The sequence below is a fragment of the Sciurus carolinensis genome, chromosome 5 (assembly GCF_902686445.1).
Source record: "Sciurus carolinensis chromosome 5, mSciCar1.2, whole genome shotgun sequence".
In the NCBI taxonomy this organism is placed as follows: Eukaryota; Metazoa; Chordata; class Mammalia; order Rodentia; family Sciuridae; genus Sciurus; species Sciurus carolinensis.
In genome coordinates, this window is record NC_062217.1 from 93,411,371 (window position 1) to 93,533,266 (window position 121,896).

A 121,896-nucleotide genomic window follows, 5' to 3' on the forward strand; every position below is an offset into this window, starting at 1 on the left:
ATTCACCTAGCTTCTGTTGGTTCCACTCTTGGCATTAAGTGATGATAAGGAGACTCAAGAGGCTCACGTGGAATTTTCTTTAAAAGTCAAACACTGGTGGTCAGAAACCCAGTTTACATCATCAGGTTTAGCAGTCAATATGGTGCCAAGTGCACAGGAAGTGTGCAATAATGGTCAGTGCTCAATCATGTTTGAATGAGTGAAAGGTCATCTAGTTACTTGGAAGGAAAAATAAAACTAGAACTTTAATTCTTGAATCTTGGTCAGTGTGGGCTTCTCTCTAGGAAAAGAGTCTCTTCTTAGGGAACATCTAATGTTTTCATCACTGAAAGACTAAAACTTACATGGTGCATGGCTCACAGTGTTCACATACAGAAGTGTCACAATAAAAGTTTGGTTTACATCTGCACTTGGTATTCTGGGTCTGGTTACAGTTTGTCTCCACTTCTAAACCTAGAAATTCAGTTTGGAAAATATTAATTATAGCAGTTAGTTATAAATGAACTATGAAAATAATGATCAAGGGCTGCATGGATTTTTGAGATCCACTACTCAGATCAACAGTTATACCATCAAGCCTTTAGTAACATAGGCAGTGTTAAATATCAAAACAGATACCCACAGGTTGAAACAGCCAGCAATCATTTAGCAGAGTTTTAAGTGTCCTCCATCACATAACTTACATCTTCTGCATTTAGAAGAATAATGTTCATTATCTGTGTACTCCTTACCTTCTTGGCAGAGCATGCATGTTGGTTTATCCCCATTGACTGTGCAGTCAGCAACCAAGACTACCCTACCACTGTTAGATGGTTCCTGTGTTCCTCTAGCCTAGAGTCTTGCTACTCAGAAATGAGCCCATGGGCCAGAAGCATAATCATCACTCAGAGCTTGTTGGAACAGAGAATGTCTAATTAGACCACAGCCAAGGCCCTCACTTAAGAGATTCTGATTTAATTTCTGTAAGGTGAGACCTAAGCCCTGACATTTTTAATAGTTCCTTAGGCAATTTTCACATACACAACCAGGGATGAGAAATCTTGCTTTATAGCCTAATTAGGGACAAGAAAAGCTTTTTGCTGGGAGGCTTTCTGATATCAAACAAGATGAGGAGTACTTGTTATATTTTAACCAACTCCCTCAGAAGAGATTGAGATATCCATGAAAATTTAGGTCCTCAAATGGAATTATCAAGACAAACCAGATCTCCAAATATGAGGGAATATCCTACCAACATTTTGGGTTTCTCTGTTCTTGAGTTTATAGCCTTCAAAGCTCTTTCTGGCCATGAATAAAGACCATTATACAAGCATAAATCAAGGTAGGATAAAAAGAGTTTCTATGGTTTTGACTGGGGATGATGAATTCTTTGACCTGATATTTATTTATCTGCCTTAATCTGGGAGAACTACTGAGGCTTGACCCAAAGATGTCCAGACCAGTGAATTTTAGCTCAGTATCTGGTCCTCCAATGCTCCAGCCAGCCCCATTCTGTACCTTCCTGTATGTCAACATCACATCAAAAGAGGGGTCAATCTCAAATTGTATGATAAATGGCTCTATATGAAGTACCATGTTTGGGCTCTTTCAATTGCTTTCTAAGACACTTACCGTGTTCTCCATCACATAACTTACATCTTCTGCATTTAGAAGAATAATGTTCATTATCTGTGTACTCCTTCCCTTCTTGGCAGGGTATGCATGTTGGTTTATCCCCATTGACTGTGCAGTCAGCAACTTTCCTTGTGCCTGAGCAAGAAAAAAAAGATCAAGTGTTTGAAGGTGAGGTAGCTATGTAACAGTATGAGGAATGCACAGGAATTGTTATGGTTTGGATGTAAGATGTTCCACAAAAGCTCATATATGAGACAATGCAAGAAGGTTTAGAGGAGAAAAGATTGGGTTATGAGATCCATCATTCAATCAGTGATTTAATCCCCTGATAGGGATTAACTGAGTGCTAGCTGAATGTGGGTAGGGTATAGCTGGAGGAGGGGGGTGGTCACTGGATGCATGCCTTTGGGATATATATTTTGTATCTGGCAAGTAGACTCTCTCTCTCTGCTTTCTGATCATCATGTGATCATACTCTTCTACTCTGATGTTCAGGCTCACCTCAAGCACCGAGGAATGGGGCCAACTATCTATGGACTGAGACCTCTGAAACTGTGAGCCCTCAAATGAACTTTTTCTCCTCCTCTACAATTGTTCTGGTCTGGTCTTTTAGTCACAGCAGCAAAACAGTTGACTAAAACAGGAATGACAATAAAACACTCCTAAAATGGCGGGGTGGGGGGAATGGCAGTATTTAAGCTAATGGTATATAAATATGATGGGGAGAAGGTTATTGTAAAAAAATCATGTTATGAGTGAGAAAGTCTTCTAAGACAAAAGCTAAAAGAATGAGTGAAGGAATGTGCCTAGAAGAACAGGATAATTAACTCTAAGAGCAGATTAAAAAGTGGGAAAGAGGTTAGAATGACCAAATGCACTCAAAGAAATGCTTTTGCCAACTAACTTCTCTGGAAGGAGGGAAGAAGTTGGGAGATAGATACTCAGGGCAGAAATGGCCTGGCCACAGAGATTACTGAACTAATTCATTTTGTTCTGACTTCTTATTTTACTTTTCAAAGTCCACAAATCCTAATAAGAGATAATGCAGTTTTAGGAAAAGAACATTAGAAGTTCTAAAGACTTTGGTCAAATCTTTAGTAGCTATCAAATATTTAACAAGCATTTACTCTCTCAGTCTAATTCTGCTATGCATAAGATGGAGATAATAATCCTTCTCTTACATTGCTATTAGAATGCACCTACCCTGTGTAGTGAATGCTCAGTTTCCCCTTCTCTCCCTTTCTTTCTTTTCCTTTTCCACCAGGAATAAAGTACATTTTGCTGGGCAGGCATAAACATATTTATAACAAAATTTATCATCAGCATTGTTTTCTTAATGAAAACAGTTTAAAATAATATTCAGGCTTGCTTTAATTAACTTTAAAAATCAATCGTGGCATTGATATAACTATGTATTATGCAACAAGGTCTTTGGGAAAATTCACATATTTAACAAGAGTTTATTAAATGCCTATTGTGTGAGAGGCAGTTTCTAGGAGCTGGAGATGCTGTAAGAAATAAGTCAAAGCCTTCATCTCTAAGACTTTCACCTTCCCAGGCAGACAATGTGCAAATAATAAATACATGAAGTTCAGTGGTGATAAGTGTTATGGGGAAAACAGATTAGCATAAGGGAATAAAGAATGAAGAAGAAATAGATGGAAAATATAAACAGAAAAGCATCTTTAGTGACTGATTATTAATGGTAGAACTAATTTTTAAAAATACAGAAAGTCTAATCCATTCTACTCCCACATACAGCAAAAATAATTTACATGATGTTTCCTAAGTACAGGACTTTCTTAATAACCATATAGCATTCTTTTTTTTAAACCTTAATTTTTTTGTGGGCTAGGGATTGAACCTAGGGCCTTGTGCATATGAGGCAAGCACTCTACCAACTGAGCTATATCCCCATCCCCAGCATTCTTTTTTATAAAAAATATTTACTATAAGAAAATTATGAAATGTAAATATACATGATATTTCAGTAAATAAAAACAACAGTCTTTCAATAGAAAAAAATAATCAAATCATGGAGATCCAGAACAAAATTCAAACACAGGGCATCAAGGCTATGTAACATTAAGTCAGTATCCTGAGGAACACAGTGAAATAACAACTATGTTTCCTGTAAGTAGTATTATGCTGGTTTCCAAATAAATTGATCTCTTCACAGAATGTGCCCAACATACTTAAAGTGTAACGGAGATACAAGAACTCACATGTATTTTTTCTCCAAAGTTTACAAATTAAATTTTTTTAAATATGAAAAATAAGTAATTGTTTTCCCCAAAAAAAAGATTTTAAAATACATTGTTTTCTGAGTATAATGATACATGATTATTATAAAATGTCTGGGAAAAGAAAGTATGAAAGCATTTATATATCAACTACTTTGAGATATTATTTTCTTGTATCTCTATACATATAAACACACACACATATGCACATGAGTAAGCATATACATGTGTAATAGGTGTGTGTGTGTGTGTGTGTGTGTGTGTGTGTGTGTGTGTAGTGTGAATGAAACGAACTGCAGAATCCTTATTGGATATGATAAAATAATTGGGACATTTTATTGATCAAAAATGTCAATTCACATATGGAGTAATTAGAAAACACTGCATTTTATTTTTATTTGCAAAGAATCATTATGTAATCATTTTCTAATCTTGTGATATAGAACCAACGTATTAGATTTCCAGATGCTTTATCACTTGTCATATCCATAATGTATCACCTATAATTTCCTGTTGGTTATTTCCTTCCTTTTCCTCTTTCTTCCTTCCCTTCCTCCCTTCTTTATTGCTTAAACACACCAATTGTCTGAATGCCTGAAATTCTCCAAAAAATTCAACCAAGTTTTCCTAAATTTATATTTTCTCAGTATTCATATTTCATTGATTTTTATAATGGTTAATTAAATTGCATTAAAATCACAGTAACAATAAGTATAAACAGATTTGGAAGCAACTTGAACACTAATAAGTCAAAAATTCAATAACGGAATAAAAAGTGGGAAGAGTTTTATCCTGTATTCGATGCTACCTAGAATGTTAGAGAAGGAACAAAAAGAAGCCGTTGATCCAGTCAGCAAGTCAGTTGGCAGTCATGAAAGGGGATTTATTTATACAGTTGAGGATTATATTAGAAACTTTGATATACTTTGACTTTGATTGAGAGATAACTACTCCTTTAAATACTCCAGAATTCACTTAAGCAATTCCACATCATTGGGCATCACAGTGAAATGTCATGCATTCAGTATTTTATTTTTGACTATTTTTCTTAAGGCATTTTTCATAAATAAATTACTGTGTCAGTGGTTCTAAACATTTTCAAATTTCTGACCCATACATTCAACTTTCTTTCTTGTAAGTTTGTATCAATTACATTGCTATGTGGTAGAATGCAGTTCTTATCCCATAAGCAAACACACCAGGGCTAAGATCACTTCCTAAATGAAAATAAAATAAAGCAAAGGAGCAAAAAGGTAAAAATGCTTGAAAGTGTGATATACAAAACATGATATTTTTCTTTTATGTTTTGATTTTTAAAACTGTGAAAAGATTCCAGTTCATAGGGAAAATTGATCCTGTTCAGCAAGTTATAAGAAAGTCAAGAAGCCATTCTTCATTCCTATTGGAAAAGGGTAAATGTAAAAGGGATTAAGTACAAATGGGTTGTATTATAAGAGATATTTTTCCATAAAGTTTATTAAATTCTGTACCAGAAGCTAAGGGGGACTCAGAATCTTTTCACATACCTGACTGATCCCTGCTTTGCACTGGGAGTATGGGAATCCCGGGAGGCCAACAAGTCCTACTAACAGGCCTTCTACAATCTTTTGGGGGCCTATTAATCTGTTGCATAAATCACACAAACCCATGTATTTCTTTCCTTTACCTCCCTGTCTTCACAATACATTTGAGAAAGATCCATATCTGTAATGCAACCATAATCAACTCGAAGTTGGAAAAAATAGTTTGCACAATTACATCCTGCTTAGCTTCTAATTTGCTAATGTTTGAAGGATTTTTAATCTGAAATTGATTTGCATTTCAAAATACTGTTTTTTAAAAATCATTGGTTTCTGTCCATTGCATTTCTAGTTTATCTAGTTATTTGGCTACAAAATGCAAATATTGTGCCAGGACAAACGGCCACCTTCAAGACCCAACTGAGGGGAAGTGTGAGACATAGCCTATAACAGTGAGAGTCCCTTGCTTTCAGAGCTTCACTATCATTATAATATATCCCAGTCAGTTTTAAATAATAAGCTTTAATACCCACTAAAAAGTTCTCATGAGAAATGGAGCTAAATAGACAAATCTCTTATTTTGGGGATACATGTAATTTGTAAATTTTACTTAACATAATCATATCAAACAAGTTTGATAAAGATAAATAAAACTGGTCTTTGGAAAATAATTTCAGAGTTGTTTTTCCCCCAGTAATATTATAACACTATAGGAAACTCCAAAGTTGTAAAGATAATGGATTCACTATTACTAATGAATTACTACCCCCACCCTGATTTTCATTCCAATCTCTGAATATATTTATGACTTACCAGGAGGACAGAGCTGACAGCAGAACTGGCCTCCAAGATGCAGGCCTTTTGAGCAGTGAGTCTCAGTTTTAGTAACATTCTCCCTCAACTCCAACACTTCAGAGTTGGTATCAGTCACTCGAGCATTGATAATTCTGGACAATGATCCAATGATAAAGGCAAGTACCTGCAAAATAAAAGCATGAAGAGAGTTTATTGATTTCTGAACCATGTGATTTGGGAAATGGATGTCACCTTCACCAAATGGTTGGATCTGCTGTGCAGAGGCACAGTCAATGTTGGGGCCCCACCATCCTGCTTACTAATTACAGAGAAAGGAGACCACCACCTGCACACAGCTCAGGCCAAGGTTCCTAAGCCACACAAGTAAGGGCATCATGCATGGGAGGAACCAGGGCTCTGCTCAAAAGTGAGTACTGGCTCCCACTTACAGCCCTGTGTCATGGGTAAAGAACTTCAATTCAGTTTCCTTATCCACACAGTGGAAATCTCATCCTCATAGATCTGTTGTAATAATTAAAGGGAATCATGCATGTAAAGCTCTTACCACAGAACTGGGTGCATCATAAATAGGTGCATAATAAACACTGGCATTATTATGAATATCATGAAGTTCCAATGAAGGACAGCATAGTAGAATTGGAAAAAAGAAATTTCAAAACATCAGTGGTTTGAATCCTACTGCTGCTATCAGAACTGTGATTTTAGGCAAGTCATATAACTGTTCTGATACTCAATTTTCTCATCTGTTAAGTGAGAACAGTATCTTCTATCTTAAAGGATTGTTACGACAACAAAAAGTGGTAATTTCTATCAAACCTGCTACTTAGCTTACAGGATGGCGATTTCTTCCCTTCTTATATACAAACACAGAATCAATGTTTTATGATTAAATCTTCACTTGTTATCCAACCACACAATAAATATTCCACTTATACCAATAGGATTTTCTTTACTTTTGTTCTGGAAAATGGTCTTTTCTTTATAGAGAATCAACCCTTAATCTACTTTTGATTCCTTTCTCCTTCAAACAAACATCTATAACTCTAAGTCACATTGTGTCAAGTATATCTCAGCTAGCTATAGAGTGGAGTTCCTTAGGATCATAAACAGGAAAAAATATTTTATATACATAAATATTATATATTATATAATATTATAAATATATTATAAATAAATATATATTTATACATATGTATAAAAAGATGTATATCATATCTTATATATATATATATCTTATACATATATAATTCCTGCTTGGGTCCTTTCTTGGGCTTCCTAAATATCTATTTTTTATCTCTCTAAATAAATTTAAAATCATCACTCATCTTACACAAAGTATGTAAGTTCTATTGCCAGTCATTACACTATTAGTTTTGAACTTTGTTTTCTCAAGATCGTTTTCATAGCTTTCCTGTGTGTCTTTCCCCCACCCCCCACTATATGGCAGACCCATAACACTGGCATCTTCTGAGTCAAGAGAACCAAAAGTTCTACATATATAAATCACAACCAAAAAGTCCCCACTTCCCTCTCAGCCCTTTCCCTTCGTCAGCCCAAACTGGTATTCCCTTCAGGTCAGAGGATACCACACGGCTGACTGAGAGGATGAAGAAGAGATGAAGAGATGTGGTGGTCCACATTTCCTCATCTTAGGATGCATTTCTAACATCCAGACTTCCAAGAGGAAAAATGACACTAAAATAGCAAGGAAATGGTTGACATGTCCAGGGTCATGTCACTTACTAGCAAAAGTAGAGCTCAGATTTGTCTCCTAATTCCTACCATATCATTCTTTCCCCTATACCCAGAGGTGGGTAAACTTAACAGAGAATATAGCTGACTTTGAAGGTATGAACGACTCAATATAAGGAAGAGTTGGAACTGGTACACAGATTTTTAAAATGGTACTAAATATTCTGGCTTCCCCACCAAACCACTGCCAAATCTACCTAACAAACTCGTTGAGCTGAGCTCTGAAAATACAAAAGATAATTAACTTTTATTATAATGGAAAATAAATGAATGTCAAGTTTCCAAAAGTAGAGGAACCTCAGGCCTCACACATGCCAGACAAACATTCTACCACTGACCTACACCCCCAGGTAACACCTGCATTTTATTTTACTTATTTATTTATGTGCTGGGAATTAAACCCAAGACCTCAAACCCAAGCAAGCACTCTACTACAGAGCCCCAAGCCCATGACTTTTCTGTTTTAAAACATAAATTTAGATCTTTTTTTTCTAAAACACAACAAACATGGAGTTTTAAACAAAATATTACTTTTGGCATCAGTTTCCCTTTTCAGGATAATGGTTCTTACTTCTTTCTCTGCCACAAAAGGTCCTGCTGTCATCATGTTAATGTTAGTCCTTCTTTTAGATCAGAGAATCATAGCTAGGTTACAGAATTGGATTTTAGGAAACAGTAACATGATTTGAGGTATACTAAAGTGTTAATTGTTATGATAGGAGAGACTTTCAAATGAAAGCCATATTTTTAGGACTCCTTATTCTATAACTACCTCCAGTTTCTAATTAAAGGTTAGGAATTGATTATATTAACTATTCAGCATTCCAGACATTGGAGCACATGAAAATTTTCAAATCAATGTAAAAATTCCTTAGTAGCTAGAAAAGATCAGTAAGTCTTGTTGCACACTGAACAAGAACAATTCTTTTATATTGTCAGTCACCTTTGTTATTGTGAAGAATAAAGTTACTGGTGAGTTATTACTTGCTTTCCTTCCTTTCAGTCCTGGTTTCTCACTAGAAACAAGATGACACAGATTTAAACTCAAAGGGATGAGATTTATAGGAACTGGGTCAGCCCAGATTGACAAGTAAAAAGCACTCAAGGTTGATGCCCAATTGTGTGTGTGTGTTTGAGTGTGTGTGCATGTGCGCATGTGTCTTCTATGGGTATAGAGTCCTATCCTCCTTGGTATGCAAATCTGATCCAATATCCAGGAGATGGTGTAATGCTTTTAAACAATATATTAACTAATCAACAACTGATTAGATGAGGCTCACCTACATTATGGAGGTTATCAGCTGTACTCCAGAAAAGATAAAAAATGAGTTAAATCTAAGGTCTGAAAGGTCCATAAACTAAGTCAAATGGTAACCAAATGGAAAAATAATGAAGAATAAAAATTATTTTAGATATCCATAACATTTCTTTAATTCAGAGAAACCTTAATCACATCATCTAGATAATCCATAAGCCAATTAATTAAGCAAATTCATTTTAAGTCTCTCTGAGTTTATATGAAAGCAGGGTGTTTTGTTCAGATTGTATGTGTGTTGTGTTGAGAGAGAGGGTCTGGGGAGATATGAGAAATTTATCTTAAGGAATTGGTTCACATGATTTTGAAAGCTCAGTGAACCAGAAATCTGATAGGATAAGCCAGCAGTCAGGGAAGAACTACAGCCCAAGTCCAGAGACAATCTGCTATCAGAACTCTTTCTGGCTCAGGGTGGTGAGGCAGACACCCTGTTCTACTTAGGCCTTCAACTAATTGGTTAAGATCCACAGTACATTATGGAAGGCTATGTCAGCTTTACTCCAATCAATGTTAATCTCATCCAGAAACATCTCCACAGAATAATGAATAATAATAATAAACATCCAGAATAATAATTGAATAAACATCCAGAATAATGTTTAATCAATTATCTCAGTGAGGTGGCCCAGCCAACTTAACATATAAAATAACCATTATATAAAGAGAGATGGTGAAAAAAAGAAATACACAACAGGTAAGGAAGAGATAAATGCAATATAAATGAGTAAAGGAGGTTTAGGAGCATGGAGAATTTAAGTAGGAACATGATGATTCAAAAGAGTAGTCTGGGAAGGCTACTGAGCAAGAAGACACTTGGGCAGTGACTTTACAAAGTACAAGGGGGAGTGAGGTAGTTGGAAAGGCTTTCCAGGGTATGGCCTGAGTAAAGAAGAATCCAACGTTATCAGCAAAAACATCATTAGAAGGTATTAAAAGAAATAAAGATGTCTCCTGATCCACAGGTTAAAAACATTTAACACAAGGCCACAGTCAGATCATATAGCCTTCTGTATCCATAGATACTGTCATCACACAGAATCCTGGAGTGGCAGAGCAGAAAGGGAAAATGGCATCTGTTCAGCTTCAAGGCAGATTTTTAAAATGACTCTAAGCATAAGTTTATTGTAACTTGACTCTTCAAGTTACAGGAAAATCCTATTGCCTACAGGATTTTAATATTTTCTGTAAATGAGAAAATTTGTTTCTCTCTTTCCCCTTCTGAGTCATTCATAAAAGGTTAAGTGAGAGGACCAACCCCCATTCATGTTCCTTCCTGAACTTTTACAAAGTTCAATCACATATATCAACTCTATCATATATCATAGTTACAATAAATCTGTGTAGAAGGAGTTATTACAGTCATTTTAATAAGTGAAGCTGAGCCGAGAATACAACAATGACTTATTCAATAACCCAAAAGTATGAAAGCCTGAGGAAAGACTCAGGTCCTGTATATCAGGTCAGGTCTGGGCTCTGTTTCAAGTTTGTGAGCTAGTTTCCAAATTACTTTTACTTCATCTAGGCACATAAACAACTCAATTTGTTTTCAGATAATCATTGGCAAAAAGCCTGCCTGTTAATTATATAATGAACGTTCCAAACAAATGGATGTTGCAGAAAAGGGAGGTGTTTGGCAGTATTTCTCTGAGAACCCTAAGAAGTCAACCCTAAGTCCTTTAGTCTGGGAAAACTGTAGCAAGATTCCCAAAGCCAGAGCTCTAACTGGAAGGGAAGATAAATCTGGCCAGCCACAACAACATCTTGGGAAGAAACTGAGTTTATATTTTCCTCCCTCCAATTCAGCGTTGAGTTTCTGGGAATAGCCAAGACCATGAGAGCAGGAGTGGTAAGGGTGGGGATCTGGAACATACAAACAGGATATCAAAACTGGAAATCATTGCTCCCTTTGAGCCCTCCTAGAAATTTTCTAAGGATATAGGAGAATTTGTTCCTGTGATTGTAACATGAACTATGGATGGGTAGGTTCCTCATCTTGGGAATTTGAAGAATGAAATCCATGGACACAAGGTTAAGAGTAATAATAAGATTTATTAGAGTAATATAAAGCAGAGCTCCCAAAAGGAGGGGCTCCAAGAGAGGGATGCCCCTGGGTATCTGCTGTCTAGGGGCTTTTAAAGACATACTGATGGTCCAGCACAGGTGGTTGGTGGGGTAAGGAATGTCAGCATGGACCAAGCAAGCTTTTCAAACTCCAAGCTTAATAAGTCAAACAGAAGTGCATAATTTCAATCCCTTATTTACATAATTAAGAGGACAAGTCCAACCTTGTGGTTTGACACATCTTTTGGGGACAGAAAGCACTTTGGGTACGGGTCTGTTTTGTGTTCCACATTGCTCGGGATAAGGGTGAGGGTAACTAAGGAAGGGTGGTTGTGGTAGAAGATGTGAGGAACAGAAACAGGTGTTCTAACTAAGAAGTCATTGTGGTTAAAGCTGACAGGGAGTAGTAAGTCACAGAATGTCCTCCAGAGCTGATGTTTCCTTCTAGGTTGAAATGATGTCTCCCTCCCATCCTTTCCTTCTCTGAGGCCTTAATCCTATCTGCCTATGGGAGATCTATCTTCCTACCTTAAAACTACTGGAAGAAACTGAGACTCTCATTGAAGATGACGCCAAAGAGTTTGTGGTGGCAAATGGTAGAAGGATGATCTAGGATTTGAGAAAGAAAGAAAAAAAAAAAAAAAGAAAAAGAAAGAAACTAACACACACACACACACACACACACACACAAAAACACACATACACACACACACACACACGCTCTTATTGAAGTTCGAAACAAACATGAAAAAACTTAATGTAAAGCAGTGGTGAAAAATGGCAGCCCTCTGAATGGCAAGAATGAGCAGACACATGCCTGACATGGTCAGTGAAATTTTCCAATACAGAGCACAGTCATCAAATGGTTTGTCTTGACATAGCCAGGCAGCAGCAAGCTCCACAGTAATTATGGAAAACAGTGTTTTACTTCTAACCAAAGGCCAGAAGGCAGTTTCTTCCACAAGAACACAATGTTCATTGACTATAGGAAAAGTTTTGCTATCTTTATGAGGGGAATAACAGAGGTCTAGACAATTCAACACCAGAAGGTTAAAAACTGAAAAAGTAGGAAGTTAATAAAAAAGGATATTTCAAGAAAAAAAAAAAAGTCTCATCAGGAAACCAGCTTTTAACACACTGAAATTCAAATAGTTTTTATTCCTCATTGTTAAGACTAGAAATAACTTTGTTCCTTTGTTTTGCTTAACTCATCTCTTTCTTACTATGCTGGACATGTGTTCATTGTATAACAACAAAAATCAAAAGGTACAATTTCAGTGGTAACCAGATTGTGTTAAGCCTGAAGATCTGTATTGATTCATCATCTATTTTTCTTTTACAATAAGAGTAAAAATCTGGATAATAATGGTAGTGAATCTAAAAACTTACCTAGCATTTGGAAGGTGGAAAAACAATTCTAAAATTTGAACTGATAGCATTTATTCATTCATACAAATTTAATTATTCTCAAGTTTTCTTTAGAAGTTCGGTGATTTTACTAAATCAGACATCATAAATATCAACTTTAGTTTAGTTGAATATAACTTGTTCCTTAAATAATTGTGATCAGGGCTATTTTATTTCGCTTGCATTCACTGAGACTATGTCAACCACCACTCAAAATAAGGCACTGTTTGACAGTGAAGGAAAGTGTTTCATTTTTGAAGCAAAATTGTTAGACAAAAAAGATGTGTCACATTAAAGGGAAAGGTTTAATTTACGAAATTGAAAGCTCAGTTATACAAATCACCACAAACTGGTAACTGTAGCTGGCAGTAAGTTCTGTCTCTGATGAAATTTAGGTTTATTTTTCTTAAAGAATTTTTACCAGAAAGGAATCCTTATTAGTCATATCCTCATAGATTCCCATGTCAAAAATGCAACCCTTGAGTTGCTGGGCTGCCAATGAGACCATGAGATATGTAAAAAGTAGTTATAACTTAGCACCTTGTACTATCATGTAACTATAAATAAACAGACACATTTCTTAAAAACTATTTTTACACCTTCAAGAGCTTATAAGTGTGGCTTATAAACTGCCTGGAGAAAAAAATCTAATAACTATAGTGTTGTTTAGTTACCTACAGAGGCTACTGTGGGGGAAAGGGGTGGCAAACATTCATTTATATGTGTAAGTTCTAGAAGGTTTGTTTTAAAATATCAGGAATATTAGTTCATACTTGAATCCAGTGTTTTCAAAAGTGTACCTTGTTCAATAAGCATAACAGTTACCCTAATATAGAAGTATAATAAATACTAGGTTTAAAACTTAATTTAAAATGCTTGTTAATAGAATTGTTTGAAAGTTAGACATCTCAAATTCTAAGAGGACATCTTAACCTCTGGATCTGAACTTTAAACAGACTGATGAGAAGAGATGGGTTCTAGGGAAAAGAGCTCACCACCCAAATTGTCTTTCAGAATTCAACCAAGACAGAAGGCAGAGGGCACTTCGGTGAGAGGTAGAAACAGAAAGTGAGAAATTTTTAAAAATTTAAGTCTTGTTGACACCAGCAAAGCCTTCAGCTAATTCCTAAGATCTTTAATATGTGAATCAAAATGTGATATCTCATTTTAGTTTTAGAGCAGAAAGGTTCTGAAGGTGATGTCTTTAAACACCCTCTCTGACAGAAGAATGCTTCAAGCCGGTATAGTGACTGGCCTGTGGTCACTCAGCTAGCTCAAGAGAGTCAAGACTTGTGGACTGAATTGTGCTCCCATCCCCCCAGTTCACAGGGTCATGACCTAATCCCCAGTACCTCAAAATATGACTATCTTTGGAAAAGGGATCTTTACAGAGGCGATTAAAAGGAGGTACTCACAGTGAGCTCTAATCCAATGTGACTGGTGCCCTTTTTTGAAGAGGAAATCTGGGCACACACTAACAGAGTCATGATTCAAGGACACAGAGAGATGGTTGTATATAAGCCAAGGAAAGAGGCCTGCGACAGATAGTTCCTTCATGGTCCTCAGAAGGAACCAACCCTGCTGACGCCTTGATCTCAGACTTACAGCCTCCAGAACTGTGAGATGATAAATTTCTTTTGTTTAAGCCACTTATCTGTGGTACTTGGTTACCGCAGCCCCAGCACACTAATATAAGAGTCAAATTACAGCCTCCCCAACCCTTCAGATTCTTGATTTGAGGTACCTACAAACTTGGGATAATGCATAGCTGAGCCCAAGGACTTATCTCATATAATAAGAAGCAGAGTTAACCAGATAAGAGAACAGATTTTCTATGGTATGCAGAAATTAAATTGTCAGGAACTCAGAAGAACCAGAACTACTTCTTACCAGACTTATTAGCCCTGCTATTCTGGTTGAAATCTCTATTACTAAGAGAAAAATGAAGCAAGTGATAAAGTTCCACTAACTAATTCTACTTGCTGCTAATTAGACTTTAGTTACTTATCAATACTTAAGGAAAAATAAATTCTAAAAAAAAAGACAAGAGTTCCTTTTTTAAGAAAATGCATCATTGCACAATTCGATGTCAAGGTTTTAATCATCTTTAATATATTTTTGTAAAAAAATAAAGAACTAGTAATGCCATTTTATGCTATCATTGAAAAACTGAAATAAAAATAAATTTTTACATGAAAAAGATAAGTGAAAATTCCATTTCATTTGTTTTTTACATTTTTCAAATATATAAAATAAAAAACACAAGTTAATCCTATCCCAGGGACATTTTCTTTCTTTTTTAAAGCCAGTTCCTGGAGAGTTCAGATGTAGCTGAAGCAGTAGGAATAAGTGTTTGGGTTCATGACTGACCAAGCCAAAAAATAAAATAAAATGAAAGAACCTAAGAAATTTCATCTGGGATTAGGTTTTGAGTTTAATGCTAAAGTTAGAAAAATCATTCTCAAAATCTGAAAGATATTAGAATCAAACAATGATGCATTAAAAAAAATACTTATATCACACCACAGACCCAAGGAATCAGGATCTCTATGAATAGGGCCTTCTCATGATCATCTTCACAAATATCCCTGGCAATATTCATGCTCACCACATCTGGATAACACTTGGGCTACAGGAAAGAAAATCTGAGGTTACCAGGATACTACATTTACATGTGAGAAGGTAAAGAGTTTATAGACTTAACTGCATCTGTGTTTTGCACCTGCAAATCAGAATGTGGCTTTTCATGAAGAACGAATGATCTTTCCAAATATAAGTCTGGAAAGAAGTCATTTTTGACAGAGAAATAGATAATGTGAAGGCTACAAAGTCCTAAACTGGAGCCCCAGAGGCCTTAAATGCCTAGAAGGGTCACAAAAGTAACACAAAAGTAAAATAACCAGTTATAATAGACAACAACAATTGGAAGGGGCTGGTCAAACTGGAATGTTCTACCTGGATCCAAGGGGCAGCCATTACGGAGCTCCAGGGGAACAGGGACATGTGTTATATCAGCTTAGATCTTCAGTTTTTCAAGAGAAACCAAAATACCTAACACTTAAATGGTGTCAATAAATATTAAAATTAAATAAATAAGCAAATGCATATATACATGCTTTATGTGTCAACATAGTGTGGGCTAAACAAAAACAGTCTGGGGGCAGTATAAGGCCAATTTTTTAAAAAAATTTAATGAACAAAATTCATACATATTTATGATGTCCAACATGTTTTGAAACACATATACATTATGGAATGGATAAATTGAGCTAATTAACATCTGTATTACCTCACGTACTAATGGTTTTTCTTTGTAGTAAGAACATCTAAAATATGAGTGAATTTGAAGCATACAACACGTTATTATTAACTATGGCCACCATGTTGTACAAAATCTCTCAAATGTATTCACCCTGTCTGAATCCATTCATCCTGAAATTTGGTATCCTTTGACCAAAATCTCTGCAGTCACTCTCCTCTGATATCCCCTGATAATCATCTTACTACTCCCTACTTCTACGAGTTCAACGTTTTTAGCTTCTACGTGTAAGTGACATCATGTGATATTTGTCTTTCTGTAAGTATAGGTCCAATTTTTAAAATCAGGCCTCGATCCTTCAGCATAAATGTGAAAAAACAGCTTACCAGGACCAAAGATCCTGTTGTGAGAGGAGTAAATCATCAAAGCTTTTTCAGCAAGGACTTAAAGGTCTTAACTCTGAGCTTGTACATGTTCTCTCTCATTTGTTTGTGTCTTTTTTCAAGATCTCTGTCTCAGAAATCAAGTGTCCATGTTTCTCATATCTTAAATTTTCATGATCTCACAGAATATAGAGGTGAATAAATATATACACACATATATATATATATATATATATAATGCTGCATAACTGGATCAAAGAACAGCCTATCATTCATAAATCCAATGCCAAGTTTATTCCAATTTAGGAAGTTTATCCCAGTATACAGCTTAACATAGCCTGCGGTAAGCTTGGTCCTCTCCCTGGGGTGATTACATCTGCTGATACAGCAGTACAGTAAGAAATGTTTTCTTTATAAGAAATTATAAATAAAAGTAATAAGTAAAATTAAAAATAATAATTATAAATAAAATTCAGTAATTACAGCTCATTTAATAAATGCCATCTCTATAACATATCAAATAAAAATTAAAAGAAACAATGATTTGAGTATGTATAAAATGATAAAAAGCAGAATATAAATAGCACTGATTAAACATGTAATTATGTGCAAGTATAGACAAGGCTAAGAGGCTATAAAAAAACAAAAAAAGATTCTAATGAATCTAAAATGAGTGACTTTATTTTTCAATGTTTACTTTTTGTTTCACTTCATCTGGTCATTTGTTTCTATATTTACCCATTTAACAGGAAGAGATAGATGGATTCGCTATCCTAAATTTTGTTTCAAGTTGCTGTGGACTGTAGTACCTATTAGAAAACATGTGCTCAGTAAGGGACTTTTGGGACCCAAGATGATTCACCTTTAAAAGCACTTAAGTTAGTAGGGGTTTTCAAGGGGGGGATTTCCTTATTCAGGTTTCTGATTATCTCAGAAAATGGTGAGTATCTCCAACTGGCAATTGTGCTGTAGTGATCAGCTTCCCCTGAAGATTCCATAGTTTTCAGATTTTTTTTAGGAGTGTTAACAAGTAAATTACTTGTCCACTGCCCCAAAGAGACTTAACTCAGAGACAGTATCCAAATCATGGTTTTTCTTTGCCTCTGTCTCACCATTTTCCACCTCTAGACTCAGGGCAAGAAATAATTTCTTTTTCCAAATTAAATGCTAATTTGCCACTAAAAGTGACAACTGTATCTCAGTCATGGAGAATAGAGGACTTTGCATTTGTCTAACTAGCTGTTACTGGGGCCCCTGGTGATCTTCCAAGTATCAACTTCATTTTTGCCTCTCATTCATGCTATCACTTACAATCAGGTTTTTCACACTAATTGTTAATGTTTTGATTTAAATTTCATCATTTTACTGTATTCATAAAACTTTTTAAATCCTTTGTGATAAGTAAAACCCATTTAAAAAATAAAATTAGAGACACACTGCAGCCCATTGCATGCTTCTTGGATTGCCCTAAGGAAAATTATTAAATTATAAATAAATAAAATGCTCTTTATTTTCCCAAAAAAAAAAATCTTTGGACCATGCACTATTTAAAAAAAAACAACAACCACCACCTCACAAAAACCAACCAACACAGTACCCAAAGGTATTTCCCCCCAAAAAAAAAAAAGTTTTTTTGTTTTAATTTTTCTTTCTTCTCTAGAAACTTGTGAATGTTTTGGAATTTCAAACTTACGTGTTGTAAGTGCCATAGAAAAAACACCCAGAAACTAAAAAAGAAAACTAATTCTGCAAGAATAGGGAGAGAAAAGGGAAGCAGAGAGGAAAGGAAAAAAAATGAAGCAGCTCCCAGCTGTCACATCTTCTTCCAGTTCATTAACCCAATTAAGCAAAATGTGCTTCCCTGTTTCATATAATGAACCCTCTGCCTCCATTTTATTTATTGCTACTACTAACAAAGCACTACCAAGTGGGGAGGCATAAAAAGTAAGCATTTTTTTTTCTGGAAAAACACAAGGGGACACACAATATGGAAACTTTTTGAAGAACACAGATATGATTTTGGACAAGCAATGGGCATGTTGTGTAAATTTCAAAAAGTCATACTAAAAGGGAAAATGGAAGATATACAACAAAATAAAAACAATGATTATCTAAGTGAGAGGGTTGTCTGATTTTTAAGTTCTACTCATCTGTATAACATTTAATAAATCTTAATCTCTTAAATAAATATATCATAAATGTTAAATTTAATTTTAATATTATAAGTATTATATCATATGTAAGGAAAAGTATGCATATGCATTAATGTGTGCATTCTTTTGAAAAAGCAGTTTCCTTGGCGCTTCAGGAATGCATCACTTAGTAAAGATACAACTGAAGGTATGTTAAATACACATACCTCCAGGCCTTGACAATTTTCTTACACTTTGCTAATACTCCTATCCCAAAACAGATAGTCAAAGCAATTCACACTGTAACAGTGGAGTAATTAGGAAGAGTATACTCTGAGATTGTATAAGTGATTTCTCAATTTTGATCTTAAACTTTCTCCAGGGAAATTTCTAAAGGAGCCCAAATAATGCACATTATTTCTGAAAGGACTAGGGTGGATTTTTTTTTTTTTTTTTTTTCCTGGTTACAAAGTGGTCTCAGACAAATTTTTCCTTTAAACTCTTGATGTATTCTAGAAATCAACTGCAATCAGCAAATTGCCCATCTCTTGGAATAAGATCAAAATTCAAGTTCTGCTCTGCTGTGTGATCTCAGGTGGATTATTTAAGCTCTCTGAACCCCATTTCCCCTTCTGTAACCAGAGATGAAGCTTCTGAAAGAACTGACTTGGGATCACATTTGTAAACACTCCTGTCACGGTGTCCAGGATTTCGTTGGGGCCTCATAAAATAAACCATTGACACTCAGAACTCAAATGAACCTCTTGGGACCAAGTCCTTATATTTGCTATCATAAAGCTGGCATTTTCTGAGCAAGGAACTCTCCAAACGAGGCCACCCAAGCTACTGGCCAAGTAGTTACCAGGTTTAGCGCGCATGCGGTGTGAGCAGACACCCAGGGGAAGGTACCGAGACCAAGGCTTCCTCCCGCCCCGGCTTTCAGAAACTTATCGTGACAGTGCAAGCTGAGGCAGAATAAGAGGAGAAAAAGAAGGTAGAAAAACAAAAACAGAAACCCACTGAGACAGCGACTTACAGTCTTAAGGAGAGGAGTTTCCGGAAGGGAAGCAACTAGTTTCTTTTTCTGTGTTGCAAAAAGGAGGAAAGCAAACCTCCAGAGGTGTATTCTGTTCGAGATAATTTTACCAAAAAAGAAACGGTGCCTTCCGAAGATTCACCAGTAACCACTGCCTAAGGTCGACTTGCACCCTAAGTTTGAGAACAGTCAGAAAACTAGCAGTACGGCTCCCCGTCGCCCCCGGCATCGCGCGCTCTCACAGTCCCACCCACCGCGAAGCGGACCTTTGGCTTGGCACTGTGTAAGTCCAGAAGATTCCCTCTTCCCTCTGGCTGGAGTACTCCTCCAGCGACACCAAAGTCTCCCGGGCCCCTGCCTCGATCCCTTGCCGCTCCCACGTCCACCTTTTCGTCGCGCACAATAGTTCCCCCGACCCCGACCCCCACCCCCAAAGGGCTGGCAGTGCGCCTCCTGCCCTCCGGGCTCAGCGCTACCCGACAGGCCCCGAGAAAATCAAGTTCCCGGGCTTCCTGACCACCCGGCAGTCATTGGTCCACTACCCGCCGCACCCGGCTGGCCAGCTCGCCCCAATTCCCAGGCACCAGTGACCCGCCACCGCGGCAGCTCTGGAGCGGGTACTGCTCCCGCCCCACAGCGCGCGCTCCAGGGCTAAGCAGGGAGAAGCCCCACCGCGGCGGGAGAGGGATCACCAGAGGCAGGAGAACCCAGATCCTGGGCATGGCTGTGGAGCAATCCGCCGAAGTGAAAGGGCCTCTCCAACTCCGAGCAGAGCAAGTCACCAGACCTGGGAGAAGTGACCGCCACGAGAGCCGCACCTCCAGTTCTGGCTGGCGTCCAGGTGTGTTCTCTGCCAGGGCCCGCCCCTAGAGCTCCAGCGAAGTTATTCTCAAACCGTTTTCCTCTCTCTTCCCGGAAGCGTCTTTGAACACCTGCACGTCGCTCCTTTGGAGAGAGGAGATACGACCTAACAAAAAACCCCGGGGTCAAGAAGAAGGGAAGTTTTGCTGGGGAACGCCGGGGGAGGCCTCAGTGGGGAAAGTCAGGGTTTGTTGCACAAACGGGCATGTCCCATCCTGGGGTGTTTCCGCGGTTGGCTGACAAGCTCAGTTCAGGTGAGAGCCCTCAGAGCCCGATTGAGATCCTTCCTCAGCTTTTCTGTAGTTCAGCCTGGGAAGGTTGGGGAAGCCTTGAGCCGAATCTGGAGCTAAGAGTTGGTACTTCATGCCTGAGTGCAGGAGCCTTAGCCAGTTGCTACGAACAACCAGCCCAAGACTTGGCTTTCACTCAGGTCGCGATCTTGTGGTTGAGCACTAGAGGTCCTCATAGAGCCACTGAATATTGTATTAAGTGGCAGTCATCATACGGTAAAATAGAGATTGTGCTATGGGATTATGAAGAGGGAGGGGGCAGTCAGATCGTATTTCTCAAAAGAAGAACAAAGTTAACTACTTATGACAAATCAGAAAGCCCCAGCTGTATTAAAGGTTCACAATTACTTCCTCTCCTTTGTTACTCTTTGTTACTCAAAATTTCCTGACAAATGTTCTTTAAAAAAAAAAACAACTTGTAATTCTTTAGTGCTCTGAGTAACACTGCTCAAAGTCTCTATTATTTTGGAAAAGAAGATATCTTAGTAGATGGTTTTGCATGATTGTTACAGAAAGTCTGGGCAATGGCATCATTAATGAGCCTGAGTCTAGAAGCAGTTGATTAACTGCACCACTGTGGAGTTCAGTATTTGTTACTACCTGTCTTCCTCCCCAGCAGGGCTCATCTCTTTAAGCACACTACTCTGGAACCAGCCCTGCCTAGCCCATTCTTCATCCTTCAGGCTTCCTCTTTGTTAACAATTCCTTCTAGAAGCCTGTTCAGGCTCCCAAATCTGGAAATCTGGGTTAGGTCACTCTCCTGAATGCATTCACCCTGTGTTTTTCATTTGTCTCTGTGCTTATCACCAGTCTGGTATTGATTTACTTGCCTCTGCCTCACCTTGGGGTGGTTTGTTCATGCCATATGAAGAGGACTCTGGCTGTGCAGGTCTTGTTGGGTCTGGGCAAGCAAAGAAGTGAGTGGTGGGAGGATGGAATATGGGGACCTTCTATATCATCTTTGCAGCTTTTCTGTAAATATTAAAACTATCCTAAAAAGTTCATATGAATTTTAAAATATCAAGAAAAAGAGAGAAGGAAAGAAAAGGGAAAGGAAGAGAAAGAGAGAAAGGGAGGACAACTGGCAAAATCAACATTTCTTGAGTGTTAGTTCTAAGTCAGCAACTTTCACAAATCATTTGCCCTTGAAGGAATTGTAGCCAAAAAGGTTTAAGCAACACTGGCCAAAGTTGGTTAGTTAATAAATAGCAGAGGCAGGAGTTGACCTTATATGTTCTTGCTCCCAGGGCCTTGTTACTATCACCCATCACCTCCCACCTGTGCATCTAATTACCCTAGAGTTCAATGAAATAAGTAGAGGTACTTTGTAGAAAAGAATATATTTCATGGTCAAATGATTTTAGAAAAGTCTGGTTTTTTTAAATTAATTGCTTTTTTAACTTTTGAATTTTACTATTTGTGTGTATTCTACAAATCAATGTGTTTCATGTGACATTTCCATACACAGATATAAAGAGCACTGATTGTTTCCACCTCCCTACAACTCTTATTTAACTTCCGTGGTGAAGAGGAATCTACATCAAGAGGTGAAACATGATGATGTTACCAGAGGCCCGGATGGGTATATATAGTCCTGAAATTGAAACCTGGACTACCCAATAAATTGTTACCTAACCCAATAAATTGTTTTTACCTTAGTCAAATCCTTACAATTAAAAGGATCCTAACTGATATTTCATCAAAGTTTATTATCAGTATAACAAATTCTTTATTTCCAAAATTAATGGCTTCAAATTACTATTCTGGTTTCAAACCAGGTAAAGATAATTGCCTATACAACCCTATGGAGACAACTGATTATTTAGGGAAATTACTTCTACCAAAGAATTTTTCTTGTCACTAGAGGGCATCAGAGCCCACATCTGCCAAATGATAAGCTGAATTTTCTATCAACTATAAAAGGGAAAATACTGGGGACTGATAGAGCAAATTCTATTCCATAATTTTTTAATTATGTCAAAATGAACCTAATGTTATGTATAACTAAAAAGAAACAATAAAAATAGATTTAGCTTCTTGAAAAAGAAAAAGAGGAGGGAGAGCTTTATTTAACAGGTAATCTGTGATCCTGGTCATACGGACATTTTTATCTCCCAGAGAACATATTATTTCTTATAGGGTTACATAAATAATACATGCAAAACATCTAACACAATAAATACTAGTTGCTAATTTCACATTGCTCTTCCTAATAAGTTGTCTTCACAGGCAAAGTGCTAATTTGGATCACAGTTCAGATGGAAAGAAAGACAAGTTAAATGGCTCACAACCTTCTTTCCTGAAATGCCTCCTATATGAACATATTCTTGTGCCAGAAAGGACTGCATAGCCCTTGGAGAAGTGCTTTGGTGCCCCACTGACCAGGGCCTGGTGTCCTCTACCAAGATGTGGAAGACACTATTAAATCTCCCAATTTCTCCCATCATGAAAACTGGTGGTATGCTGACCAACCACTTGGCAATGACCTGGAAAAGACAGTGCACTAAAGGACATTTAGAGTGTGGCTACTAGGCTGCTGATGCAAGGTGGTGGAGAAAATAGCTGTTTTGCAGGCCTTGGTTTCATACTCTCAGGGTGCCCCTCCCCTACCATTTCTGCATGTAGGGGTGCTCTGAAAGCACAGATACTCCATGACTTCACACATAAGAAATGTGCCCACCCCAGGGGTTCAGAGCTGGCACACTTTTCAAGAAGTGCTTCTATGGGGCACATGAAGATTGGTCCTCATTTTCATCAACCCCAGGCATCCTCTTACCATTTTTGTGACCCACCTGTATTTATTAAATATATGTTTAAGCAGTATGTATTTTTAAAATCAGTTTCTCCATTTTATTTTTTAAATAAAATATTACACTATAACCATAAATGGAAAAATCAACATTCCTTGCCAAAAATAGAAGGTACCCATAAAAATAAATACACAACTGCTAAAATAAAATATTTGCTGGAATACCACTAAAAATTGTTTCCCAAACCACCACTGGCGAGCAAACCTGGGCTTCAGGTTATCCCTAGGAGACTACATGGGAGATGATGTGAATGAGCAAAAAAGATTTTGGAGCAGTAAGTAGTTTGTCTCTTGAACCCCATTCAGTGCCACTGGCACTACCAGGGCAGCTTTTCTGTTTTAGAAAAGACCAAGGGACAACTAGAAGGAGAAGACTAAGAGAGAAGAAATTTATTTCTTACAGCTCTTAAAGCTAGGAAGTCCAAGATCAAGGGGCCTCATCTGGTAAGGACCTTCTTACTGTCATAACATGACAGAGGGCATTCCATGGAGCACAGAAGCCTACAAACTTAGGGTCTCTCCTCTTTTTATAAAGCCACTAATCTCATCATGGGGGCTCTACCCTCATGACCTCATCTAAACCTAATTGCCTCCAAAAGACCTCAGCTTCAAATAACATTAAATTTGAATCTGAGAGTTAAATTTCTAGTACACCAACTTTTGTGGGACCCATTCAAACCAAAAGAAGAACAGAAGAGGAATTACTGTTCCCGTGATCATCCATTGTTGCCTTCAAGTAGAATAACTAAATGCAAGGACAAGGTCTATCAGAAGTCAAGAGAGGCTTGGCTCAGAGAGTTTGGACCACATATGCTTTCTGGAGTTCTCTTAATGTATCAAAGCAAAGCAAATTCAGGTATTGAATAGACTGACAAAAACTACAGGATGTGTGGATTGCTTCCATGTAGTATATGGATGCTTTTACACTTAAAATTTCAGTGCCAGAACCACATTTGGAGCTAGTGTCATAGTGTCATTTGTCATTTGACATAGAACGCTATAGGCAGAAAGTTAGGGAACAGAGACCTTTGCGATCATGAGATTAATACACAAACCATACACACACACACACACACACACACACACACACACACACAAATTTTAAACCAGACTCTCTTCTAGAGCAGCCCTGGGAGTTGGTACCAGACTTGGCTTGAGCCTTGGGGCACGGGCTTCTACCACTTGTCAAGGCAGTTCATTCATGTAAAGTGACTTCTAGTGGGTACAGAGTCTCCTTTGTACTATAACTTTCTGTAGTTTGACAAGTGTTTGCTGGACATTCATTTTGCAAAGAAATTACTTATAAACAGAACTGGAATTACTCCACAAAAAAAGGGTGATCGCAAATACCCCATTACCTAAGGTAGGAGGAGGCATTTACCATTGAAAACCTCCCCCAAACCTATACAAATTTGTATCTTGTGAGTTTTTCTTCCAGCAACAAGAATTAGTAGGCAGCCTGACTTACTGATCATAGTAAACCGAGGAAATTTGAGTTTTGTTTTGTTTTTTTTTCATCATCCTCTAGGCTGAGGAAAGATACTCCAAAGGCACACCTTCACAAGGCAAGTCAATTATTTGAATTTACTTTTATTTAAATGATGAAAAATGTTGAGAAAGATGGTTTAAGTTAGGAATTATAGGTAAGATGACATTTGTAACATGCAGTGCTTATATAGTGATGCAGACCTGCATGTAGGCTCCATGTACCTGCTAAGTCATCTAAGTTTCTTAGCTCCCCAGGAAGTAGGTCCTGTTACCAACCTATTTTACAGAAGAGAAATGTGCAATGACTTGCCCAAGGTCATACAGTGATGAGGTAAACTTCTACAGTTCATGGTGAATACACTTCCTCTTCTGTAGTGTTCTGTCATTGACCCCATAATCAAGATATAAACCTCACAGAATTACAGAACCTGGTTGTTTTGTTGTTCTGTTGAACACACAGTTTTCTGCTCATTAATAGCATACTTTTATCATGTTATTTTCTTAAATTCCAGATTTTATTGACTAAGATTATAATATAGTGCCCTAAGGGAACTCTATGGAATAATTGTTTGATAACAAATGTTGCTGCTTATACTGGTTCCTCCTTATAAGAATTGTAGTTACTGGGTGCAGTGGCACCTGTAATCCAGCAGCTCGGGAGGCTGAGGCAGGAGGATCATGAGTTCAAAGCCAGCCTTGGCAAAAGCTAGATGATAAGCAATTCAGTGAGACCCTGATTCTAAATACAAAATAGGGCTGGGGTTGGAGCTCAGTGATCAAGTGCCCCTGAGTTCAATCCCCAGTATCCCCCCCCAAAAAAGAATCATAGCTCATATAGCCATGCAAATTGGATAGAAATAAAGATGGTAACATTAAAATGGTGTGACTGTAACTCCACACTTGGTGACTTTCAAACCTCAAAATGGATATAAATTACCTAGTAATATTAAAATTCAAATTGAGTCAGTAAGTCAGACAAGGAGGGTGAGACTCTACTTCCCCCAAGCACCCATGATGTTGAGGTTACCATTTGCAAGAACCCATGAGGTGGCAAGGGTCTATTTCCTGCTCAGGGACATTATCTATCAACCCAGTTGTTTGATCTCACAGAGATAAAACAAACTGATTCTACCTCTACCTTTTACATTTTTTGTCATTTGTATTATTATTTGAAGCATCTCTTTAGTATATTAGATGAAAAATGTAGGAAAATCAACAAACTCAATAATCTTATAACAAACATTTTATTCAGTTTCCCTTTAGCTTAATATTATACTGCTGGGGTCAAATTTTCACTTAGCAGAAACAAGTTGGTCTTGGCTACAGAAATAAATTTTCCTATCAAAAAAAAAAAAAAGAAGAAGAAGAAAAAAAAAACTTAGTTCATTTTCAAACACACTGAACTTTTATTTCTGTGAACAGAAAAAAACTGGCTAGAAGCCTGCTGCTCCCATCAACCAATCAGAATAATGTGACCATAAATGTCCATGAATTACCCTGTCAGTGAATCTCTGCCTTTTTTATTTCTATCATGGGAACATGTATCTTACAGTTCTGTGTCACATGCTCTGCCTTTTATGTCTTACTTTTCCCTCTTCTTAAAAACAAAAACAAAAAACCATTTAAGTTCAGTGGGCTCTCTCATTTAAAAATTTGTGGTATATTAAAAGCTATTGAATAATACACATGCAGCTTTAAATCTTTTAATATCTTAACATAATAAAAGCACCTAACATAAACCAGGTACCATTCTAAGAATTTTAGAAATGATTGCATTTCATGCTTATAAAAATTCTTCACGAAGCTTCTTGTGATGCCTACTATATAGGTGAAATAGCAGAGGCCCCAAGGTTAATGATCTTGTACTAGTCATCCAATAATTGACAGGACTGGGATTTGAATCAAGGCAATTGTTTCTTGCATTTAATAATGTGTTTCCTTCATTTTAAACTAACACATAAAAGTTAATTGAGTAGTTACTTTGTGTCAAACCTACATTATTTCATTTAATTCTCATACTCCCATTTATAAGGAAAGAATAGCTTTTTTGATTCATATAAATAGGTAGCTTGATCAAGTTTATGCTCCAAGTGAAATACCATGTTTCATCTGAATAAGTCCTGTGCTCTTTGCACAATAGCATATTTTCTACCATTTTTGTGCATTAGAAAATTTGCCTCTTCTTGTTTTTCATAGAAGGTCAATCTGAAACTTCTGCATTCAATGAGTCCAGACCAAAACACACAGTATCACAGTATCAGGGCCTAGAACACTTTCTGGAAGGATCCACAATAACTTCCCTAACATTTTTTCCACCTTTGTCCCTATCTCATCTTTCCCACTTTCTCCAAAGCTCTCCTTTCCTTGGACATCATGCCTGCCTCCTGCTCTTTGTTGCCAAAGAGGTTATTGAATTGAACTGGAAAATGTTCCTGTCCTGTCTTAACCTTGGCCACTCCTCATGTGCTAGGATCTTGTGTCTTCATTTTTCCTTCTTTTCCTTGGAGACTAGTCTAGTCCTCACTCAAAAAAGACTTTCCCATTGACTTCCTATGTAGCATATACAGCTAAAGACCATGAACCTGAACAATTGGTAATAGCCAATTCCTTCACAACTAAACATTCCTCTCTCAGTCCAGTGATTAATACATGACTAATAGTTATTAAGAGTTTAACTGCACTAGAAAAGTGCTTTGTGCATGTGTGATCTCATTTGATTCTCACATTATATTATTATCTAATCTTATTCTCACTCTCAGTTAAGAAACTGAGGTCTGGTGAGTTAAAGTAATGTACAGCTGGTATGTGCTAGAACAAGGGTTGGGACATAAGTCTAGAGACTGTCAACTAATTCTGCTTCCTCTTTGATGGTCTATCTTCTGCTCATGTTGATTTACTTGCAGTTGGCCTCCTAAAGTCCTGTCCCCACCCTGTCATTCAAACTTCCCCTCTAGGGAAGGATCCTCTTCCTCCACTTTGACAACCCCAACCAAATCCCACTTTTCATATAAGGTAAAAAGGAAGACTTGCAGACACCCCTGATTCACTGTACTCTCTTGAGATCTTTCCAAACTTAGAGCTTCCTTGGCACATTTGAGGAGTGAAAAGAGTGATTTTTGTACCTAGAATCTGTCAAATTAATTCGTTTTAAATGTATACTTCAGATACATCCATATTCACTTAGAATTGAACTTTTCCAACCTTTCATACCAATGCCTTATAACTTCTTGACTTTATCTGACATGCAACACATTTTTCATCAAAATGCAAGTTACTCAAGAGGAGGACAGGTTTTTCCCTTTCTTTGAATAGACACTTGGAGCTTAGGTATGGATTCCTACAGGCTTCCATAAGTATACAACCATTTATGCGTACTTACTGTGTACAGAGCTGTGTGAGGCTCGGAGAATAGCAGTAGGCAGTATGAGAATGGTCCCCAGCTTCAAGGTCCTTACATGTTAATAGGGATGACATATTCAAGCAATTACCTCTGTCCTCTCGTTCCTCTCAAAACCCTTCTCTTTGGTGTTGCAGATATTGCACTCTGGTTCTCATCCTCCCCTGGCCTGTGCTTCCCTGTCATCACTGGAGATGCTCCCAACCTGCTGCTTACTCAGAGCTCTCCTCAGTCTCTTGTTCCTCTTCTTCTTCGAAGGTGCTCTGAAGTGTACCTCTTCCCAAGGTAACATTCTACTCTGAACCTGGTGCTCTGACTTCTGCATTTTACATTTCAAGTGCATTCTGTTCCATCTCTGCTCACTTTCCACTCATCACCTCAAAGTCTTACTGTGTCTAAAACTGAACTCCTTCATTGCCATCCAGACAGAATGAGTAGGAAATCAGGAGCTAAGTAAATAAATAAAATTAAATTTCCAGAGGAAACAAGCCCCCTGCAGACTTTGGGTTGATCTGGTTACTTTCTGAACCCACAGCCTTTGACATTGAACTTTGTCTCTTCTGTGTCTGTTCATCTCACGGTGGAAGCTCCTTGACAGGGGGCACTGTGACCTCATTGTACATGGCCAGGGTCCACCCATAGCCTTGACAGCTGCCTTGTACACATAGGAGAAGTGGTAGAGGGCCATAGACATTTTGCAGTAACCTTTGAAAGGTTGCTTTGAATATGCGCACTTTGAAATGACCTTCACAATGGCTCTGTGGGTCTATCCAGCATTGGCTATGGAGTCAGGACCAACTAGGCAATCAGCAAATTATATGACCGAGCACTGTGTACATTGAGTTTTAATTTTGTCCTGATTTGTGATAAAAAATATGCAGTCTGTCTATACTGTCTTTCTCCCATCTCTCAGGATTTGTAGACATGTCAACAAGAGCAACAAAAGCATCATCATCAACAATTAAAGTGCCAGGTGTTGCAGAGACTACCCTCAGTGTGAAACTCTCGTTTTTCTCTTTCCCCATACTTCATTAGGGTTTGATGCTTACACCTACCGGAGTCTAATATTATCCCACAATGAGTATTCTACATTGTCAGGGCTCCTAACAGGTATTTGGCCAGACTCTCATCCCTCTGGAATGCTGGCATCTTTTCCTTGTGAACATCTCTCTTCGAAGTCAGCAAGAATATGGTCTATGATGAATCACAAGGCCTCAATTCCTAGGAGCCAATGCTGGCAAAGCTCTCTGCTACAGGATCTGGAAACTGACTGCTTCCCCACTTTTTAAAAAATTCTTTTTCTCTAAGCTCTCACCTCCCTCTCTAGGCCACTGCCTTTGACACACTCACATACATAGTGTAATCTATTACAACTAGCTAAGGAATCCATCATTTGAATTGTGCTTCTCTCTCTCTCTCTCTTTCTCTCTCTCTCATTTTTCAATGTTTTTGACAGTGGGCAGTGTTTCCAAATATAAAAGAAAAAGAGAACCTTTTTCCTTATTAAAATGCAAAGGAAGAAGAAGAAGAACTTTTTAGGGTAATCTGAAAACCATCTGTGAAGGCAACTTTTTTCATCTTCAGACCTGTGCCTAAATCATTCCCAGAGCTATATTATTTTCATATCCTTCAGTTAGAAAGTAACAAGCTACACAACCAGTAACACTCCATATCATGTACAACTGAAAGAATGGGATCCTAATTAGAATAAGTTATTCTTCATATATGTAAAATATGTCAAAATATACTCAACTGTCATGTATATCTAAACAGAACAAATAGATTTTTAAAAAAAAGAAAGTAATGAACTGGGCATGGTGGTGCATTTCTGTAATAATAGCTACACAGTAGTCTGAGAAGAATTAAGAGTCCAAGATCAGCCTGGGCAATATGGAAAGACAGTGTCTCAAAAATAAATATAAAAATAAAAATTGGGACTGGGAATGTTGCCCATGGTAGAGCATTTGCCTAGCAAGCAAGAGGCCCTGGGTTTCATCCCCATCACTAGAGAAATGAAGGAAGGAAAGAAGGAAGGAAGGGAAAAGGGGAGAAAGGAAGGGAACGAGGGAGGGAGGGAGGGAAGAAGAAGGAAGGAAGGAAGAATGTGAAGGGAGAGTGGGAGGGAAGTGATGAAAGGCTGGAACAAATTTATATTGCCAGTCTGCCTGGCCCAGAAGCAAAGCTCAAAACCAATTTATTTCTGGGCTTCAATTTCAAAAATGTTTATTGCATTTGGGGTGTATTTTTGCAGAGAGAAGAATAAAGGAATATTAGGATACATAAATGAACAGGGTATGGGTCCTATCCTTTAGAAGAACACAAAGCAGGTGAACGTAATCTACATGCTAACAACATGGGCTCTGAAATCAAATCTGACTCCATCCACACTAGTTATGAGGGTTTGGATCAGATGTTCCCCAACTCATGACGGGGTCATATCCTGGTAAATCCAACATAAGTTGAAAATATCATAAATCAAATGTTGGTTTAATACGCTTAACCTACCAACATCCTAGCTTAGCCTAGCCTACCTTGAACAGGGTCAGAGTACTTACATTAGCCTACAGTTGAGCAAAGTCATCTATAATAAAGTCAATTTTATGATAAGGTGTTGATATCCCATGTAAGTCATTGAGTACTGTGCTGAAAGTGAAGCACAGAGTGGCCGCATGGGTATGTTTTCACACCGCTGTCAAGTGTAAAAATCTGAAATCAACCATTATAAGTATAGTCGGGAACCATCTGTCCTTAGTTTTTCTGAGTTTTTAGTTTTCTGATCTCTAAGATAAACTATGACAGAATGAACTTTATATGCTTATTATGAGAGTTAAGGGAGGTAATTCATAGAAAAGATGCTACATAGTGCCAAATATACAGCAAGTTCTTGATGAATATTAATTCCCAGTAATAACACAGAAGAGGCAAAATCTAAGCAAAGAAAAAAGAAAGAAAAGAAAAGAAAAAAAGGAAGGTTGTGTCTAGCTTCAGTATCAGAGAGCTTTTTGGAAAAACTACCATTAAATGTGGAACAATTTAGCTTGAGTTAGTAGGAAGGGAGACTCAATTTAATAATTCTCCCTCTCAAAGTGCTCCCAGACACACTAATCTGTGTCTGACCCCTGGTAGCAGGTTGAGCTGGAGCTCTGGTGAAAAATGACTGAGCCTGCCAATGTCTACTCCCAGTCTCAGCAGGGGCCTGCCTGACACTTCTTCCCTCTTGAAGATGGGTTTCAGTGGAACATAATCTTTTCTCTCTCTTTTAGCTCTTTCTGATAGGTAAGAGTAAGTCTAACACAAGCTTGAACCAATTTTCAGATTCTAACAATTGTATTCACAGTTAAGTTTTCCCAGCTTCCTCTATTAATATGAAAGGAAGAGTGAAGAATTCAGTTCTCTTTTTTAAAAACATTTTAATCAACAAAAGCATGAATTCATTAGATGCCAAGGAGCAGAGAACATGCTTCTTCCATGGGATCCTTAAGAGTATATTTTCCTGATTGTCCAAAGCAATCTGGGGGACACAGCAAAAATTCCCTTAACCAGAACTAAGCATCTCAAATACAAAGCAACTCCCATATAAACTGGTTTTGGTCTTAGCCTCTAAGAAGTTCAAATAATATTTAATGAATGAAAAAATTATTCAATTCCTCAACTTGACCCAACCCTGGACATTTACATTTTTTTCTTTATTTAATGCAAACATTTTTCAAGAGAAATTCTATTTAATATTTTACTTCTACCATAGCATTTTAATTAGAAATAAAACTATATTAATTTAAAATTGCTATCAGTTTCAATACTTAGGATATGCTTTTAAAAATATAATAGCACAAGCTGCTACTTATTATGTTCAGAATCCATTACATATATGTTAGTCATAAATCACTGAAGAGGAAGTGAATTTTAATTATTGAGTTATAGAATTTCAAGGTTGAAAAATCTTTGAATTAGATCAGTACACTGTAAGGGATATTAAATGTGAGCAATGTACTTTCTCCTTCCATTTTTCATGACCCTTGTTTTCCATGAGCCACTGTATCAACCTCAGCTCCATCAACCCCTCTTTTTGAGATGAAATATTGCCTCCCACACTTATTCTGTAATTTGTGATAATAATACTAATATTTGTTTATGTACTAATTATTTACATCATTTAATTTCTATAATTAATTATGGATAATAATCTGTGGTAGAGTCCTCATCTAGAAGGGACACAAGAGTCCATGGCCACAGACCCTGACCTCAAGTGTGAGGAGGAACTCAGGTTTTGGTAACAATTAATTTGTGAACCTAATAAAGAAGAGCCAGATGAGGCCCATGTCATAAATACTGATTCTAGATTAAGTTTATTGACTTACAGGTCATTGAATTATAGTACAGTGATACAGCACTATAGTTTTAGAATGATATACTATGCTACAAGGAGCACTCCTGAAGAGGAGGAAGAAGATCTAAAGGATGTGCCTCCAAAGCTGCAAACTGAGAAAGCCTTACTCAGGCTCTTCCTACCTTAATAGTATAGTGCCCTCCAGCTGTGACCTCACTTTTATTTAAGAATGTTTATTGAGCCAGGCATGGCAGGCACGTGCCTGTAATTCCAGAGATTCAGGAGGCTGAGTCAGGAGGATCACAATTTTGAGACCAGCCTCAGCAAACTTAGTGAGGTCTTAAGCAACTTAGTGAGACCCTGTGTCAAAAGAAAAAATACAAAGGGCTGGGGATGTATCTTAGTGGCTAAGCACCCCTGGGTTCAATCCCCACTATCAAAATTTTTTAAAAAAGGAATACTTATTGACAACATATTATGTGGCAGGTACTGTTTTATGTCCTAGAGCTGCAACAGTGAAGAAAATTGAAGGACAAAAAAAAAAAAAAAAAGATCCTGTCCTCACTGGATTTACAATTAATTCAGGAGAAAAGGAGTCAGGATTTCAATTTACAGAGCCCAAATTCCACAGATGTGTTGTCTGACTGTTTTTCTTTTTCTCTATGCACTTCATGTACTAGGTATTCTCTCTCTATTTACCTGAGATTCTTGATCTTTCAGAATACCAGGATAGCAAATTTTTGTTATATCTAGTCTAAAACAAGTAAAAAAGAGAGAGAGAGAGAGAGAGAGAAAAGAAAAAAACATTTTCTGTATTTTCAATTTCCTAAAAAGAAAAAAATTTAAAATAACAGTGCTATTTTCCTTCTCTCCATGAAGCTAATAAAACCTCAACTGGAATTCAGAGACTGAATTGCAGGGGTCCTCTCCACCTCTGATTTGTCTTCCGCTTTTATCTAAATTAAACAATGTTTTCTTCACAAACCTTTAAATTCCCAAATGGTCAAAGACATAGAAAATATTGAAGCAGTATAATTGTTTGCTCTTGATGGAGGTTTGTTTTTGTTTTTGTTATTTGTTTGTTTTTTTTTAATCTTTGACAGCACACTGATTTTACTTTGACTTAGCAGTTTAATGTGATACTAGTGCAACCTATAGTAATAGTTAAATGCACACAGCACTCATTACATGCTAGACATTGCACTAAAAAAATCTGTATCAATTTCATTTAACTCTCAGGATAACTATATTATTTTTCTTACTTTAAAGATGTGATTTTAAAAAGTGAAACAAATCACCCCAAGTCACAGAATCAGCAAGTGGTTGATCTGGGATTCAAACTCAGCACAGCTAACTCCAGATATGGAGCGCTAGGCCACTGACCATTACAACCTCAACTATCTGTCCTGGAAAGCTGTTCCTCTCCCTGTCAATTGCGGAGAATATTATTTAAAAGAGGAGCCAAAGCCCACATATTTTTTCTGACCCCACATTGGAACATTAGTCAGGTTCCCAAAAATGCTTCCTAATTAGGAGGAAAGAGAGATTTATTTTACTAAAGTCTTAAAAGAGCTATTCCAAGGTCAATAGTCAGGTGGAATTCACAGAAACATTTTATTACTTAATAAGCATTAATGGAGTTCTCTGACTACCAGAGAGGAATCCATTATTTCAGAAGACAACCAACATTTTATAAATTGCATACTATCACAATTGCTTTTTCTAAATTTTTAAACTAATTGGATGGGGTTTTAGCTTCAATCTCTTTTTTAGTACACATAGCATCCAACTTAAAGTGCAAAATCTTTGGACATCTATTTTAAGAACACTTTTCTATTTGACATTGGTTTCCTAAATTGAGAGCTTAATTTCTTTACCAAAGAGTCAAGCTAGCTGAACTCTCACTTTAGTTTGGCTATAGATAATTTCAATATCTGATTTGGTCCCAGTTTATAATTTAAGAAGTTAAAGCTCCAGAAGCATAGGATGATGTAAATATGCAAAACAGGTAAATATTTATTATGTGTGTTGATATGTATCTATTTATATTTGATCTGGCAAAGCTATTTTGTCAGTACCAAAAATGCATATGAATGTTATTCAAATGTCTGTAAATTAGTCAGTTGGAATTTGTTCAGTCTAAGCTCATCAACCCCGGAGAAAGAATGGCCTATGTTAACAAGTCTTTAGGGATGTGGGAATTGGAGGACAAGCACTATATTGCATGAAAACAGGATCTAGTGTTAGGGGTTCACTGCCCCATATCTATGATAATCTGATGATTAAGATGGAGTAATGTATTATTTTTACGAAGAAGAAAAAAGAGATAATCTCTAATAACAAAGTGTTTTCTCAACCCTCAAATCCTAACTCATATTTAAATGAGCCATGTGGACAAAGATTGAGATGGCATAAGATGGCTCCTTGTCATTGACACTTTTTACAAAACACCCTGCATGGGATTTGCTGTTTGTGTTTAACTGCACTTATTTCACCAAGTCTTGAGGATAGAAAATGAACATACTATCTATTATTGCATGCAATTGGAGGTGAGACACTCATTTAAGTAGTTGGAATTTGGAACTTTAGGAAAAGCAAGGTCAAGCAAAACATCTGCCCTCTCCAGCTCAGGTGCTCTGGAAAACCCTTTCTTCCCCAAACCCATGAGTGACTGAGCAGTACTTGGAAATCAAAATCTGTTATTCAGGAAGAGGGCTCTTGAGAGTATGTACCTTTCATGGATCAGGGCAAATGAAGAACAAGTTTGTCCTTGAGTAGTAGAATCCCAATGTCAGAATGCAAATATCTTTTTGTCAGATTTGGGATGTATCAATATCAAATGGAGAATTCTATAGCTATGCAGAGCCTCTAATCTCTGGACTATCCTAATGCAATTTTAATATTCTGATATAATGTCCTTCTTCCCATACCTTAGCACTAAGCTGAGTTGTGCTTAGCTAGAACTAGGCCTTTTGGATGGTCCCAGCTCTGCTAATAGGGTGTCCTCCTTGATGAGCAGGAACCTGAGCTCCCACAAGACTGGATGAGAGTAGAGATGGAAGTCAGAAGACATAACATTTGTTGCATTCAAAGGGAACCCAACAAAGAGGATAATCAGGACAATAGACCCCAGAGAGTTTGACTCAGATGAGCCCCAGGAATGTACATCTTTACACACTACAAATCCCAGTAATCCCAATATCCAATCCAGAGAGTAGAATAGGAAGCAGAGATTAGAGAAAGGAATCTCCTTGAATAGGGCAGTAACTTTGTCTTTTAATCAAGAAATAATTGATAGGTGCCTTGATGTAGGAACATAAGAATAAAACTTCTTCCAAAGCACCATATCATAACAATTTTAACATTAAACAGAGGGATTTGTAGATTGCTTGAACATTTGGGAACATTGTTCTTTCAAAACTCATCTAAATTCACATTTTTTTCCAGGTATCAGTACAGTTTTATTTGAGGTCTGCCTTTAGCATATTGTTCAAAAAGTGCATTCCTTGAAGAGTTACAGGCATTCATTCATTTATTAATTCATCATAAAGCCAAGGTAAAATTTATAATTTAACAACATCTGTGCAAACAATATTTACCAAGCCAAATGCTAGAATTAAACCTGTTTAGAAGACCTCAGCACTCTGTCCTAGGCACTGTGATAGATACTGTGATACAATGGTGAACATTCAGAGTCCCTGCCCTAGCCCAGTGAGGAGGGCAGATATAATAGAAATAATCACACATAAATATATTGTTATAAACTATGGTAAGTACTATGAGGAAAAGATAGAGTACTAATCAACTATATAAAAATATCCAGGCAGGCATGGTGTTGTGTGCCTGTGGTACCAGTTACTGGGAAGGCTGATGCAAAGGCTGAAGCAGGAGGATCTTTCAATCCTAGGAATTCAAGGTTAGCCTGGGCAATATAGCAAGACCCTGTCTCAAGAAAACAAACAAACAAACAGAAAACTTTCATACAAAACAACAACAACAAAAAAAGTGAGGAAAAAAATAAAGCAAATAGAAAGATCTAGTTGAGAGAGTGGTAAGGTGGTCAAGGAAGCTTTCTTTCCTTGATAAATTGATCATCCCAGAGGTCTGAAAACTTTAAGGAGTAAACCAGCCAAACAATTGTCATGATACTGGGAACATAAAACTGCTTTAAGAAATTAAAATATATTTTTAAATGATTATGACAAATGGACACTAAGGCTCAAAAAGTTTTCTTTACACAATACAGGCTATGCCATGCTTTTTGTTTGATTTACAGGTTTTTCAAATAGACCTCAAAGATAGAGTGACTGCTCAGTCCTTCAAGCAGAAGTTCAGGCACAGTGAAGCCCCAAAACATAGTAGTAGGTGGAAATATTCATTCATTTCTTCCAAAGAATGTTTTTCTTTGGAATATTGATATTGAAGACCCCCACCCCACCCCCTTTTTTTTTTTTAAATAAGCGAAGCAGAAGGGTGAGCAGGGCATTAGAAAAATCTCTGCTAATCCTAGGGAAACAACACTGTTCAGTGTCCCCCACATCATCACTCAGGATTCTATTTTTTAGCTCCTACTATGAAAGTCCTAATTATGGGAGAAAAAATTCTACTACAACATAGAGAATAAATTTCCCAAACCTTTAACACCTTTGTGTTCTGAAATACTTCTCTTTTTTCAGAAGAATCTTCTACCCGGCCACACTTTCCATCTCTACGTACTCTTGGGGGGAAAAAAAATTTAAGTAATGTAATGTGTTACCTAAAATACTAAACCCACACAAAGTGCTGATGGACAGAAACTTTTCTAATTCTGAGAAATCCTCCTCTATATCTGCTTTCAAGAAGGCTGTAAAAGGAGTGAGTGAGGTATAAGAAACCTGTAGAATCTCTGTGACATGTATACACTATGTTACTAGAAAAGACACAGAAATGCCTAAATCAACAATTGCCAGATCCATTTTTAGCAGAGCCTCATTCCAGACAGCCAGTGAGAATGAAGCAGGAAAAGCCTGTGATTCAGAAGCTGCCTTCCCTTATAAAGTCAAGGTTCTCCAGAGTGATATTTTGACTACTTTGGAGGAGGGGTTGCCTGCACCCAGTTCTGTGAGGAAGCCAGTAATTTCTGTTCCTCTCTACCAAAAAAGTACTCCACTGACAAATATGTGTTCAAAATGCAGACCATGCCTGCATTCTTTCAGGCTGTGGAGTGCCCATGTTACCAACATTCATAGCTGGGATTTGGACAAGGTTCTTGTTGCCATGGACTCAGGAAAACAAACAGGTTTTCAATTGTTCCATTATGAGATTTAAGCTCAAGGTGATCAAAAACTTTATGTGCACATTCATTGGGGTCCTATCCTTGAAACAAACCATTTTTGTAGATCCTTACTGGAAAATAAGAACATTCATTGAATGTATAGACAGGAACACCTCAAAATATAATTAGACGTTCTAGCTAAATGACTACTTTGGAGGAGAGGTTGCCTGCACCCAATTCTGTGAGGAAGCCAGTAGTCAACCATTCTGGATAAATAAGGATGGCTATACCAAACCAGTTTTCCAGGACTTGAATGCAAATTAAACATACAAAAAAAAATTAAATACAAATAACTATAAACAGAAACTACTAAACTGAAGAGCTCTTTTTTTGTTTCTTTCTTTCCTTCTTTCTTTCTTTCTTTCAATCAGGGATTGAACTCAGGTGCACTTAACCATTGAGCCACATCCCCAACCCTTTTTAAAATTATTATTGTTTTTTATTTTGAGACAGCATCTCACTAAGTTATCCGGGGCCTCACTAAGTTGCTGAGACTGGCTTTGAACTTGTGAACTTCCTGCTTCAGTCTCCCAAGCCACTGGGATAATAGGCTGAATTTTTATTTCTGAAGGAATGTTAAGACCATGACATACCTTAATGTCACAACAAAATCCCAATCATTGTTATCTGTTACAGCAATAAAACAGTTTTTATGTGGACAGGATTATTATTTTCCAGTTTGAATTCTGGATAAGGTATAACCTTGCAGTACTATGATCATACTGACTACTCTTGAGATATTATTCCTGTAAAAACTCAAATTTGTATTTGTTCCATGCAGTGTCCCCAGAGTGGAAAGAAAGGCAACCTTGTCGATCATCTTCCTCTGTTGCACTAAAGATTGAAATGGGCTTAAGTGTGTGAGATCTCATTAGGCTGAAGTAAAGCACAAACACAAGGCCTGTTTTCCTTTTATTGGCCTTTACAAGACATGACTTCCAGGAAGAAAATCATGAACTAATGTGTACTTTTTATGATCATCTTTCATCTTGGAAAATATAAAAAACAAGGGCTCTTCCACCTAGTTTGTGTTTGAAAGTTGCCAGGTTGTGCTGCAGTTAGCAGTTTGGGTTTAGGCAACACAGATTATCACAAAATGCATGTGATCAACATCAAGGAGCATAATAATGAAAGTCACTGGGATTCTGCACTGTCCTCTCATCAGTCAATCTCTTGATGAACTCAGTGCTACACCATTCCCTCTTTAAAGATGAGAAAGCCAAGGAGGCAAGATGCTGGAAAATTTGTCCAGAGACTCAAAGTAAGTTGTTGAAAAATTGGTGTTTGAATCCAACCTAATTCCAAAGTCCACACTCTTGCCCTTACTTTATAATGTCTTTCAACGTAGATAATAAGATTCTTGTCTTGTTCCAACTATTTCAAATTCCAATCAGGTTTTTGAGCAGTGGGAGTTCTGCAGTACAAAATTACCCTATAGGGTCTCAAATTCACAGCAAAAGGAAGTGAATGCCTCAAATTCCAAGTTGCAGCTTCCAAAATTCTTAAGCATCCAAAGCTGCCTCACAGGGCCTTTCCTGTTCACTTTTCTAGGGAAAAAAGTATGCCTGATGCTAAAATGAATGTTGTGTAATCTCCAAGTCTCATCTTGGCACACAGCCTGCCCTCTGTTTAGGTCACTTCACTGCTATGGAATCATCTCACTAAAATCTCAGACTCTTCTAATGGAATCCTCAGTGTCCGGTGCTTCACACAGGAGTCTGGACAACAAGAATTTAATCACTACCTGACACCTGATGCTATCCTGAATTAATTCAAATTTAGGTGACCACTGACAATACACCCAATGAATTGGCAGTTTATTGTTTTCAAAACTCTTGAGCAGGACTGGATTGCAGTTCAGTGGTAAGGCACTTGCCTAGCATGTACAAGGCCCTAGGTTCAATTCACAGCAAAGCAAACATGCTAATAATAATAATAATAATAATAATAATAATAATAATAAAGGCATTTAAGCAAGTTATATCTTTTTCTTGCTCGAGAACCCTGCAAAGTGGTTGCTAGCAAGTGTCATTGTCATTTTGCAGATAAGGAAACTGAGATGCAGGTTATTTGTCCTACTAATAGAGCTAGGAAGCAATAAAGTGTTGACCCAGTCCAAGTGTGACTGTGTCCAAGTCACACTTTCCCTTTGTGAAACTATAAATCTGTTTGTCCTATTACCTCACAGATGCCACATGTAAACAGGAGAGTTTACCCTTTCTTGTTAGAATTTTGAATTCTGTATTCTGCTAAAAGACTGTTAGAAGTAGGCAGGATGTTAAATATAGATACCAAGGGCCCAGACTGAGAGTTTAACCAGCTGTTTGAAAACACACAATTAGCAGCAAAACCTAAAAGAGAACATGGGTCACATTCCTATCCTGTCCCCTTCCCTGCCTACTTATATGCTGTTCACTCAGCTCTTTGGGGACATGTGCTTAAGATCCCATAATCTAATAAGAGATAAATATGTAATAATGATGAAGAGTCACCATCATCATTTTTCTTTACTACTAAGAGTTCCATGTTCCATTTTCCTCCTGTCCTCTGTCCCAGGGCTTCTGTTTGCCTCCTGTCTAAATGTTGATCTCCAGGCCCATTCCAGAGATTCTGGCTCAGATTAGTCCCATTAATGTACATCTTAACCTGATAAGTGATTCTGGTGATAATGATTCTATGTTTATCCCATGCTATAGGAAACTGCTTGAACTCACTATTTTCAAGCACTTAGGTTTGGAAAAACATTGGCTACTTACACTAAAGGAAGAATTTGCCCTTTGTAAGTCTATTCCAAAGACGAGCTATAATAACTGGCTAACAGTCAATCAGCCCAAACCAGCAGTATTACCCAGAACCTAGACTCTTCCAATAAGTCTGCATTTCTTTAGGGAGGGAATTCTCCATTTAGTGATCCTGGGGAAATTCATGTTTTGCAGAAGTGCTGAGGAAGCATGATGGCTACCCCTGTATGCTTTGCCTAATGGCCTGACCTTTCACATCATGGTCCAGCCTGCTTGCCCAAAGACCTCTGTTCTATGTGTTGACTTGTGGGTTTTGAGATGCTTTAACATATGTAACTTGCTTGACATCCTGAAGCAAGGACACCAGGAAGACACACTCTGCTTAAGGAAAATTAGGCAAAACTGTCAAGTTGTAATAATCCTGAAATGTGCTAAAGCAAGCCTAGAGCCAGAAAACTTCCCTTATCTCATGCATCTTATCTGTTCTTTTCTTAAAATAAATTAGGAAAACTTTCTGAAAATAACAATGTCTGAGATGGTCATTGCAGCTCTTTTTAAGGTTTGGGGAAAAGAGGAAGTTGTTTAACTGCATTCCTGAACTCCCACTACACACAGAAGGACAGAATGCCCCAAGGGAATAGCCAACATGCTGGATGCCTCCAGATGTTTGCAACCTAATGGTGACCGTAGGGCAAATGTGAGAAAATTAAGAACTTAGGAAAGATAATTGTGCTGAGGGAATCACTAGAAAGGGTAGAATGTTCTCTACCTGGAAAATTTCCTCTAACAAAGTTTGCTGTAGATGAATTTTGACCAGGCTTTTGAAATCAGGCAGGGACATGATTTAGCAAAATAAGAAGAGGGGAAGCATCTTGGGCCATGGAAATATGTGAGAACTTAGAGACTGGACCATATGAATTTGTGTGCCGTGGAGAAAGAGAAAGAGAAAGAGTTTGGGGCATTTGTGAAACTTGGAGTGAACACTGCAGGGAGATAGTGAATGGAAGTGGTGGCAGGGAGCCTCCTTTGAATGTTCATGCTTTCCTAATAGTTTAATTCTTGTAGCTACAGAAAGGGAAACAAAGCCAACTGGTACAAGATAAGTAGATACTATCTGCTGGAGGTGCTACTTTGGCATGAGATTACTTTGAGCTGAAAGCAATTAAAAGAAAAAAAAGCAGATAGAGAAAAATCTCTCTGTCCTCCCTAGTTTTTTAAAAGCAGTTCATAAATTTACAGAGGCGTGTCTCCTCCCCTCACTACCTGGAAGGACAAAGTTTGATAGCCAGACATGGCCTTAGATGGCTACATTGCTTGGAGACTGGCCCAGAGGAATCTACATGACAAACTACTAGCTTTTATCTACTATTAGTTTCCCATACATTTGTGCTTTTCCACAATTTGACACTGTTAGTGACTCCAGGTCCTTTTCCTTTATCTGGTTTCTGCCCTCAAAATTTATTATTCTTTCTGGAAAATGCTACATAAGCCAGAGTTCTAAGCCACCTTTATGAGCTCATTCCCTGGGTGTCTTCCATTTGTACCTGAGCTAAATATGTCAGTAGGCTTCCATTTGCTTTTTTGCAGATTAATGTCTTTTGTTGTGGGAATTCCAGATAAGAACTCAGAAGGCTAGAGGGGCAATTTTTTTTCTTGTCGTACAATGCAAAAATACACTGATGCATGGTGTAAACTTTGATTGGGCATTTGATAAGAAAAACAAGAATTAGAAATAAGATGCTAAAATAAGAAAACCCCTTTTAGTCCAAGCTAGAAGGCAATTAGAGACAGCAATTTTGTTAATGAAAGCTTGATCTTTGTCCCTGATGCCAATAATGAGAACATGGTTTTGAAAAAAAGGAAAAAAATGTATTACTTTGCTAGCAAAGGAGAAGCACAGGGTGCTCCTGTCCCAGAGGCTGTGATTCTTCCAAGCAGCAGGAATAGGGGGCTTTTAAAGAGGTGATTCAAAGGCTACATTCCATGTGTTCTCTGTCAGAGCTGTAATTCACTTGTTAATTTGGGAGACAGTCATTTCTGAGATCTTCTAGTGTCATCACCAAAGTCTGGATACTTAGTTCTTGTGGTGGGTTTATGCTAAGGACAGAAAACTCTGCCTAGGATGGGAAAGAAAGGTAATCTGTTTCCCCTGAGATTGTGGGGTGGGGAGATAATAGAAAGGAGAAGGGAGAGAGGAAGAGAAAGAAACATATTCTTTTAAAATAAGTCACAGTGGGAGAGTCGCAAGGGCTACACTCAAATCATATGATGAACCACTGTTACAGTATTGCAATAAAATATGAAATTATAGAAAAGAGGAGTTTTTCAGAAAACCTGCAAGAATGTATAACTAAATACATATTGTACATTTTTGCTCTTTATAAGCCACACAATGGTACCAGTCTGATTACTCCACCTGCCTCCTTTTAGACCAAAAATGTTTAAATCCAAGTTTACCCATTCACCTTCTTTTCTAACCTTCCATCAGAATGACATTTTGTGACAGACAAAACCCAAACTTACTCTCAAAGGACAGACTTGCCAACACTACTATGATCCAAAATAATTTGGTTTTGGTCTGTGTCCATAGGACCAAACTATTTGAGCAATGGCAAGCACTGTTGAAATAGTTTAACTTCCCAAAGTGACTTCTAGGAGAGAGACAAAAATTACCTGACTCTACAAAATCAGGTGTATTAAAAAAATTAAATTTCTCATTCAATTCTAACACTCTTAGGAAGTCAGACTTGCTGTTTAACTCCTTGCTCTAAAAGAAAAAGAAACTATGTTATTTTTCTTGTTATCTATGTAATCAGTATTATCCTTGGGGACATGCTAGCCACTAAATAAATGTAAGTTCTTTTCCTCTGTGAACCTTTGGAAATAAATCTGGTCTATCTAGGACATTATCAGGCATTTTCTCCAACTCCCATGCTCTTTAAAACTGCCCAGAAAATTGGCAGATTTCCTTGTGGAATCGGCTGTACATCCTAGTAATTTCCAACTGGTTGAACAGTCATTTCTTCTTACTTCAGACTCTGAAATAGTATGTGACACTCTTATGTTCACACACTAGATATCTGTGACAAAGACATCATCAAAGACAATGATCTGAGAGCTTCTGTTATAACTTTCTTCCTAAGTGAAAATCACAGAGCCACATCCAAAAAACAGATGACACAATAGGCAGAAGGAGGTACACCTGACATCTCCCTAACTGAGACTGTCCCTTTCCCTCTCTTTCTCTTTCACATTAACAAGAGTATTTCATACTTCTGCCTTTTAAACATTAATGTAGGGTAAAGTGTCAGAAATCACTGGAGCTGTGATTGGACTGATTTTCTTATTTGTAGATCAGTTTACAAACTGTATATCCACAGTGCTATGGTTTCAATATGCAGTGTCCACCAAAGATCTTGTGTTAATGCAGGAATGTTTGGAGGGGAAATGTCTGGACTGGGAGAGGTGTGACCTTATCAGTTCATCCTAGTTTGAATGCACCAACTGGGTGGTAACTGTAGGCAGATGAGACTGGAGGGGGTAGGTCACTGGGGCCATGACCTGGAAGGGTTCATGTTCCCTGGGACCCCTCCCGCACCTCCACTTCCTGACCACCCTCAATGGAGCATGCTCCTCCACCACGCCCCTTAAATATATAAGTATATATGTATATACATATATACAAGGTGAGGTTCTGCCTCACCTTGGGTATCCCCAGCGATGAAGTTGGACTAAACCTTTGAAACCACAACTAAGTCTCTGAAATGGTGAACCAAAATAAATTCTTCCCCCTCTAAGTTGTTCCCATTGATCATTGTGGTCACAACAATAAAACGTTTACTAACACACTCAGAATTTGTTTAGTCTTTTCCCCTTTTGCAATTTCTGCTTTCTTTTAAAAAGTGGAGGAGCTTAGAATGCCAAACTAACATGTTAATAATAGGAAGGAGTTGAGTGATGAATGATGCCTTTATAGGAGACCTGTCATCAGTCATCAGAAGTACCACTTGGCCTTTTCAGTCATTCTTGCCTTGTAGGCATTTGAATTTGCAAATCTTGTACTAGATTTTGGGACATAGATGACTAAAGAATGGTAAAAAAAAAAAAATTATATGTTGTTTTTACTCACCTAAAAATAAATAAGAAGTAGAAATTCAATGCAGCAATAATAATCCTACCATTTTTAATGTTCTGGGTCACCATCAGCAAACCTTCATTTCAAGGCTTGTGATTTTTCAACTACTAGTAATACCTACCACTTTCTCGCAGCTACTGAGCAAATGCTGAGGACAAAGGGAAGATTGTGTAGAATGTCAAAAATTAAGAAAACTCAGAGACAAATTAGCCTAAAGTCTTCATTATAATATAAGTAATTGAGATCCAGAGGTGTGAAGATTTTGTCCCAGGTCACAAGGGCTTCTTTGTGGAACCATCATAAACTATGGTTCTCCGCACCAGAGGTCTTTGTCTTACTGTATAGCTGTTCTCCTCTTGCCAGTGCTAAGTTTTCCTCTGATGTATGTAAATTGGGAAAAGACTGATTGATAAAAACTTCACACTCTTACAGCAGACTGTTGCATATTTGTAGCAGTTGATGCTGATGAAGGAACAGAGATGAGCAGTGACATTTAGACTCTTGGCATGGTGTCACTTCACTGTCAAAAGGTTAGAGTCAGATTTAAAGGGTACTTAAAGGTATCTTGGAACTTTTCATGTAGAACAGAAGTACTTTCTGTAATAACCCCGAAACATCTTGCTTACTATTAACCAATCTAAGGACATGGCACACATTACCCCACAAAGCAATCTTTCCTCCATGTCATTCAGTTGTTCGTTAGAAACTTAACCTGTATTTCCAGACGATGGTAAACAAAATCTGTGTCCTTGTAGATGTAATCTATAAATGCTAGTTATAGTTTCATAAGGAACATAAAATAATTCAATTTTCTACCTTACATCACTTCGGGGCATTAAGGCAGCCCTTGTTTTTCCCTGAAGTCCCCCTTTCTTTTTGTTTTAAATATTTAAGTATATATGTATATGCATATATACACACATGTGTGTTCTCTCTATATACATATATATAACATATTACATATATATGTATATAAAACACATCACAAATTTTCATGTCATCCTTGCACAGGAATTGTACTAATCTCTATTGTTTCAATTTTAGTATACTTGTTGCTAAAGCAAGCATTCATTTCTGACTAAACCTTTTCAGTTACTCAGAGCTGCTGCTGTGTGTGGTCAGGTTTCTAGGTCTCTCAGAATCCTTGCCACATCCCTGGGTATTTCCCAAATTATTAAAATTTAACACTGTGCTGATCATGCCCAGAGAAACCAACAAGCCTCTAACTGCAGCTTTGCCAAAGACAAGCAGGGATACAGGAAACAGAGACTTTCTGTGTCTTATAAACAGAATTAATAAAATACTTTCCCCTTGAGAAGATAGCTTTGTCTCTACTCCCAAGTATTCTCTAGTGACAGTTGTGCTTATGAATTATCTTTTATACCATGAGCTCTTAATAGTTCATCTGCTGAAACTTTTGCTGGTGGATTAAACTTCAGCTTGTCTTTCCTCTATTGTTTCTCCAAAGTGAGTGACTTTAATAAGGGTGATTTTTTTCCCACCTTCCCAAGTGGGATCATGGTTGCTTCTTTCCTGTTTCATGTACAACACATCCTATCTTTGCGGTGCACTATTCCTCCAAGAATGCAGCTCACCTTCTCCTTTGCTTTAACTTTAGGTCCAAAGTCATACAGAACTGACTCTGAATCTTATTCCTGTCACTCAGTAATGTCGTGACTTTGGGTAAATTGCTTAAATTCTTCTCAGTCTCAGGTATCTAATTTTCAAAATGGATCTATTAATAGTACAGTTGATGCAAAATGCTAAGTGAGTGCATGTTACATGCTAACTGCTTAGTAAATTTCATTTTTATTGTCAATTATGGTATCATATCTCTGAAGTGTCCTGTTCTGGTCATGAGCCATAATAGTACTCTACACATCTACATATGGATCTTAGAATCCTTTCCTTCACAACACACCCATTTCTTTAACTAGTGCAGCTATCTTTTCTCTTCTTCAATTTTTATCCCATCACACCATATATATCCTTCTTGTGTGGCTTTTTTATTCTCTTCCAATATGCTGAGCTCCAATTCTAAAACACTCCATGGTGGTAATATCAACAATTCTATATTTACTCACTGTTTTGTGTTCAGAGGATCCATGATTTGGTTTCCAGACTAAATAAGTGACTGTTGGTCTCCACAGAACTCTAGGATACCTACCCCTTCACCATGGTGTCTATACTCAAAGGATAAGAATCAACCTGGAAAAAGTCCCTGAACATGTGGTTATGCCTCCTTTAGCTATTTATCTGAGAGTTTCTCAAATTTTGTAATGGGTAAGAAGTATTGAGGACTCTATCCAAAATAGATTCCATTCCAGATAATTTATATAGATACTCTGCCCTCTAGGAGGTATAGCATAACTCCCCATTTTTTAAGTGTAGCTATACATACTGACTTCCATACGAGGAGGATAGTATGGAAGTGGTTGAGGGAAGAGTAACTTTACATCCGAGAGAAACATCAGATGAGTAGATGAACATCAGTTGTCGTAAGCCATCTTGATAGCCTATACCCTTGATGTAAATGGTGGGAGGGACATTTTACTAGGTTCTTCCCCTCAAAATATAACCTCAGTCTAATCATGGGGGAAGCATAGACAAGTCCAGATTGAGGACTGTTTTATAAAACACCTGACCAGTACTCCTCAAAACTGTCAAGGTCATTACAAATAAGGAAAGTCTGAGAAACTGTTTTAGCTAAGAGGAGATCTAAGAGCAATGTTGCACTCTGGGTGAGCGCCTGCAAAAGAAAAGGGAAAATAAGTAAAAACTAATGAGATCCCAATAAAGTGTTGACTTTAATTACTAATAATGTATCAATATTGGTTCATTAATTGTGGCAAATATGTGATACGGATATGAGATATTAATAATAGGGGAGACTGGGTGTAGGGTATATGAAAACTCTCCATTCTACCTTCTCAACTTTTCTGTAAACTTTAATCTAAAATGATCAGTTTATTTTTTAAAAATTGATCCCAGGGATTGTGACTTAGAAGGTATTGGAGGGGGTTCATCTTTATGTATTATGAACACACTCTCCTGTTAATTCTGATGCAGACGATTCATAGACCTTGCTTGGAGAACCCCTATTCTGTATTCTGTTCTGAAGTTTCTGACCTTTGGCTACACATTAGACACTGGCCCTCTGCTGGATATTCTGTTTTAACTGGTCTTGAATGTAGTCTGGGCACAGGGATTTTTAAAAACACGTTAGGCAATTTCAGTTGCAGCTAAATTCAAAACTCACTAATATAGTAGTCACTAACTACATGTAGTTATTCAAAATGAAATTTAATTAAGATAGAATAAAATTTAAAAACCCAATTCCTGCACCTATTTCAATGATCAATAGTCACATGTGGTTAGAGTTACTGTATTAGAGGATGCTGATATGAACATTTCCATCTTTGCAGATGAGCACCCTCTATTTACTCAGCTCTGAACTGGACTCCAAAGAGAATGAAAATTTGCTCCAGTTCTCAAAGGATTTATAGTGAATCATCACTAAATACATAACAAGATGGTGTGTAGTATTTGAACAACTTGTCTGGAGTTCATTCTTGAATGTAAGCTTATAGCTTGGAATTTGTTTTATAGTTTCCCTGAACTACAACCAAGTGGCCAGATGCTACTGTTTTTCTAATTGCTCAATAATTCCTTAGATATATGGTTGTCAGCACCAAGAGATATCTGGCCACTTGAGTAGAGATTTCTTTGTGCATACACATACATACTCATCCAGTGCTGCTTTCTCTCACTGAAGAGACTTGGATTGAATGTGAAAGTATAAATCTTGGTCTCAAACAATGAGACCATTAATCATGCTCAGAAATTTATCTTCAGTCACAGGTCCTCCATGGCTAGTGTCAAAGATTCTTTTAAAACACTTGTAAGAAAAACTAATCTTGAGTCCTCTTTTATTATGTCTTTTTATGTCATCATAGTCTGATTCCTATCAGAATTATGGATGTATGCTACTATTATCAAAGAATAAATGATACAGGAATCATATGGGTGATCATCAAGATTCTTCTGTTTGATATTTAAAGGAAGTCATTTCGTAAAGTTACCAGGGATGACACAGACACTGCATGACAGAAATGATAGGAGAGGGGATCCTACCTTTACTCTATCAAGAAAATATGGAATTTTTGCTTCACAAGACCCCTTGTAATGAAAACTGTTGGATTAATTCCAAATGCCCAACTCATCATATTTGAACAGGCAAGCAAATATTTTATAGTTGGTAGAAATGAGGCACAATTCACAATATACTGAACAATACAGAGATATTCTGTATTAAGTTAATTGGGTTTTTATAATGATGGCTGGGTGTGGTGTTGCATGCCTGTAATGCCAGCAATTTGGAAGACTGAGGCAGGAGGAGTACAAGTTTGAGGCCAACCTGGGCAATTTAACAAGGCCCTTAGCAACTTGGTGAGACCCTGTCTCAAACCAAAAAAATGAAAAGGACTGGGGATGTAACTCAGTGGTAAAGTATCCCTGGGTTTAATCCTCCATCCCTCCCCCCCACCAAAAAATTCTAATGACCAATAGTGCAATTCTTCAAAGATAAATATGTCCATACATATATGTCTACCACAAATTAAGCAGATTGTACATAATAATATGAGTGAATAGCTGAGCACAGCTGTAAACTAAAGCCTTTCATTCTGGAACTTCTCTCACATGTCAACAGTCCAGAAATACTCATGGTATCCACCGAAAATATTTCCATTATGAATTGAGTTAGAACCTGGGCTTGGAGAAGGGAAGTAGAGAAAAGTAAAGCCATTGAATCTATTCACTGATGCTTGAGAATGACAGCTAATGTTTTTGAGAAATAATTGGGGTTCCCTGATCTCTATTCCTATCAAAAGAGTTCATGGGCAAAGAGGAGGAGGCTTCCTCTGAACCTTCTCTTTTCCCTCCAATTAATTTTGTGACAGGGTCTCCTTATCATCTGCTAAGTTACTCAGTGACAAATTAATAGACATATCTCATGTACCAAAGGTTAAAGATGGTTATAAAAAGCTGACATTTCATCTTTGAAATAGGGCATATTAGTCCTGTGTCTATACTTCAATTCTTATTTCCATTAAACACCACTCAGGGACTCCATTTGTAAACATGGGGTGACTGTCATAAAGTCATGACTCCCTCTACATATCTATTGGTAACTGAGGTCATAGCTTTCTTTGTTGCAAGCCTCCTTTACAGGAGAGTTTTTAAAGGTCCCTGCTAGTCAGAGGCAGCCCTCTTCTGTTCTTAGATCCCCAGGAAGTCACCTGAAAGGCCAGCCAGACAGCAGGCTGGCATCTCCTGAGGAATGTGCAAATTGTGCCTACATCTGCCCTATAATACTAGCCCAGTGTCTCTGGGCACTTCAGCAGTTGTTCTGAAGACTTGAACTGTTTATCTCCCACGGGCAGCTGAACTGCCTCCCGTTTCACAAGCAGAGCAGTGGAATGCAGTGGAAGAGACTCCAGCCTCCAGCCACCCAGATGAGAGAGTTTTGTGCTGAGGTCCCTATATGGTTGTGTTAGACTGAACGATGGGCTCCAGTCTGTCTTTGCTCCTTGTTTGGGAAGCAAGTGGGAGGGGAGCAGACCAAGGGGCTATATAACACTTCAGTGTTCAGCTTCCTTGGACACCACCCACCCAGAGTGGAGAAGCCTAGCCAAGCACCATCAGGGTAAGTGGTACCTTGCCCAGGGATGTGACTTAGAGATTCCAGTGGCTCTTTCATTACCCAATATAATCAGACGTTATTTGCAGGATTTTGAGTAGGTTCATGCAATCTGATATTTTTGAATGAAGTTTGTACTACTAAAATGATTATAACTTTTAGCTCTCATGGTTTAACATCAGAGACGAGGTCTGAATGCAGGTTGGGTGGTAGAGGAGGTGGAGAGGAAGATGGAATGAAGTTTTATTCATTTACATCACCTGTAAAACCAACAGTTCAGATATTGCAACATGTTATAGTAAATTACACATTTATTTATATTTAGGCAGTGGAAACTCTGGGACTTTTTAATGGTTAAGATTTGGTGTGGATTTTTCACTGGACTATATTTTGGGTGCAGCTAATGTGATTGGAAGTGGATTTTAGAAGGGAACAGAGGGTAATCTGATTTTGGCTGAATTCATGTATTGCTTGTAGGTTCCCCCAGATGTAATTAGGAGTAGTATTTTATGTTGGAAATGAGTATCTCTTGAGTGTATCTGTGAACTTACTTGTCAGGATCTGCATCATTGGTCATTTGCAGCAGAACATAGCAAGCAACCAAATTAAATTTTTCTCTGCAAAGAGAGGGAGGGAGCAGAACTTGCATTTGACAGCTGTGTGTGTCCCAGAAGAGGGAGGTCTAGTTTGCATTTCTCTCAGCCTCAAGTTCTCCCCAGCCTGGTGAGGCAAGTGTGACTGTGAAGCCAACCCTGCTCCCCCAGACTGAACTTCCTCGCTGTAAATCAGAGTTTGGCAGCTTCAACCAGAACTGCAGTTTTCACGCTGAGATTTTCCTTCCGTTTGTGACTCATGACTAAATATGGTTTGTGTTTTAAGACCAAGGAGCTGGGAACAGTACCATTCCCCACTTCTTCGCCAACACCCCCCTCCCCCCACCCTGCGCAACTAACTACTCATTTTTGGCACCAGATGCACTGTACTTGGTTGGAGCAAACCCCCTGACCCGGGTGCAGTTCCAAAAGCAGACATTGGAGTGAGCATGTTTTACCTAATTAGGAAATGCTTTGCTCCAAACCAAGCTGTTCAATGCAGGTTTGATAAGAGTTGTTTGTAAACCATCAAATCGGCTCTCTCTGGGGACACAGACTTCTTACAAATGACAGTGCGTGCTCCTTTTGGAGATTCCAAAATTCTTCCTGAACATTTGTCACCAAATATAAAGATATTTACTGAATTTTGAGTTGTTGTTTTTGTTTTTGTTTTGTTTTGTTTTTCCTTGCATTCTTGCTAATGCCATGGGATTAGCCTACATTTTCTGAGTATAGTCAAACATTTTCCCCAAACCATCCCTGCCCAACAAAAAGGTTATTTGGAATATCCTTTCCCATTTTCAGAGAGTATCCTAATTTTAAATATTTTATCCTGTGATCAGCTGTTACTGTCCATTTGGAGAACAGGCTTAACACATCCACAGCTTGCCTGATGATTCCCTGCTGCTGGCTTGCCACTGACAAATGGGGCTCAGAGCTTCTTCTGTTGCATCTCCCTTATAATTCTTACCTGTGTTTGAACGCGTCTTAATCTGTTAGGAAGGAAGTCAAATAGAACCTTTGTCTGGAAAGGGAAGGAAAGTGAGGGAAAAGAAAAAAGGTAAAGAACAAGCCATTTATAAGTCCCATTTTCCGTTGTTTGCAAGTGGAATCCAAACATTGAAGATTTTCATCCTAATTTTTAGTTGTGTGAAAAGAAAGCAAAGATAGAAACAAAAATATCAGGATAATGATGATAGATAATAATGATGATGATGATGCAACTAACATTTTTGGAGGAATTATAATGTATATGCCACAATTGATTATTTTAAATATTTCTTTTAAAATGTAGTCTTCATACAAGCTCTTGCACTACCTACCAATATTATTGCTGTTTTATAGTTTAGAAGACTCTGATTTCAAGATGTTGAATAACTTGCTAACTCGCACAACTTTTGAGTGGTGGAGACTGTATGCAAATCCCAGCAGTCGTGGTCACTATGTAATTTCAAGAGTCCTCAGTATACCAGTCTGGGGATCTTAAACAGTTCACTTCTGTGTCCTGAGCCTGAATTTTCTTGTCAGTTGAAGATAATACCAAAAGCCTTGTTCTTAAAATATGTCATCTCAATTGAGGTTCATGTTCTTTGCAAAGGACAGTGCTACATGGAGCTCTGCTCTGGAATTTCTGGCCATTTGAAATGTTGCAACCTTGATTTTGTGGGAATGATGTAGCAAAACTCCCACTGTAAGAGTTATTTTCTTTTCCTCCTTCCCAGAAATTTCCTTAACAGAATTGCCATTTATAGGAAGGTCTGGAGTAACAATAAGTTCACCAATTTAAAAGAAGAATCTGGACTGGATGTGGCTTAGTGGTTGAGCATTTGCCTAGCATGCACAAGGCAAGGCCTTGAATTTGAATCCCAGCACTACAAAACAAAACAAAATATAAACAAAAGAAGAATCTTGCTCAATTTGAAATCGTAACTGAGATCTCAATGGCATCAATGCCAGGCAGAGAACTCTGATAGTACTTCTCTTTACGGAGTATTTCTCTTTAATTCTGTTTGGAAAATGAAAGGACTCTTGGATTGAGAGGACAAGGTGGCCAATAGGCACCTGGTATCTGGCTGGGCTTTGCCTCAATACTGTGTGTGCCCTGAACAAATCACCTCCCTGCGGTTTCTCACTTGTAAAAATGAGAGTACTGAATGAAAACATCCACTAATAGACCTTCAATTTCACACATTTGTATTGATACCTCTGCTTTGGCCTTTCAAACATCATCAAAGAATCCAAACTTAAAGTGGGCTATTTAAAATATTGTTTTATAACCAAATGAATTTATAAAATTCAAGAATATGACAGTACTCAGGGAAGATAGTTACAAATTCCTACAAAACCCACCATTTACAAATAAACCCAGTTGATATCTTAGTAAATATGTATAATATTTATTGACAAAATACATTTTTATGGGATAACACAATGTTACTTTCTCTAAAATTTTATTCTTGGGTAAGAATATTCTGTCAGATTTTTTTTACTTATCTTGCTTAATGACAGCAAATATTCTACTACATGAAATGTAAGTCAGTAGACTCACCCTTGCTTGTTGGACTTTTAACTTAAAGACAACTTTTGTCAGTGAAGAATAATTGCAGCCCCTAAAATTTCAAGTACCTTCTTAGAAAGTCTTGATTTATTTTAATATTTCTCTGAGGATCAAGTAAAAGTCCTCAAGATCCAAAAAAATGACCATTCTTTTGAACATTTATGTTAACTAAACACTTAAGCAGTTAAACATTTCCAAAATTTCATATGCTGCTCATCTCTCAGAATCTTCCTTTTTGGGAAAAAAAATTGAAAAGAACAACATATCTAGAAAAATGTTTTGAGTTGATACAGAAAATGCTAGGTGTTTCCTTATAGTAAGAGATGTGGCCCTGTGAAGATTGAGTCTCAGAGGCTGAGTTCCCTTCTGTGCTCAACAGTGTGTTCATGCATTCACAAGCCTATCTTTAAAGTGCTGGTACGAACATGTGATGTGCCAGTCATTGTGTTGAGGGTCAGTGGTGCAAACATGGAAGTCAGGATTTCAGCTTACCAAAACCTTGCAGCCTAATGAAAGTACTTCAAGGTAAAGGTTGTGTGTTAGATTAGTCAGAATAGTAGGGACCCAAACCCACTCTGGAGATGGAAGCAGTCAGGTGAGTGCTTGAGAACTGCTGTTTTACACCGGAGACTGCTTCTTCCCTGTTTTCTGTAGAACCCTACGAATCAGTTCCAGCCATGTGTGAAGAAGAGGACAGCACTGCCCTGGTGTGTGACAATGGTTCTGGGCTCTGTAAGGCTGGCTTTGCTGGGGATGATGCTCCCAGGGCTGTTTTCCCATCTATTGTGGGACGTCCCAGACATCAGGTGAGCAAAATTCTAAGTAGAACAGCAAGACCCCTCTATGCCCGTGTGTATCTACAAATTGTCTGTTGCTCTCTGCCCAGCTGTTATGTGACCTTGTTAAAAATATATCTGTGATGGGCTGAGAATGTAACTCAGCAGTAGAGTGCTTGCCTAACATGTGCAAGGCCCTGGGATCTATCTCCAGTGGCACAGAAATATACAGAGTGATGGGTGGATGGATGGATGGGTAGATAGACAGATAGATAGATTTAATGATCTTTGTCCAGGAGTAAATGCCCATTTCATATATAATATAGATAGATTGTTTGGTGGGTGTCTATCAAATATAAAGTCTGTATGTTCTTGTTATCTAAATATGTATTTTTTTGTCTAAATATCATTGTCATCATCATCACCATCATAAATACTTATGTGTATACCATACTTATGTATACCATAACTACTCTTTGTAAAGAAACTAAAATAAAGACCCAAGTCACTTCAGAAAGCTAGGTGTTAGATGAAAGCAATATGGATATCAAATGTCATTATATAAAATAATCATGTCGGTTGTCTGTGAACTATATCTTCACAGTCACTAGGTAATTTTACATATTACCTATAAACAAAATATTGGTGGCAGTCATTTTGTAAAAACTGGGTGGTTTCATCTCAGAAATTATACCTTACATCCAAAATGTGTTTTGTGTATTGAACCCATCTGCTTGATGTTTACAGCTCTCCATTTGGCATATATTCACAAGAATAAGTCACAGAAGCCTCTTCTGATGAATGAAATGTCTCTTTATTGAATTCTGTACAATGGAGATATTTTGCACAAAACAAATATTGTATGATCAATAGCAGCCATAGCTGTTTTGCAATTCTAAAATATTCACTCCAGTGCAATTTAAAATCCATTAATGGGAATTTTTTAAAACATCACCTTAATGATTTAGAAAAATGCAGCTAAGTGGTTAAGGCAATTATAATAGTTGATTGCTATGATAGTTAATAGCAGTCTGCTGCAATGGCGAGCAAGAAAGACATGTTCTCTTTCCTAACAGATCTCATCAAGAAACATAGAAAATTTAAAGAAAAAAAAAAATCACAGTGTAAAGTTTCCACTCACACAGCATCCCCTGTTACTTAAAGCCTGGTTCAGTTCTGTTTCTAGTCAACTAAGGAGTGTTGCTTAGAAGCAAAGTGACAATGACTCATATTATTGCTACTAAAAGAGAACTTCCTGTCTCACTGCTTTAACCCTTTGTGAGTTGGTTGCAACCAATTTGCAAGTGTTGGGAGAAACTGACTGTCCTGTGTTGAACCTTTTTAGGGAGTGATGGTGGGAATGGGACAAAAAGACAGCTACGTGGGTGATGAAGCACAGAGCAAAAGAGGAATCCTGACCTTAAAGTACCCGATAGAACATGGCATCATCACCAACTGGGACGACATGGAAAAGGTACCAGGAAGTCTGCTCCAGGTTGAGCCCCCAGCTTGCATAATTCCCATCGTCCCTGATTCAAAACAATATGCTACTTCTGGGGAAAATAACTGACTCATATTTCTCAGTTGCACTTTTATTTGCTAATGTTTATTCTAGATTATTACTGGGAAAAAATAATATTGAAATACTTCTTTAAAAAAAAATCCCTTGCTTACCAAAGTTTATAAACAAATTAGAGGGGAGGAATTTTGTAACTTAGAGCAGCCCTTTGTTAGTGGTAGGAATTGAGAGTCTATTGCTCATGTCATCTGGACCACCCTGCATGAACACTGGTCTGGGGAATGACCCTCCCTGTCACTCTCCTCAGAGGCTGTGTGGCCCTCCCTGTCAGTGCAACTCAGGTAAAAAGGAGTTGAAACTCTGAGAGGAGCCTTTACCAACCCATTCTTGAAAGTTTTTCTTTAACTCACCCCAAGAGTTTAAATAAAAAGCATTGTAGTTTTTACTGTTGAAAAAAGGGACTGTGATGTTGTGGATTTGATATGTTCTTCAACACTCCTCCCCATATTGAAGCACACTCATTGCTGACAAAAGTTTTAAGATTTAAAGGATGATCTCTCTGCATTGCATTAAGTGAGGCCTTATCTCCAAAACTCTTTTAAAAGAGTTAATAGAGAGAAAAGTTGAATTCTAAGATTTTGATATTTGTTGTTAGGCATTTTAAAGAAATGCAAGTGATCAAAGAATAAGCATAAGAAATTATAAGAAAGTGACAAAAAAATATTAAATGCAGAGGACTGTGAATACAGCTCAGTGAGAGAGCACACACTTACCATGTGTGAGACCCTGGGTTCCACCCCCACCCCTGATACCTAAAAAAAAAAAAAAAAAAAAAAGAAACGAAAAAGAAAAAGAAAGAAAGGAAGAAAAATATAATTAAAAAGTATAGTAAAATACATTCGAGCCAGAACCTCTGGCATTTTATTTATCTATTGGCTTACTAAACACACTTTGATCTATATACTCACATATACATTTATCAATTTTAAATAAAAACACATATTGTTTCTAGACTTCATCAGTAATAACGCCTAAACCTGTCTTTGTCTACAAAAGTTGCCCGTTGATTGGTTCATCTTGTTTAAGATTCTGGTTTTGAAAAGATGGCAGTTTGCATTAAGGAAAAGACACTATTATCAGTGGGAAAGTGTTTTTTAGAAGTTTCTCTGTGGCACCGACAGCATTTAGAATGAATGCTCCTGGAGAGAGATTGCTGGAATGAAAAAAGATGTTTATTTCTAACATTTAAATCCAAAGAATATTCTGGAAGGATGGAAGGAGGGATGGATTGGCAGCTTTTAAAAGAAGCTTTCAGTAACAGACTGGGAAGGTTTCTTAAGCACTCTCTTGCTTCCCCCTCCCCCAGTCACATTTTAAAGAGGAGTGTGTTTCTCAAATTGAGCATCTGTTTGGTGGGATGAGAGTGGAGAGTTCAGGAGCAGATATCCACCAGTCCTTACTCAGTGTGATCAGTTTCAAGGTTCCTAAACAACCATGTGCAGCCCTACCCCTTCTTTGCTTTACTCCATCAAAGAAGCATAAATGTCAAGCGTCTCTTTTCCTTTCTAGAAACCCATAATTTCAAAGCCAAGGAAACTGGAATGAGATACAGCCTTTAAAGTCAATCTTGCTTTTGTTAATTTATAAACTTTCGCTATCAGTCCTTACTTTGTTTTGTCTGTATTCTAGATGAATCTTGTATTCCTGGTGCTGGTAGAGAAATTTCATACTTTTAAAAATTAATTCATGTGGCCCCTTTTCTAATGGTGTGTTCCTTTTGGCATCCAGGCATTTTAAAGAGGACTCTAAACCATAAAGTAAATGTACTTTTACCCAAAATATATTCACAAAACACACTGTATATAAAATGGCACGAGACTTTTTATAGAAGTACCTGAAGGCAGAATGCCTGTCCCTGGATGGAAGACCCAGATTCTGCCAACAGAGGCCAGCTTCTGCCAGCCTAGAGGGCAGAGAGGCAGAGGGAAGCAGGAGGCAGACTTGTTCTTTTCTGCACGCACACAGCAAAGAGCAATTTCTCTAAAAGCATTTAAAGTGACAATTAGGTTTATATGTCAGCCTCATTTGTTTATTCATGTATGCATTCACTTGTTCTTTTATTTACTAAATTAAAATTTTAGTAACTAAATGGAAGGAGAAGATGAAGAAGATACAGTTGAATAATAATATTTCCTCTGATCTAGGCATTGGGCAGACTACTAACTCTAGGGTTATCTTACTTAATTCACAGAAAGATCTGATCAGGTACATTCTAATTATTCTCATCCCTATATTCCCAGTAGTGAGACTGGAGCTGAGAAAGGTTAAAAACTTGCTAAGCTCTCTAAATACAAAGTGACTGAGCTGAGATTTGAATCCCAATTTGGCTGTAGAGTCTGTACCCTTGATACTCTACCACCCAGTCTCATAGACTTGGGTCTGGGGTTTTGACGTGAATCCTTGCACAGGGTTCTAACACTTTTTGAACTAAGTCTCTGTGTCTGCACAAATGTGGGCACATAATGAGGACTTATGGCATTTGACTCGGCCACATCTAGCTCATTCTGGTCCCTTTTCGGGTTCTATACTGCCCTACAACATCACATCATTGTGTTTCTCTTCTATCTCCTCTGCTTGCTAGATATGGCACCACTCCTTCTACAATGAGCTTCGTGTTGCCCCTGAAGAGCATCCAACCCTGCTCACTGAAGCACCCCTGAACCCCAAGGCCAACCGGGAGAAAATGACCCAGGTAAATAATGGCTTCAGCATCTAGGACTTTTGGGTTTGGGGAAAGTCTTATTAGAACAGCAGAGAGAAGACCCCAACTGGCAGTCCACAACAGATTGATCATTTTCCAGGAGGTAGGGCATTCCAAAGGACAGGAACATCTTGATGGCACTCATATATTTAGTGCAAAATAGCCTTTTTCTTCCAAGAACAACAGGAAATTTAGAATATGTAATTAAGAAGGGACATGATTAGGTCATAACTTCTATGGAGAAGTCATTTCAAAATGCAGCATGACATATAGTAGGATAGATCTAGGCTTGAAAATGAATGTGTCACTTATCAGTTACATAAAAAGCTCACTTAATTTTTCAGAGTCTAACTAATTGGGAATAATATTAGTACTATTAATTTTCAAATGATTGATGTGAAGGCTAATGATCCAAATGATAAATGTGTATCATGGTAACTGAACATGAAACGAATAGTTATAGTAGTTATTATTGTTACCTGTTGAATCTCAAGACCTTACAGCAGAAGACCGTCCAGTTCACTAGCCACAGAAAGTTTCTGTTTTGGATGAGTTATTAAGTCACAACATCTAATGTCAATTTGGCTCTTTCTGTAGTCAAGCACAGAACCATGTATTTTACATGCACTAACTCTTTAAATCCTAACAACATGAAACAGCAATTATTAGCCTGATTAATTGATTGAAGAAATCAAGACTCAGATGCATTAAGTGATTTCCCTAAGAGCACACAACTGGGAGAGGCAGAGCCTGGAGTTGATTCATGGACTCTGCCTTGGAGAATGGCATGTAAATCCTGCAGGAACCTTTCTAGAAGAGCTCTTGGTGCTCACACCAATACCCCTGAAGTTCTTCTCCACAGCAGAGCCTCAGCAGGTCTGGGAATCACTCCACCTAGCACAGGCTATTGTTTTGATGACAGTTACTTTTCTCCAAATGGCATGAAGGCAGATAAATGGTTAAGAATTACGGCTCTTTAGCAAACGCCAGGCATTCTGAATCACAGACCAGGGAAGGACATATAGATGGAGAAATGAAGACCCATTGACATCTTCTGATGCATGAGTGGCCTGGTTCTTGTGAGCTGCTGAAGTTGGGGCACTGGCATTCATTGTGTGGTCCTTTGTTACTCCAATGCAGTTCCTTTCTGTCACGAAGCAGAGCCGTCTCACTGCAGCCAGAGTGGCCTCATTCCAGGGTGAAGGTTGACCACCCCCAAACTATATAAAAAAGGAGAATGGATGAAATGGAAACAGATTCACACAATCAGGGGTACTTCCAACCAGCCTGAGATCAGACTTTGAAAAGCCTCAGGTTTAAAAGGCCTCTTACTGTTTTTCTGTTTTTGTACCCAAGATTGGACCCAGGGGCACTTAACCACTAAGCCATATCCCCAGCACTTTTTATTATTATTATTATTATTATTATTATTATTATTATTATTATTTTATTTAGAGACAGGGTCCTGCTGAGTTGCTTGGGGTCTCACTGAGTTGCTGAGGCTGGCTTTGATCCTCCTGCCTCAGCCTCCCGAGCCACTGGGACTGCAGGTGTGTACCACAGTGCCTTGAATGAAAGACCACTTTCTTTATGCCAGAGAAATCAAAACCTCAATGTTCTTTTCTTTTTCTTTTAGCTTTAGTACAGTTAGACTGTCTATTCTGTATGAACCTGAGAGCTCATCTAGTCTAAACCCTTCTTCTATTTACAGTTAGAAACCTGGAATGAAGCCACATCAGTCAACTGTCAATTTGGTGAATTTTCCCAGGTCACATTCAAGGAAGGGCCAGGGTCAGAGCCACATGCTAGACCCTCTTTCTCCTGGCCAAGTCTTGTGAGCACGCTGCCTTCACCCTTCCCCATCAGGTCACTGATTGATGGTCTCTCCATTCCTGCCTTCATTTCTTCTTTTCGAGTGACCAAGACTGCCTTGACTCTTCTTTACCTTGGTCTCCTCTGCCCAGAGCCAGACAGTTCCATCTGCATTCATCATGGAGGAACATTCTTTGTAAGACTGGCAGCATCACTAACTTAGCTCTTTGGATTGCTTTGCAGATTATGTTTGAGACCTTCAATGTTCCAGCCATGTATGTGGCTATTCAGGCAGTACTGTCCCTCTACGCCTCTGGACGTACAACTGGTAGGTTGCCTTGATCAGATGAATACACCATGTGTTATGTGATTTGATGGTTGTAAACATGTGGTTTATGACAGACAAGGGTTGAGTCAGAATTGGCAGGATTGATCTCAGACCTTCTCACCTTTTCAGGATAATCCCTGGACTTCTTATTTCTAGCAGGAATTTCTCTATGGTTTCCATTTTCTTTTTTTCATCTTTTCCAAGCTTTGAACCACCCTCCCTCTTCCATCAAATACCCTCTTTCTTCCTTTCAAATAAAAGCCTTATAAATTCCCCTTCCCCAAACCTCCTTTTACTAGACCAGTAAGTGACTGCCCACCACATGCTGCAGTGACCTTCATCATGCCCATTGTCCCCCAGGCATTGTGCTGGACTCTGGAGATGGGGTTACCCACAATGTACCCATCTATGAGGGCTACGCTCTGCCCCATGCCATCATGCGTCTGGACCTGGCTGGCCGAGATCTCACCGACTACCTCATGAAGATCCTGACTGAGCGTGGCTATTCCTTTGTGACTACTGGTGAGGCCTGCAGAAGATAAAAGCAAGAGGGTGTAGGGCAGTGTGTTGTTGAGGGGAACTTACAGGGTCACTGTGACTATCCAGGGAGATGATGGGATGGAGACTAGCTGATGGCATGGCCTGACTATGTGCACAAAGCAAAGCACAGTTTCGTTGGCTATGTGGAATTGCTAAATGATTATATCACTAGCTTGATGAATTTCTTTGAGAAGAGTTATAATTGCCTACTGTTGTGAGCCAGAGTTATAATATTTGAACATTTTAAAATCTCCCCCATTATCAAATAGAAAAGAGTATGTAGAATATGAAGATAAAATGGTGTGGTGTTTGGAAATCTTTGGAAAGTCTAAACAACTTAAATCTATTTTCTACCCACTAACTATGTGACTTTGGACAAGTTAACCAACCTTGCTAAGCCATAGTCTCTTTATCTGCCAAATGGAGAAAAACATAAATTCCAACTCTTGTGATTGTGATGAGTGTGACATAAAATAATCCATGTGGAATACCTAGCACAGAGTAAGCATTCAGTCAGTGTTAGCTATTATTAACAGACCAGGCAGGTCTGTGGAAGCTGGTGTCACATATTCTCTCCACAAGAGGGCACTGTCAGACATTGCTAGAAACACAGGGACAGTGTGCACTCTAGTTGACTATATGGCCCTCACCAATTTAGCACTGTCCACACATGTACTGGTTTTTGGATGTGCCTGAGGTGTGTTCCAGGCACCCAGTTTGAACCCTGGTGATGTTAAAGTCTCGTTTTGCAGTGTGAAGTTGAATTAGTTCCATTCCTGCTCCCCACAGGTTCCCAGGGACTTCTATGTAATCAATAGCTTAGAACTTCAGAGCGCAGTAGTCTGAAAGGTACCTCTCTACCCATTTCTCCCATGTCTTCTTCCATACACACTACTGGAGCCTTCAGGACCGGATTGGTCCTAAGTCAGCACCTACTTCTTTCTGGAAAGTGGCAAATGTGCCACAAATGTGCCACATTTGAGCTATGATCTATCTGGGACAGGCAGCAAAAATCTTGGGTCCCCTGAAAAGCTGATTCTGCATAAGACTGAAGTGGAGCAGGTAGATCTTTAGCACCTGTGTAAACCCTAATGTGTGTTATAACATCTGCATGTGTTTGACAGCCGAACGTGAGATTGTCCGAGACATCAAGGAGAAGCTGTGCTATGTAGCTTTGGACTTTGAAAATGAGATGGCCACTGCAGCATCCTCCTCCTCACTTGAGAAGAGCTATGAGCTGCCTGATGGGCAGGTGATCACCATTGGCAATGAACGCTTCCGCTGCCCAGAGACGCTCTTCCAGCCATCCTTCATTGGTAGGCAACAAAAAACCCTTTCCCAGGAAGGGGAGTCAGCCTGTTTTCCTGCATCCAGCAGCCCTTGGCTACCAAAGCCCTTCTGCATGTCAGGGACCCAAGACCAAAAGCATTCCTAAAACAGGGAAAAGAAGTGTCATGTTTCCAAGATGAGAAGGCGGAAGAAGCCCAGAAAAGGAGTTTTCTTCCTAGGAAGACACTATGTTGAGATCAAGCCAAAAGTCTTAAATCTGTGCTCAGGAGCCAGCGAGATGGTCAGGGAGGATATGCTGAGTGCTGGGTCTTTGGGAACAGTGCGGGGAGAGAAATGAACAAGCATTGACTTGAGATTTTGTTTTAAGTCACACTCCTCACAATCATGAGAGTTGGGGTGGCATAGGTTTTTGCAGAGGCAGACTCTGGGAGTGGAGATTGTGGATTTGAGACTTTGTTCTTATTTCATGAGCTTGAGAAAATCACTTAACCTCCCCAAGCCTCAGTGTCCTCATGTATAAATGAAGACTGTTTAGGTATCATAAGTAATTAATAATTAGGTGCTAGTACTATTATTAGTATTAAATCACAGTATTGCAAAAGGTGAAGAGCCACCTGAAGGTTTTTCCAAAAGACCCACATCAGAAATTAACAATAACAACAAAAATTCTGACAAGAATTTATCAAGATTGAAGAAAAATGAGACTTTGTCCAAATAGAATGCAACACTTTTCTGATGATTCAGTCCCATTTAGTCTTGAGTGGGGGTAGGAGGCAGTAGCTACAGAGAGATGGGTGAGTTCTGAGCAATGGCTGTGACATTGGCTAGTGTAGGACCTTGTACAGGGAATCTGAAGGCTTTGCCTCTTATCTAAATCACATATAGTAGAGCATCTATTTGAAAGTTGGTACTAGCATGTTGTAGCTCCACCATGGAAGGGCAGCCAAGCTACCCCATTAGATAGAGGTAGAAGGACATGGAGCATAACAAGACTCTTCAGAAAAGTTACTTCTAGATTATTATACCTGCCTACTCTCATCCAGGGTAAGATCATCCAAGTGCTCAAGTCAGGTCTTGCCATCTAACCCGGGTGTTGTCCCCCACTCAAGGACCATGGCTTGTGTTTCTTTTCCAGGAATGGAGTCTGCTGGCATACATGAAACAACCTACAATAGCATCATGAAATGTGACATTGACATCAGGAAGGACCTCTATGCTAACAATGTCCTCTCGGGGGGCACCACCATGTATCCAGGCATTGCTGACCGGATGCAAAAGGAGATCACAGCCCTTGCACCCAGCACTATGAAGATCAAGGTACTGTTCCCCAGGCTGTACCACCAGGGGTGTCAGTCCCATAACCAGATGAGAAAGATTCTTCTGAGGCCATATCCTGGTTACATGCTCTCAAGGGTTTCAGGATCAGGCAGTGGGTAAAATTCCATATGTTTCATACTTGGTAAAAGTCAATCCAGTTCATAAGACAAACTACATTATTTTATGCAAAATTTGTTCTACACTTCTGCTTGTTTATCAGTCTTTCTGCAGCTGCCATCAAGGTCCATGGAGCTTCCCACATGCCTGATTCTATTGAGAACATATATTTTGTTGTTTTTCCTCATCACAAAAAGTGTGTAGAGCATTTTTTAAAACTATAGATGAGCCAGATATTTCTGAAGCAGTTTAAACCCTGTAGATTTATTCACTCAAATTCTTTCACAGCTAAGTGTGACCACCAGTGGGCAGGAATTAGAGTCCTTTCTTCATTTCTCTATCTGAAACATCTTTTGATACAGGTGGCTCAAAAGCACAGGATGACTCTGGCATGACCAGGCTCAGTCCCTGGGCCACCCAGGTCCCTCAATAGTTTGAGCTTTGAGTTCCAAGCAAGGGAACTTGGAGATTAAATGGTGATCATTCCTTTAGAAGGAAGTATTCCCTGACTGGTGACTCCTCAGAGGCTCTTAACACTCTCTGAAATCAGAAGGCCACGCTGAGACCCTCTGACCCATGTCATAGGAAGCAGGAAACCTGGCAATTCTAGTGCAGTTCACACACATGCGAACAGTCAGACAAGTTCTCTGTTATTTGCACTCCCTTCTCTTTTTTGCAAAGGGTTTGCAGCCAACATAAGAGAACAAGCCAGACTTCAACACACACGCTCTTTTTCTCTGTCTACTCTAGCCTCTGGGAAGTCCTGTGCTAAAAGACTTCAGGTTGGGAGAAGAGAGGTTTTTCTGAAAGGCTTGTGTTCCTCGGATGTCTACAGGACATCCACAACCTCTTACTCCCACAGTGGGAAGAGTGGCTGCTGAGCACACTTCAGTGCCCACCCAATGGGGGTGGAGGCTGAACAGAGAGAGGTTATAGGGAGAGTTGTGCAATCCCTGGTTCTCCAAACTGACTTCTTGAAGAGAAATGAATGTGAAACTTTGACCCCCTACATGGCAAGAGAGTTTAAAGATCATTTAAAAACTGGAGACCCTAAGATGACACAATATGGAAGAACAAAACCAGGTGAGGGATCTGTGGGAACTCTCTGTACTGTCTTTGGAACTTTTCTGAAAATCTAAAACTATTCCCTGGGATGCGGGGGGAATTTATTTCTTTTAAAAAAAAGATCCACAACTAGGAGAACCCAGGTTTGAATATTGGGACTGACACTGTCCCATTTGCACTATACTGGTTGTGACCAGTTACTTGCACCCTTCTCAGTCTCTGTTTCCTCATATATAATATGGAAGCAATTTAATATTTATTTTTCAAGATGGTAATGAGAATTAAATGAGATAATGCATGTAAAATGTCTAGCATAGTGCTTGGTACTTAGGGCTTATATGTCAGTTATTTGAATTTTAAAATAAATGCTCGACCAGAGCTTAAGGGAAAAAAGAAAGTTAATCCTTTAACTGCAGTTTCAGAAACACCTTGCCTGTTGGTCAAAGTGTTCATTTCTATCCAAGAATCCCAGTCTGGAGTAGAATTTGGAGTTGCTCAGTTCTAGCTATTTGAGTTGCAACAGGTGAACAAGACTCCTGGTGTGATTCACAACTCTCTGCTCCTAAACCATTCATTTACTTAAGAAACATGACCATGCCCTTCCATGTCTGGCCTGTTGTGCTCTGGGAAAACCTAACCAGTGCAGCTTAATAGGGATCCATTCCAGGGAATTATTCCTCCCAAATGGGGACTCTGGACCCTGAGTCCCTTTATGGCAGAGAATTTCAGAAAGCAGCAGTGGACTTAGGTGGGTAAAGATTTGAATAATAAGTTCTGGCACAATAAAAACTTTGAAGATGCCACTGTTTGTTTCTACAGCAGCACGTGTTATGTGTATCATGATGAGCTCTGAAGCACAGTTCATGGAAATCAGAGGACTTGTTTGTCAGGGCTTACATGGTGGTCATTGGACTGGGGGTCAACTTTCGGTTTACTAAACAATGTGATAGAGAAGCTATGGGTGATTTGGAACAGATTGCATGAAGGAAACCAGAAAAACAAATGGGTTCAGTGAGGAGTCTCTCAATACATGGTCTCTTCACCATCCTGCCATCTAATTGTCAAGACGTTATAGGAAACAGCAGCCAAGTCCTTAAAACGCAGGCCATGGTAGAAAACCCGGGTGCTGCTTGATGACACTAATGCCCTTTCTTTTTCATCCTGACACACAGATTATTGCCCCTCCCGAGCGCAAATACTCTGTCTGGATTGGGGGCTCCATCCTGGCTTCCCTGTCCACCTTCCAGCAGATGTGGATCAGCAAACAGGAGTATGACGAAGCCGGACCCTCCATTGTTCACCGCAAATGCTTCTAAAACACTTCCCCTCTGACTGTCTCTAGCACACAACTGTGAATGTTTTGTGGAAAATGCCTTCAGTTCCTTTCTAAATCATTCCTAGCCAAATCTCTGACTTGTTACCTATGTGTTTTTTAATAAATCTGAAATATGCTACCAATAACTTTTGAGTGTTGGTCTCTGATCAATACCCACTGTTCACTTTTTTCTTAGGTTGACCTCACTCACTGGGCATTTGGTTCCCTCTAGTGGTTGATTCAAGATATAGCATGATCAGGATGGCTGTTTACCAGACAATGAAAAGAAAAATATTAACATGGGAAATTCCACCTAAATGAACCAAATAGGAACGATTTGAGAATACATGGGAGATTTAAAAATTAAACACAGATTAAAGAATGTCACTGGAAAATTCCATACTGATTTCACAATTTTCTGAATTATAAGACACCAGGGTTCTTATAACCTCAGTACTGGTTGTCTGATTGGTGAAAACAAAAATGTCAAATTTCTATGTACATAAAACTTTGTAAATAACTATATATTCATCAAAATCACATTTTATATTAAAACACACATGTGCATATATGTTTACTTTAATATATGTAATATATTAAACTATATGTAAATGTATTTGAAGAAAATATAACATTATTTTTAAATATATATATATATATATATATATATACACACACACACACATAAGAACATGTATACATATACACACACACATTTGGTACCAGGGATTGAACCCAATGGCGTTTAACCTTTAAGCCACATCCCCACTCTATTCTATTTTTTATTTTGAGATAGAGTCTAGCTAAGTTTCTCAGGGCTTCACTAAGTGGCTTTTAACTTGCAATCCTACCTCAGCCTCCCTAGTTGCTGGAATTACCGGCATGTGCCACAGTGCCAGGCTTAAACATCTATTAAAAAAAAAAAAAAAAAACACTGAGAAACAGTATTAAAATCTCAGTACATATCTGAATCATTCATTTCCCTTCTTCTGATCACTGTCTCTCTCTGAAAAGGATACTACAACGGTTGGGGTTGTAACTCAGTGGTAGAGCACTTGCCTAGCATGTGTGAAGCACTGTGTTTGATCCTCAGCATCACATGTAAATAAATGAACAAAATAAAGGCATTGTGTCCATCTACAACTAACTAAATAAATAATCACAGAGCAATTAAAAATAAAGAGGATATTACAGTTATATTCACACCAGAAAGGATGGAAAAGAGAACAGTACTTTCCAAGATCATATGTCAATCATATGAAGGGTTTTGTACACATTTTCCTTCATTTGTTCTTCAAAACTATGTGGTAAAAGTATTGCTATCAGCCCATTTTATAGATGAGGAAATGGAGGTTGTTCCAGAAATGCAATTATATAGGAGAACTACCAACTTCAATTGTTCATTTGTCCATCCAGCCTGGTAAGTACAATGGTGTGTGTGTTTTTTTTTTTTTAAGTGAATAAATAAAGCTTCCCTCTCTTAATCTCAAAACACCATTCCACACAGGCTGTTCAGAATCCCCACTGCTTGCCTTTTATGACTATCCATGTGGGGTCAGTAGATACTTGTCCTGAGTATGGGGTGCTCTATGGCAGCAGCTCACTGCAGACCACGGGTCCCAGGATTTAGTGCCTCTTTGATCCAAAGTCCAAGTGCCTCTAGACTTTCTCTGGCCCTGTAACTCATTAGGATGGATACTGCAAACAGTAAATACTGACATGCATTGCTGTCTGCTATGACCAGATCCTATACCAAGCTCTTTGCGTTAGAATCTCATATCCTGTGATAGCCCTTTGGATTTGGTGTTACTACTGCTTTTTTACCGATGAGATGAGTGACTGAGGCTATAAGTGATTAAAAAATACTCCCTACTGTCACAGTCCTGGCAGACATGGCACAAGCTTGCTACTACTTGAGTGTGATTTCAAACCCACACTCTCAATCAGCATTTCTCAAAGAACAGGCCACAAAGGTCAAACTCATCTGGGCTTATTTTAAACACGCAGATTCATGGTCACTTTCAATGTCTGCTGAACTGGGATTTCTGGAACTGAGGCTTTAATCAGATTTCTCAGATAATTCTGAAGTACATCAAAATTTTAGAAAGACTCTAATAAGATTAAGAGAAAATTTCCATCTGCAAAGTAGTGCTATTGGCACACTTTATACTCACCAAACTTAAACTCCAGGATTAACGTACAGCTACTTGTGACCATATTGTAATTTGTATATAAATTTTCAAAATTTAGGTGAAAGTCACCAACTGTTGCTGTCATCATTACAAGGTCTACTTGACTTAAAACAGGCCTGTTGTAATGTCATACTTCGCATTTGCCACTAGGGGGCACACACTCTCTGGTAAAGAAATAGGTGCTTGAAAAGAACCTAGTGGCAAAACAGGAAAACCAGACCCATTCACTGAGGGAGTATTGGTGAAGTGTTTGTTTCTTGTGAGTCAACCAACTATAGTACTAAGCACCCTCCTGTCAAGTCACAGAAAACATTAATTCCTGCCCTGGTTCCACAGGATGTCCAGTGACTTGAAATGTTGAGCTTCTTACAGGAATCAGAGTCCCCTGGATATGATTCATCAAAGTATTCAGAAAAATAAAAGAAGCAACACAGGGTTGTCTGTCCACTCAATGACCTTCTCTCCACTAACAGTAGCTGACCAGACTCTGAAAAGATGTAAACACACTCTACCAGTTTTCCACAACAGGTTTTTGTAGCTCCTGGAGTTCTATGGGTTTCTAATAACATTTAATTCAGATGTGTGAGCAGATGTGTGGGAAAAAGCATTATTTTCTTAAAAAGTAGTAATAATTCTCTGATGTTGGTATGGAATTATTAGTGCATCTTGGGAATTCACTTTTTAAAATTTTTATTGTTTTTATTTATTTATTTATTGAAAATTCTCGGGCTGGGGCTGGGGCTGGAGCTCAGTGGTAGAGCGCTCGCCTAGCATGCGTGAGGCCCTGGGTTAAATCCTCAGCACCACATGAAAATAAAATAAAGGTATTGTGCCCACCTACAACTAAAACAAAATATAAAAAGAAAAAAAAAATTCTCTTTAGAAGAATTTCCAACACAAAAGAACCTGGAGAAGAAATTCTGATGGTTAGAGGCAGGAGGCTCTAGGTCAACATACACAATCCATCCAGAAGCCATTCCTCCAGTAAGCTTGTTCAAAAAGATACAACAGAAAACAAAGGAATGGGACAGCCAGAGTTATAGTTCTTCTGGATCAGGGTAGGAGAAACAGATGTCTAAGTAATATCAGTTCAAATGATGACTTTCATGTACACTTTCATGAGCCAGGACAGAGAAGCAAGAAGAAAATAGAACCAGCCACGGCTCTGCCTTAATGCAACTTGGAGTATGGCAAGGAAGATGGACATTAAACAAATAGGGCACACAAGGATGACAAAATAAGAAATATCTGGGTACCAGCTCTTATAGCCAAGCTCTTACCTGAGCCAAAGGCTCAGAAACAGTCTTCCTGGAGAGACACTAGTGCTTGATCAATTTTTAAGAGGAAAGATTAAACAGGCAATAAACAAAAAAAAAAAAAAAAATGGGGGAACATCCACGGGTTGAGGTTGGGGAAAGAGAAGTAGGCCATACATGAGATGTGTCCAGGCAGACCCAGAGATGGGGATGGTGCTGCAAATACAGAACTGAAATGCCAAAGAATTGGATCACATGGACTTTAGAAGTGCAACTGGTTTGACTATAATTTTCCAAAGAATTCATAATATTTACTCCATTGAAATGTCTTGAAATTAGACACCAATTACAAGCAACTAAGGCAATTTTTAATGAAATTTAATCTGATTCAATTCCCATTCCCAAGCATTTAGTCTTGCAAGTTAAATTCTTCATCTCTTATCTGGGATATGACCATCCAAACATGGCCACCTCTCACTCTATAATTTAATCATGGAAGCTACAGCTATTCCAGACTGTTCTCCTTAGCAACTCTATGCTCCTTTGGGGTTGATGGGACTATAAATAACTTGTTTTCCTGATTAGGTTTTTAACATATTCTGTTATCAAGGAAAACTGATGACCAAACAGGGTCCTGTGGTTAGTATCAGGGTCCTAGTTAGTTAATGGAGATTTTCAGAGGCCCAAGTCTTAGGTGTATTTAAGCAGATTTTTGGTTCTGGGAGAAAAATACATTTCTATAGACATACTAATCAAAAGATGTTCTTTCCATATTCTTCTTAAATTGTGCCTTCTACTTCTTTCCCTTGACACTTAATTTTGAACCTTATTCCTCTTTTTGCTGAATCAGAGATTTTTTTCCCTTCTTAGATCTCCTTGCATCTGCTTGAAACTTCCAAAGAAATGACCTCAAAATATTTGACTTCCTTTACAAATTAGCAACACTTATTTGGACAAACATGTATTAAACAGTAAATTCTATTTTTAAAATTTAGAACTAACCCTGGTTCTTAAGCTGAACCAGGTGGATGTCAGATGGATGTCCCCTTATGATTGCAGAAACCATTGAGTTTAATGGAAAGTATATGTAGACATTTAAAGTGCTATTGCTGGTAGCTCTTGTTGGATCTCTCTCTTCTGTATTTCTAATCCTACCAGCCCAAAAAGCTGACCATTCTTGACAAAAATAAAATTCTTTTCTAAATATAGTACTTGTGGGCTTGGTAAAGGCCTGAGACAGGTGATCTACAACAAGCGCAATTAGAGTTCACTGAATTCTGGATGCTTCAGACTTCATCAACTCTGTTTTTAAAATTTGACTTTGAAAGAATTAAACTAATCATGTATTGCTGTGTCAAAAGCACAATAAGATACCACTTCATATGAACCAGAATGGCCATAATAAAAATTAAACAAAAAGACAACCTAACAGAAAAGAGGGGTTGGTGAGGCTGTGGAAAAACTAGAACACTTGTACATTGGTAGTGGAAATGCTCTGCTGTGGGAAAGTCTGGAGCCCCCACCCAAAAGTTAGACATGTGACTCTGCAATTCCATTCCTATATATGTACGCAAAAAAAATTGAAAACAGGCCCATGCATGTGAATGTTTGCAGCTCTGCTATTCACAATTGCCAAAAGGTGGAAATAGCCCAAACGTGCACCCATGGATGAGCAGATGGACAAACACATGGTGTACACACACAATGGAACATTAGCAAAAAAAAAAAAAAAAGAAAGAAAAAAGAATAAAGTATCAGAAAGTATCAGGACATGCTACAACACAAATGAGCCTTCAAAATGTTAAGTTAAAGAAGCCAGACAAAATAATTCACACATTATATGATGCAGAATAGACCAATCTATAGAGATGGAATGAAGAGTGGCAGGTGCTGGGGATGGTGGCCAATGGGGAGAAATTGCTTAATGAGTAAGTTTTCACTCTGTAGTGATGGAGGTGTTTTGGAACTAGATAGAGGTGGTGGTTATGCAATATTGTGAATGTAGCAAATGTCACTGAATTGTTGTGTTTCACTTCAGTAAATCATTAATTTTATTATTTTATGTTTCTTGTGGTGCTAGGGATCAAATCCAGGGCCTCATGCATGCTAGCCAAGTGCTCTATCATTGAGCTACAACCCCAACTCTAATAAATTGTTTTTTAAAACAATCTATTTCCCTGGAGAGAATGTCACAAATAACAAAATTTTATTGCTGAAAGAAACCTGCTAAATCAGTTGATTAGTAAAAATTTCCCCAATGTAATAGAATTTGCTCATGGCTTTCCCCTGAAGTCAGGGGTAGAACAAATCTCTTCTGGTTTGTTTTCCTTATTCATAAGCTTCATACTAGGAAGCAACATAACAGAGGTGTATTATGATCAATCTGTAAGTGATTTTTTTCCTGGAAAAAGTGCAGAGAGAAATTTTTAAAATTCTCTTCAGACTCAAGAATATGAATTCACTACTCATTGCTTTAGTACATCTGGGACCCACCCAGACAAAGGCGAATTCAAGTAAACAATTTTAGTTTTTCACTGTCAACTCTCATTTACCTGACACAGATGTATGGGTAATTTTTCTTGATGGAGAAAAAAGACCTAATTACTCCATGTGGTTTTAGAGTGTCCTGTGGTTTAGATAATGCCAAAGCGTTTACTTCACAAAACAAATGTCAGTCTGCAATGCTCTTATTCTACTTTGCTTCCCCTTGGGTCCTTCTACTTTTTCTTTCACATCTTCTGCATCTCCACACCCAACCCCATCTAGCAAGTCAGTAACAGAACTTAACAGTATAACCTTCTTTTGTAAATAATGTTACCTTCCCTGAATTTTCTCCATCTTTTCCATTTCTCCAGCTCTTTTTTTGTTGTTGTTATTCAACATATGCAAGAATATGGATTTTATGAAACTCCTTTAATTATAAAAACATCACAAATTAAAGCACTATCATAAAAAACATTATAATTATAAAATATTATCAACATGCAATATATATTGCTCTACTTAAACAAAATCTTTTTTCCAAGAGGTTTTTTCCTTAAGTTGGACTCCATCCAATACCTAGTATGATTTAATCCATTGGCAATTCTTTTTGAAAAACTACCCTTTTAATGAGTAATGCCTTAAATCTACTTGAGGATATTTTAATACCATATCAAGAGAATCTAATAACAGAAATTTCCATTTGCATCTGAATGGTACTTTTAAACGTAATAACTATGGGACTTAAAGAGATGGATAGCAAAGACTGCATATGCCACTCCAAACATACAAAGTATTAGCTGTTTTGGAACTTGCCTTCCATGGTCTGAATTCATATGTTGAAATCCTAACCTCCAAAGTGATCAAAGTGATGGCATTTGGAGGTGGGGCCCTTGGGAGATAACTGGGTCCAGAGAGTAGGACCCTCATAAGGACACTGTGTTCGTTTACTTTAAAGTAGAGACAAGACAGAGATGATCTCTCTCCCTGCCATGTGAGAACAGGGTAAGAAGGCAGCTGTCTGCAAACTAGACTCTCACCAGGAGCCTGACCATGTGACCCCCTGTTCTTGGATATCCAGCCACCAGAGCTGTAACATAAATGTTTTGTTTTTTAAGCCATCCAGTTTATGATATTTTGTGATAGCAGCCCAAACTAAGACATGTTTTGATAATTTCTTTTTAAATATATATTTCTGGACATCAGTATGATAACTCTATAAAAGCTGCTAAATAATGTTTTCTGTAGCTGTCCTCAAAGAAAAAATTCACTTGCTTCATGAAGGGTCAAGATACTAGAAAAGAAACAAATTTCTTAAAAGAATAGTGAAGAGGTCTTTGCATACTGGTTGACTTTTCAATAAACAGCAAAGTAGATTTTTCTAAGAAGAACAAAAAGCTGAAAGTTTACTTTTCTTCCTTAGTCATTGCAAAATACATGGCATTTCTCAAGCATCCTCCTCACAGAAGACCTTGCTCTTGCCAACAATTCTGCAAGACATGCCACAAGAGAAACATCTGCTTTCCACATTTGGGACCACTTCAGCCCATTTGGCAACAGAAACCTCAACTAAGGTCAAACTGCTGTAATGACAGTCTCCAGCACCACTGATGTGGCTCCAATATGGAATGAACTGGGGGTGGGGGGATGAACTAACTCTAGGATGTGGTCTCAAATAAAATGTCAATGTTCCACAAGCAAAATCCTTTTAGAAAGAAACCAGAACAATTTCAGTAGCTGAGAATAAGCCATAAACATTCTGCTTTCCTCTTCCACATTCCACAAACCCTACAGAGAAGAGAATGATTAGTGCCTGCATAACAACAAAGAAAGCCATTCCTAGTGTCTGAGAAAATATATATATATTAAGAACTGTATTATTTTGCTAGGGTTTTCATAATAAATACACAGATCATATTTAAACAACAGAAATTTATTTTCTCATTGAAACACAAGTCTGAAAGGATATGCAGAACTATCTTGCCTTAGGAGGTCAGGAAGTAGCACATGGGGCTGTGAAGCTGATTCACATGCAAAAGAGACAGCCTCACTAAGGCTGGGCAAGGAAACCCAAGCACACCCAGGGAACTCCAGTGGTCAACCACCTGCACGTGCACTTGCCACTCTGGGACCACTGGCCTGACTCTCTGGATGGTGCATTCCTCAATGGTGTGCCCACACTCCTGTTCTGTTGGTTCTTCTTTCAGAACATGCCTTGCAGACTCATTACACCAGGCAAGGTCAGGTCAGTGGTTTGTTGTCTCCAAGAGTTCAGTTCTGTGACAAGGTCTGCTGGGAGGTCTGGCTAACTGGGTTTGAACTTGGCAATAAGAAAATCACAGGCCCTTCAAAAACAACTTTTCAAACTTCACCTCAGTCCTAAAGTTGTGCATTTCCTTGCAAGGAAATAAGCTCAAGAATGCTTCCCTTGTGTAGGGGATACAATACACCTTTTTAGTAGTAAAATAGGTTCCCTTCTAATTTGCTATTCAAAAGGAGTCTAATTAGTTTTGCATACTTATAGCTTCTCTTTGGAAATCTAAGAAGCTAAATGTTCTTGGCTCTCAGCTGAATCCTTTCTATCTCTAAGCAACAGTCCATATCCAAAGGCTTTTCCTCAGACATGTTTTACATTTTCTTGGCCTATTACTGTAACTTTAAATACTACACAGAAGATATCACTCATTTCTCAACTGCCACTTGTCCCTACAGTTATTTTTATTGGAATAAATTATTTAATCTTTTGTTCAGGCATATATAAGAATATCATAGTGTCCTTAAAAAGTCAAGAACAGCACACTTAGAAAAGAGCACGGAAGTCAGCCTTGCAGACTCAATTTGCCTTTAGCAAGTGGTGGCCATAGACTGAAGTCCCAAGGCCTGGGGCAAGACAAGCCCTCTTCTGAAATCTGAGACCTGAACTTTCTAAGGCTACAAGTTGTCATAAAACAGGAACAAGTCATCCATCTACCCATAGTCAGTTCTTCATGAAAGAAAACAAGCAGAACTTGGGTGGCATGCTGCTAGTATTGAGGAATAGATAAGTAGGGGAACACAGGGCATACCCATATTTCCTTCAAAAATCACCAAACTAAAAAGCAGATGCTAGTACTGTTAGGTAGGAGTTGAGAAACCAAGATGGAGGAGATAGGGTGTTAGAAAGAAGCCACTGGAGGACAAGACATTCCATTTTTCTCTTCTTATATTTGTAGTTAAATTTTTTCCACAATGTTTCCATCCTCAGGTTTTTCCCAGAAATGTAATTTGCTAACAGAATACATACAACACCCATTCCTTCCATTTCTGCATCTTTTGGTCCAGTTAAGTGCTTTTATTATCTAAGTAACAGTTGCAAATGTTTTTCTAATCCTTGGTAGTCCAGGACACTGTATTTATGTCACCCTATTCAGTTTCAAATTTATTTTATTTCTATTCTCTGTGTGCTAATATATACATAAATACATTTAATTTCAAGTATTATTTCTAAATTAGTTTTTGAAAATTTAATCTGTTTGGTTTAGAATTGTCAATTCTCTCATATTTTTCTCCCTGTCACCCCTGACCCCCATGGACTTTTATGGTAACAGGTTCTATGATTTTATTTTATCTGAGGTTTTTTTTTTTTTTTTTTCTTTTTCCTACTCTCCCAAGCTTCTTTTTCTGCCCTTCTAAATAAAGTTAATAGATCGACTGTTGACACCTGATCCCTAAGTTGAAGCCTGCCATCTGTATCCTACAATGATTCACTGCAGACAGGATTCTCAGCCTGGGATCTGATGACACTGAAAACACAGGATGGGTTTTGCTGACTGCAGCCATGTTTCTTCACACGTGGGCACAGCTCACCTCCTATCACTGGAAAGCAAGAGATACTTTACCTTACAGACCACTCGGACCTAGAATTTTTTTCAAATTACATTTTACATGATTTAAAAAAAAATATATAGCAAAATATCTAACGTTCTAAACATGTATGCAGAGATCTCTAGAAATACCAGCCTTCTTTTTTTTTCAGCACAATTTATTATCTGGTAATAGTATTTGGGTACATTAATAGGTATTTGATTTAACACCATGTGACTTCTCTTGAAACAGAGCAATCCAAAAAAAAAAAAACTTCAAAATGTGCAATAGCAATAAATATCAAACTTTCTGGTCTAAAATGTATAAATATAAAATATCAGTCATTTCTGAAAACATCTTAAGAAAATCCAGCAACTACATGTCCATGGGCAGGTGTCTGGTGTTGATGGTGCTTATAATGGAACATATCACCTCAGATCCAACACAGTTATTTTTATGTCTTTAACCAACACGTGTTTGCATATCTAGGAAAGAAAAAAATTGGTTTTACATTACAATGTTTAATAGATGATTCTATTTAGGAGGAAGTGCAGATTTCCTAATTGAAAAAATTTCCTAATTAAAAAAATATTTCCAATTAGAACAAATATTATTATTTTATTCATTTTTAACAAGAGAGTATTTATAGGTTGCCAAGTAGATTCCATCTTAAATAAATTCTGATTTCTCTAATGTTTCTCTAATATTATAGCCAAAGAACTTCTAAGCAAACTGAAAGAAAAGACGTAATCAAATAATGTTTTGGGAGGGCTATGCAAATCTACCCAAAAGTACCATTATAGTTTTAATTGGTTATGAAAAAATTAATTCATCCAAATCAAGCAGAAAGGATTCATGAGACACTTAATATCATTTTCTGTAATAACTGTTGGCTTATTTGGACACTGAAGAAAATGTTTAAATACCATACAAATAAATAAATATAAAGGTAACTTTATGCATAATCAACTATTATGGAAATCCTAACATTTTGTTATAAATAAAGTAATAGAAGAAATCAAAGAAGTACAAAGATTGATTTTCTGAGATAAAGTTCTGAACTAAGCAGTACAGTGTTTTACTCCATATCACACTGCTGTAATTTTTCTCCTTTCGAAGAGAATTGGGGGTAGTGGGGAAGAGGAACAAATAAGTACCTGCAAAAATAACTAACACTGTCTACTCACACTGAATAGCCTGGGGTCCTTCGTGTGAGGATGAAAGCCCTTCTTTTTACAAGCAGAAACCTCAAGCATGCCAGCATTGGTGAGCCTGAAGATGCCAGTGCTAAATTTCAGGGTTAAAAAAAAAAAAAAAAAAAAAAAAAAAAAGGTATAAAATTCAGGACCTCTTGGGATTTCCAGAAGCTTTACTGGAGTGACACAGCATACATGGTTCTTAAATGGGACAGAGGAAGAAAACGCAAACTAGGAATTCCACAGTGGTTTTTCTAAACCAATATTTCCACGACTGGTCTAGAGGAGAGAAACCTAGGAGGAAGTAACAATTTCAAGCACCTGCAGGACCACAACGGGGGCAGGCAGCTGTGCTGTTGTGTGAGATCAGAGGAAAGTCCCCCTAGAGAGGAAATTACAAGGGGCAGATATTTCTAACTTTTCTTCCAATGGTAGTGCTACTTATAGCAACAGCAGCTATTCACTGAGTGTTTGCTCTGGTACCCTGCACTGAGCTAAGCACTGCACATACACCATCACCTAATATCACCTTTGCATCAATCCATTATGGGCAGGTATGAGGGACAAAGAAGCTGAAGCTCACAGGGGTCAGGCGTCTATCCTACAACTTGAGGGTCAAGTCAGGACTCCAAAATATCTTTGATTCCTATGACCATAACTACTCTGCAATATCTTATCTCCCCAAACTAAGAACATTTTGGAAGTAATGAGCCTAAGTCTGGAGAACTTCTTGTGATAGGACATAATACAACAGAAAACCAAGTTCTTGAAATTTCTTGGAGTTCTTGAAAACCAAACTGCAGTAACAACCCTCTTAAGTGTTATCCACTTCAAGGACCTTAAAAAGCCAAAGGCTGCAGAGATACTGGCATTCAGGAGTCAGCTGCCACACATTTCTTTTTCCCAAAGGTCACAAGCTATGTGTAGACACACATGGACCCAAGAGGCCAAAACCTTCCTTGGGCTCCCCTCCAGTTACACTTACTCTTTATGCTTTGGTGAACAAACAATGGCAATAGCCTCTGGCAACATGAGCTGATAGGAACAGTGAGTGTGAAGATCAACACTGGACAAGAAAGCAGTCTGGGTGGGATGTGTCTGTAAACAAAAAGAGGATAAACTTATTAGGGCAGCTGAGGCTTAACCATGGTCATAGCCTATTCAAAAAGAAAATTCCAATTGATTAGCTTTTTTTTCTATTTTACCGTCATTAATTCAATAAGATCTTTTTTTCCCTCTGTATGATACTGGGAATTGAACCCAGGGATGGTATAGTCCACCATGGAGTTACATACCCTATACTATTGACTCTTATTCTGAGAAAGGGTCCACACAGTTGCTGAAGCTGGGCTCAAACTTTGCATCCTCCTGCCTCAGCAGGAGTCATTGGGATTACGGGTGTGTACCACTGCACCCAGTCAAATAAGGATTTTTTAAAATATTTTGCTGACATCATCTTTCCTTTATGCATTCCTATTACTTGCTTATTTGGAATAACTGTGATTTTTTGAGAAGTGACTCCCAGGGTGTTATCTACTTTCTTCTTGTTAGAAAAGAGCTAGAAAATGACCTTGCCAGAGGTTTCAGATAGATTCTCATTGATCATCTAAACCCATCCATGATACTTATTTTATTATTTCAATTTTACGTACAAGAATCTTGAGACTGGGAAAGGTGAAGTAACCTCATTAGTAGCTGGTAAGGGGCAGAGCTATGACTGGAGACCTTAGATCATATGCAAAACCATGGAATAAACGTATTTGTTGAATATTCCACATGTTACTGTATATCCTTTTATGGATCATCATTCCCTATAAATAGAAGGTTTATATTTATATTCCAGGTTGTTAAAGATGTTTGGGATCATCATGCACAGCAACTGAATAATCACATTAAGAGAAAGAAAAGGAGAATGCAAATCAAAAGAAATCTTTCAAGTTCCTGGGTAAAAAATTCTGCTTATCAGAGGCAAATGAGAGGTTCATATTTGAATATAAAAAAATAGATGCATATATAATGACTTAAAAATTCACATTCAAACCTAATGATCCATGAAAATAGAATATGACCATTTTACTCAAGAAACAAAGGTCCCTGATATACACTATCTGGGTCTTGGCTCCAAGACTCACTTGGTAAAAGACACAGGGAAGATTACATAGCCTCCCCTTGCTCATTTCATCATCAATAAAAATATATGATAATCATTTTCTTTATGGAATTGGTATAAAGATTAAATGGAACAATCTATGTAAAATTCTTAGAATAGTGCCTAGCACAAAGAAAGGAGCCAAAGTTATTAGCTGTTATTAAAACTCTGTTTTTGTTATTTTAATGTTGTTATTATCAACTAAGGGGCACAGGCCCATAGTAATAGCTTAATGCCATTACACAAGCAGGGTATGTGGTAGAAATACAAGATTTTAAAACTCTTTTCTACCTATTTGTAGAACAAAGGTAAAATCACATGGATATTTACAGAAAGATACATGTTCTACAAGGAAAAATAACTCTTGGCCTATAAATTACCTGACTTTCTGTGTGTACATGTGTTTGTGGGCACATGTGTGTGTGCACACGCATGTGCTACATATTTACCTCAGGGTTTAATGCACGTTAAGTATGCACTCTACCACTGAGCTACATCCCTAGCCCTAGCCTAATTTAAAGAACCCAAATACTTAATAGAGGCATGAATAGAAGGTCTAAAGCCTATTATCTGACAGGGAATGCTTTCTTTGAGTAACAGAGTTTCCAATGTCTTGGTGAGAAAATAAGAAGTAGTCAAAAGAACTATTGTGCTGTGGAGGCAACAATCAGATAGTCAAACAGGCAAATCATTCTGCCTGTCAATTTATTTTCACACTGTACACCACATGATTCTCTGACCCTTCATTTCTGCCAAGAGAAGTCACTTCTATCCAATGAGGACAGCTCTCCTAGAAGGATGGTGCTCCCAGTCCCTGACTGCATGGAACTAAAAATGATGATGATGATGATGATGATGACGGTGGTGGTGGTGGTGATAGTGATGATAGTAGCAGCACATGCCATTTATAGCAATTGAATAATGTGCCAGGCTCTGAACTAATCACTGACTGTGAATTATATCATTGAATTCTCACAATAACAAGATGAGATCAGAGCTATTATTATTCTCATTTTATAGATGAAAAACCTGAAGTAAGCTAGAGAGCAATTCATTGAAGCTCATTAAGCTACTCAAGTCAAGAAATCTAAATTCTAATCCAGGTCTGTCTGATTCTAATTCAGGCTTTGCTTCCTATGACTAATTTATATCTGAAAAAAAGTTAGCTCTGGAATTGGTTATTATTATGCTCCATCAATACCAGCATAAAAATGTTACTATAATCATTGAGATTTAAAAATGCAACATATTCCTATTTTCACTGAATCATGATTTGATACAGAAAAATAAATTAAAAATAAAAGTTCTAGAATTCTAGAATTATAACAAGTTCATTACTTAAACAACTTAAATTCATTATGGTACATTCTGTACACAGAAAATTATAGGAAAAAACATGTACTTTTAATTTGGAAATTGTTTTGTGAGATAAACTACCACTGACTTGTTAACATAATGTGTGATTTAAAGGACTATCATTTTTAATTTGTTACAATTTCTATACTACCATTTGTTTTGCTTTAAAATGCATTTTTGTTACAGAAATTATGTTAAACTAAATACTGACTTTCTAAAATAGAGTAATTTTCAAGCAAACAGTAAGGCTTATCACTTACTGTTAAGTAAAGCAAACAGACACATGGAAAATTTGCAAACTCTTCACGGTAAATAAATTCTTGCATTTGAGGGGCAGTTTATATGTTTCAAAGGGATTTTACATCTGGTAAAATCTGCTCACACAAATCTGGTAAGAAGTGAGGGCATTCATTAGCCACATTCACTCAATGAGGGAACCTGCAAATAAAGAGGTTAAAAGCCCTAAGAAGACGTAGTAATTTACAGGTGGAATGAGAATAAAGTCTCCTCTGCCCTCCTAAATCACATAGTACCAAATAATTGAGATTTGTCTGTGAATGTTGACCCTACCCAGTGCTTTTCTATAAACAAGAAAACATTCTTCAGGGACTCTCACCTTCACCCAAAACGTGCTCTGGAAATCTTAGCAAGTATGGGATGACTTGTGCGCACCCATATGAATGATGGTGTTCTCTCCAAAATTCATGCTAAAGCTTAGCCAATGTAACTGCATGAAGAGGTATGGCCTTTAGGAAGTGAATATTAGCGTCCTTCTAAAAGGGTTCAAGGTTGGAGCGAGTGCTATCTTGCTCTTCTGCCTCCTAACATGTAAGGACCTAGAATCAAAGCACCATCTTGGAAGCAGACAGCAGCCTTATCAGATACCAGTGCTGCCAGTACCTTGGACTTTCAGCCCCCAGAACTATAAGAAACTCCTTATAAATTCCTCGACCTAAGGTATGTTGTTATAGTAGCATGAATGGACTAAGACAATATCCCAGGTCCCTGCATAAGACCAAATGGAAAAATAAAGTATCATCCCCAATAATAACAGCTACATATTTTTCTGAGCCCCTAGAAATATATGTTATGAAATTCATTGGCATGTCTCATTTAATATCCAACATGACATGAAGTCAATTATTATGATCACTTAAGTAACTTGATGAAGCTCCTATAGTAAATTCTTAGTAGAGCTGAGATTTAAATTCATGTCTAATTGATTTGCAAACACTTTCCTGCTCCTATGATGGCCTGTTGGATGGTAGAACCCAATATTCTTGGGCCTACCCCTTCAGCTATTTCATGGCTGTTTATACTCATATATTCTCTCTCTCTCTCTCTCTCTCTCTCTCTCTCTCTCTCTCTCTGTCTCTCTCTGTCTCTGTCTTTCTGTCTCTCTCTCTCTTCTTGGCCTATAGGGTCAGTGTAGTGATGTGAATGAACCCTATTTGATATATACAAAAACTTCTTAATAGAAACATCTTCAGAAATTTCTTAGACTCTAATTTAGACCTGCAGAAAAGGGAAAGAAAAGATTGCAACCATTTAGTCAAATCAATAAAAAAAAATCTGACTAGCCTCCATTAGACTATGTGAAATCATCAGAAAAAGTCACCTAATTTCCAAACGTTTTAGGTTTCCTTTCTCAACTTTGGATGGTACAAAAAAAGTACAAAATACCCCTCTTCAAATCCAGATTTGAGCCAAGTGCAATGGCACATGCCTGTAATCCCAAGTGGCTTGGGAGGCTGAGACAGGAGCATCCCAAGTTTGAAGCCTGCTTCAGAAACTTAGCAAGACCCTAAGCAATTTAGTGATACCAGTCTAAAAATAAAAAATTAAAAGGGCTAGGGATGTGGCTCAGTAGGTAAGCACCCCTTGGTTCAATCCCTGGTACCAAAAAAAAAAAAAAAAAAAAAAAAAAAAAAAAAAATCCACATTTGACAGACTTAGATAAAGCCTAACACTGAATAAAATGCTTTAATATGATGGTATTTATCATACTTGAAAAAATGCAAAGAAGCCTATTTAAGTTAAGCTAAATTTCTTCAAGGAAGAAAATAATATTCCTTATAAAATAAAGTGAAACCCAACAAGTCAAACATACGTGGATCCATCCCAGAGTGAGGAGATCATGTTGATCCTGAACATTGAATAATTCTTCTACATTTTCCACGTCACAATAGTCTGGCCCTGCAGACTGCTTTGGCACAATCACATGGGTAATAGTAAATTCGTTATGTGTCTAAAAGACAATTAGCAAGAAGAATAATAAACATGTGTCTAAAAGGCAATTAGCAAAAAGAACAGTAAATAGTAAATAGTAAAAATCTGATGGGAAATGTTTTGCCACAAGACTGGAGATTTCACTTACAACCTGGTTCCCCACTCACCCCTCCACACTCCACCACAATTATAAAAAGTCACAAACATAAAAATGGACTCTTTGCCCAAAGTTTTGAGAGTCAATTGTTTAGAACCTGAAACCCACTTTCATAATAGAAAATCTAGCATAAAAGAAAATAACATCCTGGAAAGTGGGAGGGTCAAAACAATTTAGTTAATAAGTAATATCTTGACACATTAGATTTACAATGGATAAAATCAGAACAAAACAATGGCATGTTTGTTTGAAAGGGAAGATGCTACTTAAATAATTTTGTAGTGTTACTGAAGCACATTTCTAAGGGTCATGCAGGTTGATGGTTTATTTTATTAATTGTATTTAATTTCTCTGAAAAGACTTATGACTTTCTTCTAATACTGAGAAGTCTCACTATATCTTCCAGAATGAAGATGATATTTTTGGTTTTCACAGTTAAAGAAAAAAAAAAAAGATAAACAAATTATCACCCTCAGGTAAAAGATAAGAGATGACTTGAAGCTCCCAGGTGGTGAGGGGATCCTTGGACTAGAGTCATTGGAGCTGAGGAGCTGTCTTGGCCCAGGCAGGTTGGCGTCTCCATCCTCCTCCACCACTATCCTCTCTCTAGCCTTAGGACCTTCCTGCAAATTGGGCAATGTTTCTTCTGCCTTGATTACAACTGTTCCTTCCATTCCACCCACCCCTTTGAAGGCTGCTCTATTCTTCAGGGCTGCTCTATTCTTCAGTCTTAGCTTTGACACCACCCCTCAGGGAAGCCCAGCTCCACATCCTCACCCACAAGGTCAGGTTCCCCAGTTACACATTCCTTTGATAGCCTGCACTTTCACTGAGAGCACTTGGTCCCACTTAGTTATCTAGCTGGCTCTTCACAAGCAGGGACCAAGACTGTTGTAGGCTGCTGAATGACTAGCACAGTGCTGGCACATATACTTAGTAAATGTTGATGCAGACGGAATGAATAATGAATGAATGAATCAACCAATCAACCACACCAACATAAAATGTAGGGGAGGAAACTTCCACAGTCCTCAGTCCCCTGAAGGGCAACAGAGGGGACTATGGGTGGAAGATGATGATCACTCAGTGCTCATCGGAGGTGGCTTCCCCTCTCCTGGAGGAAAGTGATGATAAAACACTGGAATTTAGCAGGAGGATGCATGCTGAATAAAACATAATGTTTAAGCTAAATATTGAGGACTGAAAATGTGCCTGAATCCAGAAATTTAACTGATAACCAGAGCAAACTACAAAAGAATGCTTCCAAAGACACATTGCTCGTCTTTGTTGTGGTAAGAAAGCAAGCCCTGGATTAGCTCCATCTATTTTGACATTGCCCTTTATTACATACTTCTGGTAACATTTCCATAATAAAACAGAACCAGTGTTTACACAACTTGGTTTGCCAAAACTATTGCTTTGAACCAAAGAAAACAACAAAATTCCAGTTTTATTTCACCTGCATCTGAAAAACAATGGCAAGTATACTGCAGGTGAGAACAGATAGAAAGTCAATTATACGAACAGATCACATGGAAAACTAACAATGGTGAAGGAAATAAGATTTAGCACACAAGATGAATTTGGAAAACTGAATACTTGTGATCTCCCATTAACAAAGATTTAATTCATGGCTTGATCAATTCTTTCAAACAGGCCTTTATAGAGAGCTCCTGAAATTTTACAATCCATTTTCTCAGATAATTCCATGAATAATGATTATAATTTTAGAAGATTTACATTTTTAAGGTTAATTTCATAATATTTACAACTCTTAGCATGCTTTTATTCTGCTCTGCATGTCACAAGGGAGTTCTAGTACTATTTGAAACATCATGTGCAAAGAGATCTAAAAAAAAAGACCATACCAACTTTCCGCAAAGTATTCCACAGGTTTCTATTCCTCTTATGGTGTTAGATTCAGCCAGTAGCAGAAATTTGTGGCAAAGATCTTTTGATAAGACTACACATCTCAGTCCTTCAACCACTAAATCTGAGACACAGAAAAAGGGAAAAAAGTGAAACACAAATCTCCACTTTCCACATTTTATTTAAAAACACTTTAAACATTGACTAGAAGGAAAGTAAAATTACATTTCACATATAAATTATTTTATAAACAAAGTGGTAAAGTGCTAGTACAACATTTTTGTGCCCTGGAACAACTATCTTCCATGGATGTGTATTTATTTTGGCACACAGCAAATATAACATTAAATATGCAGGTTATAGAAAATGCATCTTGTATCTCTTAAGACATGGTATAAATATTTGGGCTGGGGTTGTGGTTCAGGGGTAGAGTGCTTGCCTGGCATGTGAGGCACTGGGTTTGATCCTCAGCACCGCATATAAATATGTAAACAAAATAAAGTTAAAAAAAACAGTCTTTAATGTATTTACTAGATGTTGCTTATGTCCTAAGGAAAAGCTGGTGATCAGTAAGGAAAAGCACATTTTTTGGAATAATCAGCAGTAAATTAGCTAATAAAATGGTTGCCTGTCATAACACTCTGAAAATGATAACAGAAACTCCATCTGACAGTGTCTGCCAGGAAGAGATCTCTGATTTTGGAAACTAGCCAACATTGATCTAACAATACTAAGCAGCACTAATTGTTAGCAGAAATGCATATGTCATTTGGATTTTAGCTCTTTATGTGTATGAGACCCTGGGGTGCTAAACACCCCACGAATTAACACTGTATTGTTGAGCAAAGGTCTGGACAAGAAATTCTCAACATTTTCCTTTCCTCTCTGGATAAGCATTTACCTTAAAAATGCATGTGCTTCTTGATTAAAACACAAGGAAGAAAAAATGCTTGGAATTCTCATTCAAAATCTATTCAAGGACAAAATTCAGTCCTATAATATTTGTTCTATTATCGGGCTTGTTTCCTGAAATTTAGCAGTATGGAGATTCCTTAGAAAATTTGGAATGGAACCACATTTGACCCAGCTATCCCACTCCTTGGCCTATACCCAAAGGACTTAAAATCAGCATACTATAGTAACACAGCAACATCAATGTTTATACTAGCTCAATTCACAATAGCTAGATTGTGAAACCAACCTAGATGCTCTTTAAAGAAACTGTGGTATATATACACAATGGAATATTATTCAGCCATAAAGAAGAATAAAATTATGGCATTTGCAGGTAAACGGATGGAGTTGGAGAATTCATGCTAAGTGAAATAAGTCAATCCCAAAAAAAAAAACAAAGGTCGAATGATTTCTCTGATAAGTACATGATGATACATAGCGGGGTGGGAGGGAGGCAAGAATGGAGGAAGGATGGATTGTATAGAGGAAAATGAGGGGTGGGGATGTGGTGGAGGGAAGGAAAAATAATAGAATGAGACAAACATCATTACCCTATATACATGTATGATTACGCAAATGGTGTGACTCTACTTCACGTACAACCAGAGAAACAATAGTGTACTCCATTTGTGAACAATGAATCAAAATAAAAAATTAAAAAATGCAAAAAATTAAAATAAAGTTAATATATAGTATAAGTCAGAGAGTGCTGAAAGCGTAATCTGCAATTCACACCATTTAATGTAGGGATTCTACCATAATTAGTAATAAAATGAAGAGACCTTCCAAGATGCTACAGGAAAATGGTTCCATCAGGGAGCATCAGAGTCTTTGCAGGAGGCATGTCAGCACTTACTCTGAACAGCACTTAGAGTAGCCGCGGGCTTTAAGGCCCTGTTCACTGGAGGAGAATGGCTAGAATAACTGGTTGCATCACTTTTGTTAGGCTGATCTGCAAATACATTCAGCAAGGAATTGTTCTGGTGTGTGGAAAAGCAGGACAGAGCACTTCCATCAATCTGCTCCGACAGTGTAGGGGTCTCCTGACTTCGCATCTGGCCTCGAGCCAACTCTTGCCTTTTGAGTTGATCTTCGAAAAACAGAAACTGCTCAGATTCCAGCTGCTGCTGGCGCATCTGAGCAATTCGCCTTCTTTCCGCCTCTATCAATCTCTGATGCTCCAGTTTTTTCAGTATTTCGGCTTTATATTTGTTCTAAAAATGTGGTTGCCATTAAAAAAAAAAAAATGTTAGTTCTCAAGACAAAATCATCAAACTGGGATGAGGCACTATCAATCTTCTAGCAGACAGAGAGCCTGATACTCCCACAGGGACACTCACGAAACACTGAGGAAAACACATATCATAGGAAACATACATCATAGAAAAAGTCCCTTAATCTGATCAAGACAGCTGTTCTAAAACTACTCATATTTTACCAGAGAAAATCAGGTTTCTGCCATTTCCCTACGCTTCTAAATATTGGAAAATCAATGTTAGGGTTGTTGACTCAGCTTGCCTGGCCAGACCATATGGAACAAAATATCTCACCTCTAGACTGTTCTGCTCAGTCTAGCAGCCATTAGCCACATGTGATTATTAAAATTTAAATTATTTGAAATTTTTTAAAAATTAGAAATTCAGTGCCTCAGTCACACTAGTCACATTTTAAGTACACAATAGCTATCTGTGACCCATAAATTGGTCAGTTTCTTCTTTTGATTCCTGTCTCTTAGATATCATTATCATTTTTACTCTTTATATAATAATGATCCAGGAACAAACCACCTTTGGTGCCATAATTAAGTTTTACCCATAGGGTTAGCTGCTCTATCCAATGTAATAGTGACTGTAATGATTAAGAATCAAAATCACATTTCCAAGACCTACATAATTAGACACATCAGAAAACACACTGTTCCCTCTACTTCCTACTGCCTCTGTCCATCTGAAAAAACAAATAAACAAATAAACAAACAACAACAACAAAAAACCCAGCCATCTGGTTCAAGGTTACATTGGCAAAAGTTGGTCAAAAGCTCTATTTAAGTCTCTGCAGCAAAACTATTTTCTAATGCATTGCTTTATTAGATGTTGTAGGGAAAGAAAAATACCACATCTTTGGTGAAAATGCTTACTTAACCTGGACACCAACATGAATTTTTTATTGATTTCACATCACTGCATTTTTAATTTTTAATTTAAATGCCTATGGCATTTGAAAAATATACAAGTGAAATTCAAAAAATATGTAAGAAAATAGTCATGAAATAAATGTAGCAATTGAACTTACTTTGCTTTGCAAATATTCTTGGTATTCTACATTGTATTTCTTTAAAAGATCCTTTTTCAATTCATCTGTCCTTGGGAACGCAATCTCCTTCAATTTCTTTTAAAAACATATGTACATATCTATTAGTAGAATTCTCAGTATACTCCTTCAGATCATCAGCTGAGAAAGAAAAGCAGCTGGCATATGTATTAGAAATCAAGACAAGAATAACCAAAGATGATAGCAGAAAAATAAGTCTCTCCATTCTAGGACTCCAAAATATAACTTTCAGTAGGAAAGCTTTTTTAAAAACAAAGAATATATATATATTCCTTCGTTAGACTATTGATTCCATCGGTTAGATAAGCACTTTGTTTAGGCAGGTGCTTCACTTTTTTGGGAGTAGGTAAAATCATTATTTCATATGTAAATCACGCAGCATCATAATTAAACATTGGAGGATATTTGAAGGGTAGAGATTCCTAGACAAGCCAGAGTATAGAAGGCAGCTGAATCATACTTCATAAAAATAGATTCCAAGGCCTAATCACAAATCTACAGAATTAACATAGAGAAAGGATTGGGAAATCTGCATTTCAAACAACTTCCCCCCCAAGTGATTCTTTTTTTCTGCAGGGTCGGGGACCAGGTTCAGGGATTGAACTCAGTGCCTCAATTTTGCTGAGGCTGGTTTTAAATTCACCGTCCTCCTGCCTCAGCCTCCCAAGTTTCCAAGATTAGAGGCATGTGTGCCTGGCCCCAGAGATTGCTTTTTTTTCCCCCCTTATTTTATTTTTATGTATCATACAGTGACATAGTAGAGTTGGGGCTGTGGTGGGAAGGAACAATTAATTAAATATGCACAGTTTATATTTATAGGCATATTCAAATAGTCAAGTAGTAAAACTATTATACCTAGTTTACTTGCATTGTTTAAAAGACTAAATAAGATAAAACTTTTAAGGACTTTAGAAGCCAGTGAATCTTAATGGCAGGAAGATCTGGGAAACCTGATATGGTCCAAGCACTACCCTCCTTTTCGCAAATGAAGAAGCAAAGGCCTCACTAGTGACTATGTAGAAACCCAAGTCTCCTGCCTCTAACCAGGCTCCTTCACCAAAATTTTTATTCTCTTAATCCTTTGTCATTCAATTCATTCATTCATCTACCTATCCATTTATTTAATAAAGTCATAAACAAGAGAAATGTATGCAAGTTTTCTCCTACCAATAAAAATATGAACAACTCTCCATTATAGGAAAAGAGTCACCTTGGCAGCCTGGGACTTTTGGTTTCCATACAGAACTCTCTGAGGTTGAATGAGTTGGGGGAAAATGCTATATAAAGACATGGTTATGTGTGAGTACAAACATTTTTAAAAATGTAGATAAACATTTGACAAAATTTTGAGTTCTGCTTCCAGGTAGCCTCAGGCTTCACAGGACTAGTAGGAGACCTTTTATTCCATATGATAACATAGTTTTCAAAAGTCATCTAAAATTTTATGCTGATTGCCTTTGTATACATTACTGTAGCTCCTTGTAAGATCAACACAAACTATTTAAGAGGAATTAATGGGAAACATTGTACATGTTTATTCAAAAGGATATATTCTCAGCTAAACATATTGTAGTGAACGTTTATTATAAATACATAACAGTCTTTCTTTTTCTTGAGAATATTTCAAGCAGACCACCCTGTCAACATTTTATCTTATATAAGACCAGTTCTCTAAGAGGCAAACAGAGTCATGTGTCAATTAAGGATGGGGACATGTTCTGAGAAATGTATCATTCAATGAATCTGTCATTGTATGAACATCATAGAGTGTATTTACACAAACTATGGGGCAGCCTTGATATCACTAGGCAATATCACTTAATGGGACCAGCGTCACACAGGCCATCTGTGATGGTCTGAAGCATCATTATGCAATTATGACTGTAGTTAGAACTTTGTGGCTGCTTTAAAAATCAACACTGATTTTCAAATTGTTGGGTTCAGGGCTATACAGATTAATCAAAACCAATCAAAATGACTACCTCAAACAAGCACAGGGAAATATATAACGATTCTCTTGGTCTCTGAGAGGAAGTGTAAAATAATCCCTTCTTCATCTCATAAGGTGATTTGAGCACATTCTTTGTCTTTCTTTTTCCCCCAACAACAATTAGAGACCTCACAGTGGCTCAGTCATAATCATTAAATGTCTAAGAAGAAATCGAAACAGCATGCCTAATGGAATGATGCTCAAAATCTCCAGAGGAAGAGATGGGGAGGAATGGAACCGGGTGGGAAATCAATAATAGATACTTATGGAACATTTGATCCCACAGCGGAGAATTGATCCCACAATACCTTCATAATATCCTGCTTTTCGGGCACTGCACATTGCTGGTAATCTCGGTGGCTAGGAAGCTTTTCTACAAACAAGCTAGAGAAAAAGAAAACATATTCTTAGCATTATATGGCAGCAAAAGCCCAAAGACAGTGTTATGGTTTGGACCTTTAAAAGCTCATGTTTTAAAAGCATGGTCCCCAATACAGCAAGATTCAGAGGTGGGGTTTTTAGGCAATGATTAAATGACGAGAGCTAAAACCTCATCAGTGAATGAATTCACTTAATGGATTAACAATTTGAATGAACTACTGGGTGGTAACTGTAGGCAGGTAGGGCTTGGCTGGAGGAAGCAGGTCACTAAGGTCACTAAGGGTACACCTTTGGGAATTACCTCTTGTCCTTCCTCTTTTCTCTCTCTCTCTCTGCTTCAGCTTTCCTCCACCACACCCTTCCACCATGATGTTCTGCCTCACCTCAGGTCCAGAGCAATGGAGCCCTGTGAACACAAACTGAATCTCTAGAACTGTGAACCCCAAACAAATTTCTCCTTCTCTAAGTTGTTCTTGTCAGGTATTTTGGTCACAGCAATAAAAAGCTGACTAACACAGATGGTTTCTGAGAATGAGCATCTTTTTCAAAAATGACATGCTTAATAATTTATTGTTTAACATGTAGTCTTTCCATCTATCTTTTCAGTAAAATTGGCATGAGTATTGTTTGGCATTCCAGAAGAGTTAAATTCAACAAGTTAACCACTGAGGCTAACAGAGTTAAGGTCAAGATACATTTTCCTCAAACAGACTGAGTCGTTTTGGTCTCTCCCAGGTCCTGGACAGTCGATCCCACCAGAGTCCCATCTTTTTTATGTGCATAAGAGTTTGGAAATATAAATCCTTTATCACCCTTGAAAAAGACTCAACCAACCACTGGTAAATCAATAGCACCATAATGTATGAATCAAAACTCTTAACTGAAAATTCAAAACTAAGAGAAATGACGACCAGAATCCCTAGTTGGTTAGGAGGTGTTAATTAGGAGTTATTTATTTGTCACCCCTTTTGGAGGAACAAGATACAGCAGAACTAAAGGTAAATCCTTGAAACCAGGTGCATGGCTCCCAGATAAAGTGAAGATACTGTTCCTATAAGGGCAGGAATTCTTTATTGTGCACTGCTATGTCCCCCAGCCTGAAGCACAGTATCCAGTTTGTAACAGAAACTCAATAAAAATTTGTAAAATGATCAAAACGGGCTATAAATAGTATTTCCGACCAACAATTATGTGATACCCTGCGATTACTGATTCTGTTATTTACAGATCACATATACATATTTATCATCTCATTTCATCTGATAACAAGGCTATAGGGAAAACAGGAATGGTAATATTGTGTCTTTCCCTTCTTACCACACTTGGGATTCCATAGGTGTGTGTATAAAATGGAGAAAGTAAAAAATAAATATTATTCATTGATAACATAGTTCAGAAACAAAAATTTCTGGCAAGTCTTGGCTGTCAGTGGTGGTAGGAAACTTTCAATTTCATATTTATTGCTTAACTTTATAAAAACAAGTGATTCACCCAGGTAGGGCAAAGTTTTCTAACCATTACTTAAATTTCCAAGTTAAATTTTATTGTTCACTAACTTAGAAGAAATGTATAGATTATTTAAACCACTTTTAACTTTGCTCTTGGTAGAATCATGGAACACAGTTTTTAAAACACTTTCTTTTCGATTTCTAGAATGTTCGCAGGGTAAGTCCCCAACTAAATTTGTGAAATTATAAGGTAAAGAAATACAAATGATCTACATGATCATTATCTACATGATCTAACTTACATGTGAAATTTTAAGAAGTCAAACTCAAGAAAGCAGGAAGTAAAACAATGTTTACCAGGGGTTGGGGACAGGGAGGGGGTTAGGGAGGTATTGGTCAAAGGACACAAATTTCAGTTAGAAGGAGTAAGTTTAGGAAAGCCCACGTTCAACATGGTAATCATAATTAATGCACTATACACTTGGAAATTACCTAGAGAGTAGATTTTAAATATTCTTGCTACAAAAAATGGTATTTGAGGTAATGAATATATTAGCATGATTTAGTCATTTCACAATGCACATATATAAACATTATAAATACATCATAAGTATATATAATTGTCAATTAAAAGTAAAATTAAAATTAATATATAAACTAGTGAAATTAATCAACATGTGACTTTTAATTAAAATAAAAAATAAGAAGTTCAGCTTAGATTAAATAATTATTGATAACAGTAGATTTGGTTTTTTGGGTTTTTATTTTTCCTAGTACGAAGGATTGAACTCAGGGGCACTCAACCACTGAGCCACATCCCTGGCCCTTTTCTGTGTTTTATTTAGAGACAGGGTCTCACTGAGTTGTTAGGGCCTCACTAAGTTCCTGAGACTGGTTTTGAGCTTGAGATCCTCTTGCCTCAGCCTCCTGAGCCACTGGGATTATAGGCATGCACCACTCCATCCAGCTAATAGTAGATCCTTCTAACGAGTTAAGTTGCTAAACTTGTAAGAAAACTCCAAATCCCATTTCTGTTATCTCTTACCAAGGATATGTTACCAAAAAATACCCAATGGGAAATGACATTTTTACATGGATGGCTAGTTTGAGGTAGCCACTTTCATTCAACATTTTGAAAACCCTTTTATACATACAATTCTTACATAGTTAAATTGCCTTTTCTTTAAAGAAAAATACTAAGGACTAAATGAAATCACTATATCCTTGCCCTGAACCACATTTTTCCTAAGTTCCCCAACTTGTCCCCTAGTCTCAACCCACCAGATCAAATTTTTAAAATGCTGATGGCATGTTTCAGGTGCTATGGAAGGAGCTGTACTATGGCTCATCCTCTTAGAAAGTTTACATTCCAATGAGGGAAGAATGGCATGAAATGAGAAATGTTACTTTTGAGGAATGAGACATGCAGGTTTCCAGGCTGGCCTAGGGAGAGCCTAATCTCTCCCACATAAGCCTCAGAGAAACTGTGTAGATGCTGTAAACTTCTTAGTAACTTAAAAGCCTGGATAGTTAATGGTCTTGTAAATAATAAAATTGGTTTGAGGCAGGCATGGTGGTGCACGCCTGAAATCCCAGTGGCTCGGAAGGCTGAGGCAGGAGGATATTGAGTTCAAATCCAGCCTCAGCAAAAGTGGGGTGCTAAGCAACTCATTGTGAATCTGTCTCTAAACAAAATACAAAATAGGGCTGGGGATGTGGCTCAGTGTTCGAGTGCCCCTGAGTTCAATCCCCAGTATCAAAAAAAAAAAAAAAAAAATATTGGTTTGAATGTGAAAAATTTCCTGCTACCTAATTGTCCACATCAATATCTCATGGAAGTATTTCTCCAGTTTTCTTATTTTAAAGGCCTGGAACAGGACTTACGTTATAAATTTATTATAAAGAACAAAGGCATTTTCCAAGTTTCCTTCTTCCAAATACACAGATGCCATCCTCTCCATTTCTACTCCAGACCTGAAGTAGCGGCGTGGGGTAATGTCTTCACTGATGGTGATATTACAACCCAGCTTGCTGAGGGCCCGGACTCGCTCTTCTGGGCTCAGAGAGACATCTGTATGGTCAGGCATGGCAGCTAACTTTTTCTGCAAAGCAAAATTGAAGTTTCTGACTATAATAAGTAAAAATATGACTGATTAGTGGATGTATTTTCTATACTAAAATCTGAAAACAAGAATTAAGGGTATCTTTTCATAAGAGTTAATGATGCACTGGGCAAGGTGGTGCACGCCTGTAATCCCAGCGTGGGGAGGCTGAGGCAGGAGGATCTCCAGTTCAAAGCCAGACTCAGGAAGAGTAAGGCCCTAAGCAACTCACTGAGACCCTGTCTCTAAATAAATTACAAAATAGGGCTGGAGATGTGGCTCAGTGATTGAGTGCCCCAGAGTTCAATCCCTGATAACCACCCTTAAAAAAGTTAATAATGTGAGCCTGGCACAGTGGTGCACACCTGTAATCACAGTGATTTGGGAGGCTGAGGCAGGAGGACTACAAGTTCAAGCCCAGTCTATGGAACTTAGCAAGACTCTCTCTCAAAATAAAAGATAAAAAAGGATGAGAATGTAGCTAAGTGGCAGAGCATCCCTGGGTTTTATTCCCAGGACTGCAAAGAAAAAAAAAAAAAAAATAGAGTAAGAGGGTTAATGATATGATCAAAACAAAATCTTTTTGCAACAACAAAAAACACACATACAGTGTAAACAAACATTTTTATTGGAGTAAGATTTCTTTTTAGGTTTCAAGGTACCATTATGTGGCAGTTCCTAGATCTGCTAATGTTTCATGTCATTTTAGGTAAAATACCACTGACCATAATATACCTGTATATTTATCTCCAGTCATGCTGAGCAGGGCCTAAGAGGAATAGGATGAGAGGAATTCCTGCCATTGTAGAACTCATGTCATTCTACCATGGTGGATCTCTAGGAGGTAGCTTGGATTCAAAGTTATAATCAGGGTTTGATCTATTCTAGCATACATTTTCTTTAAAAGGAAGCTTCCAGGGTCTCCCTCCCTCTTCACTGAATAAAAGGAAAACCAACCAACAAAAAAAAAAACTCCTATGGAAGCTTTTCCAAGCATAAGAACCCAGACCCCCATATTTTTTAAGTATAAAAAAACTGAGATCTCCACATAACGGCAATTATGCTGTTAATTAGTCCTTGACTGAGAAAATAACAATACCAAATTACTAAGAAAAGTCACATATTAATTACTTAATAAAAATATTTCTATCTGGAAATTCATACCGTGTGTATATTTAGGAAAACTACTCAATTATTCAATAAGAAATCAAAGCTTCACAAAGGATTAGGGTAGCGTTAGGGTTAGGGTTAGGGTCAGCAAATTCCATCATTTCATGCTCCCAAACAGAGCCAACCCAGTGCAAATTTAGCTGCCGGAGGCCTTCTTAGTCTATTAAGAGTAGATTGTAAGTCTGACTACATTGCGGGCAGAGCCCTTGACTAAGGTTTATAGAATGCTATGAAGGAAATCAAGGTAGAATCCATTTTAGTTATGAATTACTGAATCAACCTTCATGGGTTGAATGCAATGGATTACATTTCTAGAGTTTTTCCAATGCCATTTGGTCTACTTTGGTGTTAATTTTATAGCAAATAGAACTCCAGGGATCTGAAATAATTCTTGCTACTAAAGGTTTAATATATAACCAGAGAGCCAAAAACTTGCTTCTCAAGGTTCCATTAAATCAGAAGCAGGCCCTGCCTCTTGCACCTGCTATTATTCTTCTGACCTGCCCTGCAGCACTGTGGGTGGAGCCTCCTTCCTGCTCTTTCCTCCCAAGGAAGTTATCAGGGCCTGAGCTTCCTCTCCCTGAGGGTCTACAGCTGTCCTTTCAGTGACAGGATTGGTACACATGGTCAATTTAGGGCAGAAGCAGTAAGAAGATAGTCTCCTACATGCTTCAGGGCAGTGAAACTTCTGATCCAAGTCACAATAATAAAGAGAATATGCAATTTTGATCCTCACCTGGTACTTTTTATCTGTTCTTGGTTGGAATTCTAAAAGGGGAGAGGTATGACCGGCAGCAACACCAAAATGCAGGCCCTTCCTAGTGTCATGTCAAATTAAAGCATATTTCCTTCACTAGATAACAGGTATTGAAATACAATTATACAGGGTGTATTGGTTCTGGTTTTCTAAAGTAAGGTAACTATAGACTACAACTTCTTATAAGTTTCATAAAAATTAGAAAAGAAGAACCCAAAAGTACCCAACATATAGAAATGATAAATATTTGAGGAGATTAAAATGCTAATTACCCTATTTGATCATTACACTTTGTGTACTTGTATTGAATTATCAAATTATACCTTATAAATACATAAAAATATTCTATGACAATTAAAAAATAAAATGTAAGTACTTTAAAAAAAAAACACATACTTGTTTCCATTCACACCCTGTTATGTTATTCTTCTAGTCTCTGAAAAACATAGTAATTTCAGAGATGCTATTGGAGGCTTCCCCACATCAGAGACAGGAACCTGGAACTCAAGAACTCAGGGACCCACTGTGCAGTCTTCCCACTGAAAGGTCTCCAACACTACTGCAATCTATACACTCTTCCCTAATTATACTCACCTATAAAACTCAACAAATGAAAATACTGTTATTCGACCATAGATAATTGACTCTATGACTTCACAAAATAACTGGGAATAAAATCTATGGAAATCAGAGCATTTTCTAAATAGGGTTTCTATTGTCCCTTATGCATAAGAGTAACTTGCCCATATTTATTACTATACAGTCTACTGAGTCTTAGTTATATCTGTACAAATGTTTCCCTTATGAACTCCTTGGGGTTTTAAAAGGAATCATTTTCCATTCATCTCTGTTCTCTAGGATAAGGAATATTCCCTGAAGCAAAGGTGATAAATCCATAAATACATCAAATAAAAGAGAAAAAGTGGGGTTGGGGTTAACAGTCAGTGGTAGATTTTATGTCTAGCATGCACAAGTCTCTGGGTTCTATCACCAGCATCAAAAAAAATAAAAAGAAAAGAAAAGAAAAGAAGACAGAAACAGAAAGAGAAAGCAAGGGAGGAGAAAATGAGGAAGACAGAAAAGGAAGAAATAAGGCTATATTCTCTTTTTCCCTAAAGATTAAAATACAATTGATCTATATAATGTTTTGGAAAAAAGTTTGTAAGACACCCTATAAGGATGATTCCTTCCTCTATAAAGATAGACATGGGGCAAACTTTATTATTCCATGGTGGGATGACAACACAGGGTCAGAAAGTAAGTCCCTCCAAGTCCCTACTTCTCAAAAACACTGAAAGTAACGAAGGCCCTGTGAAGGACTTTCTTGAGGTTGAGAAAAAAAATTAGGTCATGATCAAGATCAAGGCCTTCTATTTCTCTGTTCTGGTGCAGCAGAGTATTAGTGGGTAGGGAAGGGTGGTCAGGAGGAGAATAAGGATCACTTCCATCTATCAAGCCAATGTGATAGGGAACAGGGAAAATATTGTCTACAATTGTCACAAGGCACAAAGTACAAAATCAGCACCACAGAGATTACATAGTGTGCCCACATACACTCTCATATACAGAGACACAGCGTAAGCCCACATGATCCCAACACCCTGTGACTCCTTCACCACCCCTCTTCTAAGTTGTCGCGGAGAAAGAATGCTGAGTCGAAAAGGGAAAAGTAAAAGGAAGAAGAGTTTCAAAAATGCAGATTTTTACACGAGGATCCCAAAGCAAAGCCTGGCTATTAAATCTGTTTTTCTCAGCTATTACCATACAAGGTAAAACTCCAGTTTTTATCTGTGAAGAGGCTGAGGCACAAAGAGATTAAAGTACCTGCTGTGATAGCAACTCTGCAATTCTCTTCACTGTTTTTCCAAAGGACTACACTGGTAGAATCTACCTTAATTAAAATATTACACTTTTGTGGTGAAAAAAGAAAATTATTTTTAAGTCTTGTGAAGATGGCTTTGTTAGTCACTTCCTCAAAGGAGACTGCCACACAGATGCATGAAAAACTACAAGTGCTGAAGTTCTTAAAGTAGCTCTGACTCATTTCACATTTGTTTGGTCTGTTTCTGTTCTTCATTTTGGATTTTCTGACCATATGTCAAGTATCGGTTGGTGCTACCTACCAGAGAATTCAGAGTAAATGGTTGTTCCATGTTGTTCCGTCTACAAAAAGGAAGGTGTTCACTGTTTCTTCCCAATCACTTCATCTATTTCAAAGACAAAAAGCAGAGCTATGGTTATTTGTTGAGAACCCAAGTCCCAAATTCCAAATACCATGTTCAATGGAACATCAACACTTTGAAATAACTTACATAACTAGAGTTTTAGAGAGGCTTTTGGAAATCTGTTCAGAAAAATATAAAACCGTAGGTGGTTATGGTTTCTTGAAGCTGACCTTTCAAAGTGGAGGTGTGAAGGGAATTAATATTTGAAAGATCACCCAGTATGAAGTTGCTGGTGTTATTTTATTTAGAACTCTATGCATGGATATAAAGTAGGTTCAGTTTCTTCAAAGGAAGGAAGAAGAATTTAGTGGTTAAGAGCAAGAACTCTGGGGCTATGAACACTTTTCCTGGGTTACAGGGTTTAAACTCACCTTAGAGCTGTGGTAGGCAGCTGTGGAAGGCTCTGTGATTTCTGCTCCTCAGAACAATGGGTTTGTGTAATCTGCTTCCCATAAGTATGGACAAAACTGTGTAACTGGCTTCAAACCAACAGAATATGGTAAAGGCGATGATACTACTCCCATGATTATTTTACATCGTATGGCACAGGTGAAGAGATATTGCATTAGAGCCCCTAATCAGTTGATGCTCAAATAATCAAAAAAGAGGTTATCCCAGGTGGTCCTAACCTAATGAAGTTAGATCTTTAAAAGGAGACATTCCTCTGCTGGCATCGAAGATCGAAATGCCACAAATTAGGTAGCCTCTAGAAAATTAATTTTGTCAATAATAACATGAGCTTTGAAGATGAACCCAAACCTCAGATGGGCCCTAAGCTTTGGTCCACACCTCAACTGCTGCCTTGTGAGATGATGAGCAGAGGACTTGGGGAGGCTGAGCCCTGACACCTCACCTACACAACTGTGGGATACTAAATGTATTTTGCCTTAAAATGCAGAGCTCATGGGAATGTATGAAGTAGCAATAGAAAACCAATATGCTAGCAGCATGCCCACAGGTAAATGATATAGCCTTTCTGTGCATCTGAAAAATGAAGTAATAGTACCATGTCATATGGTGGTGGCAAGGATTGGGTAAGCATCTAAAGTCCTTAGAATCATTTATAGCACATAGTCAATTTTACAAATGTTAGCTATTGTTAGAATCTTTATTTTACCATTGAGGAAACTGAGGCTCAAAGGTGTGAAGTGAACATACCCAAGTTCAAATATCAATTCAGTGAGGTCCCTTCCTTTTTATGCTTGTGCATGTCAAGCTCTGTATCACCATTTCCCACTTCTTCTAGATTTATTTTGTTCTTTATACCCCACTCATTACTGAGGTGACTTTAGACATGTACCTTCTTCTCACTCATTTCCTCATTTAGGAACCAGGGGAGGGGCGCTACATTCTCTTAAATTACAACATTGTTTTTCTAGAAATCTCATAAGTAGATCAATGAACCCCTTCATGCTATTTTTTTGGCTCAAGTTCATGGCTAAGAAACCCTTCAAAGAAAGTCGCTTGCCTTTCTCCACATTGTCTGCAGCCATCCCGGGAGTAACACTGAGTTCTAAGCCTGCAGGTTACAAAAATGTTCAAGAAAGAAACCACAGCCACAATCTTGAGTTAAACTATTCTGGCAGCAACAAATGTAGGCAACCCAACAGGGGAATTACCACTTCTCAGCAAGAAAAAATTAACAGAAAAAACATATTAAGAGTTAAAGAGACAGAATAAATGCTTAGGGGAATGTAGAGAAGGAAGAAAGGAGAATTAAGAAAAACTGACTAGTCATTGATTAGGGTACCTTGTAAGAGTAGAATTATTTCTTTTAAAAGTCACTCCAAGCAGAGCGTAGTGGTACATGTGTGTAATCCCAGCAGCTCAGAAGGCTGAGGCAGGATGATGGTGAATTTAAAGCCAGCCTCAGCAAGAGGCCCTAAGAAACTCAGCAAAGCTGGGGATGTGGCTCAGTGGTTAAGCACCCCTGGGTTCAATCCCTGGTACCAAAAAGAAAGTCACTCTGACCCCTAACATATAATAAATAATTTTAAATGTTGGAAACATGAAGACAGCTATTCAGCTTCCAAACAATACTTTGAGAAGCATTGTATTTGAGAATGTATCACACAGGATTCTTAGCTGAAGGCAAAGACAATGGCTTTTTAATTCATGGAAGAATAATGGAAAGATCACATATTTCCAGAAGGGCCAGAGAAATCGGGATTGGTAAGGTTACACATTCAGGAGCATCAGTCCAAATCACACAGAAGCACTGGACTGGTGAAAACCCCACTGTTGTCTCTGTTACCAAGGAGCAGGGGAGTCTGAAGCTTGCTCCACCAGTTCCTGCAACTCTAGTGGGAATTGTTGCCCTGGAATTGATGCGTAGCTGCCGAGCATTTCTGCATGGCCCTAGTTTCTATCTCACAGAATAACATGGAGGTGTCTGACTGGTAGTGCCTAGGTCACATGCTTGCAGCCTGACTGCAGAGGGGGCAGAATATGCATATCTCCAGCACTTTTCATTTCTAGAAGAGGCTGTGGGATCTGGTAAAGAGGGATTTAGGGCAGATTGATCAAAAACAATGGTAAAGTGTGCACAAAAGCAAGCAAAATTTTTCTGTAATTAGTTCATCATCGATTAAGCTATTATAGATTAAAAACACTATTAATTTGCACATATAAATTAATTTATCATCCAGTAATAATAAAAGCCAATGCTTCCTAAATATAAAACGCAAATTCACACATTGGTCAGCTGACCTATTTTTTTTTTTTTTTTTTTTTCACTTTGCTGGGGATTGAACTCAGAGCCTTGAGAATGTTAGGCAAGCACTCTACCATAGAGCTACACTTGTTTTCTTAACAACTAATTATGTGACAACACTAGTACTGTCCTTTTCAATCCTTAATCCTGAAACTTTCAGTTGCAACACAAACAATTATCAAAGTCAACATAAAGAATATATTATATTCTCTGGATTGGAGATTCTCAAAGTATGGTCCAGGTCTCTCCTCATCCTTTAGGGGAGTCTGAAAGGTCAATACAATATTCTTTTCACCATATCATTGAAACATCATTTGCTCTGTTATCACCAGTCTCTCACAGTTGTATAGTGGAGATTTCCAACAATTAATGGAATGTTTACTGGCATACTCATAAATTTAACTTTAATACAGTAATTATAAATAGATATAACCTACATAACAAAACTTTTTAGTATCTTTAGTAAATTTTAAGAGGACAAAAAGTTTAAAAACTGCTGCTGTAAGACCAACTATGCAAACTCATCACACAATGTCAGGTGAACCAGAAAGAAAGTAGGCCATGAAAATCTAAAACAGAAAAAATGAATGGCCAAGTATCACCTGCCATATGTGCTACTAGAGTCTTACTAAAATAATTACAAAATTGAAGTTGTGAATATGGTAAGAGATACCTTACCTCATAGAACCTGCAACCAACAAGTGCAAAGCATCCCATAATACCCACCCTCTCTTTCTAATTAAGTGCTTAACTTTTAGCTGATACATAGACACCCAACTATAACCCACATTTTCCATCCTTTCTTTGAGTGAGGAATGGCCACATTGCTAGTTCTGACCAATAGGGCGTGAACAGAAGTGATGCAATCTGGATCCTGCCCTGCAAAGAAAGGGCATGGCCTTCTCCACCTACCCCTTCCCTCCTGGCAGCTGGCATGTTCACACAAAGGTAAAACATGTTGGGTCATGAGGATAAGCTAAGGCAAAACAAGAAGAAAAAAGGAGCATCTTAGGTTTGCCTACACTCAGATCATTATGAGAGAAAAAAATTCTATCTTGTTTAATACTTTGAGTTGCTGTTTAGGCAGCTGGACCTATATCCTGATAAAGGCAGCAGGCTTAACCTAGAAAGGATGATTCAGAAGAGCCCACAGGGACTAGGGTCAATACTGATAAGTAAAACACACATTCTTTATCACCCGCCCTTCTCCTAGCCTCAGGATCCGATCTGTCCTGCCTCTACACCTTTGCCTCAGGCACAGGAAGTAGCAGAAATAACTCCTTCCTTTTCTCCTTCCCTCAGCTCACCTAAATCCTGCCCAATCTTTATCAACATTTAAAACTTATAAGATTTCATATAAAAATTCAGATTTCCACATTCTCTTAAAAGAAAAAAGAGAAAAAGAGAAAAAGAGAGAGGCTCTAGCATCCCTGGGCCTAGGGCTGAGCACTGCTGAAATACCAGCAATGGATCAGCAGATAGAATGGTAAGCCTCTCACAAACAAACTGAAGCCATTTTCATTTATGCTCTCCTCTTCTAGCAGGAGGAAGGCAAACAACTTGAGAACCATGATTATAAATAAATGGTACTTCAGGGAAGGAAGTAATCCTTGTGATATTAACAGCACCGGAAAAGCTGGCAGAACACCTTCTCTAATTCCTCACACTTCAACCAACATGGGGAAGACAGGCTGAAGATGACTTCTAGGGCTAAATATAAAATGAACAGTGCAATTTGGAGAATCAGAAATATACTGAAGCAGAAAGTCAAAGGCAGATAGGAAGTATTCAATGTTATGCAAGAATAAAATATAATTCCTTATTCGAAGTAGAGGTTTAGTCCACTATGAAGCACCAAGTGCAAACTCAGACTTGCAGTCAGACAAGCCTGGCTATGAGCTAGGTCTATCCCTAACTTGCCAATGAGCCTCCTTTCTGAGCACCTCCCAGGCTTACTCTCCTTCACAAATGGTCCCACTTCTTCCCACTCATCGTGGCTTACAACTAACGTTCTCCAGAAATGCCTGATTTAATCTCAACCTGATCCCTAAACTCCACCTGGAATAGCCCATCTTCTTGAAATTTGATGACATTTCAGTGACCGCCATAATACACAAAATATACTTTCTGGAGGCTCATTTCGCTTTAGAGTTTCTGACTTCTAGTTTTCATCCCTAACCCCTTTCCTTACTATAGCTTCGGAAAACAACCGTTTTCCTCTTTTAACTGACCTTTCTCAGAGGTATAGGGGAGCATCTGCTTCCTGCTAGTCCTGACAGGACTAGAAACCTGGGTATCAGTACCACGTATGTTCTCAATCATCACATGGAGGTCAACTCCTGTCTCAGGGGTTCAGCTGATAAGAAGTTCCTGGAACCGAGTGAACAGCCAACCTGTCCAGAGGGGAAGAGATAAAACTACAGCTATTGGGTCCCAATTGCCTCAACTTCCCCAAGAGACTATGGAAGAACTTCTATGATTCTGCTGTTTAAAACAGACAACAAATAATGCCAAGAATGAACAGAGAATATATCTACCTAGTACAGTGCCTATTTTGTAACTTCTTTTGGACTTTATCTACCAAACTTTTCCTTCTTCCTTTTTTTGTGGGGCTAGGGGTAGAATCCCAGGACCTCATACCTGCTGGGCAAGTGCTTTAACACTAAACCACACCCCCACCCCAAGGTGGTGACTTTTTCATCCTTAATTTTTCCTTCTTCTTTCCTTCCCCTCTTTTTTTTCCTTTGGTTGAGCTCCTGACCCACTTTCATACACAAAGTAATATTTTCCAGAATACAGAAAGGACACTACCAGACAATGAACAGTTGGTCCCTTGGAGACCATGCACTGAATGAAGAGCTGGCAACACCTTTACCCAAACGTGTCCTTTCCTCCCTGAGTGCCATGGTGACCTGGATAAGCAAGTGTGATCTGCCAGCAGGGGAGGGGCAGGAACACCTCATGCCACCTCCTGGAGTCTCACTTCTAATTGGCCAAACCAACAGTCTTTCTTTGGTTAGAGTTCATGTCTTCCAGGAAGAACAACCTGCAGTTTACTTAGTTGGCAATACATAAAGGAAATTACTGTAACCTAGGCCGTGGGTTGCAGTGACCTAATCTGATTTAGATACAGGGAGGTAAAGGGCCATTCCCATGCCTTAAATGACAGGTACAAAGAAGACTCTCCTGAGTCACACTGTTACAGACTGAGCCTGCTTTAGGAAAAAAATGATCTAGGCCCATCCTGTCTGTCCATTTTGAAAGAATCTAAAAATTCAGACCTGAAAACAAAAGATTATTTTGAATTTTTATATTAATCTGTAATACCTACCCAAAAATGTACTGTGACCCAGATTGATAATTTATCTGTACTAAAATATTGGTAGGATAAAAAGTAAACTTGTACAACTATAATTTGTCAATCTATAATTAAAAATTTAAATTTAAAAAAATAGTCTAAGACTTGAAAATTCAATAGTATAACCTTAATACACTTTTCAAAGAACAAAGAGGAAGTCTCCAGGGCAATAAAAAATACATTGAACTAAATGAAAACAAAAAACCAAAATCAAAATTCATGGGGGAAATACAAAACTTGATCAGACTATTGGAAGTAGTTTTTATGGCTTATAAAAGCTCTGTGTTAATGAGTGACTATTCAGAGGCAAAATGATTAGATTATGACAGCTGTAACCTAATCAGCCCATCCTACTTTGAATGAACTAAGTGGTAGATTAGGCATGGTTGGAAGAGGTGGGTCATTGGGGGCATGCCCTGGAAGGGTTAATCCCTTCCCCACTCTCTCGGCTTCATGCCTTCACTATGCCCTTCCACCATAATATCCTGCCTTACCTTGGACCCCAAAAAACACACTTGGCTGACCATGCATTAAGCCAAAGTAAATTTTCCCTTCTATAAGTTGTTTTTAACTGGTTATTTTGGTCACAGGGATGCAAAGCTAACTAACACAATGAGTATCTATTAAGGGCCAAGTTCTCATCTCTTATTTCTAGAGGGTTTCTGCAACAGGGTAGTTAAGATATGATCAATCAGTGAGAGTGCTACAGAAAAGTTGCTACAGAAGAGTATTAAGTAAACCACTCCTGATTTTTTTTAAATTACTCTGAACAAATCTAGGCTACCATGAGGGCAATGGAGTCACACTTTTGGCCAGAAAGCAATTGTTTTGCATAGTGCAATACAAATTTTTTATTCTGATACCAGGACGGAGTGATGATTGGGTCCCCTAAGCACCAAAAACTCAGGTGAGGTGCAAGTCAGGTACATAAAAAGTTCCATTATAGTTCACAATTTACAGGTAGGAACCTCAAAGAAAATCTGTCCTTCTCACTGCAAATGGTTAAAGAAATGAGGTTAATGACTTCTGAAAGGCATCATAGATATCAGAGATGGTTGATGAACTACTTGCTTCTTGGCAATCCATTTTTGACAGACACTCAGTTATCTACCAGTTGTCCTAATAGTTCTAGTCAAGTGAGGTACTATTATTGTCAGGTCACATGCCACCTTCAGTACAAACCACCATAGCAAAACAGCTGTCCTAATAATAGGTGCCATTAGTAGACAGCTTTCCTTCCCTGGTTAACTGAAATCAGATATTGGTACACATGATCTCAGATTCCCTGACAACAGTCTATTCAAACAGGACACAGCTGAGCTTACTGATTAGACATGCAACCCACCAGGGTGAGACCACCTGGGTTCAAATTCTGACTTCACCCACCACTAACTGTAGAATCACAGGCTCCTCAAATACAAGGGGTTGATAGCAGAAACTGTCAGATTATAGGTGTTGAGAAGGAAAAGTGATATAATACCTGTAAAACATATAGCATGATTCTCGCTATCAGTAAGCACTTGACAGATGATGGCTACCATTATCTCCATTTTATAGATGAGAAATCAAGGGCCTAGAAATAGGAAACTTGAGCAACTCTTGGAGCAGGAATTCAAAACTTGTTGCATAGGAACCCAGAACCAGTGTTAGTCACCCAGGGAAACTGGAAATTGGACTTTAAAAGGTATCAGTGAAATCCAGGGAAGGGTCAAATCCATGAGCCTTCAATAAGAATGACAGGATTTACTACAAAAATGAAGTTTTTATATGATTCATAACCTTCTTCCTGCCAAAGAACTAAAAGAGCATTCATTCCCTTCACTTTTAGGCAGAATGTTCAGTGTTTGTGGCCTGAACACCTGGTACATTTAGTTAATAAATTCAAATGTATTAATTACTCTATCAAAACAGTTCGATTCAAAATATTTATTGGTTTTAAAGATAAATTCTAAATTTTGTGCTATTTGAAAGATATTTCATATGCTCAAAAAAGTACTAATTTAGGATTCTGGGGTTTTTTAACATGACGATTCAATTAATATGAATTATAAAACATTGGGTAAATAAATTTGAGATATAAGGGAAAAATTCATGTTTGTACCCAGATTTTTTCATCATAAATTATATGAGGATGTTTTAATCACCTGCTGTTAAAATACTAAAATTTCCTAGAGATTATGCATTTCAAACACAAGTCACAGGGGCTGGGGATATAGCTCAGTTGGTAAAGTGCTTGCCTTACAAGTACAGGGCCCTGGGTTCAATCCCCAGCACCAAAAAAAAAAAAAAACAAAAACAAAAAACATAAGTCACAGGAGACACCATACTTTAATGTACATTTAATATACTTTCCTCTTTATTCCAATATGCTTTTAAGAAACCACCACCAATAGATATTTAATGCAATGAAGTGAATGAATCACAAGTTTTTTTTAATGACATCATTTTTCTGCCTGCCAGTTGCCTGAAACTCCAAAGTTGGGTTCAGTCCTTGGGCCTGACTAATAGACTTTTTTTAAATTTTTCATAAATTTCCTAAGAACGGTTCTTCAACAAATGAGCTTACTACCCAAGAGTAGGACAACAGTCTTGAAATACTTATCCACTGCTTCTCCAAAAATCTCCAACCACAAGAATTTTCACTGTTGGGTAGTTGCACTCATGTTTGGTTTTGCATTAGACAATCTCTTCCATGAATGAACAAAAGCCCCCCAAAAAAGATAGTACTTTTCCACAATATTCTCTGGCAATCCACTTTACAATTTTTTAAATTTGTTCTAATTAGTTATACATGACAGTAGAATGCATTTATGCATTTTGATAAATCATATATAAATGGAGTATAATTTCTCATTTTTCTGATTGTACATTTTTGTAGGATCATATCAGTCATGCAGTCATATATGTACATGAGGTAATAATGTCTGTTACAACTCTTGAAAAGCTCCTTTTCTTTTCTTTTTTTTTGTGCGAAGGATTGAACTCAGGGCCTTGCACATGGTAGTCAAGTGCTCTACCACCGAGCTACATCCCCAGCCCTTGAAGGGCTCCTTATTACCAGCAGTTTACCACTTGCTCCCTCCCTGCCTTCCTGCCCTGTGACATCCTTCTAACTTTAACACAGTTTCCTCATATTGAGTTTCCTGGACCACCTGCATCACAATAACTTGGTGGAGGAGGTGGGTGCTGGCAACGATAAATAGATTTATAGAACCCACTGAGTCAGAATTTCTGGAAAGGATGCCCCAGGGATCTCTATTTTTTATCAAGCAGACTAGGATATCTTTATGCACATTAAAACTTTAGACAGTGCATCAAATAAGAGTGCTCTAAGACAGTTACAAATAACCCTCTAAATGCTGAATGTTCTCTATTTCAGAACAAACTTTTATGACTTGGCTTCCGTGAAGTAGAGATGATTCCTTTTTTCTCCTTCACCCCTTAATCTGCATCTCAAATACTAATTTTCCATCTTTACTCCTGATAAACCTTTATCCTATAGGACACATTTTTTTTTCATAGTTTCAGCTTAATTTGAATGTTAGCAGCAGCTTACCTTCCAATGTTGCTCCGTTAACTTCCACAAGGACATCCAACTGTGATTTCTCACTCATTATGTTCCAAGGATAAATACATCTCTCCCCAAAATACTGCTAGCTCCAAATAAATTTATTTATTCATTCACTTATTCAACATTGTTTATGAAACCTGTTTTGTGTTAGAAACTGGTAATCAGAGATTTGCTAGGAGCAAATGCTGAGACAGAGAGGTAAAACTATTAAACCATTATTTACATAATTATATAATAAAAGTGGTGGCAATTGCTACAAAGACAAAATACGGGAACCAATGAGAGTTACGTATTTGCTAGCAAAAATTCCTCTGGAGCAATGATTTATTTTCCTTGGAGCATCAGGAGACAAGGATCATAGATTCGCTGATTATTGGTAATGTTAACTTGGACCATTGATACCTCTGCAGTTTTCTCCCCTGGGAAGATACTATTTTTCCAATTGTAACTACAAAGTATTGGGGGCGGGAGAGTAGCTCAGTGGTAGAGCACTTGCCCAGCATCATGCTTGCAAGGCAATTTCTCAGCCCCATTTAAACAAACAAACAAAAAAAAAAAGTATATGGTAGGTAGTTTGAGACTGAAAATATTCTGTTACCCATTAATTTTAGCAAATGGAGATGATTTTTGCCCAAAACAATTACTATGATGTTCAAAAATGGAGATTTTTCTATTTCCATCAATCCTTGTACAGTTTAATTACAGTTATTAAATGAATAGGAATTCTTGGTTGAAAGAAGTTGTTTTGTTTTTATATAAAATTTAAAAATTTAAGCTGTTTATATATGTGTGTGTGTGTATATATATATATGTTGTTGTTGTTGTTGTTGTTGTTGTTGTTGTTATTTTGTAGGGCTGGGGATCAAACCCAGGGCCTTGCGCATGCCTGATTAGTGCTCTTTTACTAAGCTATACTCCCATCCCAAATCAATCGTTTTTATGGTATCTACATCTAGGTCCCTCAACACTCATTAAAAGGTCTTCAAATTCACTGAGCATAAAAATTTTAAAATACATTCACCCTTCTTTTATGCCAATACTTTTATGGTTAGACATTTTTTGATAAACAGCTTTGATCCATATATGTATATTTTTACATAAGGAGCGTGTTAAGGATAGTCTCTTCATCACTAGGTAAAATGTTCTTTTCTTTCCTTTCAAATTACAATTAGGAATTGATCCTCATGCATTTTTACCTTCTTGTTTAATTCTCAGCTCTCACCCATAAGGTGATCTACCCAAACTAAGCACTCAGTACATATTTATAAATTTAAATCATCTAGTAAGGATGGATAAAGTTGGACAGAAGAAAGCAAGGGGCAGCCCAGAGAGGAGGAAAGTGCAGTTGTGGAATGAGGTTGACCAGGTTTGAACTGAAGAGCAATAAAAGGAATGGAGAAGGATAAACAGCTACAGGGGACACTGAAGAAAAATCACAGAACTTGGAAGTTAAGTGAACATTATGGGATACAGGAGCAAAAATAAAGAAAGATATTGTAAACATCAACATCTAAGGAAGCTGGAGATGGTGATGCTTTTAATTTCATCGCCAAAAGGTGAAAAAACGTGTCTTTCATCACTACAAATGAAACCAACACCCAGTCTATTACACGAAATGGCAAACCCTGCAAACACTTCCCCGCCCCTGCCTCTCCCTCAACCCCATGTCCTATCTGCCACCAAATCTAAGGATTTCAATTCACTGTCCAAAATATGTCTCCAATCTTCATCTTCTCACCATCTTTTCAGGATCTTTTTACCATAATCTCTGCTGCCCCTTTTCTCTGTCTACATTGCTAGAACAGTCTTCTAACTGGTGTTTGTTTCTATTTGGCTCCCCTTCGATTAATTCGACATATGACCTGTGTTGTGACCTTTTAAAAACCTGACTGGAATACTGTCATTTCTTTGCTTAAATCTCCTTAATGGCTTTCTATTGCTATTAATATCATAGAGTAGTTCCCCCCATTTCATCCATAGGGAATATGTTCCAGGATGCCCAGTGAATGACCGAAACCATGAATAATACCAAACTTAACCTATGATTTTCCCCTCACTTGTACCTACCTATGATAAAGTTTATTTTGTAAGTTAAGTACAATAAGTGATTAACAAAATAACTAATAATAAAGTAGAGCGAAAGTAACATAACACAATAAATATTATGCAAATGTGGTCCCTTTTTATCTCAAAATATCTCATTGTATTGTACTCATCCTTCTTGTTGACTGCAGGTTGCTGAAACCACAGAACCCAACACCACAGGTTAAGTGGTACACCTTTAACAGGTCCTGCAAAGCTGAGTCTGACCCAGCTCATTTCTCACCAACCTTCTCCACATGGCTTACTTCACCCGCTGGCATCTTTTGGTTGCTAAGATGCACTAGGCAAAATCAATGAAAATGTCCCCCTACTCAGTTCGCAGTTCTACTTCCTATCATCCTCCCAGTGTTAACTTAACCAGATTCTCCAGGAAAGGCACCTTTGACCACCAGCAGATTAGGGAACACTTTTGAATACGTACACCTGAAGAAACATCAGATAAGCCCAAATCAAGGGATTCTCTACAAAACAACCAGCCAGTACTCTTAAAAAGGGTCAAAATAGACTGAGCAACAACTCCAGATTTTAAAAAAACTAAGGAGACATGACGACTATATGCAATATGTGATCCTGGGTTTTATGACTGATCACAGGAGCACTAGAGGAGGACTAGAAGAAAAATTGACTTTTTTTAAAAAAACAATATGCACTCCTATCAACTAAGAAATTCCAATTCTAAGATTTCCCCATAGATTGTTTTCTCTCTGTCTCTCTCTCTCTCTCTCATACACACACACACACACACACACACACACACACACAGCAGCATGATTTAAAAATATTAAAATTTTGGAAACAGAAATAAATAGCCACATAGGGCCACAAAGTTGGTATAAGTATTAGTAATCAAATCTTGCAGACTCTAGACCTGAATTTATCTAGTAGCCCATACTACCATCACAGCCAAAGGTCTGGGTATTTTAGCTGGGCTGCAACATCTGGAAGAAGTTAAAAATCATGGAATATTAATGGAAATTGATCATATTCAAGAAACATTTACAAAGTCTCTGATATAGTCTGTAAATTGTGCTATATCTGAGGTCATAGAAAAAAATCATCTTGATAGGCACAGAATGAGTGACAAATGCTCAAAATGTATATACATAAATTCTTTGTATTGCTTTTTATAAGATAAAAGTCAAATCCTGGTATCAAATAATAAATCTGTGACCTTGGAAAAGATTTTCAGATTCTTTACTAGTTTTTTGTATTTTCAAAGTGATTATTGTGATAGTAGTTTCTTCATAACATTTTGTGAGGAATAAAGTTTAATATCAGTGTGTAATGTTTCTTCAACTGTTCCTAGAACATAGTAAAAAAACTAATAAAGGCTAGTTACTATTATTATTTTATTTTTAAATGTTTGAATCCAATAGCATCAGAAAGTTTGATTTAACTTTTCTTCATTGTCATTTGTTTGGTTGTCCATTTTCATGGCACGTATTTTATTTAATTAGTAGATATAAATATACTTACATTAGAAATTGAAATAAAATAAAATAGCCATCAAAGGGTATCATTAAAATTAAAAAAAAAAAAAAAAAAAAAGAATCTCTGGCAAATCAAGCCATTAGAAAGGACTCACATGCTTGGGTACTAACCACAGAATTACCCAAGTTGGAACGTTAAGTGAAAAAAGCTAGTTCTGGATTAACATATAAGGCATGACTCCATTCTTGTAGTATGAATGTATATGCATTTAGTTTATATTGGCATTTAGAAGAAAAAGGTCTGGAATACATGCTGGTTTTTTCTCAGCTGTTCTCTCAAAGGTAAGATCATGAGGGACTTTCATTTTCAATTCATTCATTTCTGTACAGTTTGTTACACGGCTGTATCACTTCGTAAATACACAAATTGTAACTTTTTTCATTTTCAATTCATTCATTTCTGCACAATTTGTTATATATCTCTATCACTTTACAAATACCTAAATTATAACTTTTTTTAAGCCTTAAAGCTTTGAGTTAAATTGCCCCACATTTGAATCCTAGTCTTTTCAATTTCTATGTAACTTTAAGACTACTGCGTAAGTCAGCTTTTTGTTGTGATAAAAATACCTGACAAGGACAATTTGGAGGAGTAAAGGTTTATTTTGGCTCATGGTTTCAGAGATACAGTCCATGGTGTGCTGATTTCATTGTTCTGAACCCAAGATGAGGCAGAATATCATGGCAGAAGGGTGCAGTGGAGGAGCACTGCTCTGTTGATGGGAGAAACTGATGGCTAAGTTGGGTAGTTGTTATGATTTGGATATGAGGTGTCCCCAAAAAGCTTCTGCATTAATGCAGGAATATTCAGAGGTGAAGTGACTGGATTGCAAGAGCTACAACCTAATCAGTTCATCCCAATTTGAATGGACTAACTGAGTGGTAACTGTAGGCAGGTGAGGCCTGGTTGGAGGAGATTGGTCACTAGGGGCATGCACTGGAAGGACTCATCTTCCTTGTGGTCCCTCCCCACTTGCTTCCAGGCTGCCATCAACAGAGCAGTGCTCATCCACTGCACCCTTCTGCCATGATATTCTGCCTCATCTTGGGCTCAGAACAATGAAATCAGCCCACCATGGACTGAATCTCTGAAACCATGAGCCAAAATAAACTTTTACTCCCCTAAATTGTCCTTGTCAGGTATTTTTGTCACAACAAAAAACTGACTTCCACAGCAGTCATAAAGTTACATTTCATTAGAATGCAATTGCTGGAAATATCAATTTGTCAGCTATGTTCAGGAACACAGAATTGGGGAACCCTCTTGCATAATCCTTCAGAGTTGGTCCTGCCAAATTCTGCACCCAAGTCCTCATCCTTGTTCTCCTCTGCCTTTATGGTGACAAACCAGTCTGCTTCACTCCCTGTTCCTTGATCCTCTGTTTTTGAACAAGGTACTACGTGGCCCTTGCTGAAGAGTACATTCGTTTCCATCACGTGACTTCCCTGCTCAAAAATGCTCTCAAGAGTCTAGGTAGTGCCTACCAGAAGGAGTTTGAACTCCATGGTTGGACAGTCCTTGCAGGCCCTCGATGTAATCTGACTCCCTTTCCTTCCTTCTGTATTATTAGACTATTTTTTCACTGTTTTCTGTTTCCCCAACTTCCCTTTGATCAAACCTAACTCTATGTTATCTAAACATCTGCCATTCAGAAGGACATATAATATTATCTCTAAAATATTACCATCAACTCTGTGGTTTTCTGATTCTGTCCATCAAAAAAAACAGGAATTACTAATAAAATGAGGGGAAGTGTTTTACTCCATTATAAGCATTCCACGACACAATGATGTGTTTATATTGTAATATGTTATTACATGAGAATGTCTATGGAAATCAGGAAGAATAAATGCTGAAAACATAAAAGGGGAGGCAAATGATTAAATAGAAAATTAGATTTTTCTCAACACATAATTTATTGATCACCTGCATCAGAATTTTCTGAGAAGACTTGAAGGCTTCCAAGTTCCACCCAAACCTTCTGAATAATGGTCTATGGGGTGGGATAGAGGGCATTTTATTTTGGGGGGATAATTTGAGAATAATGTCCTAGTTATCTTTCTACATCTTTCAATAATACCATATTATACACTTTACAAAAGGAAAATGATTATATATGCCATACAATGGTCAGTTATATTTCTCTCAAGATCCACTTTTTGATTTTTTGCATGTTTCATTAATGGGAAAAGCAAAATTCCACACCCACCAGTGATTTCAAGTAGTTTTAATTTTATTTATGTATAAAGTACTATATAATTTCAGGAAGGAGTTTTCCTGTCCTTCTAAACAGAAACATTAACAACACAAAAGATTTTCCAAGCATTTCTTATCTACTCTCATTTCAATCAATATGTCCATAATGTGTCTACTATTAAAGAGAACTTATCTTGTAAGACAATTTATAAACCAATCTTTCAAGGAAAAAAGATCAGAAAAACGGAAAGGGCCAATCCACCAGAAGATAGAAGCATGAAAGAGCTCTCTTCATTTTTTCTCAGTTATTGAAATGCACGTTTCTAGTGTTAACGGATATGGCTCTAGTGATAGATAATGACAGAGCATTATCCTGTCTAAAACAGGATGGATGAAAAGGCAAGGCCCTTAAATGAGATGAATTTAACCATAATCCCATTACTGATTGTAGTTTTCCTTCTGCTTTTAATTAAACGTATAGAGATTATTACTCCAGCAACTGGAGTTTGAAGCATAGTGCCCACAAATGGAACCCACACTGGGACTTCTCTCTGAACACAGGCAAATGCAAAACAGGAAGGCAGTATTCACATGGGGCCAGAAGGGTTAAAAATGAGTCATGCTGGCCTCATGTTTCCAAATTAAGCCAGAGAATCAAGTCAAACCAACAAAATGACTAATTTGTGTAATTAATACTTATCTCTGATGTGGGCATTTGCTGAATTTCTAGTTCAGGTACTAGAATGCCACTAAAACATCAAATATGGCAAAATTTTAATAAACAAAACACCAAATTTACCAAACCTTCAGTTCTGTCATCCTTAATCAAGTTTAAACTCATGAAATTTTTGAGGTTTTTCTAGAATGAATTTTTAAAGCATATGTAAATACATAAACTATAATACTTTTTGACAAAGAACTTCATAAAAAAACATTATAAAATACCAAAATATTGAGAAAAAAAAATTTTTTTAAACTGTAGTCAGTAATCTGTGTGCTAATTTTATATTGGAGATACCAAATCTACATTGGGGATCTCTAAAACTCCATGAGAACAACCCCAGACTGTTTTTACTCGAATCAGTATCCCTAGCACCTAGCATGCTGGATAAGAAACAGGGATATATTCAAGATAGGAAGGCAGGCATTAGAGTCAAATTGTCTGGGTTAGACTCCCAACTCTATCACATACCAGCCTATGACACTAAGCAATTTACTCTTTGAATCTTACTTTTTAAATCTGCAAAATGATATCTCTTGCATAAGATTGTCTTATATGTTAATAACAACAAGAATAACACACAGACAAAACACTAACTTTTTGCCAGACACTATTCTAAGCATTTTCATTTATACCTATTTCACATGAATTCTTCCCAGGTCTGATGAGATAGAAACTAACATCCCATTGAAACATGAAGAAACTGAGATTCCAAGAAGTTAGTAACTTGTACAAGGATATACAACTACTAAGTAGCAAAAGGAATTCATGTTCCTAACACTCTTCATCCTTGAGATATCATATATTATCTCAAATACTGCTTAATCGTATCTCTGGCACAAGGTCAATCTCTAACATTTACTAAGAAATATTTGTTAAATATTTACAGGATTCTGAGGTTACCCAGAGCCCAGTAAGAAAGAATGCACGAATCAACTGGTGATGCCTGAAAGGGGGTGGAATATGTTAGTGATCACACTTGGGAACTTTCCATATGCAACAAAAAACCTTGATGTCTGACTTCCTGAGGTTCTCTCTTCTTCATCTCAATGCCAGGGGATCTTTGGGCTCTCTGATCACACTGTTATCACCTGACACCAGATTACCACCTCCTCTCCTTTCTTCTATTACTCCACTCCCACTCAATTGCCAAAGTGCTCTTACAAAAAGATACTTTCATCCCTTACTCGCTGTCAAGGGACCTACAACAATCTAACACATCAAATAAAAATACTTTCTCCTGATTTTCAAGGACCTTAATAAGTAATGGAGGGAACATGCCTTTAACTCTCATTCAAGAGCTCAAGTGCCTACTTATCAAATAAATACTTGATATGAATGGCCATGTTTCATTATGCAGAGAATAGTAGTGTTTGTGTTACTTCAGAATGCTGATAAGCATTTTCTTTATTTTATGTATTTATTTTTGGACATAGTTCAATAAAAAATTTGAAGATCTCATTTTATTTTATTTAGAATGAAACAAACTTGATCAAAGAAGCACATAAAGGGAAGATATTGATGGATTTTTGCACTATTATTACACAATGCAATGTTAATATTTAGGTAAATTTTGTATAGCTTTCTAATCTTTCATCTTGAAGTTAGATTCTGAATCTCACAGAAAACCGCTAGTGACTAGAGAAGTGAGAATTAAAACAAAGGAAGGCATAATCTTCTTGTATTACAAACTGAACAATGCACCCAATTTCAAACAAAGTTCCTTGAAAGGTTAACAACAGCAAATCACAACATAGGAATTACTGGAGTTTATATTATATTAAGAGGTTGCTTTTAATAAACACAAGTTACTAAGTAACCAGTCTGAATTAATGTCAATTTAATCAATTGACAAAAATAACATGGATTTAATTTAAAATTTAGAAAGATAATCAAACAGTATGTATTTTGAAGATTTAGTAAACTGCCAAATGTTCGACTGGCCCCTCCACTTGGCATGAAGAGATGCAGGATTGTACTAGAAGTTCATTTGATTTGCTTAGAAATGCAAATAATTTCTGACAAAAGCCACTCTAGATGTAGACACATCCAGATTATTCCTGAGTTGAACATTCTGATGTCAACTCAGGATTTCTGAATGTATGCTCACACAGCCAGTTGGATAGTTCACATATCCAGACAGCTAGAATAAACAAGTCAACAGGTACCAATATATTCGTTTCTGTTTGTTTGGGCTTTGTTTTAGAGGGATTGTTATTGTTCCTTCACTAGAGAAAAATGGTCTTCTTAGTTGATTGTATCAACTGGGCTTCAATCTGGTGAAATGTTTGGTGATTGTTTAAAAGTTATGAATAAAAATCAATACCAGAAAGGTCAGAGTAATTAGGTTGGGAAGATAAAGACATTCTAGAATTTGTTATTCATTTGATAAATATATTTACTGAACGGCTGCAATCCATTAGCCCTTGGGGATGGAAAAACAAGCTAATATTTCAGGGAAAACCATGAGTCACTTCACATAGTTTTAACTAACGCCACTTACAAATTTTTTACAAAGTCAAGAAAAATGCTATTATAAGAATCACAAATCCAGTAGCTTAATTAAAATGTCTTTAATTGGCAGATGTATCCACGAGGAGGGTACCTGGCACTTTCTGGAAAGTATGTCTATGATTTCCTGTCATATTTTTGAGCAAGAATTATCAGGCTTCTCTTTTTTCTGTAAACTGCAATTTCACTCCTTATGTTGTAGCTGTAAATAGGCCTGGGAAGAGTATTTAAAGGAGGGATGAGACCAAACTAAGTAAGAAGAGGAAACTATTAACAATTCTTTAGCTATTTTTCAGGAACTAACCCCAGAAACACCCTCTCGCCAGGAGCAAATCTGTCTGCTGAAGACATATGCAAGACACTTGTCCTCTCAATGCCCACTCCAAGCCCCACATAGCAGGCACTAAGAATACTATGAAATAGGGCAATAGCAGGCAAGAAACTGGCCTTGAAGACTGAGATACAGGTAAAAGACTTAGCATCTGCTTCATAGTTAATGTTGCTTACTCTACAAAGTGTATAAAACAAGTTTCTTCTCAATTCCCAAGAAACAAAGACAGGCCTGGTGGTGTGCCCCTATAATCCCAGTAATTTGGGAAACTGAGGCAGGAGGATGGCAAGTTCAAAGCCAGCCTCAGCAACTTAGGAAGCTCTGTCTCAAAATGAAAAATAAAAAGGGCTAGGGATGTGGCTCAGTGTTTTAAGCACCCCTGGGTTCAATCCCTGGTACCAAAAATGAAGAAAAAAATTTCCCAAGAAACAGCTGATGCATAAGTTACAACCAAAGTATATTCAATAATGGATTTCCATGTGGCAAACATTTTGCTGTAGGTAAACTTGAACAGAAAGGATACAGTCAGTTATTTTCCAGGTAGATTCCAGTAACATGTCATGCCTTTTAATTGAAGAAGCACTAATGGAGCAAAAGGTAAGTAAGAAGAGCTAGGGCTCAAAGACATTAACTCAGTTTAAACACAAGATATGTATAGTGTTGCTTCAAAAATGTCAGATATAATTTGGTCATGGAGTACATTTTGAACTTAAATTTACGATCCATTCTGAAAACATAAATTGCCAATTGAAACAAGGTCTGGAAAAAAACATAAAACATCGTGGCTTCGTGTCTGTTAACAACCACAAAGAAAACTACTGCCTATGGGCTGGGGATGTAGCTCAGTGGTTGAGCACTTGCCAGAGGGTCTGCCTTCCATCACCATGACTGCAAAAGGCAAAGCAGAACAATAAAAAACTCTTCGCCCAAAACTGAAACAGAAAATCAAATATTCAGGTGTAATTTCTTCTGGAACAAATCTTTCTTACTGACCTTGACAGGTTCTTGTACCATGAAGCATAAATCAGCATCCTAGAAATATCCACTGTGTTTCTGAAACTGTCTTAAAATCCAAGAATTCATTTTATTTTCAGCGATTAACAGGATGTTTGAAAAGCAGTGTACTCACTTTGAATGATGTGTTTCACTTGCTACCAAACACTGATTTCCGGAAAGCAAGCCACCCCTCCCCCTCCTCCCAACACTATAGAGATTTTTTTTTTTTTTTTCAATCTTTTGACCGGCTTTAGCTTCCTGAATTATTTATTCCTTAGGCAATTTTATTTTAAACTTCGGGAACTACAGCACGTTAGGCTCGGTTGTTTTAGAGTTCTGAAGAAATGTGTTTTATTGACATTCCACTTCTTCGTATATTTCACTAGGGGTTTTCAGTGAAGGCTAAAGTTATTCGTTTGTCAGAAATGTCTTTGAACGGTCGCTCATAAGCGGCATAAAAATAACACCTAGAAAGGCGTGTCACATGCCTTGCAGGAATAAATGTCTGTTTTTCCAACCCTCGTCCCCTGCTTCTTCACATCACGCTTAGTCACAGCGCGGTGATCTTTACGTAGACATCATTTTCAAGGTTGCATTCCAAGTCTGAACAAGAAAAGCACGCGCACCTACGTACGGGTTCGGGCCAGAGTCCCGCCCTCGGCCAGGAACCACAGCTTCCTGCCCTCCCCATCAAGGTAAAACTAACCCCTTGGTGCTGGCGGAGGAGGGCACAGGAGCTGTCGGGATCACGGGGCTGGCAGGAAGGAAGCGAGCAGACAGCAGAGCGCATCTTCCCCCCAGCGCAAGCCGGCGACCCGACACAGCGGAAGAGGGGCCGGCGCGCGCCAGCCACCAGACACACGCGTCCGGCGTGCACACTCGCCTGTGCTGGAGCGCGCTCACATTCAACACTCGCGCGCGCGCCTACTCACCAGCAGCCCTTGATGTGCGGGGCCCGCGTGGGGCAGCGACTGCGGCGGCTGCCCGCTTGCGTGCGGTGTGGCTTTGGCATCCGTCTGGCCGCTACAACCCGGGCCTCTGTGGCTTTTGCTGGAAGGTACTGCGGCGGGCTGATAATGGCACCCAGCTAGGAGGCGCCCATTCGCTCGCCACGCTGTGCTTCCTCCCGCTTCTCTGCGGGCCGAAGAGCTTTGCTAGTTCCACTCAGGCTCGTATGTTGCTCCCCTTCCTCCTATTCTTCCTCCGGGTCGTAGTCTGCCTGCCCAGTCCCGGAGTGGAACAGCGTCCTTGCAAAACCGCGCTCAGGCCGCTGACTCCAAACCTGGAGCTGTTCACCCTGCTGCCGCCGCAGGAAAAGAAATTGTCACTGCGATGGTCCTGGCTTCCCCTGCCCCAGCCCCTGGGTGCCGCCTCCGCCTCTGCCTCCGCCCCCTCCTCCGCGGCTAGGGCCTCCCGCATTCTGCAGGAAAACCTCGCAGGTGGCCGCAGGTCCCTGCGGATGGCCTAGCAGAAGCGCGAAACGGTTGGGTGCGACTTACCCACCTGAAAACCACGCCTCCTGCCCAGCCAGGGACCACCTGGACTCCCCTTTTACTCCATCATCACTTTCTTCCAGATGGGCAGGAATGGTGACTTGAAGACTGCAGAGAGCACACAAGCTGTGATGCAGCTGGATTTGACAGTGAAACTGGCAATGGATAGGGTTTTGGTGAAAACCCCACTCACACCTCATATAGGAATTCCATTTTGAGTTTTATCCATAACTGGACATGCTCACCATGAAAGATGTTACCTCTCCTCCCCACCTATCCTAGCTCCTGGATATTATTATATTGTTATTATCACATGCATTTTTTTTAAACCTATGGTCCAGGCACAGTGCCAAGTACTCAATACAAGTAATCTTATTTGCTACAACTCTGTATAAAATCTACTCTGTTTTTTTCCATAAGAAAGATACAGAGAAGAAAAGTTATTTATCTCAGGTTACTTGCCTAGAAGGAAGTAGAGATTTAAAGTTAAACTTTAAATAAAATAATAATAATAATAAAAGTTACTGATCTGATATCAAAAGCTGTTCCTTTTGACTGAACAGATTCTATTAATTTGTAAACAATTTACTAACACTGCTGCTACTGGATAAAACTCAGACACTATGCTTGAGCTTGGTTGAGAGGCTAGCTCCAAATGGGAGAAGCGACGACAGAGGTGGTTGGCTTTCTCTGGAATCCAGACTTATATAGCCCTGGATCTGTCACCTCTTGAGCTGTTTGGTCTCAGGCATTTCATCTTGCAGTGAATAATTTTTAAATGAAGAGGTTTCATGCAAGCAGTTGGCAGCCTTAACTTTCAGGAAGAAATGATGGTATTTTTCTGGTTAAATTTGATTCCAAATTTTTAAATCAGGAAATTTCACCAAAATCAGATTTTTTTGGTATTTTCTGAAAAATTATAAGATGGGGCAGTGTTTGGTCCTTGGTGGGTCTAGCAACCATCATATGGAGCTGAATAGCAGTGTTCCCTTTAGACTGTGAAGATGCTTTTCAGTTTTTTGTTATCTCCACCACGCCTGTCCATTCATCCGACACCGCATTGACATTCGAGGATATGGTAGACATTTGGGTTTGCAATTCTGGACTGGATCTCATGATCTACTAGACAATTTAAAATTCAGTGACAAGAAGGCTAACCAGAGTCCTAAAAAGTATTATAAATAAAGAATTCCACGTACATATTAATAAAGGTCATTGATCATACATGGAGGTCTTACTACCTAGCAAACAATTCTTACTAAAGAGCCAACCTGCAGTCCCCACAATTTGGGATGCTAATGCAGGATGATCCTTTAAACCCAGGAGTTCAGGGTCATCACATAGGTGAAACACTATCTTTAAAAAAAGAAAGAAAGAATGAATGAAAAAGGCCAATTTTCATTGTCATCATATCTGGCAGCTGGGCACTAGCATGTGACCTAAGTTGAGCCAATCAGAGACTCCACTCACTCTTTGAATCTGAATTCTGTGGTTCAAGAAGAGACATTTTAGAAGTAACCCTATCAGGCCAGGCACATGCCTGTAATCACAGTTGCTCCAGAGGCTGAGGCAGGAGGATCACAGGTTCAAAACCAGCCCTAAAAATTTAGCAAGGCCCTAAGTTACTTAGTGAGACCCTGTCTCTAAATAAAAAGGGCTGGGAATGTGGTTCAGTGGTTGGGTGCCCCTGGATTCAATACCCCGTACCAAAAATAAATAAATAAGTAAAAGTAAC

General features: G+C 38.0%; 3 protein-coding genes and 1 pseudogene across 7 annotated transcripts in view; 1 reads left to right on the forward strand and 3 right to left on the reverse strand.

Annotated features, from left to right (window-relative positions):
- Fas (Fas cell surface death receptor) overlaps positions 1-20,389 on the reverse strand; it is a 52,976-nt gene extending 32,587 nt beyond the window's left edge. For all 3 annotated transcript variants that reach the window (XM_047552377.1, XM_047552378.1, XM_047552376.1), the window contains exons 1-4: positions 20,231-20,389; positions 6,191-6,356; positions 1,612-1,749; positions 345-453 (exon numbers count right to left, since the gene is read on the reverse strand). In XM_047552377.1, coding sequence (XP_047408333.1) covers positions 345-453; positions 1,612-1,749; positions 6,191-6,356; positions 20,231-20,260 — 443 coding nt within the window. In that variant the 5' untranslated portion in view covers positions 20,261-20,389. The remainder of the gene's footprint in view (positions 1-344; positions 454-1,611; positions 1,750-6,190; positions 6,357-20,230) is intronic.
- A 25,477-nt stretch (positions 20,390-45,866) lies between these two features.
- Positions 45,867-45,964, reverse strand: LOC124986006 (uncharacterized; annotated as a pseudogene).
- Positions 45,965-50,459: 4,495 nt separating this feature from the next.
- Acta2 (actin alpha 2, smooth muscle) lies at positions 50,460-66,737 on the forward strand. Its single transcript, XM_047552375.1, has 9 exons — positions 50,460-50,607; positions 54,406-54,557; positions 55,873-56,001; positions 58,688-58,798; positions 60,863-60,947; positions 61,308-61,469; positions 62,612-62,803; positions 63,913-64,094; positions 66,449-66,737. The coding sequence occupies exons 2-9, from the start codon at positions 54,429-54,431 to the stop codon at positions 66,590-66,592; spliced, it is 1,134 nt and encodes a 377-aa protein (XP_047408331.1). The 5' UTR covers positions 50,460-50,607; positions 54,406-54,428; the 3' UTR covers positions 66,593-66,737.
- Positions 66,738-76,108: 9,371 nt separating this feature from the next.
- Stambpl1 (STAM binding protein like 1) lies at positions 76,109-120,032 on the reverse strand. Of its 3 annotated transcripts, none has more exons than XM_047553679.1 (11): positions 119,601-120,032; positions 98,576-98,659; positions 94,308-94,525; positions 90,903-90,978; positions 88,566-88,661; positions 87,130-87,487; positions 85,319-85,443; positions 83,175-83,312; positions 78,545-78,657; positions 77,551-77,650; positions 76,109-76,375 (listed from the first exon to the last, which is right to left on the reverse strand). In XM_047553679.1, the coding sequence occupies exons 2-11, from the start codon at positions 98,603-98,605 to the stop codon at positions 76,373-76,375; spliced, it is 1,257 nt and encodes a 418-aa protein (XP_047409635.1). In that variant the 5' UTR covers positions 98,606-98,659; positions 119,601-120,032; the 3' UTR covers positions 76,109-76,372. The 3 variants fall into 3 exon arrangements, with proteins under 3 accessions (XP_047409635.1, XP_047409634.1, XP_047409633.1); XM_047553678.1 differs by lacking the exons at positions 76,109-76,375; positions 119,601-120,032 and adding exons at positions 76,430-76,848; positions 119,375-119,544; XM_047553677.1 differs by lacking the exon at positions 76,109-76,375 and adding an exon at positions 76,431-76,848.
- Between the last annotated feature and the right edge of the window lie 1,864 nt (positions 120,033-121,896).

Excerpts from the sequence above, each read along its gene's own strand:
- Stambpl1 (XM_047553678.1), bottom strand. The coding sequence starts at position 98,605 with ATGGAACAACCATTTACTCTGAATTCTCTG. Across the intron at positions 88,662-90,902 it reads AAAAGCAGGATATTATGAAG|AAATTGAAGGAGATTGCGTT; the intron begins GTATTGTGGGAT and ends TGTTTTTAAAAG. Across the intron at positions 85,444-87,129 it reads TACTCTAAGTGCTGTTCAGA|ATTTAGTGGTTGAAGGACTG; the intron begins GTAAGTGCTGAC and ends TCTGTGTCTCAG.
- Acta2 (XM_047552375.1), top strand. The coding sequence starts at position 54,429 with ATGTGTGAAGAAGAGGACAGCACTGCCCTGGTGTGTGACAATGGTTCT. Across the intron at positions 62,804-63,912 it reads CTTCCAGCCATCCTTCATTG|GAATGGAGTCTGCTGGCATA; the intron begins GTAGGCAACAAA and ends TTTCTTTTCCAG. Across the intron at positions 64,095-66,448 it reads CCAGCACTATGAAGATCAAG|ATTATTGCCCCTCCCGAGCG; the intron begins GTACTGTTCCCC and ends CCTGACACACAG.